Source organism: Spea bombifrons, chromosome 10 (genome assembly GCF_027358695.1).
Source record: "Spea bombifrons isolate aSpeBom1 chromosome 10, aSpeBom1.2.pri, whole genome shotgun sequence".
NCBI classification, from domain to species: Eukaryota; Metazoa; Chordata; class Amphibia; order Anura; family Pelobatidae; genus Spea; species Spea bombifrons.
In genome coordinates, this window is record NC_071096.1 from 11965606 (window position 1) to 12109784 (window position 144179).

The window sequence follows — 144179 nt, forward strand, 5'->3', positions numbered from 1 at the left end:
CTCAATAGGAGAGATAATTTGAGATAGAGCACATTCCAACAAAGATGCATTCTACCCAAAACACCATTATTTCATCTATAAGGTCATTTTGGAACAAACATACGAAAACAAACAGATACATTTAATATGATATCTTAAGTAAGATAGATAATGAGGTCCATCAATAGCTAGGTGCTGTTATGTTAACCTATAAGTTGTTGAGTTGGTATAACATCTCCTTGACCTTTATTCACCAAGAGGTGTATACTAGTGGGCGCTTATCTATCATTCAGTGGGTTAATCGATCTCGGTGAGAAATTACAATAGATAAAAGGTTGACTATTAACAAATAGGCAAATTAACCTCTCGCTAAGCAACAATTTGCACTGGTCATTGAGGTGGAAAATATTTTAAGACAATGGTGCTAAATAATGTAAGCAGAGGAGGGCTGGGGTGGGAGTAGGGCAACATTACAACATAATACTGATATTCTGACATTCACTAGTCTCTAAAGCAAATTCAACCTATTCAATTAGTGGAGAAAGACCTTCAATGCTTTATTTTTTTATCTGCTGAGTTTATCACTGATATTCACTGATAGTGAGAAAATTGATTAAAATATTCACTTAAAGAGACAGTATGACATGAGTTGTGGTGTAAATTTTTTGTATACAAAGACCATGTGACCATCCAACATCTCTCTTTTACATTATTGAAGTGCTATTAAACTCTTACTCATTAACTGCACCAGGCATGGATGACCCATATCCCTCTTGCTTGTCATACTTGTATTCCAACCAACTGCCAACACAGTATATATAAATCTCAATATCAGAGGGCATTTAAACTTTATACCCTACAATAGCATCATGAATGCTACATTTTCCCCAATATATGATCACCAGATTCTGCTTAAGAACCGTGGATGGAGGGGACACCATGCAGCCCTCCCTATGTTTTTTGGTACTGTCAATCAATATGCAGATGTCATAAAATGGTCAGTTCATGGCTGGTGGGTGGCCCCGGGTGGATAGACGGTATATGAAGGGACTCATCAGAGAACCCACCCACCGTGTTCTGGTGCCTGCATTCAACTGTCCCACCCTCCCTTCCCTTTTTTATGGTTTCGTTTTGACATCCCTATGGTTATGCTGGCATGGTGCAAGGGTTAACCACTGATACAAGTGATTAGACTTGTGGTGCACAAGCCTTGGGTGCACTCACATTTGGATACTCTTTGGACTGGTGCCCTCATGATTTTTGGTCGGTTGTTAAAATTGGTTCATTTTGGTGACTGTGGTTAAAAGTGCAAGGGGTTGGCTCAGTTGCTAACTCATGCTAAAGATGTTGAATATATTAATACAATTACACTTATCTGCAAAATGATCCATAGCTGATGGTTATAAACATGTTAAACTTTGCGTGGTCTTGTTAACTAAAGATTTGGGGAGACGGCATCCAACCTTTGCTCTACCTCTACCAATTATCTAACTTATAGATCAGTTTATCATATTGCTTCCTCTTCCATGAACCTTTTGGATTTAAATTGTATTTTGATTATGAATAAAATAACAAAACTTATGTTAGGATCCAGAAACATTAAAGTCAGTTTAATAAATTATTGTTGCAGCCCTTAGCATAACAACAAGTAACATATTTTGCTTCATTGCAATATATTACTGACAATTTATTTTAGAATTGTAATACATACAATCAATGTGTTTGTATAAAAGCTATAAGTATGCTGTCACATTTCTAAACTTAAACAAAAATATACTGCCCGTCCCTCTTTTGTTTGCCTTTCTTTGCCTCTTCCCCATGCTATCTTTAACCTTAGAATTGCTATAGTATCTTCTATTCTATCCTGCCACTTTCATGTTCCTGGTTTTCCTTATCTTGCCGCAAACAGACGGAAATCAAGAATTATGACAAAATCTCTTTCAATGTGCTCTGAAAACTCCCCCTTCCTCCCATTTTTCCCTCTCCGTTAGAGTAGACATTGTGTCATCGAGCAGGTCATCACTAACATACACGGACACTCTCTAGGTTTTTTTTTTTTAATCATAATGCACTTATTTTAAATGTAGAATCCCACCAGGGCTAAAGGCATCTCCAAACCGTACCGCATTGATTCCTGCTTTATGAGTAGAATTGCTGCTACTGGTCTGTTTGTTACGCTTTTCATTGAATGACATCTGTCACACTTTACTTTCCCTTTTTTTGCTACTTATCTGAGCCCAGGGTGATTATTCTCTCTGTGAACTAAGGAATTTCAAGAATGTTTGTACCAATGTGGTCAATGGGACATCTGTGAAAAGTGCTGTTAATCACAGGATTAGTCCTGGAAAAAAGAGCTACTTGGGAGGGGGGGATGAAAAAACAAAATCAGTAAACAGGAGGAACATGCAAGGTTTTATTTTATTTTATAGCGACCAGTTAGATGTCTCTTGTTTCCCGTTATACCCAACAGCATAATCTGGCCTAGGCAGTTGCCCCTGTGTCATATAACAAAGGACAGATTGCCATACCGGGGAGATCAGGCTCCCGGCTTGTAGGTATATCAAAGATCTCCCATGTCACTGGCCCATATACACTATGAAGGACTGTGTCTAACCAGCCCAGCCTCCATAGCAAAGGTACTCATAGCCATGCATCCTTAAATGCAGGGTGCCGAGACATGAAGCCAACTCCCTATGCACAACATAGAGGATGGCGGCTACAGAGGTAAATTGTGAGGGGCTTTCTGGTGCTTGTGGTGCTTTGTGCGTTCCTTTCATCTCTTGCTGACACTCAGAGGATCAGAAGACACTTTTTTGCAGTCATTTTTGGCCCACTGGAGGTGGCACATGCAAGTGTTGGTATGAAAATTAAGTACATTTTCTTAAGAGTTCCCACATTTTGAGATGTTTTTCTGTAAAACGTTGCCAAGTATAAAATGTTCAGACATTAGATATGCTATCAAGAGTGTAGAAAAATGAGAGTTAAGAGATTATATCTAGTATTAGGAACAGTTTCTTTATACTGTATATATCTGCAACTAGAGTCTTCATACAACACCAGGTGGTTTTCATAGCCCTCTGTGCAATCCTATGCTGGGATATGATTTAATATCCTGGCCCTCACACAAGCCACAAATCTCTCTTTACCATCTCCATTTCAAGTGTAAATTCTCCCCGTCCATGGTCCAGTTTTCAAGCCAATGATAGGTGGCTTCAAGTGTTTTCTGTATAAGAGCATGGTGAGTTCTGTTCTCCTCTACTCTCCTGGAATCCTCACCGAGCCAGTGCTGGAGCTGACTGGTAGTAAGTATATCATACGGCAGGACATGTGTTCCACTGTGAGCCAAATAAATGAGTGGTGGGAAAAATGCATATGGTGGGATTCTGCAGAATACCCCCACACATATGCTAGGTGGATCACACAAAAGGTCATGACTGGAATGTCCTTTAAAAATGACTACTTGTGTATAGAACATGTAGGTTTTGGGGGGGGAGGTTACAGATCCTTTTATTTTTATTACAAACTGCCTTTTATTTACTCATTCAGGGTATTGAAAAAAATGTTGATGGAATACTTGGAACTCCAAGTGCTGTGTTGTCCTGTTTACACACCATCTTTTGCAATGTCTTTGTTTCCTTGTGGGAATTCAGGGGATGGGGTTTGCACAGGTGTCTTCAGAACCTGCATGGGATAATATAACATTTGCCCCTTATCTGTAGGTTCTATTTAGCTTCTGCAATTTGTGAGCTGATTGTCCAAATGACCTCCCCAAGGGTTCAATGTCTTTACAGTCGCTGTCTTCTCTCAGGCCCACCTCACATCCTGAATTATTTAACCAAGTAAAGGCTGAGTGCTCCTAAATATTCATGAAGCAACGACGATTAGAAATAATTCTCTGCAGAGTTTTGGAGTTAAGAGAGGTTGGTCCCATCTTTTGCTTCATAGATTTTCATGCACTGTTTACTTATTGTGCAATCTGGCAAAGTTTTTCAGTTCGCAGAAAGTGCCACTGGCCCTGCATGCACCCAGCATGTGTGATTGACACATTCCAAGAAAAAAGCTACGGCATGTACAGTACTTAGCCTCATTTAAATATGAAGTTATCTTTATAAAAATGTGTGTTGTCTGTAGAGGGATTTAAAGTTTTTACTCTGTAAATGCACCAGCTGGTGCTCTGTAATGAAATATCTGTGCATACATACATACATTTATGTATATGTATGAAAAATGCTATAAAGAATGATTTCATAAATAGCCATGTTAATAGTTTATTAACAAAATGCAAAGTGAGTACACAGAAACATAAATCTACATTAAATCAATATTTGGTATGACCACCCTTTGCCTTCAAAACAGCATCAATTCTTCTAGGTATGCTTGCACAAAGTCAGGGATTGTGCAGGCATATAGTAAGGTGTGTGATTAAGCAATTATACCAGACAGGTGCTAATAAACATCAATTTAATATGTAGGTTGAAACAAAATCATTAACTGAAACAGAAACAGCTGTGTAGGAGATGAGGAACAGCCAAACTTCATAACAAGGTGACGTTGCTGAAGAGGTTAACCTCATCACCTCATCAAGCTCTCTCGGTGGAAATTTCGAGGAAGAAATTTCCGAATGTCCTGTCCAAGCTCTTTTGAAGAAGCACAAATAAATGGGCAATGTTTTAGACCGTAGACACAGTGGTTGGCCAAGGAAATTTACTTCCCATCTGAATCGGAAGATGTCCAGCTCTCCACAGGCAAAAAAAACCTGTGGGGCCCTGGTATACCCATCTACTATACGGAAAGGTCTGGTTAGAAGTGATCTTCATGGAAGACTTGCTACCAAAAAGCTATATCTCTGACGTGGAAACAAGGCCAAGCGACCCATGAAAACAGAGGAACTGGGTAGCAGAAAAATGACAGCAGGTGCTTTGGACTGATGAGTCAAAAGTTGAAATATTTGGCTGTAGCAGAAGGCAGTATGTTCACTGAAGGGCCAAATATGGTACAAGAATGAGTGTTTGCAGGCAACAGTGAAGCATGGTGCAGGTTGCTTGCAAGTTTGGGCTGCATTTCTGCAAATTGAGTTGGGAATTGGGCCAGAATGAATGGTCTCCACAATGCTGACAAGTACAGGCAGATACTTCTCCATCATGTAATACCATCAGGGAGGCCTCTGATTAGCCCCAAATTTATTCTGTAACAACGCCAAACATATAGCCAAAGTCAGAACAAGGAGTCCTGGAAGAAATGGAATTGCCCCAACATAGCCCTAATCTCAATATGGATTGAGGAGAGAGAAGCAACTGAAGCTGCCTTAATCCACTAATGCGGTTAGTTCTCCAAGACGTTTGGAACAACCTACCTTTAAGTTCCTTAAAAGCCTGTGCACAAACCGGGGTACCTAAAAGAATTGATGCTGTTTTGAAGGCAATGGTTGGTCACACCAGATATTGATTTAATTTAGATTTTTTTTTCTGTTCAATAACTGTTAACTTTAAAAAAATGTTATTTGTGAAAGCATTTTTATCTTACATCATTTTTTCACACCTGCCTAAAACGTTTTCACATTACTATACTATAGGGTATGTCCTCTTCAGCATACCAAGACAGTTTGGAAAATGCTATCGTTCTTACCTTGTGGGAACAGTTTGGGGAAGGCCCTTTTCTAGTCCAGCCCCAGTGCACAGAACAAGGTCCATAAAGACATGGTTGGATGAGTTTGGTGTGGAAGAACTTGACCGGCCACACAGAGTCCTGACCTCAACCTCATCAAATACCTTTGGGATGAACTGGGACAGAGATTGCGAGCCAGGCCTTCTCGTCCAACATCAGTGCCTGACCTCACAAACGCTCTACTGGATGCATGGGCAAAAATTCCCACCGAAACACACTTGTAGAAAGACTGTTATAGCTGCAAAGGGGGGCCAACTACATATTAATGTCTATGTATTTAGAATGTAATGTCATAAAAGTACCTGTTGGTGTAATCGCAGGTGTCCTAATAGTTTGGCCCATATAGTGTATGCCTGTTTGTGTGTGTGTTTACATATATGCATGAAATGTCAATTCCTCTGAATTTGCAAAAGGTGTATGGGGTGCCATTAAAATGTCCAATATGTCCACGCAACATGGCAGTCCGCCACTACGTCAAAGTACCCTTATTGCAGAAGAGTCTCAATGCGCAATTCACATACCTGGGAACTTCCCAGGTCAGGCTACCCTGAGACCTCCCTCTTCCGGGGAGCAGCGTAACAAGGGGCAGGACTCGCTGCAAATGTGGGTGGGATTAGCAGCGCAAGGGGCAGGGCTAGCTGACGATAAGGGTGGGGCTAGCCCTAGATAACAGACTCACCAAAATTGGGGTTCTTTTATGTTCATTGTGTTTTCCATAGAGATCTTACTAATGACAGCCAGACATTATCTGGTTTACAGCAATACATTCAAGATTTGGAAAACAATTAAAATCTTTAAAAATAACACATTTAACAAATTAAAAAAGGAAGCATGACATTTTATGAAATCTAGTATGGAAATTTATCTAAAATTAACTATTAATTAGCCTGTTCTAAAAAAATAACAGGAATAAAGCTTTTATTTTCTTATGTTCATTTAAATTACACTAACTATAAGATGGACGACATGACTTGGTAGGGCTTCATGCCACAATAATCTGTATGGATTTAGGAATAGTTCTTTTTTTTTTTTATTTTGTGTGTGTGTTCACTTCCCCAAATGCAACAAAACACAGTCTCTTACCATAAAACAGCTCAGCGTCTTCCCTTTCGCGCATACACGCCAATCTTACAATTTCACTCGGAAAATGCCCTGAACACAACGTGTTCCAAAAACACTCGGGAAGACAATGAGATTAGGATGCAGGCTGGTACTCCTTATCTCCTAAAAATGTGTTCTCCGTGGTTTACAAGCCACGAATCAAACTTTAACCCCTTCACAAGGGCAAATTCTTTGAATTGGATGGAGCAATCTCTGCTATGTCAGATATAATTATTACACAAGTTGCACTTTAGTCAAGCAATCGTAGCAAATCGATTTAACCCCTGTCCATCCAAAAAATATTGTACTTTAGGCAGACTGAGCATCTCCGACTAGTAAAAAAAAAAGTATATGCGTAAATATATATATATATATTCACAAAAACGAGTATAAAATAAATCAGATTATACTCGACTAGGAAATGTAACTGTTATTTGGTATATAACCGCTTTATTTTCCCATAGAAGTATAATTTATTAGGTTTACGAAGTTAACATAAAAACACAAATAGCTATTTATTTCACTTATATAATTATGTTATACTGTGTTTATTGTTTTATTATTTTTATTGCTATGAGCACTGTTTTCCTGTTCATATATAATAATAAATATTCAAATGTATTAATTCATAAGTAAAAAAAATATTAATAAATAAGTATAAATGTACATTTAGTGCAGTGGAAACATAACTCTCACTGGTACTAATTAGGCTTTTAAAAATGATATAGGTGTCAAGCATTATAAGCTTATCTTAAGAAGAGACCTCTGAGGTCACAGAAGCTTACATGACCTTACACCTTTTTCTATGCTGGCTCAGTAAATGGTATCAAGTATTACTAAAGGGGTAGTAGAAGCATTACTAAACACTCATCTACTGACACCAGACAAGCCAGAAGGGACAACCACAAGGGATTCTGGGTAGGCGCATGCAAATAAGGTCAACAATGATCACCTTTCGCCTCTATATCCACTTTATTCATGGAACCCTTGAAAGTAATTGCCCGCTGTACAAGACGGCCTTTAAACAAAACTTGGGAAGAGGTACAATAGCCAGATCACCACTCATGGACAGCAGTTTCATCCTTAATGGGACTCGTCAGCATGAGGTTGTGATACTGGATTGAGGCTTGGGGAAGCACGAGAAATACCAATAACAGAGGTTATGGTGAGTAAAGGTCATGGAAAACCCTTCCACTTAAAATAAAGGGGGTAGTAGAAGCCTAGTCTGACTTCCAAGGACAAGATCTTGTGCAAGACAACCTAATGATATCACGGCAGGGAGCTCTTTGTTGGGGAAAGCGAACCAAGAATTACGGGAAGCAAAACCTCATCTCCATTTACAAACAATTTTCAATAATTTTAAGGTTACTTTTTCATGTCTTTTCTTTAAACAGTGAAATTTATATAGGATGGCGCTATATAAAATAATAAATAACAATAATAAACAGTTGGCTCGGTATCCCAATTCTAGCTGTCCATCAGTATTCTAAATACCAGATATCTGGTCATATAATGAATTTGTGTCAAAGCAATCAAATTACGGATAAAAAGTCAAAACCATAATACATTTATTAATTAATCAATTTAAGCAGCCGAGTCTCACGTATGCTCTTTTGTATTATTTAATCCCAACGGGTTCATTATTTAAACTTTACATAACAGTTTATATAACAGTTGAGTTTCAAACAAATATTGGAAAGGAATGAGGATGTGGATGATTTACTCCCTATCTTTTTAAGATCAGGGTTGTTAAACTTTCTGATGTGACTTTACTAACCCTACTAAATCAGTTACATGGTGTACTATAACATATAGATTCTCATTGCTGTGAAAACAAGAGAAAGCTAATTTATGTTCATTCCCTATGGATTTTTTGTTCCCCTGGTTGTCCTGGCTGCCCAGCATCCACAAATTCAGGAAATTTGTATAGAAGCTCAGAAGTTTGAGGTCATTTAGCATTTTTTGTGGGAAAACAAGAACATTTCTAGTTGTAACATAATTGCAAAATGGTTTTCTAATGATCAATTAGCCTTTTAAACTGAAACTTTGATTCACAAACACAATGTGCCTTTGGAACACAGTGATAAAGGGCTTCTGTGCACCTATAAAAAATATTCTATTAAAGCCAGGGCAACCGATCTTACGCGGGCCGCACCTCAAGCCCTGCTACTTACCTGTGGGAGGGTCTTCTGTACTGCATAGAGGAAGCGGAACCTAGCAGAGTTCACGTGACATCACATGACTCTGCTCCAGTCCTGCTTCCTCTGCTTCACCAGAGAACGCAGACTATTCCGGCGCTCAACATGAAATGCCGGCACCGCGGCAGAGCGAGAAGACAGATGCCTCCCGCTCTCACCGCAGGACTCCGGCAACAAGGTGTGTGTGGGGGGGTGTAGTTTGAATTTGAAGGGGCAGAGGGGGGGTGTAGTTTGAAGGGGCAGAGGGGGGGTAGTTTGAAGGGGCAGGGGGGGTAGTTTGAAGGGGCGAGGGGGTTAGTTTGAAGGGGCAGGAGGAGTAGTCCGCACAGGGCGCCAGAGGAGTACTCCGCACAGGGCGCCACAACGCCTAAGGCCGGCTCTGTGTGTAAGTGCTGGGACCTAGGCATGATGGGACTGTGATTGCTGTTAGCAATCACAGTCCTATCATGCCAAGTCAGCCAGTACATCTTGAAACCTCGCTAGCTGCCCCCTTGTGTATTGATGCTGCCAGCAGTATGGGGTCTGCACATCACAGCCACTCTGTACCAGCATGTACTGGCTGACTTGGCATGATAGGAGTGTGATTGCTAACAGCAATCACAGTCCCATCATGCCTAGGTTCCAGCATTTACTGGATGGATGTGTAAGTGCTGGAACCTAGGCATGATGGGACTGTGATTGCTGTTAGCAATCACATTCCTATCATGCCAAGTCAGCCAGTACATGCTGAAACCTAGCTAGCTGCCCCCTTGTGTATTGATGCTGCCAGCAATATGGGGTCTGCACATCACTTACAACCACCCTGTACCAGCATGTACTGGCTGACTTGGCATGATAGGAGTGTGATTCCTAACAGCAATCACAGCAAGCACAGTCCCATCATGCCTAGGTACCAGGATTTACTGGTTTCCTGGGTATGATAGGAGTGTGATTGCTGTTAGCAATCACACTCCTATCATGCCAAGTCATATTGCTATTTTTTTTGTCCAATGGTGTGTTACCTACTTTTATTAAAAATGTGAGGTTTTATTATTATTTTTAAAGGTGGGGGTCATTTTCGGTTTTGGCTAAGTGAAGCGTGAATGTTTTGGTCCAGAATTTTCATTTTGGTGCATCCCTAGAATAAATAGAACTATTTCATTTTTAATTATCCTGAATTTGTAGTCACAAAACTTTCTAGGCCCAGACATCAGTGAGAGGAAAAGTAAAGGTTTTGTGTCATTTTACTTTATTTGAATCTGCATATTTTATTAAAGGCCATATTTTCTCACAGTGAAAAATGAGTACGGCCCGCGCACGTATACAATTCTGATGACGTGGCCCACTGCAGAAAAAACTTGGACACCCCTGGTTTATGGTGTTAGCGTGTGTGTTAGTGTATGGTGTTAGGGTATGTGTTTGTGTATGGTGTTGGAGTGACTGTGTGGGTGTTATTGTGTGGCATTAGGATGCATGCAATTGGCTGAACATATGGCATTGGAAAGTGTGTGTGTTAGACTGAGTGTTAGTTAAAGGGAAAGGTTCAGGTGGGGGCTGCCGAAGATATCTTACATCCAGATTTCACTAGCCCTTGGCTCCCCCCTGGGGAATACATAATTATTATTGTTATTATCTCATATATATAACACCACCAATTTACACAGCACTTCTTACAGTACATACATTCAAAGGGTATGACAAAACCTAACTAAGACAAAAGGATACATTTGGTGAGGAGGGCTCTGCTCACAAATTAATAATTTTAACTTCATTTTTTGAAATCAAATAATACAGGCTTGAGGTTTGGTCATTTTTCTTACTCCCCACGCATTTGACATTTTACAATTATACATTAATATTCTGAATAATAATTTGATGTCTTGTTTTTATACATCATGGCTGTTTCTAGTCTGCTTTGCAAATGAGGTATTGGTGCCATGATATCTTGCTGCCCTTTAAAACAAAAATATAACACGCAAAAATAAAAATCCCAGCCAAGCCAACACATTCTTCATTTATCTCATATACAGAAACATAAATAGCTTCTCTAAAAATATACCAATATAAAAAGATGAATAATAAAGACAGAAGAAGAGGCAAAGAGAAAAGGCAGAGCTGCTGAAAAAGGGGCAGAAACACAAAAGCGAGTGATGGAGAAGGTAGGGAGTGATAGAGAGTGAGTAAGATGAAAACATGCCTAGCGGCTGCAAATTGCTACCCCTGTAAAAGCGCCGCCTGTACCGTGACCAATTCAACATCAGTGGACTGCCCACCAACATCAACGGGCCGCCAATGATGTCAGTAGATCACCTAACGGCATCTGTAGGACTGCCCACTGACGTCAACAGACCCCCCCTACTAATGTCAGTAGACCCACCCACATTATAAAAAGGGAGTGTTCTTGGTAGCTGGAACCTGAATGTGCCCAGGTATAAAATAACCCATGACTTTCTTAGACCTGGTGGCTATAACAGTAAAAGATATGGAAATCATATACATAACATAGAAATCTTTTAATTGGGAATTCAATATTATTCAATTATTCTTTTGACTTTTTACCAAACAGCTAATTTATTAAAATGATTGAATATTGCCGCATGTGTTATCTATCTCACTAAAGGGCATATAGTAATATTCCAGTTTTTATTGTTGAGAGCCACCAGCAGTGGGTGCACAGAGCGGAAAAGCCAGATGCTACCCACCCAGAAACCAAAGAGCTATCCCTGAACCCAGCAATCAGATGTCATAATCAGAGCTTTTCAGGAAAATTCTGGGCATTTCTAGATATATTTGCAAATCAAACTATGGCTTTTATCTAACTGGGACTTTATCAATTTGAAACATTCACAAGCAAAAGTTGTTTTCGCCCTTTTATCTGAGGTTAATTTGAAAACAGAATATTGCTATTTGGATCCCAAATGTTCTAATACCCTAATTCAGCTACAGTATTAAAGGCTTCTCTTACAGTTGTTGATTCTGCTGTATTGGCTTTTATTCTGGATCCAGTTCACCCAGAAAGTGAGTCAATGTGTGACTTTATGGGTTTAATATGCCCAAATAGTGACATGTTAATCACGGATGTCAGGTCAATATCAGATGACCAATTGGTTACCCTTATCCCACCTGCTTCTAGAACAAAATGCTAATATGAGCTTTAATTATTCTCTACAATGCTGCCCCCTAAATAAAATCTCTATATATCACCTGTAGGGGACAGCTCACGCATGGGGCGGCAATGACAGTTTCACACAGGTTTCCAACGTAAAAGCGCGTTTATTTAGATGTTGTAGTCACAGAGCACCTTGTAAACAAAACAAACTATAAGCCTGTCCGGCTCTAACTAAACAGCAGGATACCTCTCTAGCAGCCTAAGGTCTGACGCAAAGCAAAGTAACCAGTTTTGTATGGGGTAAAGCTTCATACCTGGTGAGCTGCAGCGCTGGCTGTAGCTGCTCCTTCATTCAGTTTCTCCCTTCACCTGCAAACTTAACAGCCCTCTCTTTTAAGGCTTCCTCCCCAGTAACGAGCTTAGGAAGCCTCACCTGAGAGCACCTGGGTTTGCTACCATGCCTGGCAGAGGTAACCAGGTGAGATATATATACCATCAACCACGCTCCCATACACTTTACCACATATCCCCCCCGTCGACTCCAGACCAGAGGTCTGGACAGCGTCAGCAACCATACAGTACACCCTGGACAACGCATCCGCATTCCCATGTAACTTCCCTGGTCTATGCTCCACTGTAAATCTAAAATTTTGCAAGGAGAGAAACCATCTGGTCACTCTTGCATTCCTCTCCTTATTCTGTTTCATCCATGCCAGAGGAGCATGGTCAGTCACCAACACGAATTCCCTGCCCAGGAGATAATATCTCAGGGACTCCAACGCCCACTTGATGGCGAGACACTCCCTTTCCACTATGGCATAATTTTCCTCGGCTGGGGTCAGTTTCCTACTCAAGTACAGCACTGGGTGTTCTTCCCCATTAACCACTTGTGACAAAACTGCCCCCAAACCTCTAGCAGACGCGTCTGTCTGAACCAGAAATGGTTTCCTAAAATCAGGGGAAACGAGCACTGGCTGGTCACACAGGACAGACTTCAGACTCTGAAAAGCCCTTTCTGCCTCGGGGTTCCACTTTACCATCACTGACTTACCACCCTTTGTTAAGTCTGTCAATGGTGTGGCCATGGAGGCAAAATTGGGCACGAACCGACGGTAGTACCCGGTTATGCCAAGGAAAGCCCTCACTTGTTTCTTTGTTACTGGCCTAGGCCAGTTCTGTATCGCCTCAATCTTATTGATCTGGGGTTTAACCAGCCCCCTACCAATGATATAACCCAGGTATCTTGCTTCCTCCAGACCCACTGCACATTTTTCAGGGTTTATGGTTAGGCCTGCATCACTAATGGAGTCTAACACGCCCTGTACCTTACCGAGGTGACTTTTCCAGTCAGACGAAAAAATTACCACATCGTCCAGGTAAGCAGCGGCATAATCACGATGTGGTCTCAAAATCAGATCCATCAGCCTCTGAAAGGTAGCAGGGGCCCCATGTAACCCAAATGGCATCACAACATACTGGAACAGGCCCTCTGGAGTGGAAAAGGCAGTCTTCTCTTTAGCCTCCTCAGTTAACGGTATCTGCCAATAGCCCTTTGTAAGGTCAAGTGTTGTAATGTACCTTGCCTTCCCAAGCCTCTCAACCAGTTCATCCACTCGGGGCATGGGGTACGCATCAAACTTTGAGACCTCATTTAATCTCCTGAAGTCATTACAGAACCTCCACGTCCCGTTGGGCTTTGGGATTAGCACTATGGGGCTTGACCACTCACTAGTAGATACCTCAATAACACCTAATTCAAGCATGCGCCTGACCTCCGTGGATACCGCCTCTCTACGGGCTTCTGGTATCCTGTATGGCTTCAGGTTCACTTTACTGTGAGGCTCAGTTTTAATATGGTGTTTTATGAGGTGGGTACGGCCAGGTAGGTCCGAAAACTTTCGTCTGTTTTCCTGCAGGAACTCCCTCACCTCCTGCTTCTGGGGCACTGACAGTGCCTCTCCTATGGTTACTGGGGGAACTGGTTGCCCCACTTCTTTGACCCCTGCCTGGGTCGCCCCCAAAGACTCCCGCTCTTTCCACGGCTTGATCAGGTTTACGTGGTAAACCTGGAAGGGTTTTCTCCTGCCCGGTTGATGGACCTTGTAGTTCACCTCACTCATCTTCTCTACAACCTCATAGGGACCCTGCCACTTGGCTAAAAACTTACTTTCAACGGTGGGCACTAAAACCAGGACCCTGTCCCCAGGATTAAAGGCCCTCAACCTGGCAGATCTGTTATAAATTCTGCTCTGGGCCTCCTGCGCTCTTTGCAGATGCGTTTTAACTATAGGCATCACCGTCGCTATTCGCTCCTGCATCTGAGCCACATGTTCAATAACACTCTTATATGGGGTGGCCTCGGTCTCCCAAGTTTCTTTGGCAATATCTAACAAACCCCGTGGATGTCGGCCATACACTAACTCAAAGGGGGAAAACCCTGTAGACGCTTGGGGCACCTCCCGGATAGAGAACATGAGGTAGGGTAATAGACAGTCCCAATCCCGACCATCCCTTTCTACCACCTTTTTTAGCATATGCTTTAGGGTTTTGTTAAACCTCTCCACTAACCCGTCTGTTTGAGGGTGGTACACTGAGGTACGGAGGTGAGTGATTTTAAACAACTTACACAGGTCTTTCATGACCCGTGACATAAAGGGCGTACCCTGGTCAGTAAGAATTTCTTTAGGGATCCCCGTGCGAGAGAACATGTAAAACAACTCCCTAGCAATATTTTTGGAGGCCATGTTTCTTAAGGGTACCGCCTCTGGGTACCGGGTAGCATAATCCAAGACAACCAAAATGTATTGGTGTCCCCTAGCAGATTTGACAATGGGCCCTACCAAATCCATGGCAACTCTCTCAAATGGTACTTCAATGATGGGAAGTGGCACCAAGGGGCTACGGAAGTGTGGTGTTGGGGCACTCTTCTGGCATGTGGGGCATGACTCACAATACCTTTTTACTTCTTCATATACCCCAGGCCAATAAAACCTTTGGAGGACCCTCTCTTGTGTTTTATTAGTCCCCAAGTGCCCCCCAAACACATGGTTATGGGCTATGTCCAGCACCAGGTGTCGGTATGGTTTTGGCACCAGAAGCTGTTCCACAATTTCCTTGTTAACTTTGGTGACCCGGTACACTAGATCCCCATTCATGGCAAAATGCGGAAATTTCTGGTCAGCTTCGGGTTCCTGTGGTACCCCATTTACTACCGTGACATTTGCCCGTGCAGTTCCCAGAGTGGGGTCTCTCACTTGCTCGGTCCCGAAGTTACCCCGAGACATTTCTAAATCTAAGACCTGTTGGCCGGGTAGGGAAGTTTCTTCTTCTTCCTCCCCAGCTAACACCTGCAAGGGGAAAGAATCTTCACTATACATTTCAGGTGGGCCTAGATCCTTTTCATCATGCCCCTTACTGGTATCATTGTTCCCAATGGCCGTCTCACCTGACCCATTATTTACAGGGAGGGTTACAGACTCTGCCGGAGTTTGTTCCCCAGCTGCAGAAACGTTCCCCCTTCTCCACAACTCCCAGAACAAGGGGAAATCGCGGCCTAAAATAACCGCATGCATAAGTCTTTTTACAACTCCGACTTCGTAGGTCACAGTTCCAGATGGGGTCACCAACTTAATGGGGGCCACAGGGTAAGCTACAATATCCCCGTGGATGCATAGCACTCTTATGTGCTTGTTCGGCACGTAGTCCATAGTCACAAGGCCAGCCCGAACCAAAGTCACCAGGCTACCCGAGTCCAAAAGTGCCTTCACGGAGCAGTCACCTATCTTCACCATACAAAAATGCGGCTCAGTCTCTGATTCTGGAATGGCTGCACAAACAGGTTCTGCAAACAGGGACTGACGCCGACTAGCGTCACACACCATGGGCTCTGAGTTAAGAGGGCAATAGGCGGCTATGTGTCCCCACTCATGGCACCTCCAGCACTGGGGGGTCCCTGGCCTCCTTAGTAGGGAGCCCTTTCTAGGATTGTGGGGTCCCAGGGGTTCAGGATCAGTCTTTTGCCCTTGCCCAAACTCTAGAGCCCTGCTCTCTCTCACATTTTTCCATACACCTCCAGCTGGAACTCTCTTACCCAAAGATGTCGCGGGTCTGACAGTCTTGGAAGGTGTTGGTGCCGCAGGGACCTCACGGAGGAAGTCCTCGGTTGCTATGAACCTTTCCACCATGTTGACAAGCTGCTCAGCAGTTCTGGGGTCTCCATGCCCAACCCACCGTTGTAGCTCCGCCGGGAGGGCGCGGAGGTAGTGGTCCACTACCACCTTTTCCACAATCTGGGCTGGTGTAGTGGATTCTGGTTCCAGCCACTTGCGTACAAGATGAATCAGATCATACATCTGGGACCTGGCAGGCTTGTCCATGGTGTATTTCCAACAGTGGACTCTCTTGGCCCGAACAGCGGGCGTAACACCCAGGCGAGCAAGGATCTCCATTTTTAGTTTTGTAAAGTCCCGGACATCCTGCTCCCCGAGGTCATAGTAGGCCTTTTGCGGTTCACCAGTCAGGAAGGGTGCAATCACTTCTGCCCACTCTGCAACTGGCAGTCTCTCTCTCTCCGCCACTCTCTCAAATACGGTGAGGTATGCCTCAACGTCGTCGTCGGGTGTCATTTTTTTGTAAGCCCCGCTGAACGGCCCTCCTCACGTTAACAGTCTCAAGGGGGCTTGCCTCCACTTGTTGGGACTGAGCCACAACAGTCTCTCTGAGCGCAGCAATCTGCTCCATTAACAGGCGATTCGTTTCCTGTTGTTGGGCCATAGTCTGCTGTTGCGCATGTTGCTGGGCGTGAAAAGCCTCTGCATGAAACTTCCGTTGCTGTTCCAAGGCCTGCTCATGTCTCAGGTTAGCCTGTATCAGCTGCTTTATCACTTCCTCCATTGTGCCGGATGGGCCTTACAGTGCTGCAGCCTTCACTCAGGACATATGCTTCCGGCCCTTTAAATGTCCACAAAATTCAGATGCTGTGTTTTGTCCTGCCGTTGCTCCTAGCACCACTGTGCCCGCATTCTCCACCAATTGTAGGGGACAGCTCACGCATGGGGCGGCAATGACAGTTTCACACAGGTTTCCAACGTAAAAGCGCGTTTATTTAGATGTTGTAGTCACAGAGCACCTTGTAAACAAAACAAACTATAAGCCTGTCCGGCTCTAACTAAACAGCAGGATACCTCTCTAGCAGCCTAAGGTCTGACGCAAAGCAAAGTAACCAGTTTTGTATGGGGTAAAGCTTCATACCTGGTGAGCTGTAGCTGCTCCTTCATTCAGTTTCTCCCTTCACCTGCAAACTTAACAGCCCTCTCTTTTAAGGCTTCCTCCCCAGTAACGAGCTTAGGAAGCCTCACCTGAGAGCACCTGGGTTTGCTACCATGCCTGGCAGAGGTAACCAGGTGAGATATATATACCATCAACCACGCTCCCATACACTTTACCACACACCCTAATTTTGACTCTTCTTATAGTCTTCTCCCAAAACTCCTTTCCACTCCTATCTTGCTGCCTGGCCCTGGAATTATTTGCTTTGGTCAGCTTACTCCAAATATCAAAGCTCCTCTAGAACCCACCAATCCAGGACCTTTTAGTGACTATAAACCCTTAACAATCACCAACATACTGCTCCTTATTGCTATCTTGTGGGGTTTATTTGTAAAGTTTACAGTTTGTCGATCTGACAACCATGTTGCTCTGGTCAAATTTACCGATATTGCTCAGCTAGTCCATTCACTAAAGAGACGTCGACAGTTAGACATCCACAGAAAGCTTGTGAGTCCCTTTAAAATGGATAACAACTTGGCAATCCACAGAAAGTGGGGCTTAAGTCATGTTGGATTTGAGTTTGAAAAAAGTGCTTCAAATAATCCCATTAAAGTCAACTGAGCTGCTGAATTTGTAACAAATTTGCACCCTGCTCAACCTCCAACTCCACTGTAGGCTTCACATGCTGACTGCATGCGGAACTTGGAATGTCCAAACTAGACAGTACTCAGCTTAACAGAATCTTCCTTTTTTAACCCCTTAATGACAAAGCCCGTACATGTACGGGCTCAAAATGCATTGTTTCCAATGGGTTTAGGGACCGCCCATTGTCCTTAAGGGGTTAAGAACAGATGAGCTGATGTTAAAGGTGGCTTAGCCACAAGTGTTCATTGAAAGTCAGTGGCACCTGACAACTCAAATCAAATTGCATTTACCTATAAGTCTAAACTTTGTCCTAATCACCTACAAGCACCCATAAACAATGTTTTCTGTAACCGGCCCATTGTGCAGGGGAACACCAGGGGCTTGATCCCCTGAGATGGCGGCAGAACTTGCTCTTTACACCATCTCCAATCTCACCTTAACAAAGCATGCCTTTTATACTATATAGATGGAGTCACGCCAGTCCCATCGATTTGTATAATTGAGTAGGGAATGGACAAAATTATTTTCCAGTATAACAATGGCAGTGATAATAATTGTTACTTTGCTTTTTGATATTACATCATATGTTTTGTTTTTAGTTTGTATAGTTTGAAAGACTGTTAACCCACACCACCTTCTCAACAGTCTTCTAATGCAACATGTATGGCGTATATAAAGTACATGAGTTGAAGCTTGTGCAGAATGAAGTCCAGTAACCAACCATGCAAATTCCCCCAAAATTATCAGGAACAGGCCTGATCTGGCACAATGCATACTTCCCGGTGCTGTTGTTGGAACGGATCTCACAGAAGGTGGCTGCTGGCTGGATACACTTTATACAATGCGAGGGTATAAAAACGGCCACCGCACTGATGTTGTTTGGCTGCTGGCCTTAAAGTGCCAACCAATAACTTACATGTAGCCGCCACTCATCATTGGCCAAAAAAGATGTTGTAAAAAGCCTGAAATTGTTTCTATAGCAAAGAAAATAGGAATCTTAAGCAAATATGAAACGTTGACATGTTCGAATCCCAGCCTTAGACATTCATTACGAGTATTGGACACAGGACAAAGTCACTATCTCCAAACCTACTGGAAAATTATTGATATAAAACAATACACCAGTTATTGTGCAAAAAAAAAAATTGTTTACTTGAAAACTTGCAAGAAACAGGAAATTTAATACGTTGGGATGACAAGCAGTGAAGTGAAAAGTAGAATTAAGGAAACTATCCTAGATATTACTCATGGCGAAAAAATCTGTGTTAATCAGACTTTTCCAGCTATGTAATGGTTGATTTTTTTTTTTTACTTTCCAAGAAAGTGAACATGTGCAGAATAGGCCCATGAGAGGCAGTGTCTTCCATCAGTTGTGTTAAGTGAAGGATTCTAGATTTTGTTTTCTTTAGACGTACACAGTCCCATAGGCATTAACTCAGAATCTGATAAAATGTGTTACTTCCAAGATAACGTTATACATTTATATAATATTATATACACACTTTATGGACAAAAGTATTGGGACACCTGACCGTTATACCAACCTTTATGGCATTTCACTCTAAATACAAAGACATTAATATGTAGTTGGTGCCCCCTGTGAAGCTATAACAGCCTCCACTCTTCTGGGAAGACTTTCCACAAGATTTCAGAGTGTTTTTGTAGGAATTTCTGCCCATTCATTCAGTAGAGCATTTGTGAGATCAGGCAGTGATGGTGGACGAGAAGGCCTGGCTCACAATCTCTGTTTCAGTTCATCCCAAAGGTGTTCGATGGGGTTGAGGTCAGGGCTCTGTGCGGCCGGTCAAGTTCTTCCAACCATGTGTTTATGGACCTTATTTTGTGCGCTGGGGCACAGTCATGCTGGAAAATGGCCTTCCCCAAACTGGAAGCATAGCATTGTTCTAAATGGGAAAACCTTCCCTGAAGGATGGAAACTTTTATAGCTGCAAAGGGGGGACCGACTACATATTAATGTCTATATATTTAGAATGTGATGTCATAAAAGTCCATGTTGGTGTAATGGTCAAGAGTCCTAATCCTTTTGTCCATATAGTGTATGTGTGTATATTTTGTATATTAATTACTGACTCTGCATGCCCTTCTGTTCTGAAAATGGACATCAGGCTGTGCCTTGATTATTATGCAATGATAAAGTTCAAGATAAACTTACAGCCTTAATTCAAAAATGTTTAGACTGAACATAGAATAGCCATGCTTTAGACAAATAATTGTAATATGCTTTGCATGATGAAAGCTTTCAGTAGTTTTCATTTACCTGTGCCGATGAAAAATAATGAAAACCTTAGATTTTTTGGATTGTTTGTTTGAAACCAAGATATTCAGATGTCCAGAAGCAAGTGAACAACAATGCCTTGGAACAACAAGTTTTCAAAATTTTAGACTCTTTATATGTTTTTGGCAAAAAAATGCTTTAGAGACAAATATCTCAGAAAAAAGCACCCTGGGAGTATTTCATTATCCCAATCTCTAAATTAAGGCTCCAATGTAATGGGCAGGATAACGAGAAAGAATGATTACTGGCAAACAGAATTTTTGTTTGCAATTTGCTCAAAGATCAGCTAGAACTTAATAAATCTAAATAAATGCAATGAACCACATATCTTGACATAATGTCCTACCCAGAAGATACTTAAACTCCATCAGCCATGGCGTACTTGGGTTGCAGGTTTGGTTTCCATCAATTAAACAATCTGTCTTTGTTTATTGACTACTTTGATTTGAACTTTGACCAGAATTTCTAAGCACATGCACTGATAATCTATAAGCAAAAAAAATTATTACATTTGGTTCAAATAAATTGTGAACCTTGCACTGTTCATCTTATGCAAAAATATATCTGTTATTCCAGATTTTATATGAAGATTGTCTTTTGGTTCTTCTGAACTAACTATCTTACAGAGAAGTATTTTCCCATTCGGCATGCGATAGCCTGATCAAATTACCCACAGGATTCCTAGAATCTGATGGAGTTGAAACAATACTGCTCTTTTTCATGGAAAAGGGAACGAACAGAAAAAAAGAGGTCAGCTCTGAAGTTAGGAAGTGGGAAATCTAGAGGCAAGAATATGAAATATTACACCAAATATAGAAATAGATAGATAGATAGATAGATGTAAAGAAAGAAAGAAAGATAGATAGATAGATAGATAGATGATAGATTTCCTTTGATCTGTGTTTATATTATATATGACATAAAGCACATTTTCTGAATGCAGGACCTACGGAGTCCAAACACAGAGGTTTCGTTGATAAAAAGCAACCTGGAGAGATAGTTTGGTAATGATTTGTGGTTTCAACTCAAAAACTATGCATTATAAAGGGACATCCTTGGAAAATATATCTAGACGAACTGTCCTGTATAATGCATAGTTCAATCGCTACAGAGACTTTCAAGAAATTGAATTGATTTAAATATGGTTGAAGCAGAAGGTCATTGCAGTTGGACCTTCATGATGGAAAGTCAATGAGAAGAAACTGCAAACTCCCTCTTTAGTTAATTGCCCCAAAAGTCCACAGGTTGTTCAGGATGAGATAGCGATGTTGGGTCAAATAGAAGTATTTAACAGGACAGAATTGTCTACCTTCCACTTTCAATATAAATTCCTTGGTTTATCTAAAGTCTAGTTTCTTTACCAAGAAAATAAATTAAGAGGACGTGTCAATATCAAAATTCAGAAATTAATTGTGGGACTAACTCCAAAAAGTGCTTTCTGTCTCTAAAATCATATTTTGCTTAAATATGATAGATAGTAGAATTTGGAGGGTTCAGCTGGAAACTCCCAGGATGGGACATACAATCCCAAAGAGGCTTGAATGCTTCCCCGGCTGACTTCAAATTCCAAAGGCTCTGTTAAATGTCATAACCAACCAAATAAGCCTCACCAACACTTAAATACAATTGACCCTATTGGAAGTTTGGACAATACTAATCTAAGTGATGCAGAATTCCAAATACACCTGACAGCTGACATTTCTCAGAAAAAGTATTCACTGGGAGAATTGTAATTTGTAATTTTCCTGGTAAAATATGTGACAGCTGCATCAGCTTTTTAGAGGGGAATGGGAGGGTCAACTTTAACCTTTTTTCAAGATATTTCTTTTTATTCTGCTTAGTCAATGTCTGTATATGTCCATGTCTTGAAAAGAACCACTGGTTTAATTAAATATTGTTACATAAAAATAATACAAGTTTTAACCGAGTGACAGAAAAATAGAAAATACAAAAATATATATTTCAGATTGTCCTGGAGGTGGAAGAGCTGCCAATAACGAGGGAACGAGGGAACGGCTGGGGCTCGAGTTCAGGCTAAACCACAACCCAGAGGGCCTGAGTCCCACCAAAAATGATGAGCCACACACAGCAAGTCAGAGTCTGGATATGCCAATTTGTGGGAGGAGATGCCTGGGGAAGGGTAGGTTGGTACATCCCCTGGATAAGGTCAAGGAGGGGGGCTACTTAAAGCTCAAGGCTAGATGGGGGTGGTCTCCTTCATATTGGAAGCTAGAAGGATTCCCACCCACCAGCCCTCTGTTATGGATTGTTGAGAAGAAAGTCAGTATTATCTGTGGGGGCCTCAAGGTTATAAAAGCGAAGGTTACTCGTATGAGGGACGGTAAACACGGCGCGTGCTATCGCTGTGTGCCAGCTCCCGATGTAACATTTATGAGAAGGTACCAATCCACCAGAGTTGCGGCTCATGGGCAGTGTTGTCACACTTGGTTGTTTTATTCTCTTTTTCTTTGTCCAGAGGACCCCTTTCCATTCCAAGGTTTTACGGGAAGATTTCCTTTAACGAGGCTCTTTTACGAAGAAAATGTTTGTTGTAAGTAGCAACATGTTAATACAAATGGGTATTTTGTATGTTCCATTATACCGGCAAATGATGCTTAGCAAATAACTCTGTGTACGTTTGTGTTAATATAATCTAACAGATTGTAAGCTTCTAAGACCAGGACCCTCTTATCTTCCTGTTTCATATTATTATCAGTTTTGCATATTTACTGTTAATTTTCACTTTCCTTTACTGTAATAGCGCTCTGAATCCGCTAGAACTATAATGCGATCTAATAAGGTGGCACAGTATTTTATCATGTCAACGAGGCACTTTGGCCTAACACATTCTAAAGTCAGACAACCGGCTCTTCTTTCATTTGTTTTATTTAAATTTGCAAACGACACCGAGCTGGCAGGGCCAGGGTCACGATAGTTACTTTACTTTCTAAAGAACTCTCTTGACATAGCCGGATACATTTACTATTGTTGGAGGCTTGTGGCGCTCGACCAACTGGTCTACATATAACATTACACTGTATCGCGATCCAAAATCCCAGTCCTCGAGCGCTGCGGACAGTTCACAGTTTTTCGATATCCTACTTTGAGGCATCTCAATTATAAAGTCTGAGGAGTATGTTTTTTCAGACAAGGGTGCGCAGAATTCCGCAGCCCTCGGGGGCTGAAGTTCTGCCGTCCTGCCCTGTAGCATAACAAAGCTCTATATTTCTCAGCTACTAAAGAATATTATTTTGTTAGACCCTTTGAATGTATGAATGGAAGGAACCGCTGTGGAAATTGTTGCCGCTATATAAATAAAAAAAATAATATCATAATGGCGATACTTTTTGTCCTCGTACAATGTTCATTCCGTGACCGTTAACACATTAGAGGCAGTAAAGCAGCTATATATATATATATATATATATATATGCAATCGCGAGATTTAGAGCTTTTAGAGTGAGTCGCGGACAATTATGTGGTTAAAGTGGGTGAGATGCTGAATAAGAGTCTGTGATGGGCTATAACCCATTGAACGAGAACAATACGGTTATCAAACGGATGTGCGTGAAAACCACTTCTATAATATGCCAGGCTACATAAGCGATTATTTCTGCATTTTTTGTTCCATGCAGATTTTTGCAGTGATATTTTACCATAATAAGCCATGTAACTGCCTAGTAACTGTTAAGTGCTGGGAGTGTAAGCTATTACTGTCAGACTCCTGGAATTCTATATACCCCTCTCTATAACAGTTGTTGTCTGTCTATGTAATTATTCCACGTAACTCCGGCCACTTCTCAGAACTGGAATCCAAGAAGTGTGAATAAGTAACATTGAAAATACTTTTAAGTCTTTCATGTTTTAACCTAATCCTACAGTAGTGACTTTCAGTGTGATTTTCAAACCACTTTTAAAATATATGGAAATTAGGCGCTCCAGTCCGCGTTTTTTTTTCCATAAAGTAGTTAAAGCAATGTTGTGTTTCGTTTAAAATAAGTGTTTTCTTTTATAATCATTAAAGAATAAAAATGATTTCCATTTCTCTGCTCTTTTTTTTTTCTAGTGTTCCTACTGCTTTTTTGTGTAAGTTTCCATATAAGTGGATTTCAAATACTTTTTTAAAAAATAAATAAAATAAAATGCAGGCAAATCTGATTTATTTTAATTGTATCGTTTTCCATGTAAATAATTTTGAGGAAATAACTGTTCTAAAATCATGACTTTAAGTTAAACTGAAGTTTAAAAAAATATTTTTCGCTGTTGCATAGTTACTTTGCCTACTAGTTGAATAATATTTTCATTGAATGTTTAAGGAAAATGAATGAGCTTCAGTAACTTGGGGATTATGGACACAGTTTATTTGGTTTCTAGGGGACGACTGTTTAAGATCAATGTTGATTCCTTTCTAGTTCAATAAAAACAGGGGCAATGGATAATTAGATGTTAGCAAAACAGACTCACTCTCATACTTACACACAGTTACGTCTATACACACACTCTAACACACGCGCTTTTACATGAACACTAATACACTCAAAAATACATACTTACATATATATATATATACTCACGTGGACATGACACCTCACTGTATCACACTTCACTCTCTCACACCTTTCCTGAAGCCTTTCCTTTATAGCTGGCCGCACCCTATCTGAGCAGCCGCAATAAGATCCTTTAAGATCCATTCGTTAACCTGTACAGAAAAATAAAAAGATTCACATTTTAAATTGAGGGGGGGGGGCAAATATAGGATCTGCCAGGGTGCCAAATACTTTAGCTACACCCCTGAAAAGAAGTAACACAATTAAGCTAGAATGCTAAAGTTTAGTGTGTAGATGCTAAGTAACAGTAAATTGCAATTTAGGACTTTTATAAGGGGAGACTGTATAGCAGGAAACACGTTCAATCCTATGAACAATGTATGTAAAGACTAGAAATAGCCATAGCGCCATGCTAATGTCATTTTATTTTATTATATATTTACTTATAATATATTTGCGATTGGAAGGACCTGTCCCTCCCAGACAAGAAGACTTGTATTTATGCAAATGTCCACATAATGCCAGTCCAATGTATACATGGATATTCATACGTACCCCAAACCCCCCGCCCCAGAAGCACAAGCGCTCCACACCAAGGATCCTCACAACTAATCATGTTGATGGCAGATATTCCTTCAGATGATGACCTTACCATGAAGTCACACTTGACACCGGTTGACAATACATTGCTAGTTTATCATTGGTACTTTTGGTTAAAAATAACAGACACTCCTTTGTTTCGGCTGAGTAATTACAACCTAAGTAACACTACGGTGGTGCTTTGATCTATTGTTCTTGGTGGCATTCCAGGAGATACCACGCACAGGAAAACAACCCTGTTGGAGCAGTATCTTTGTTTATCCAAGACTTTGTCATCCCCAACAGATTGGCCATTTCTCTCATTGGTAAACAGGTCACGTGAATGCGTTTATGGAAGATTGTGAGAGAAGAGAAGTTATGCTAGATGGCTTAGCACCAGCTGTGTCGCTGTCTACTAGCGAGTGGTTAAAATCTATGGTCTATTAGTGGCCTCATCAGTGCCCCATCGTAACTTTAATCAAAGGGCCAAACAGATTTCATTGAATAATCGCATGTGATTTAAGACAAAGAAGGATTTTCTCCATGTAGAATGCATCCCTTAATCTTTCTAGAATACATATGGACCTCTCCCAACTCAATTTGCAATGAACAATATAGATGTAGATGTACCAGACAGCAGTCATAACATGGCTTAGTGTCTATGTACTATACATGATTTAATTTATTTCATTCATGCGTGTATAGAGAAGGGAAAGTAACAAAAAGGGGAAGGCGGAACCACGTAGATCCAATTCATAAAGGGGCAAACCAGTGTTAGCTTGAGGCCAGAGCCTGGCTCACCCAGCTGGATAAGAGGGAGTAATACAAGCCGGAGCAGAGTCAATGCCTCTTTATTATTTTGGTTTTTGTGAGCCTTTATATAGCTGCTAAAATAAACCTCTCTATGGGTCTGGTTTGATAAGGTAAAAATTGATAATTAACTATATTAATTGACTGACATTGGGTCATACAGAGAGATCATTATCATGGACAGTGAATGCTAAAGCATGTGATCCATTACATTGAAGGCTGCTATGATATCATAACGATGGCCGATTGCAAGCAACACACATTGATGAGAATAACAAAGTACAAAAGGTGTACTTCTTATACCTGCCGTATGTATGTAATGTATGTAACCGTGTCCCTTTCGTGTACCCAAACTCATATCGCATTTGTGGATTAGGGTTATTACTTCAATATCTGAAATAATCATTTGTGAGTAACCAAAAAAACCCAAACCATTAAACATTATTATTCGTATTTATCAATGCTGATTATGTTGGATTAAATTATACGAAAACATTTTACAAACATTTCGATGGCGAGAATCTATCGTCCTTGTTCATGTTGATGTGTAAAGAAGTCTCATCTAATTTGTGGCCTTCACACAAACATCCAATTTGCATGAAAAGTCTGCATTTTAATGGCTGGTTTCTCGGAATCTACTACTCCATGTAACTGACTTGGCAAATTCTCTGTCCATAGCCAAAGACAATTGCTCTTTTATCAGCCATGCGTTACTATGCGGCAAAACAATGAGAAGCTCTCATAATGACAAATTAACTGTAAAGAACGCCTTAATCTACAATGCCATGAGTGTCGAATCAACCTATGCAGAACTGAACAAGGAATATAATTAGGCAGCGGGTCACCGTCTCGCCCTCATGAGAAAGAGAGGAATGACTTTTATATGTTCTTCAGCGATCAAGACGTAGCAGAAGGCAAGTATTAGGGTAGCTTAGTTGTAAGTATAGAAATCTAGATAGTGACGGCAGAAAAGAGCCAGTTGGTCTATCTAGTCTGCCTTTTTACTAATTCTTTAGGATGGCTTTATGCACATTCCAAGTTTTCTGCCATTTCTTTACTGCGGTTGCCTGCATTACTTCTACTGGAAGCCTTTTCCAGGTATCTACCACCCTTTCTGTAAATTTGTCTCACCTTACCCTTTGGTCCCCCACACAGTAACTTTAAATAATGTTCTCTCGCTTGACGCTTCATTTTTTTTATTTATTAAAAATGATTCCCTTAGACTTTAATTCCTTGAATTTTTGTAAAAAGGTTTCCTGCGTGTCTCCCCTCTTCCATCGCTCTTCTAAGGTATACACATTTAGATGTCCTAATCTTTCTTGGTATGTTTTCATTAGCCTTTCTTTGAATCCACTCTAAATTATTTATGCCTTTCTGAAGAACTGGACAAAGTATTCTAAACAAGACATCATCAGCGATGTATAAAGTGGCATCTAAATGCAGGGGGGCCTCCTATTCTGGGGCAACACATCTCTGCACCCCCAATGCCCGTACCTGGGCACTTCCCAGGGTAGGGTAGTTGGAGCGCCTATGGGGGGTGTGGCATTGTGAGGGGTGGGGCTATTCAGTCATGTAGGTGGGGCTAGTCATGCATAATGGTAGGGCTCCCTCCAGACAGTGTTGGATAGGAGAGATGGTGGGTAGGGAGTGGGCCCTGCCATTCCCCATGCCTGGTGAAAAAGGAAAGTGACCCAGAGGCCCCACAAAACAGGGCTTCACGTCGAGACTCTGGGTCAAACGCAGAGAGTTCACAAGTATGCCTATGGCCCACTTCTTTATGGTCTCGCTCTACTACCAATCTCTGCTATTACTTGCACCAGGGCGTGAGGTCTTATTAAGACACCCTCAGACTCCAGACACCCTCAGACTCCGGAACAATATAGACCCGCAAAGAGGTAGCCAAAGAAAGTAATTTTTAAGGCAAATTACCAGTATATTTTTTTTTGCTTTCCTGGAAAAAGCCAAAGTTCTTTATCAAATGCTCTTAGAATTTTCAGATATTTTGGGTCATTTGTGGAAATATACTCTTTGTTCTAAGCTTGTGCTGCTTCCTTCCTCTGCTGAAGGGGTACAAGGGATTTTTGCTCGCTGCCCGTTTTCTTCACCCTAATTGAATACAGGGGATCTAGTTAGTTACCCACGTAAGGGGTTTATATATTTTTTTTTCCTGTTCAATTTCTCCTTTTCTCATTTAATTCTCCCTAACAAAATATTTTTTAGGAGTCTATATAACCCGTCAGCTGCAAAAAAGAATCCTGTATTATTTATATTTTTAATTATATATTTATATTTATTATATATATAATCTATTGTCCTGATTTGGATAAGAGTTTTAGTAATTACAGGGTAAACTTGAAAATAAATGCATCACTGTTTTTATCCCAGAGGTTTTCACAACTGGCGCCTTTATAGAAGTGACATTATCCAAAATCACTTTAAAACAAAATACAGTTTTTGAAAGTTGATAATGTTTTGACACTTTGAATTATAGTATTACTGTAAATTCCATCTTCTGAAGTGTTAAAATCAGACAATAAAGCGTACAAATAACTTTGGACTGTTTTATAGAAGCCAAAGTTCTATAACATGCCAGCAGGGCTGCCCTTGGGATCTGCTGAAGCTGGGACAAGGAGAATTCTGCTCTTCCTCATGCTTGTGTTCTCTACAGGTCTTAGCAGCAGAGTGCTGGGGTATGACATCATACCTCAGTGCTTCCCTTCACTCTGACCTAGAAAGACCTGAAGTGTGACAGAGAGCAGTAAGCCTTCTATGTGTGGATCCTGGTGTGGGAAGCCCACTTGCCTCTGTCTCCGGACAGCCCCGTATGCCAGCAGTGTACTTCATTACCAGGTTTATCTACATTTTCTCTACCTCTCAGCTGTAGATATGTACGCAGGAAGGAACATGGATGAGGTTCTTGTGCTGTTCCTTCAAAGAAGAAGCTCTTGTTCTTACACAATATCAGTAATTTGATCTCTTCTATCAGAGCTGGGAGCATTTTATCAGTATCATCTGACAAGAAAAAGCGACTAAGCTTTTAACTTCTCAAAATCCATCTTAAAAGTAATTTGGGGTCTTCAAAAGAAGTAGAACTGTAGTGGTGCCTGTCCTGCAAACTGGCTGTGAGCTACTGAAACTTTCCAGTCCGGACATAATAATGGCTTAACCCTGTGCGTTTATACCTCGCCATACCAGGCACTGGGATTTCATTAGCCCTGGAATCCAGAAAACCGTGTGCAATATTTCTGGGAAAGTACCTATCTATTCTAGTGAAGGGCAAAGGGCAGAGACAGCCTGGCACGATGGCCGATCCTGTCTGGCACACATTAGCTCTCACCAAAAACGGGAGCCAATTTCTCCGTCTACTCGTCACTTCCCGTCTCCGTCTGGTTGATTTTTCTAGATTTGGCATCCAAACTAGTGGTGCTTGATTCAACGTGAAATATCTTCATGTAATTTAAATTAAATGTATTTTTAGCCAACAGTTGAGAAGCTGGCACTCTGACTTTTTTCATTGTTTTTACTGGTAATTACAGTCACAAAAATAAAAACCTTCGTGATTCTATTTCTGGTGATACTCGTGTAGTGTTCTCTTGGTGATATTTTCTGTTACCCGAGAAGCAAACTTGGCTCTGCCCTTAGAGTTTGTGAAAATCTTGTAATTTCTATGTGGCCAAGCCATAGAATGACCTTGAAATCAGGGCCAGGTCTGTTTCCCTAGATGAACCATGTGTGCGGTGCCCACATCCTATATTCACTAAAATAGGAGGTGGCCCTAGCGGAGCCTACCAATTCGGAAACATCGGCAACTGCCTAGGCTGTCTAAATGATAGGACCAGGCCTTCTTCAGGTTGCAGTCACCCAATCAGATCAGCAGCGGTGTAACCCGTAGCTATATAAACTATATATATATATATATATATATATATATATATATATATATATATATATATATATATATATATGATACTTTCAATAATCCATCTAGGAACCGTACCTCGAGCCCTATACTATATGAATCCAGCTCATAGGCATGTCCTAGTACTTTGTAGGCAACGTTGTCCATGAAAGACAGATGGGATTCCCCAAGGCATCACATTAACGACACATGTAAAGTATATACGTGTGGCTTTATTTGCTGGTTTTGGTTGACCTGCCAGTAACCACCAACTCCAGGAACATTACATTTATTTAGGAAACAGGGGACTTAATGGCCCAACTGGATGAGACATCAAAAGTGTTTGACACTATGGGTTCACTGGTACATGAGTCAAGGCACCCCCATCCCCTGATCTCACTAAAGAACCAGGTCAACTTATAAGTGGCAAAACCCAGAGAGTTCCTAGGTCATCTGAAGAATCAAACACAGTTTAACCACTTTAACTCCAGTTCTTGCAGGAGTCCTCACTAACCTGTGGATCCCAGCTCCGTTCCTGCGATGATACGCTGATTTACATCTCTGAAAGTTGGTGCTGCTGAGTAAGCGACAGAATAATATAGAAGAATCTACTTGGAGGATAACCCCAATCTACTCTGTAGGATCTCAACACGCATGCAAGCCATATAGACATCATGGGAATTATAGTCCCCTATTCCAGCGGTCGCACTCTGAAATCCCGTTGTTATTTAACATTTTACACAGAAGAATTAGAAGCGAAAAAAACAGGATCTGTACGGCTCCTCACCCCAACAGCACAAAAGCATAATCTCTCACATCAACTGTTATTAGGGGAAATTAGATGAGACTGGTGGAGGAAACACATGGAGGACCCCTGACTGCAATCGAGGAGAGGAAGGGAGATGAGACGTACAGCTGGTGCCCCGTGACCTCATCACTCAGTATTCTGTATTACTTTTACAAAGCAACGCAACCCGGGGCAATGGCTGTGTATTAATGTATTTTAAGCCTTTACACAGCACGTCCTATTAAAATGGAACTGCCACCTAAAAATAACACTACATTTTTCAATAGAGCATAGAAATAACTTTTAAGATGTATATTAAAGCGTTTCCACTTACTATTAGAGGCTTGGATTTTTACGACAGACAAGAAACCCCCCCCCCCCCCCATCTAGTCTGGCCACTTTTCCTGCATTAAAAACAGACCCTATCCAACCCTTGCTCTTGTCTTAGAATCAGGAACCATATGCTTACCCCATGCATCTTTAAATTACCTTTCAGTGTAAGCCTCTAGCCCTTCTGCTGGGAGGATATTCCATTTATCTACTACCAAATAAGTTCCTTCTCTTACAACGATTATGGCTTTCTTCTATTGTTCTGTTCTTCATCTGTTACTATTCCTGGAAAACACCTGTCCTATTCTTTGCGAATTCTCAACAATTTGTGTGTCTTCCTAATCTGTTTTACAACTAGAATGCAGAGATGTTAATAAAGAAAGTAGGGTTGTTAATCACTTGCTTTGTGATTTGGTAATTATGATGACAAGAATCTCAGAATCTGCCCCAGTGATTTCAATCAAAGCTGGGGGAAACTTCGCAGATCTATGGTGTTCATTGGAGACAGCATTTTATCAAATGTTCTAGCACTTTCCATGTGGTATTGCTATCCTGTTGATAGAATCGTTTGGGTTTGGTCAGGGTGGGTAACCCCCGGGCAGTATAGCTGCTGTAGATTTTACAAATTTCAACCAAACATTGGAAAGCCAGAGGACACCTACAGGGCCGGAATGGGGAAGAAAAGTGGACCTGGCACTTTAAGGCCAACGGCCATTAAATGACGTAGGCCTGGCTGCACACGCTACGCTCGTACATCGGCTTGTATCCAACCCGTGGCTGCACGCTAAAGTACAAAATGGACCAGGCCATCTAGACCTGGTCACCTGTCTTAGGTTTAATACAGGTGGTTCTTAGCAAGTACAAAATTGGATCAGGTCTAAATGATGGGCTTTTAAAAGCTCTATCTTCAAAATACAGAGAAAATATCTAACTACGCTATTGTTACAGAAGAGCTGCAGAGTATTATGATGGAACGCAGCTGAAAAGGCAGATTTTATATGCTTGCGGAATGGCTAGACCAAGCATGCACAGATTAGGGACACGGTGACACAAGAGCATGCGTCTAGGAGAATATAGAAGAGCCAGCGATTCCAAGGCCAGTGGGGTCCAGCCACAGGCCAGATAGGATATTGTGTAGACCATCAGCAAGTATCAAGGGCGGAAAAAAATGTAACAAAACTGTCTAGGAGAACAAAAAGATAATTTACAGAGAGATTTCACTGTCCTTGACAGCGCTTCTGAAGAAGATTGTGTATTAAAATACTATATGAGAGTAGAAGCTGCAGCCCTGTTGTGGTCTGACGACTCTTAATATTGATTGGCTGCTCCGGGCAGCCAATCACTGGTAGGAAAGGGCTCCAATTGAAATGAAGGGGTTAATTTTCCACGCATATGCACCAAGGTCTAAAAAGAGACCCCCACAGCATTCGCTGAGCCAGCAATGAAGCTGGACTGGCGCAAAATGTTACTTGCAAGGCCACATACATCGCCTGAGTCTCCCCATGCATAAAAAGGGGCCGCACAACTATTACATGCATTAAACTGTCCCTTTCAGGACGGTAAGTTTCATAGCAGGGGTTCAGACTGATGAGCAGCCCCAGCTAAAAGGAAGCAGAAACAGAATTTGATGAAATATAATACCGCCTAGAACTTTGCTAATTAAAAGGAGAAGACTAGTCTAAAATTACATGCTTTAGATTGGAACGCGTTTTTTCTCCATGTTTGTTTTATAAAAACTAAGTTCTTTAATCAAAAGTGTACTCTGTTTCTGTGTATTGTATCTGTACACTGTGTCTGCAAAGGTCCTGCATAGATCAGTTCTCTACAAATAAAAACATAGTTTGGAACAGAATGACCCCTTCCAGTGTCGAGATATCTAATGCGAATCATATGGATCTGAGGACACCTGCAGGTCAGGTGTGGTATTTCTACTTTAGGAATGCAGGTCTGGCACAGTGCCCTCTACTGGTTAACCAGGTAACTGCAAGAACTAATATATACCGTATATATAATATATATAAGGAATGTGTGCGGAATACCTATAACCTCTTGCATTGAAAGCAGTGGAACTCAGCCTCAGTAGAACTTGTTAGCCACCAGTCTCTGATTTCAAGGCATTCAACATGCAAACTTCACGGACTCAAGTATGGATAATGGAAAAAGTGTTTACAGAAAGTGGGCATCTACCAGATCTGGTTGGAGGCTGTTCCACTTATCTACCACCCTTTATTGAAGGGGCCTTCAGGCGGTACATTAAAGTCGCTCTTTATCAAATCACAAAGATTTGTACAAAGATGCAGATCCTGAACTAATATTTAATCAATTTACAGTGAACTCCTGGCCTCTTTAAAGCAGAGAACTGTTGAAATGTCTATAAAATTCTAACTGTAAACAGAACTTGCAAGCTAATTTTTTAGGCAAGTAGCCAACAGTGGGGAGGAAAAATTAATAACAAGCTGATACAAACCAGATGCACCAACTTCAAAGCAGTAACAGTAGCACTGACCAGTACTGACTACCTTTAAGAGATAGGAGATCCCAGCTCACTCCTTCCCGCACACAGAGTTCTTCCCTTAAACTGGTTTCCCGTCTTCCCCCTCTAGCCGGTTTCTGTTACCAGTCCCGTAAAAAAATTATAAAAAATGTCAAATTGAATCCATATGGGTTAATATTAGGCAACCGGATTTGAGGCTATCCTTTCCTCACCCCGCTTATCCCTCAAACTAAACATATAATGGCTACCCCCCTTGCGTACACACGCTTTAAGCCACCAGAAAATGAAGCGCAGCCCAGCAGGAAGAGAAATATATTCTCCTGCAAGGTTTTTAAATCAGCATTCACAGAAACACAAAGTCTGACGGCAGATAAGAACCATTCGGCCCATCTATTTTCCTGATATAAAACTCAGACCTTAACCCCTTCGTGACAAAGCCCGTACATGTATGAGCTCAAAATGCATTGTCCTTAATGGGTTTAAGGACAGCCCGATGCCCTTAAGGGGTTAATCAGTATTTCCGGCGCATCTTCTTTCACTAGATTAACATCTACCACATCGGCTGGAAGGCCGTTCCGCTTTGTCTAACAGCCTTATAGATGTAAACAGGTCCACCCATATGAGAAGAAAGAAGATAAACTCACTGATCAGTGTATGATATTGCTCAGGTTTGTGCATAAACTGAGCAACATTTAGATGAATTTGGAGTGTTTTGACCTCTTGATATTGTCATATATTCAAAATGCTGTTGCCACGCTGTCTGAAACGAGTCATGTCTGGTAATTGAGGGGTTGCTTTTCTGAAACTGCTCAGACCTGGTAACAGAGGGGTTAATTCTCTAAAACTGCTCATGTCTAATTACTATATAACTATGTTATTAAATCTGAAATCAGCATGGTTCTCAAGGCTTCCTATTAATATATTAGTAATAATATGTGTATGTGAGATTATATATATATATATATATATATATATATATATATAGCTGTGTATGTGATATCATCTGCTCCATACTGTGTCCCTGAATGGCAGAAATAAAATGTGGACCTAAAATGTCAAACTACCTGCCAGGCAGCATTCGCCAGACTGACCTGCAATATATAGAATTCATAGGTTTTGGGTTTGAAATAGCCTAGGTGGCAACTGTAATTACAGTTACTCTGTCACCCAAATAATATAATATATACATTCAGGCCTGGACTGGCCATGTGGTGGCACACCGGTGGGCCACTGCCCGACTTCACTTCAGCTCATTAAGATGACACTGGCCTTAAAGTGCCAGGACCACCCCGTTATCCCCGGTCTGGCCCTCTATACAATGAACATATAATGTGTAAGAAGAGAACATAAATAAATAGGCTAGCAAAACGTGATGGAATAGGGAGTTTGAAGGAGAGTTGCAGTTTCCTATTGCTGACTTTACTTGGTATTATCCACAGGGAGCTTTTGCTCCAAGAATACCTTGGATGGCCAGACTGGTGATGAGAAGGCTCTGTCACTTTAAGGCCAGGGGGTGCCTAATGGCACAAGTGCAGTCAATGGCTGATTCTGCCGCAGGAACAGTTTGCGGCATTTGTGCTGCTGTTGGCACGCTGACCACAGGGCATTTGCACGTTGTGCCAGATGGACGTCTGGGCTTGTAGCCCTGTATAAAGCATGGTTAAATCAGTGAGATTTCTTGAAAGTCACCTTACTAATTGAGCTATGTGTTATGCAGGGTCAGCTAAGCCATTCTTGCTGAGCAATTTGCCAAAGACGGCTTTTATTATAATACCTAGTGAGCTCAGAGATTTTGAACTGCAACTCCCACCAAAGTGAATAAGCCCCATTGGTAGTCCTGTACATGTGCATGTACTGAACTTAAAGGAACTCTCCAGCCAACGTATGCACGAAAGCATATGATCGCCGTGTCCTCTTTCAATTACTGTTGTCCCCCCTTGCAAATGCATGACGACTCTTCAATAATAACCCCCATTTATTCGCCTCTTTCCCTGCCCACAGGACCTGATGAGATGTGTTCCACTGAAACAGGACCACAGAATGTGCAGTGCACCTCAGGTCCGTTCCTTGATTTCTTTCTCCTCCAGGTTAAATAATGCGTATTAAAGTACTTACAAAGTATTTTAGTGTGCATCGTTCATTCACAATTAGCAAACCAGGTCATGAATTATTTTTTATGCATCACATGGACAGGTTACCCACCTCAGTTGGTGATATGCTAGGAAAGACCGCATGTATTGTGAGCCTCAACACAATCCATCTATTATCAGTCTATAAACTGTAGCATGCAAAGCCAGAATGGAAGTCCTCTTGTGTATTAAGAGGAGATGGAGAGATAGAATGAGAGGAGAACACAACAAAGCTATCTGGAAGACGTTAAGACTGGGCTAAATTCAAGGTGAGGGAGAAGTCTTTCCTGGCACTAAACATTTAGGGAGATGATGATGGTGAAATCGGGGTAGGTGGTGTAGGCAAAGGGTAGGGATGGGCAGCCTGTGGATCTGAGCTCCCTTGATGCCCAGCATGCTATCATAGTAGTCGTTGAGGTTACTTATTGCAAGTTTCAGTGTTTGCAAGGAGTATAGGGAGATGTGCCATAAGAGATAGCCCACGGTGTGGCCAGCCCTCTCCTAAAGAAAGGAACGCAATAGAGTAGGAGGAGGAAGGAAAGCAAACCCCCAACATTTCAGGTCCCCAAATCGGAAAAACTGCCGTGCTCTGTGCAAAAAAAGTGCAATCGTGCAAAAATGAAATATTGACAACGTGCTCCTCAAGGAAGCCCCAGCACTTTAGGCGACTGTGATAAAAAAAATTCTGCCGCATACACCGCACACCCAGCCTAAAAGGTTGTGGCCAATGTATGCAAAAATAAAAAGTGCAAGGAAGGGTCAGAAGTGCAAAACGTACTCACCGGCACGTGCTTAATCCCACACAACACAATCGCACACAGCACCACCAGTCTTGGACCAAAAACTGGGGACATATTGCAACTATTGGGCTTCATGCTATCCCAGCCTTAAGGCCAGAGGACCAAGCGTTCCCTCTCGCACAGCTACTCACTTGATCTTAACCAAAAGGCCAAACGTAAATGTAAATACGCGTGTTAGTGTGAAATGTAACACTTGGCACGATGGGTCTCGTTTGGTGTTACAGACCATCCCACGTCATGCGTCTGTAGAAGATTGATTTTGGGGACGGGACATGAATTCTTTATCATCATTCATTTGCATTTCCCTCTGACATCACTTCGCTAACGTAATCTCAATTCACAATCTCTGCGTCTTGCTGTGATTTAAAGAGACAAATAAGCTCTTATACCGTAGACTCTGGTTCGCGTTTTTGCAAGGAATGCTGGAAAATGAATGATTTACTTTGGGGGGGGGCTGCTTTCAGGCTATAATAAAGGACAGACTGAAACATGTTGCTGGGATTTCAGGGTCGCTTGTGAGATACAAGCTGTTTCAGATTTCTTTCATAAAATGGGTATTACAAGTGCCTTATTTTAGTTGTGAAGGTTACTGGACAGTTACGTTTCTAAGAAGCAGGATCGTGGATTTATATTTCTATGTGGATGCAACAGCAGCATACGCTATCAAGATCAAGATACTGTGTACCATGGCTATAGGTTATCCAGACACAAGCCCGATCCGGGCCATATCCCACTTTCCACGCAGGTCTGTGGAGTTAGTCCTGGATTTATGATTTTATATACCGAATTGGCTCGAATATAGGCCGCACTTTTTTCCCCCACTTTAAGTCTTTAAAGTGGGGGTGCGGCCTATATTCGGGGTCTAGCGCCTGACGCCCGGGACATGCAGTCCCGGGCGCTGGGCAGGCAGCAGGGTTAGGATACAGATCCCCCGCAGCGGTGCAGGGGACCTGCATCCTACTCTCTGATACGCTCAGACAGCCTCCCCTGCCAGCACTTTCCAGGGGGGGAGTCCCGGCAAGGGAGATTGTTAAAGCACATCGTGCAGACGTGCCGGCAGCGAGAGGTTGTTAACGCTTGCATCGCCGCAGCCGGTGAACGTCTGTGCAATGTACGCTAACAATCTTCCTTGCCGGCACTTCCCACGGCGGAAGTGCCAGCACCGGAAGTTGAATACGCGTACTGCGTAGCTGTCCCCCGCCGGCCCTGCAAGACCCCGGGGAGTCTGCACCGGTAAGTCTAGGGGAGGGGGGACCTCTTGGGGGCAGAGTGGCAGCATATCTCAGGGGGGGATAGAGTGGCAGCATATCTCGGGGGGGGCACATCTCGGGGGCAGAGTGCATATCTCAGGGGGGGATAGAGTGGCAACATATCTCGGGGAGGGCAGAGTGGCAGCATATCTCACGGGGGCAGAGTGGCAGCATATCTGTTCTTTTTTTTTTAAGCTAGGAAATTTTTTTCTTTAAAAAAGCAGCTAACTTTTAGGGTGCGGCCTATATCCGAGCCAATACGGTATATATATCTCTATATATATAATATCTATATATATATAATATCTATAGAAACAGCAGACTACATGGGCTGAATTGTTATCTGCCATCAAATTCTGTCTTTAAGAAAAAAAAACAACAAAAAAGGGAAAAATAGTTGGGCCGAACTATTCTATATAGTGTGAACTGTAAAAGAACCTGCTGTGCAAACACTGCCAAGGGATTTAAAAAAGGGATTACGCATCATTGGGTGACTTGGGTGACAGCTTGAGAAGTTATTTCCGAGCAAACGTCTTATGGCTGCAAGAAGGGACGATGAATCAGCGCACGCATAAATCGGGAATCTGTTTTACATCTAAATACAAAAAAATCAAGTTGGTTAAATAAACAAAAACAACGAAAAAACAATGATGTCAACTTTGCCTGTAACTTTAAAGCTAATTTAACGAATCCCTGTACTTTTTAAGGATAAATCGTGAAAAAAAATAAACAAAAAATGTAATTGACGTGAGTTTAAAGGAAAAATGGCTTATTTGGATCATTTATTTAAAATGTGGAATAAGTGTGCCTGAGCTACAACATCTGGAGGGGGACATATTGGCTACCTGTTTATGTGATGGCTAATGGATGTCACCCGGCTATGTTAACCGTTCCCATACTTGTACACAATGTAGCATTACTAAGATTTACGTATAGCTAGGAGAAAAAAAAAATGTATATAATAATTTCTAGTCCAGCATGGGGATGGGGACTAGTGGATTGAGTCGGGATGATCTGTAGAGGTTGTTGGTCGTTCAGATTAGAATTCTGGCTGAGAGTGCTGGGGAAAATAGGGGTTTTTGGATATGAGTTTGGGTATGAGGGAGAAAGTACAGCAGTAGGGTTAAAACATTCAGGACTGGCCGGAGAACAGATCAGGCCTAGCCCTTCAAAAACAGAGTGGGAGGACAGTTATATAAAGTGGGTGAAATCTGGGGCTGTCGTTCCACCATAAAAGCCATTCATTTTAAACATGAAGAGGACGAATGAAGAGAAATTATTTTGTGGCACTGAGTTGCTTACATATCTCCAAACTCACCTCAACACTGAAGCAACCTGTACGCGTTTACAGTCCCCATGCTGCAGAACAAGACATCGTACCCTGACTGTATTAGCTTCCCAGACACCATCTCCCCAGTCATCTCTTCAAGAACTTATGTGTAGACATCAGAAAACGTTCATTTATTTCAGATCTGCTCTATAAATACACAGAATATTAGGGAGAAGCATCCTGCTCCCCTCCACTGATGGTGAAATCCATTCTAAGATGCATGTCCTGAACAAAGCAAGGAGACATACTCCGTGGTCTTCAAATATCCAACAAGTAGGAATGGTTACAAGGATGTTCAGCATGTATCTTGAATGATGACCAGCAGACACTTTATGGGGATTTATCAAAAACTCCCCAGACAAGGCCAACTAGGAGAGCTCTGTCGTAAGAACCAAAATATCGTCTCCAGATACATGTTCATTTGGGGTGCATGAATCTTAAAGACCAAGATCTAAAGTCCAAACCAGTCATTGAGTCCACCTCTTCGAGGGTCACTGCGTTGCCGCTGCATCTCGTTCTCCATGAACTCTTTCTGCAAGGCATCGAATGAGCCGGATTCTGGATTGTCTTCCTTTGGTGGAAACAGGTCAGGAAACTGAAAGGTTTGACCCTGTCCCTGCCGGAGAACAAACAAGCACCAGTTAGCAAAAGCCTTCTAGCTCTGAAGAACTCCACACATGGACAACAGAATACCATGTTGGGTAAACTTTGGGCACCGCTGTCTAGATTACACATGGACGGGGATCATGCCAACCTACAAAGTATATAGTGGGAGCATATTGTGGGTTTTTTTTTATGTCTGATGAGTGCAATGTTTACATATAGGTGCATAACTCCCCCAATGTAACTTAAAATTGAAGGATCTTTAATACTGCAGACACTGAAAAGAGGGATTAATAGAACAAAGTCATAGAGAAGGGCCTTAGATGGTTAACGCAACATGAGGCTCCCAGACACAGCACCGGAACCGATGCAGAGACATCTCTTAACTCGATCCAGGAGCCGCGTCCGTAATAAACATCTCGTTTCCATCCTTGTTTTCAAAGCTCAGAACATGTGAGTCACTAGTCCAAAGATTTGTTTACTGGTGCAGAAGCCTCCCAAGAACGGACTCCGGCGGCGGATTGGGCTTTGTGAGGGCAGAATCTCCAAAACTATGCTTGGGAAGAGTGGTATAAAAATCAGTAACAGCCTTGCTGTGTGGATAGATGTTGGAGCCGCACTGAATCCATTCCCGGTTTAAAGAATAATCTGGCCTGGGTTAACAGCCTTTATCTCTAATGCCAGCACACACACATTACGTGTGTGTAATATATATATATATATATATATATATATATATATATATATATATATATATATAGTAAAACATTACAATATGTATATCGGAAGCTTACAAGGAGAGTCCTTTTTAACGAATATATCACATTGTCTTTGTCAGTCCCTTTGAATACCTGTACTGCGCTCTGCGTAAATTGATGGTATATAAGTAAAAGAAAACAATAATCTAGCATTTACTTGTGATTCAGTGTCATCCTTACCAGCAGTTGCCATTCTCTTTTTTTTTTTTTTTTTTAAATATGTTTTCGGGCAGCTGTTATCTTAGACGACTCTACTAGACACACACTGAGGTCTTATCATACTGCCTGTGGTTAAAACAGACTATTGAGAATCTACGTACGGTGGAACTACCCAGCACGGTTTGGAAGGATCAGCTCAGTGAGGTGTTTGAGCGGAAAAGTCACCCCAAACCCGCTGACTGACGACATTGGCGGCCTCCAGTCTACATATAAAGGAAGCCATCGGGCCCCATACTCTCCAGCGGCAGATCAGGTGCTGGATGTGCCCAGAAAAATGTGGCGTGCAGTCGCACATATCCAGCCATTGGCTGTGCTGAAAGTGCCAGGGCCGTCCCGCCATTGCCAGTTCAGCCTTGGCCAATAACCTACATTACTGTATATTTATGACAAATAAAAGGCTTTTTCCAGCTGACTGCTGGCAAAGGGACAAATACATATGGGGGGATTCTGCAGACCCTCTCTGCAGACATCACATAGTAATCATATGCATTAAAGTGCTTTAGAGAACAGGCATCAGATGAGGGAGTGTAGCAGCGGTCACCAAATGGGCCGCTTTCATCCGGACTGGGGAACCACATCAGGCTGCAGTTATATTTTCTCAACGGTCTGTATCAAAATCCCCAGGAGATCTAAATACAGATGACTAAAAAAGCAGCTGACCCACAGCATGAATTTTTAACCATTGTACAGCGCCGCAAACATGACGGCGATATACAAATCGAGAAATAATAGCCATGGGGTTCTTCACATGATAAAGAATAGTCCGGCTTAAATTAAGTCACTGACCAGGCTCAGCAAAGCTCACAATTGGACGTATTAGTGAAGGCGTAAAAGGGATTAAATAGACAGGGGGGGGTTACACGTTCAGGAGGCTGGGGGGCGAGATGGGACAATCTGCGGGGAACAGAGCATTCCTCGGCTAAATTACTCACCAACTGAACATAGGCTACTTTGTAATCTGGCCGCTTCACTCGCTGGTTCAGGTGGTTTCTTTTCCTGTTGTTACCTGAGGGAGAGGTTGTGGGTTTTAATTGCGCGATTCAATCGCAGAACACAGACCTGAGCGCTCACTCCGTTTCCCAGACTCACCATACTGGATGCGGGTGCGCACAGCCGACACCGGCACGTTGTAGATCTGCTGCAGGTAATTCTGTACGTCCATCTTAGTCATCCTAATATGAGAAGAAAGAATGGCAAATAAAACAGACAGCATCACACAGAATGGACTTTTAAGCAGCGGGGCATTCTAGCCTAAGACAAATAGTCAGCAGCCCCTTTGCTGCATTACCAGGGGCAAATTAAAACCAGCCCGGTTACAATGTGGAGACAGCGCCTCTATAGTATGCTGGACTGCCACGCATTCGTAAAATACAGATATGACATCATAAGCTGGCACTCAGTAGACGGCATTAAAGAGATAACCATCAGCCTACAATCACCGCTGTGTCCAAGCTCATGGATAATGACTAATATTATTATTACCGTATTGGCCCGATTATAGGCCACACTTTTTCCCCATAATTTAAATCTTTAAAGTGAGGGTTTATCATTATTACCTTCTCCAGGGTGTCTGGAAGACCGGATCAGAAGACTGCAGAGCGTTTTCTGTAGTGCAGTCCGGCAAAAATGCGGTCCCTCCGTGGACTTTAGTTCTGCCCTGATTTTTTATTCCCAACGTTGATGTAGATGAGGCAGACTGGTGCAGGAAGTGGAGGTCACGTCTGCCGCATCTACATCAACGTTGCAAAACTAAAGTTTAGGTAAGTAATGTCCTACCATACATTAAATTTAAAAACAAATAAATAAAAAAATATATATATTTTTTCTTTTAAACTATAAGGGTGCGGCCTATAATCGAGCCAATACGGTATTTATTACTTTATACAGCGTCATCATATTCCATAACATGTACCTACCATATTTGCCCCAATATAGGCCGCATATTCGGGGTTTAGCGCAGGAATGCGCAGTTCGTATCGCTCGACGCCCGGGACATGCAGTTCCAGGTGCCGGCAGGCAGCAGGGTTAGGATACAGATCCCCCACAGCGCTGCAGGGGACCTGCATCCTACTCTCTGATACGCTGAGACAGCCTCCCCTGCCAGCACTTTCCACGGGGGGAGTACCGGCAAGGGAGATTGTTAAAGCACATGGTGCAGACGTGCCGGCAGCGGGGGTTGTTAACGCTCACATCGCCGCAGCCGGTGAACGTCTGTGCGATGTGCTTTAACAATCTCCCTTGCCGGCACTTCCACCGGGGAAGTCCCGGCACTGGAAGTTGTGTAGGCGTATCGTGCAGATGTCCCCCGCCGGGGAGATATCTGGAGGAGACAGAGTGGCAGCATATCTCGGGGGGGGGGGTTAACAGAGTGGCAGCATATCTCGGGGGGGGACAGAGTGGCAGCATATCTCGGGGGGGGACAGAGTGGCAGCATATCTCGGGGGGGCAGAGTGGCAGCATATCTCGGGGGGAGGGCAGAGTGGCAGCATATCTCGGGGGGGAGGGCAGAGTGGCAGCATATCTCGGGGGGAGGGCAGAGTGGCAGCATATCTCGGGGGAGGGCAGAGTGGCAGCATATCTCGGGGGGAGGGCAGAGTGGCAGCATATCTCGGGGGGAGGGCAGAGTGGCAGCATATCTCGGGGGGAGGGCAGAGTGGCAGCATAACTCGGGGGGGGAGGGCAGAGTGGCAGCATATCTCGGGGGGGAGGGCAGAGTGGCAGCATATCTCGGGGGGGAGGGCAGAGTGGCAGCATATCTCGGGGGGGAGGGCAGAGTGGCAGCATATCTCGGGGGGGCAGAGTGGCAGCATATCTCGGGGGGAGGGCAGAGTGGCAGCATATCTCGGGGGGAGGGCAGAGTGGGAGCATATCTCGGGGGGGGAGGGCAGAGTGGCAGCATATCTATAACACTACGTTTTTTGGGGGGGGTTTCGAAGGGCCTATAATCGAGCCAATACGTTATAAAGAAACAAGGAGAAAGAAGTAACATTATAGGAGCCAGGAGAGGATCCATCTGCTGAGAACCAGAACACAGCACAAAAAGGGATCAGCAGTAAGCTTTTAGTAGCCATGGCTACCAAGGACCTGGGATTCGTACATCCTTTGTAAACGCCAATAGCTATTTCTTTGTTACCTGCCTGTTATCACTTGGCTGATCAAAGCCAAAAGCCAGTAACAAAAACGCCCACTTTTAATATAAAAATATATTTCAAAGTCATTGGCTTGATAGGAGCTGAGCCCCATTTCTTCCACCCTTCACCCAGTTAAGGGTTAAAATCCATCCAAAGTAACGAAGCAAGAAGGAGGATGAAAGGAAGAGAACGAAGATACGCTCGGTACTCACTCCACGGGTATACGGAACTGCACGGTGTCCGGCGGCTGCTCTTTACCGGGTCTAACCAGCGTCATGTGAAAGTTAGGTCGGAAGATGCGGAGCTGGGGGTTTCCCAGCTGGTACAGCGGGTATCTGAGAAGAAAAAAGAGAGAAATGCTGCAAAACAACAGTCTCTTACATCGCCAATCATGTTCTGCTTCGGTGTGCAAAAAAAAAAAAAAAAAAAAACTAAAAATCATCATTTTGGGTATTCAGAACAATTAGTTTTGGAAGCCACAAATACAGAGGGTTTGGGTTGTTTAAAGGGACTTCCCAGCCATCATATGTATTTAACGCAGCTGGGCGGACGAGGACCCTTTATAAATTTATGGGGGGATTCTGTAGAATTGCATATAATCGGGGTAGAAAGGGTTAAGAAGGAATCTTGAATGTATATCAGAATATCTAAATCTGTTTGGACAGACCCCGCCATAAATGTTATCTGGAAAGCTGGCCCGGCCCCCACATCCATAGAAGGAGAGTGTCTTCAAAGGGTGCCGGAATATGGTGTCCCAGGTGCAATAAAAGGGGACAATAAGGGGCCAAGGTCACCAGGGGAGGGGCCAGGGTCACCCGGGGAGGGGCCGGGGGTCACACAGGGGACGCAACACCGGCATCTGCAGTTATGATGCCACAGATATGGTTAGGTTTTATGGTGCAGTAGCCGTTCTGGGTTTATTTCCTCATTATAATTACTTTTATTAATCAGATTAAATATCAATGAAGCTGTTACGTCTCTGGGCTCTTATTCTCGAGATTCTGCGGAGAGCGGGTTTTACGATTGCTATTTTTCTTCTAATATCTGGAAGTTGAATTGGGGGGGGGTTATTTGCACCGTATGTCTGTTAGATCTGCACTTATTTTGATGTACAAAGTGTTTTTCATTCCTTCAAATGTTTTACATTATTTAACTTTTTTAACTTTACTTATTACTTTTTTCATTTTTTTCTGACTGGTAATTCCTCTAAGAATTCTTCTTATGATGTCATGGCGACATCACTGATGATTGGTGGATTAGTTTATTTTTTTAAACAAAGGTTTTTCTAATTCTTCCTCCCGACTGGCATATTTTATTCCGGGGCCCAGGAACTCTGGGGGGGGGGGGACTTTTTATCTGCTGCTGGCAGTGAACACCTCATCTAGACCCATATGAAAGGGTTAAGGATGAGTTAACCGTCTATCCGACACCTACATATCTATACATACATACCGGTCCATATCTATCTATGTATACATACATACACGCAGCACAGCTTAATGAGTCCTCAGTTTTGGTTTAGATTCGGTATAGCCATACGCTTATCCCATGCATGTTTAAATTCTCCTAATGCATTAGCCTCTACCGCTTCTGCTGGGAGTCAGTTCCATATATCCACCACCCTTTTAGTAAAGCAAGGCTTTTTACATTACATTTAAACCCCAGACGCTCTCCTTTTAGATTATGACCTCTACTCCCTTGCGATAAGCTTCCCCCATGCACTCTATGAAACCCCTTTAAGCATTTATAGGTGTAATCGCATCTCTTCTCCATGCTGTGCATATTGAGTTCCCTCAGTCTTTCCTGAGTATGTTATCCTTCAAACCAGTCACCATTTAGTGGCGTTAAAATATGATTGGTTAAAGGGGCCCTGTTTGTTGCCTGCGCAGGCATTTTAACCGGAGGAAAAGATGTCTTTCACGTCTTCTACTCACATCAACCTCTTCGCCATATCCGCGCTGTGTCCTACTGTGCAGATGTCAGGCGCACAAACAGGCACTTCCGTGACTTTACGGCACAGCGACACCTACAGGTCGGGATGAATTTGCATTCACGGTAGACAGGCTGCCAACTCCGAAGTCTCTCCCAATCGGGCCCCTCCGCACCGCCAGGCAAGTCAACAGCGAGTTTGTAGTGGTTTGACTACAACACCCACAATACCTAGACAGACTTTGAGTACGCAAGCATGCCGGGAGTTGTAGTTCAGTATTGGTCAGCGGATCCTGAGGGGGCGGAGTTCGCTGGCGGTGCGCGTGCTCGGCCTGCTCTCGCGCTCGTCATTGTTCAGCTGTGCGGGCGCCTTTCACACGGTATGTTTACATTTATGGCTTTCGTTTTAGACAATGCAATGGAGGCCGCTGCTTCGCAGCCGTCAAAACAGCCCACCGGGGCGGAAAGAGACTCGGGGCTAGAGATAACCACAAGCGTTGAGACCTGTGCCCGTAGGGCGCACACGTACACACAACCCAACATGCATTAGTATATGGAGACAGAGCTATGCATTGCTCCCATGTGGTATTAGAAGGGCTGGCATGTGACTATTAACCCCTTTAATCTCTCAGGGTAAACCGAAAGGGTTAATTGGGAAGGGCCAGTAATAGAAGGGCAGCTCAGAGGGCTCTGTGATGTCTGTGGCCAACATATGCCCTATAAGTGTATCTATAGGCTTCGGCCCTTTAAGCGCTGCTTGCGGGTCGGATAGTGAATAAAAGCGTTTGCAATAAGGCAGCCCCCGCCTCTGCTAACAGTGTTTTGTGGGAGCTCTGTGTGTTTTTTTTATTGTAATTGATTTCCACTCCCATTACTATGTGCCATCTATCCGTTCCCTGTGCTGGTAACACCTTGGCGCATTTGATAGGATCTGCTTTGACAGCGTGAATGTGTTGCTGGGTTCGGTACAGAATCGCACCGGCAGCGAAGAGCGGATATAAACCGGCAGTAAGCGTCCCGTAGGCACCGATGGATTCCGCCGGCCCGGTCGCTGCCATCGGGGACCTTATCCGATGCGTACTTACCGCGTTCTCGAAAGCCTATGATGTTCGATAGCAACAGTGGAACAAGCGCTTTACTAAGTGTGTCTGTCGGGTTCCATCTGTATGTGGAAATCTGGAGCTGCTTCTCCATTTAGCAATCCAGGCCCTAAAATCCTGCACACACATATTAGCATCATTAAATACGTTCACAATGGCTGACCCGAGTTACCTGCCAGCGCCTCACCTACTACTCGTACGAGCCAGACGAGTTGATCAGGTAGTGTTGGCAGTTATTACGGTGTCTGCCATCCTTGGTGCGACTCATGTGCTGATCATCCAACCCGAAAATGTCAGTTTTTTCCCCTAAAAGGTGCTGTTCCACCAACTCTGACTGCAGCCTCAGAGACGTTTTTCCCGGTATTGCTGAAAGCTGAGACTGTGCTGCTTGTGATTAAGCCTTGAGATGAAAGAAATGACAGATCGGCCGAGGTTTATTAGCTTAGCGTTCTAGAGAATGAATGTTTTATCCGGTAGGAACAGCACCTTTAACGTTACCCTCCATTGGGAACAGATCGAGGTGGCTTCAGCATCGTGAGAAACCATGGAGTATTTCTGTTTGTTTGTTAAACGCTAAAGCGCGTCCTTGGAGTATTTCTACTGAAACTAGCGGAAAGGTTTTATTATATATATATATATATATATATATATATATATATATATATACATGCAAATGGCACAATCAGTAGTGAAAGTACGTAAAGAGTAACCTATATGGATATATATATATATATATGTTACTCTTTACGTACTTTCACCACTGATCGTGCCATTTGCATGTATAGGTATTGTGAAGATTGGGCCCCACGACCCTTATATTTAATGTATGTTCTTTATAGAAGCATTTTCACATTTTATGTTCTATGGGGGGAAAACTCATAAGTAATTATTTATGCTATATTTTAACCTCATAATATCCATAATATCGAATAATTAGAAAACATATGGAGGTCTTTTAGGGCCAGCTTGCTTTTTAAGGCACTTGGAAAATTCAAATAAAATCCAGCCCCTGAGATGTTCCGTCTTTGTTTTGGTTTAGAATCAGAGACCTAAGTGTCCACTTTTTAATTATTTCAGAATATTATTGCACATAAATACTTAAATTCTTAATTCCATTTTATTTCTTTTACAGATTACATCTGGCGTCCCCCCCCCCCCACAATGAGTGCACCGAAGCACCGAAAGGTAGATGGCGAAAATCGTTCTTTCAAAGAGCGCTGGGAAGCAGATTATTTTTTTATTAAAAACAAGGACAAACCCCAGTGTTTAATCTGCTCCCAGACGTTGGCCGTTTGTAAAGAATACAATGTCAAGAGGCATTACTTTTCCCAACATGAGAAAATATACGGTCAGTATAGCGGAGAGCTGAGGGTTGCGGTGATGAATGAGCTAAGAAGCAAACACTTCGAGCTGTCCAGTACCCCTGCGCCAGTTATTCCCAGCGAGAAGGCGGCCGTGAAGGCGTCTTATATCATATGCGAGGAGATTGTGAGGAGGAAAAGAGCGTTTAGCGATGGACCTTTTATCAAGGCTTGTGCTGTTAAGATGGCTCGAGCCTTTGGCAACGAGGACTTGGCTAAACATTTCGAGTCTGTCTCCCTTTCCCACCAGACTGTCGCCCGACGCATCTCTGTGATGGACCAGTATGTTCAGCGGAAAGTGCACGATGTCATTAAGGACTGCTCCTATTTTTCTGTTGCTCTGGATGAGAACACTGACATCACCGGCACCAGTCAGCTGATTATCTTCATCCGTACGGTGGACGACGGCTTTGAGACGTCTGAAGAGCTCTTACAGTTGACTTCTTTCCAGGGAACCAGAAGCGAAGAAGACATTTACAACGAGGTGAAAAGCGCCGTGGCTCCGTACGGCGGATTTGAACGGTGTACCAGCATCATTACCGATGGCGCCAAGTCAACGGTGGTAAAAAACCTTGGACTTGCCGGGCTGTTAAAAAGAGATGGGGTAGAATGCATGACGCTGCACTGTATCGTGCACGAAGAAGCTTTGATTGGGACCTTGCTGAAGATGACAGACGTTATGGAGATTGTCATAAGAATTACAAATTTAATCAGCGACAAGAAATGCGCCACGACCCGACGAAGGTTCAAAGCTTATCTGGAAGAGCTCGAAGCCGCGTACGGCGATTTACCGCTACACAAAAATGTCCGCTGGCTAAGTGCTGGGAACTATCTCTCCAGGTTTTTCGGCCTTAGAAAAGAAATTTATTCGTTTTTGATGGAAGTAAAGTGTGACCCGGTCTTGGAGGAGAGTCTCGTCGACAGCGATTTTTTGAGCTCCCTGGCTTTTCTGACAGATATCACCCTTCATTTAAATCATCTCAACAAAAAATTGCAAGAAAAGGACCAACAGGTCAGCCACCTTTACAATCACATCTCTTCGTTCAGAAACACGCTCATGTTGCTGAAGTTAAATTTGTTGAGGAACGAACTCACGCACCTTCAGTGCTGCAATGAACTCTTTCACGAAATGGAAGAAAACGGCACAAGTTTAGACTTTACCCGATTCGTCCCGAAAATTGACATTCTCATCGATAATTTCACGCAGCGGTTTCAGGAATTCAATAAAATGAATTCTAGTTTCAGAATATTCAACAACCCGCTCAGCACCAACTTCGAGAACGAGGAAGCCAAATACCGGATTGAGTTGTGCGAATTACAGACGGACATGTTCCTCACGACGAGGGTCGAGTCGGGGCTGCCGTTCTTCAAGCTCCTGCCTAAGGAGAAATACCCTAATATGCGGGATTTAGGACTGAAAATGACCTCAATGTTCGGCAGTACCTATATATGCGAGAAGGCTTTTGCCGACTTAAATTATATTAAGTCAAAGTACAGGAGCAGTATTTCCAACGGCACACTTCAACAAATCCTACGTCTGTCCACCACAAACATTAGCGTTGACGTTGATGAACTTTTGTCTCAACTTTCCCATTAAAAGCTTCTGATATGTCCTGTTATTTTTCAGAAAAACTGTTAAAACCAACATATAAATAGGAAAGATGCAAAGTAAGAAAAAAGTATCATTATTTTACTAGTAGAACTATAGTTACCTAGTTCCCGTGGCCCAATGGCCGGTCTTCGTGTATCCAGGGTCCACGCACTATAAATTCTCTTTTGAGATGTCCCACCAGAACCCATAGTAGCAAGAAGTGATTGTTCATTTTATTTATTTATGCTTTTTATTTATATATATATGTATATTTTTTGTCTATGCAGTTTTGGGAGCGTCTGAGCGTTCTTGCCCCGGATTTTTTTACCTACACTTTTGTAAATGGAAATGTTTTCACACAAAACTGCTATATATTTCGAATATATATCTTTTTATTCTTCGTAAGTCCGATGTCACTTATATATTAACGTGAGCACCGATTTCTCAGCACAACTGCTAAGTTAATGATGAAAATGGGCGCGTGATGGACACTTTCTACCACAAGCCAACAGGGAAGGAAAGATACAAAATAAAGACGCGAGCGCCGTATTCCCTAAAAGTTATTGTTTCCCAAAGGCTCTGTTTTTCACACCGAACTCAGGTTTGATGTCTCTTCTTCAAAGACGGTTTTGGGGCCACTTCTGGAGTAGTGTGGACTGGTCGGCTCTTAATGTTTCTAGAATTTGTTCATGTCCTTGGACAACATCAGGTCTAGGGCAGTGGTGGGATTGCTATTTGTATAGTTCATATTTGTATAATCCTGTAAATAGTCCATTTGGCTGATTTATGAGAATTAAAAGTAGGTCATCAAGTTCTCTTTCGCATCTGTCGTGCATTTATACATTTGCATCACCAAAAAAAGGGGATCTATGAGCTATAATATTATCCGAATTCTTACAGCATGCTAGTGCTATGTTCTAAATATTAATATAAAATGCCTCTGCTGGATTATATGCGATATCTTCCTTTTTTCACATGCATAAACTGGTGGCTTTTCCTAAGATTTATGTGATAATAGCTTTATGGAGGAGCTAAACAATTTCTGGCCCGAGGGATTAAGAAACAATGCTGGGAAAGCACAGGAGGAATGTTGCGTCTTCTCTCGCTCGAGCCGACAGTAGGATCCCAAGGAACTTTTCGCTTGAGGGATCATAGAAGCGACGACGGATTTGCATGAAACGTTAGGAATTTGGTTGAGGCAGATACAGGGGAATGTAACTGGATGACATCTCTTGCACGTGTTGGAGGACAGCGCGACGTTCACTACTGTCTGTGGATAGAAGGCTGGTAGTTTTCTGGTGGTTCATCCAAACAATTGTTAAGGTAGCTGGTGGAACGAGCCTCTCAGAGTTTGGATTAATATGCCCGTGCCGGCAGGTGCGGACAACTTAATCCCGTTTTGAGTGTTTACTGAAGTGCTGCTGACGGGTTTTGCCCTACAAGAAATCAGAAGATGGCGAGTGCTTTGGTGTTTTAGTAACCAGCTAGAGGGCTATTGGTGATGGACATCAGGCGATCAACCTGAAGAGTGATTTGGATGGAAAGTGGTAAAAATGTTGTAGTCGCAGGTCTCTACATTCACTGAGCGTTACATTCCCTGTGTCTGTTTACACACCGGTGTATCGAATATCTCGCTCGTGTTCGGTTTATTGGGTCTTTTAGTTCATCCTGTGCTTTCAGCTCCTTGACTTCACTATACATTATGAATGCCTCCTCGCCCATGAATGTCTCCATTATGCCGACACCTCAGCCCTTCCTGCTGGAGAAATCTGCGAGTCTGGGCCCATTATAATGACTAGTGGAGCGAGGGGTTTAAAGCCACAGCTCTCCTGGGAACTCTCCTACCCTCTCTCCTTTTAGTGAATTGGGTGTTTGCCAATACAAGTTCTCCCTTTCCTTACCCAAGAAATTACTTACAAGACATGGTATTTAATTTTTACCTGTTTACGCACATTATCTCCTTGTAGTAGGGAGAGGCGGAAGGCTCTACGCGTGTCTTTCTACCATCAAGATGTGAAGGGTTTGTATTATTCGGAATACCAACAGGGAACTAATTCCTATCAAAGTAGTGGAAGGCATTACACATTTATCCTCTGATTGGCTACTTTGCTATGTTTAAGCTTGTATGCGAATAGCGTATTATTAGGTATTGTTTTATATAGCGCCATCATGTTCTGCAGCGCTGTACAACGTGTATGTCGCTCTTTTCACAAGCATTTAAAGGGATTTGTTTCTTGTGGGTATAAGACATGATTTGGCTGTTTTTGCAATGTTTGAGACAGCACCACATAGATTTAGGTCATTCGGGTAAGAAGCTTCACACTTTATTTACAAAAGAGTAGAGATTATACAGAGCAGTCCACAGAAAGAAAGAGGTTGCTCACAGAGGCGGACAGGGTCACTATCTCTTAGGGCACCGAGTGGATCCAGCTTCCAGCAGGGTTGGGTATGGTGAAAGGTAAGAGGAGGGAGGCTGCTCTCTGTCATGACCTTATTTTGATTCTTCTGGGAGATTTTACTTCCAGCGGCCTCCGACTTTGCCTTTGCCTCCTCCAGCTCCCTTCTTGCTGCTGTTATGGGGGGAAACGGACAGAGATCAGACCGGATAAAGGTCACTGTAGGTTTTCTTATCCCTCACACAGGGAATTCACAAACATAAGGTAAGAAAGAGCAATGGGGAGGAGAAGACTGGTATGAAGTGGAGGGACTTGCGTGTCCCGATGGGGAAAGTGACAGGATCAGAGGGCTGAATTGACCGATTAAGCAGGTCTGTAATATATATGAAGTAAGCCTGGGGCGGCGGGGAAACGAGACTAAATAGTAAGGACTGTGACACCGTCCTGTGTGAGGGTATAAGACACATACAGCATCATTCGTAAGCGGCACGGACAGGCACTATCACCGTGTCCCCCGCTGTTAGTTTGGGGGGCCTGTTAATGCCCTTCCAACATGCTGAACCTTATTTTGCATGCTTGACACAGACTGCAGTCATTATCAGTAGCGGAATATAGCGGGGCAAATTCTGGGCTCCCTGCAGGAGGGGCAGTTGGCAGGGTAAGTATGATGGGCCTTAACCTCGCTCAGGACTAGGTGTGCAGTCCTTGCTGCCGGCGACATAACTGCAGTCTGTTGTAATACTATACCTGTTATAACTCAGCCGGGGGCCATTACTTGTCATACTTACTTGTTTGCCGAGTGCACATTACAGGGTTAGATTGGAAGAGTTACCAACGGCCTGGGATGTTAGAACGTCAACCTTATCAGCTCTTTGAGCCGGAGATAAAGGTTACAACTACAGAGCAGGAGTAGTTTGGGTGGCCGTATTAAGCACGCAGATCACTCTTTGGCAAAATAGAGCTCATGAAACCTTAGCACCTTAGTAATATACAAGTATCATGCGTAACTTGTTGGAGGTTAGGGTTTAAAGAATTAACCCATAAATTATGTGTATTTTGGTTTGGGGCTGCACTGGATGGGACCTATTTGAAAAAATAAATGCATAATGTTGGAGAAGGGTTGGTTTGGGTTACTACAGTTCTCATGTATATAGGTGGGATTTTAGTGAGGTTTTTATGTATTTTTTTGGGGGGTAGAGAGCTGGTAGTGATGTAAGTACTGAGTATCGGTTCAAGCTGGTTTGGGGTTATATTTTGGGATACTCTGGCTACTTACTGTTTCTGGAGTTGATCGATACGGTTCCTGAGGGTTGTAACCTGTTAAAACAACACACAATCCATTTATGCTGGAGAGTTCTCCAGAGCTTCCCACCTTTAGCACCTTCGGAGATATTGAGCTGTATGTCGGAAGCCTGTTACCTTATACCCTCTTATGAGGGCAGAACTCCAGCCTGTCAATGTAAGGAGTGGCGGACGTGCCCTGCCTGTACCTTTGAGACACACACAAACTGGAACATATACTTACCGTCATATAACACCTGGGCTGACGCTTAAAGCAGACGCAGTAATTACATAGGAAATCCCACCTCTTACTCTCAAAGCAATCAGATGGACACCAAGACTACAAAGTATCCTTTCCCTTATTATTACCTGAGTGGCTCTGTACATCGAGTCCCGTAGGTGAAGCTTTGTGTATAGATGGCCATTTTGTTGGCTACGTTGCAAAAGCATGAAGCCTTCCAGCTGTTGTTGAATTACAACTTCCATGATCCCAAAGAACAAGCTGCCCCCTTCACTAATATTTTTAAAGTTGGCCATCATTATTAGGTTTTGAATTGTGTGGAGAGGAGGTATATTTTTGGACTCCTATGGAGCAAAAACCATTGGGAAACCCATGTTTTTTAATGGAGTTTAAAGGTCATAGGTATACACTATGGTGCAGGAGCAGAAAGGGCCAGGTGTGGAGCTTTGGTGGGATTATCACAGTTATCATTACTATCATTAAGCTGCTTAACCCTAAATCACAATTGGCCCCACCCTATAGGAAAACAAGAGGGCTTCCTGGAGCACCTCGCACATTGCTTTCTGTCCTTCTACAACTATTATGCTGCATTCAGCTCAAGTCTCTCGATAAAGAAACCCTTACTTTTTCTTCTGATTACTGGCACCCAAGGCTTTATAAGGGTCCGTCAGAAGTACATGATCCCCCGTTAGTTCCTTAAGTTCTGTGATCTTACCGGGTATATTCCACCCAGGTTTATATATTTTTCACAAAGATACATCCATATGGCTGGTGTTTGCAGTCCTGGTATCCATCTGTGCCCTTTCCTTTCTAAAGAATTGTGTACATTTTAAAGCCCCTGCTTTGAGCACAGACCCAGTCGTAGCGGTGCCTACCCTGTCCCATGCTGTAGCAGGCAGCCCTGTACTACAACCCCTTCAAAGAGGAGTCTCTACTTACAACTTGGAGATTTCTTCTACCCTCCTATGCAGAGTCGTAATCTAAGAGAGATCAAGATAATCATGTGAAAAGGGGAACCAGAGACCGCATTGTGACCCTCACGGTGGATAGACTGTTCCCTGTGTGAACTCCACTGGGACTTCCAACAATGAAACTTTTATGCGTGAACACATTCCCTCTTGGTCCTGCGTTGTGATGCTTGAGTTGTTAATGTTCTGGTTAAAAGTAGGAATGAGCATGTTCTTGTGTCGTGTGTGTACACTGGACTGTATCTTCCCCATACATTGTGTATGAATGAGCTTCTCCTTGCCTTGTTCGTGTAGCAATATACTGTAACTCCCATATACCTACTTGACCTACCATTCACATATTTTCACAGCTATTTTGTGCAGAAATACTCTTGTTGTGTAATTATCGGGTGTTTGTAACACACAATGTTGTGGTTGTGAGGACCTCTGTGCCATTTCCCACCATCCTTCTGGTCTCAAGTTCATCTTTAAATGGGAAGATCCAGTACCTACATTTTGATGACATCCTAGGAGCTGTGAAAAGCGGTCAGTTAAGCTGTAAATGCACTAAAAACTGAATGCTCTCTAGGTCTCCCCTCTCTTAACCTCACTCATCCTCTCTCTTTTTTTGAGAAAGAATTAGTAGGAAGCTTTCTAAAAGAAAGAAAGACACAGACAGTGATAGAAACTGAGAATAACTTGGACACAACGTGCAAGAGAAACACAGATGTGATGCGGTGTGGCAGAGACAGCCCAAAGCACTGACAATCACTTCTATAAGCGATAGTTTTCTGAACTCATACTACCTAAACAATGTCATCAAAGAGCTGTTTTAGACTTACATGGACACTCCAGCCATCATATGAACTTTAATGCAAATGGGAGCTGAGCGGTCCATTTAAATGTGCGTATTTATACCACTCGTTGATACACGGAATGCATGTAGCAATGAGTGACAGCTAACCGGTTGATGGTGCTGGCGCTCCAGAAATAAAATGAAATAATAAAAATGTAAAATCAGGTTGTTCCTGTTGATCTCTGGCTTGATGACCTGGTTACATTATAACACGGCGATACAAGCAGCTCAGAGTACTGAGAATAACCCAACTAGATGGTTTGGGCTGTCACATGCTGGCTACCCAATAGACAGGCTATAGACAGATGGTTTGATCAAATGATACATAGATACATGGTCTGACTAATTGACAGGCTGGCACATTGAAGTGTAAGCTCTCCTATACGCACATACCGACAATATGATTTATATACAGTATGCTACACACATACGTTCTCATATACACGCTGATAACATGATCTCTACACAGGTACACATACTCTTCATATGATGTGCTATGTGCTTTATAGACAGACTAGCACATGATGATAAAGTACTGTATAAATAAAACATGATAAAGTGATTCAACATGATTGGATGAACACGGTAACAAATGGATATTGCATAAGCAGACATAGTATTTATGGATGATATCATTAGTAGAATAATCTGCTAAATGCTAGATATTTCATCACCACTTTTACGTAGCTCTGGATCTTTTGTCTTTAGGCAATTTAAACAATGATTTTTAATCGATACTCGGGGGTATGTTGTGAAAAGCTACTTACGGGATGTCAATAATATCATGCTATGGGTGGATGAGTTTCAATTAACATTTAACATAAACTAAAATCATAATATCAAAATATATCAATATTTTAATATAAATATTTCAATATAAAAAAAAAAAACTGCACAATTGTGAGGGAAAAGTGACTTTTTTTCTACCTCTGCCCCAAAAAAAGGTAGCAACTTCGTCTAAAGGTTCCACAGTTGTGTTGAGTAAGTCTATGCTGCCCCCTAAAGGCCGGCAGTGGAGCCAACAAACCCCCAGCAGATAAGCTAACCTTCTCTCCATTCAAATTGTTAATAGTAACTGCGTATCGTGTTCTCTCACCTCATATTTCTGTTTCTTCAGCTTCTCTCCCATCTCAAACTTCTCAGACTCCAGCTGGTACAGCCAGTCCCACAGCTCCTTGGCCTTATCCCTGTGGAAGTGAGATGAACACACATAAGATTCCAACAGGTTGTTATGAATGCAGAGACCTGGAATTAATTTACGTTTGCCGGATGACTTGAAACATGGAATTTCACTGCAGAGAAGGTGGGCCGCGTATAGTCTGCTGTAACGTTATTTGGTTCTTTGCCTTGTCTTATATTCATGAAATGAAGCCTTATAGATGAGTATTTGTTGGTGCCTCGCTCGTATTATAGGATACCTGATTTTGTCCTCATTAAGGTGGTCAATGTTCAGGGCCTTGCGACGGTCTGCTAGGATCTTCTTCTTCTGCTCACGGGCTGTCTGTTTCTTGCCTCTCTTCTGGTCAGCCTAGAAGGGAATATGAAAAAAAGATGAGGGAATGCCAGGGTGCAACTGCATCAAACATCTGGTAAGCGACTCTTTCTTATTGTCTCCCTTGGCGTGCCTTCCCGCCAAACCAAATGTTTAATTGAAAGATCTAAAAGCACACCTCATGGATAGACCACATAGCTTAAGTGTGTGGTCCTTAACATCAATCTGCATGTTGGCTACCACAAAGCATTACAACCCGTACGATACACTGTAATAATAATAGCGCATGACTGATGCACATGACTTTCTCGGTTCCCTCATTTACCTTGGCCAGGTAGCTGCTGTATGAGGCTCCCATGGAGGACAGAGCCTTCTTCTTCTTCATGTCATCCTCAGCACGTCTTAGTAAATCCTGCTCCTCTCTTCTTGCCTTCTCCTCCTGTACAGAGTAAGGATGATGACATGTGAGAAAGGTTTTGGTGTAACAGCGTTGTGATATCTGGGTGTGCAGTGTATGCGTGAAGCATCTGTTAGGTGCATGTTTCCCCCACTTTCAATGCAATCAGTTTTATTTTACAGATAGATGAGGTTTTTAGAGATGCAGAATGAGAGCGTTGTGTTTTGCGCGGTACTCACAGCCAGTCTGTTCTGACGCTCCTTCTCTTTCTCTGCTCTGATCCTCTGCTGTTCTGATCTTTCAGCTCTACGCTTCTCCTGGAAATCAAACACATCACAGTGGTCAGAGAAGGGTTAACCGTCAGTGCTGGATCGCACTCAGATACACAAAAATGCAGATAGAGTGCCACACGTACTCATGCACGGAGCTCCTTAACCCTGCGCTGTCTGTAGGTCCTGCCTCGATACAACACTTATTTATAAGAACGTTATTTATACAGTATTCGATTTACGAGGTTTCTGTAACAGTCTGCTTATCCTCCCAGGCGTAAGAATCTGTTCTGATAATGACGCTTCACCAGGGCCGAACTGAGGATAAAAAGGCAACCCTGGCGCTTTAAGGCCAGGGGCTGCCTAATGACATGTGTGGCCGGAGCCTGGATATCACAGGCCACACGCCATGTATTTTATGCTCATGTAGCGTGTGGTCGGGCATATCCAGCCAGTGGACTGTAGCGCCCGATCTGCTGCCACAGTGAGTATGGGGGCATTGTCGGCCCGCATATTACTGCCAGGCCTTCTTTAATCGAATCAATTACCTGACTATAAAGCAGATCACAGGTCAGGTGAGAACCACACACTCCAAACTCACTTTTAGCCACTTAAGTGTGCACTCCAGCCTGCTCTGTTTAGAATCTTAGATATTTTACCGTCTACTTCCGAAATATAGTTATAAGGCAAAGGCAAAATCCCGGAAAAACTACATTGCCATTAAAATAATGTTCATTATTGCCGATCTAATTGATGTAAGACTAATGATTCCATCTGTCTGTTATTCTGTGCACCTTGGAGCGGCGCCCTGTTTCCAACACGCCATTAATTCTCCGATTATAACTGGTTAGGGTCGAAAGGTTGCTTACAATTCTGTCTTTCAGGGCAATGAGCTCCTCTTCCTCTTTCTTGCGGCCTTCAAAATGTGTATCGATGAGAGACTGCAGCTCAATCAAGTCCTTGTTTTGTCTTTTCTTCTGGATATCCTGCAGGATAAAGTAAAGAGGCGTTGAGTGTTTGGTTAAAGAGTTGCCGTGTTTTCGAGAGAAGGGCCATCAAACTCTATCCCTAGGTCTAGAATCTTATACCAACTAGTATTTATGACTTTATAAAAGTCCATTAGCTAATACTAGCATGCTAATGATGTCTTTGTTAAAACGCTCAAAATATATTTTATGATTGTCTATTGACTCATGTGCAAGTGAAACAGACATGAACGGCACGGTTTTATGCAAAACAGATGTCTTTTTATTGATTTACTTACATCAAAGTCAACTTTTTCACCTTCTGGGATTTTAGGGGCGGTGAGTCTGGAACGAAGAGAGGAAAGTAAAGATACTGGAAGAACGCCAAGGTAAGGAACGACCTTGTAAGAAGGGCCCAGTGTTCATGGGACGTACGTTTGCTCATCGGTTTTAGAATGTTGTGGGTGTCTAGGTGGAGAAGGTCTTTGGGTGAACCCAGACGTTTTTAAGGATGCATTAGTGGTGTTGAAGGCCTGAGTGTGTGGATGCACGGTACAGATAGATCCCATAGCAATGTTCCTCTAGATTGTTGTAACAATATTGCAGGCTACTATACCCCATGCGGGGCCACATTGCAAGCTACTATACCCCATGCAGGGCCACATGGGCACTATAAGCCGGGATAACTCAAGGCTTGGGCTACATGTATTGCACTTACTTAGGTTTTGGCTTCTCTTCTGCAGATGGAAATCAGGAAGGAGAGAACAGGAGAGAGAAATGAGAATGGAACCACAAGGCAGTGGAAACAGGCAAGAGAGATACAGAATACATAATCAGGTGAATGTGTGCAATGTATCAAAAGCATCCGTGTGAGAATCTCCCAAATGTTTATTCCGATATATTGGAATATTGTGTGTGCGCTGTACAAAGGCTGGGTCAAAGAGGCTAGAAGAAGCCAGAGGTCCAAGATGACCTATAATTATACGGCTGTTTAATTGGAAAGAGAAATGATATTTTCACATGATGCTTTCTCACACTGTTAGCATCCATGAAAAAAAATGTCCCACAGTGTTTAACCCCCGGCCGGATGCATTTAATCTGGTCAGTGAATGAGTTTCAGAACTGGCCACAGTTAGCCTCTGACCTGTCAGAGAAGAGGACATTTCTCAGGTTGTCAGAGAAAGAAACGTTAGTTATTTTACAAAGAGAAAAAAAAAAACAAAAAAAAAACGCAAACCAAGAAATGAATCCATGAAAAAAAAAACGATGGACACGTTAATAGCGAGGGGATAAAAAAAGGTTATTTCTCGACCCAGGAATGGAATGTGAGAGGAGTAGAGAACCTTTGAATTATAGAACTAGAGGGAGGAGAAGGAGGATGCAGAAGTTCTTTTACATGCATGAGAAGACAGTGCAAGCGATTCTGGAAGGGAAAGGGGTGACAGGGAAAAAAGAGAATAAAAAGACAAGACAGTAAGGTAGTTTGTGCTAACTTTCAAAGGGCAAAGTTTTTGGTGTAAGAAGTACAGCTTTCAGGACGTCAGTGGTATAAAAAAATATCCGTATAAAAGGGCACTTTTGACATCACTACCTCTCGTAAGTGATGCCTGGCTTTCCTTAATGTATTTATGGACACGTGGGGGTTTATGCTACACACTTCTAACTACGTTTAACCTGTTTTATATGTACCGATCCACTTAGACCAATCAGGAGCTGAGCTCTCTAGATTAACAAAAGGAATCTGTCGCTGTACTTGCCAAAAACATAACTGATCTGCACCCTATCTTTCTGTGCTATGGCTAGGATTTAGTATTAAGCTCACATATCAAAATCACATATTGTCATGATTTGGGGTTTAAAGCGTTTAGTGTTGCGTAATCTTAACATCTTTTGCGCAATAGAGGAAGAAAAGATCTAGAACGGAACATTTTGAAGTGTGAGAGTTGTTGTGTGATCTGGAAAAATGAAAAGAGGTTTAGAAAGAAGAAGGGAGAACACAAGAGGAAAACATGCTGCATGTAGGTGAGGGAGACCCCATGAGGGATTTGAGGTTTTCAGTACTTTAAAGCATGTTGGGTGTATTATAGCTACCCAGAACGGTCATTGTTCAGAGCACTAGAGAGATTATCATGGAGGAAGGAAGGGGAAGAAGAGATTGGTTGTAGATAGGAAGCAGAGAGAAGTGACTGCATGTGGATGGATAAGGCTGGGAGCCTGAATGTAAGTAAATTAGAGAAGGACCGAGTATAGATGGGAAGGAGAGCAAGAAATGCTCCGCTTGGTTCAGGAAATAGAAGATATCTCTTGAAATGGAAGGAAAGACACTCCAAACAGATCAGCAGAGAGCGGGACTGGGTTTAGATGAGAAGAGACTGAGAATAGGGTCTATTTAGTAAATCAAACTAGAAATAAGAACACAAAAGCAGGTCGAGCCAAACCTCCACAGAATCCATACCTGGAAAAGACCTACATGTCTATAACGTATCTTAGTAAAAGAAGTCTTACTCATAAGAAGTTTACTAGAAAAGGAAGCATTCGCCCCCCAGTACCCTTAATGTTTTTACATATCTGAGACCCACTGTTTTTTTAATTTCCCAAAGTTATAAGAAGGTCCTTGGTAGAGTTCTCCCAAAAACCTTAAGGAGTTTAGTTATGTGTGAATTAACAGTTGTCCATCTTTTTTATGTAATTGCACGTACGAAAGAAGAAATAGATCATTGTTCCAGGAACCCTGTGGGGCTTTGGCCAAACCTGCGGCATTAAACGGGTGAAAGAGGGGAATTATAAAGGAGAGAAGTAATAAGTAAGATAAGTGTAGAAGTCAAATACCGTCGTATTCTTCACCGTGGTCTGCAAGTGAAAAGAGATTGTTATATGACTCCAGCTATCCTATGTGAGGAATCAAGTTTATTATCACAGGTAACCCAACGTTCCAGAAAAGGCTTCTCCTGCTTATATACAAACATTTTTAATACATAGTTCTGAGAAAGAAAAGCAAGGCCCTGGTTTGTGCTAGTGTAATGTTAGTCTTAGGCTTTAACCTTTTGTATGCCACAACAGCTTAGTGACAGTACACTTGGATGCTTAAGTTTGTATGATAATTTATAGACATTTTGTTACCCTTTCAGGACAATATAATACATTGTTATATTAAGACTTGATACAATGTATACTGCAAGCACCTGCTTACAAGTAACATGTACACTCATATTTTAACCATTGGAATGCCAAAAGGGTGGTAAGTGCAATACTTTGCGATACAGTGTGCATTCCTTGGCACTTAAATGGTTAACAACAGATCTTTTTATTAATGGGCTGATAATTCATGTCTGGTACATATTCCAGGTTCTTTAAGGTATTCTATGTTGTTACATTGCAAATATTGTATGTGCGTCCTGCATCCCATTTCGTAGATCTGTAAAGCAGTTATCTTAACAATACCAATGCTGTCATCGGCTCATCCTGTAGGATCTGCCAATTGTCAGCTGGGAAAGTAGTTGGCCACTCAGTGCCATACACCCTGTCCTTTATTCCCCTTGTGACAGATATGCAGCTCATGCAGATCACTATCCAAGCAGGCAGATACATAGCAAGCTAGGCCACTTAGAATTGCTTAACAGCTCCATCAGGATTATCATAAATGCTGGCTACGTCCACCACATGCACTGTGGCTACACCAATTATGCCTATTGCATATTTTCTAAGGTTTTTCACCAAACTCCTACTTCTAGTCCCTAAGAACCTGCAGCTGTGGAAGCTGCAGGCTTTCAATAACATGACATAGATTTGAGGTGACCCTCAAAGCCAACCGTGTGAAGGAAGCTGAAGAACTTGAGAGCCTGGAGCCAATATAATGTAATCATTGTTCTGGTAGAGAGGAGCAAGGATTATACTACATAACTAGATACTTCTGAGGAAGGACAGTCAATGGCCTTACCTTCCTCCTCATAACCTTCCTCCTCCTGTGTTTCCTCTTCCTCAACAAGCTCTGGTTCCTCTTCTTCAGATGCAGAATGTAGAGGCAAGTCGCATAGTTCAAGCATCAAACAGCAGCCACAGGGCAAGGGTGGGGGGGTATTAGAAAGCAGCAGGGCAGAAAGAACAAAGAGGAGAGAGTAGAACATAAAGCCAAAGCAAACTCAGAAAGAGGTGCATTGTAACTGGATGCGGACAGTCAATGCTTCCCTAAAAACAGTAGCCAAACGTCTAGACCTGCTTGCCGAAATGTATCATATACATGCTGTTCTCGTTGTAAACATTCTAAATCACAGACGTAACAAGTAATCTAGTGCAATGCAACATCTCCTCAATCAACAGCATAAACAATTCTGGATCACGTGACGTTTGTCAGAAGGCCAGAAGGTGCTGTCACATTCATGGCTTCTGGTCTGTGAAACCATTAGAAATCAGACATTGGGAAGGAACCTGCTTTAATAACATTTACAAAGCGATCTCAGCCTGAAACATAAAAACCTGGCGTAACAACAAGGCCTATTTGTGTTCTATAGATAAATAGTTCAAATGTATAAAGCATACGTTTAAATACATTACAGGGATTGCGCAGTGAGGTTTATGGATGTTTTTCGCTAGATCGCATTGAAATATATTTCGGGCGTCATGTGATCCAGGAGCATTTCAATGACACAAGTTTTCATAGGTAACAGTAAGCTGCTTCATGGTATACATTTTAATGCTAGGAGGTTATTTAACTAAAACTCAAGTTCTTTAACGTGAAAGAGCACTTTTTAAATATATAGTTATCTGGGGTAGGCGAAGTGTCTGTACTGAGACATTAGCTTCTATGACAGCTCTTGCTGAAGTCATTGTTGCTTATGGGGCATTTAAATGTCCTTCACAAATAATGTTTCTGCCTACCCCTGATTGTTAGTATTGGTGGGAAGTAAAGGTGGAAATCCATACATCTCACTTAATGGAGGTCATGCATTTCATTTGTGGCTGGAAATGGAGGAGCTCTATTTATTCTAGATTTGCCGCTCTGGCCATTTAAAACCTGATGATGTCCAGCAGTATGTAGGATTCATACACCGGTGTGTATGGGTGAAGGGTATGAGTTTTATGTACTGCCAGACAGCTCTTGTCAGGCTGACCTGCAGTATGTACAATTCATCAGTAAACGGCCAAGGTGGCAACTCTATTTAATACGTGTTAATTGATGAGTTTTCTTTAGCGAGAACAAAAGCATGGCAGAAGTTAAAGTATAAAGCAGTGGCCTAAGGCAGGAATGGTATGAATCTCTTCTATCATTGTGAAGAACAAATATCAGGTAGTTAAGTCAATATATTTGGCCTACAAATATAGTGCATCACCTACATACAATACATGTTACAAACATCTAGAACACTGAAAGCCACTGCATTGTTGCATGCAATGCAGTGTTCCGAAGACCCCCAGGTCATGCCTATTGCATGGTTGAAGACCATGCCCCATGCAGATGCTTGCTCAAGTATGCTTGGGCACTGTGATCTGAAATGGTGAGTTACAATGGACAGGGTGGTATGACTGAGTGTTAGAACATAAGGAAGGTAGTTATGACTATAAGACTGGATATAATATGAACATGTGCTTTGGGTGACCCTGCATTCACCTTACCCTGGCATGATGATATCCTGAGATATAATCCAATTAACGTTTTAGATCTGATCAAAGAATGTGGGTTCTATTCACCAATTACTGAGGTTTTGCCAACAAAATGAGGTAGCTAGCACCTTGACATTCTAATCAGGTCTGGTTGAGAATGCTAAAAATTGACTATTTTCAGAGTTTCTCAAACTCCTGGCAGCATTAGCGGAATAGAACCCACAGTGACACTAACTGGGATTACAGATTTTGATAATCTTTGATATTAGTGAATGAACACACAAAACCTATTGGAAAGTGAAGAAGGATTCAAGGAGTAAGGGTTTAGGGGATTAGGAGCATTTTACATACCTGCCTCGTGGGTTTCCTCCACTGCACAGAGAAGCATTAAGAGGGAAAAGAACAGGAATTAGAGAAGCCGCAGAAAGCAAGACAAAGCACACATGGCCTTCTACTGCAAGGGCCACATACTCAGCCAGGAGAAAGCCTTACCACCCTCCACAGTGATCTGACTAGGTATGATGTACCTTAATTCCTAATGGACGGTGAGAATTAAAGTGACAGAGAAAGATGGAAACTACCACCTGTGTGCGAGTATCCAGGGAACATAGAATTTGATGGCAGATAAGAACCATTCGGCCCATCTAGTCTGTCTCGTTTTACTGGCACTCAATCCTTAATCAGTTGTTGGTCTAGTCTTAGATTCAGGAGCCATATGCCTATCCCATGCATGGTTAAATCCTTTCACTGTATCAACTTCTACTGCTTCTGTAGAAACTAAGCACAGAAGGGGCATCCCCATCCCTTCAATGTAATCAGACCAACCTGTCCCTATGTTCACTCCCTGCAATACAATAAACTGATCAGTCTAAGATGATAACACATACCTTCAGGTGCTTCTTCTGGCCAGACAGAATGCCACAGAAAGATGCGTGTGGGGAAGCAAAGAAACAGATAAAGCAGAACATGTTAGCATTTAGCAGACATCTCAGTGTCACATAATGACATAAAGCAGGGCCAGATTTAAGTCTCAGAAGCCCCTAGGCTTAATATTTGAAGATTGGATCTTAGGTAGCATGGGGCAGTATTTGAAGAAGCATGCAGGAATGGGCACGCATTACAGGAACAAGGTCTATTATCACTTGGGGGTCTCAAAAGGAGATGACATTATAGACAGCTTTCCTTATGGAAAATTCGGCCCTGAAGATAACGACTGCATAGCACAAAGACCACAGAGCCCAACGACAGCCTCATACGAAGCAGTAGCGGCTGATCAGGCTATCCCTTTATGAGGAGAAACGTATAGAGTGCTGTAGTATTCCATAACCAAGTTTGCTTAAACAACCCTATCCCCATAATTTTGTATTCTGAGGAGGCTACTTTGAACTTGTTAATGTTCCAGTTTGAGGAAAGGATTGGGTTATAATGTGTTAATGAGTAGGAAAAAATCTGACAAGGTGGTTTACTAAGAGGTAAAAAGTTGGACCCTCATTTATAAGATCACAGACTAAACATAGAGGCTTCCAAATCTTTACATCTCGGCAAATTCTTCCTTGAAACGAGGGATAATCATGCTGTGTAAATCTACAGTCCTACTGCCCAGAACATCTCCTGATACAAGGAGGCACAGTCTGGGCAGCGTCTCTGGTCTTAGTAAATGACATGTAGGACTGAATTTTTAATGGGGGAAGACAATCAAAACCAGGGTTTATGGATTAGCATGAGGTGAGGAACTAGGCAACGGAAGACTTAGAGATATTAACCCTGTAGTGCCAGAAGGACCTGCAATGAGTTTGAAATAAATAGAACCATTCCTATGTATGTGTTATATAGGTATGTAACTCCCTGTTGTATATAACATACAGTGCAGCTAATGCGGCCCTTTCAATTATATCATTTGTATTATTTTGGGTCTTTGCTCCACTCCGCTGCGCCGCTTTCAGTACAATGTGTTTATTAATCAATAATTCTTCTATTTCAGTGTTTTTATAGGCCTGGAATTATTGCGCACTTAATAAATTCCTGCCGTATTTGCGGGGAACGACTGTAGATAGAAGTATGTGTGCTTTGTAAATGTTTCCTGGTTAGCTGCTAGCGTATATGGTGTTGCAGATCCCTCCGGCAGAGAAGGGTTTAAGTCCGATTAATGACATCATTAATCTGATGGAGTGTAGAGGTGTTACTGAATTAGAGGGTGCCAGTTTGGGTGGGGGGTTGTGAACATTTACCTTCTTCGTATTCTTCTGTTTGTAGGAGAATATGAAAAGAAAAATAGAGAATTTAGGGAAACTTTGGCAAAGCAAAACTCTGGAGAGACAGCAATTAACTTTTCGATGGGTGACAACTCAGTAACCAGAACAAAAGATAAGTTACAGGAAAGATGATGAAGCTTGTATCACGAGAAAAAGTAGAGATTGATTATAAGGAGCAGTTATATAGAAGTATAGGAGGAATTTTAGGACAGAATATATGAAGGGACAAGAATTATAAAAAGAATAAATATATAACTATAAATAAATGTACATTTTCCATAACAGACTTTGCCAGCCGGTGGCAGCTCTGCTAGAAACAAATAGACCTGTTGTTGGGATGAAGAGGTTTGTAAGACATGCAGAAGACAAATTCATTATATAGATCTATGTATGAACCCCAATTATTCATATTAGATGTGTGACTCTGGCCATACAGTAATATGGTCCGTAACGAAAAACAGTAAATGTTAACGCTTGAAAAGTTTAAAATAAGGAGTGGCTGAAGAGCTTCAAAGGCATGAAGACATTTTCCAAGTTAACAGATAGATGGGGAAGGAATAAGACAGTAGCTTAAGTTAGTTCAGATATTAAGAAAAGTTAGATGATTTAAGATAAGTTGAGATACAAAGTTGAAGGATAGGATACAATGTGAAATGTGAAACAGGAAGTATAAATACAGTATAGAGTACAGAGGCAGGAAGTGGAAAGTATAAGTAGAGTATGGAGTACAGAGGCAGGAAGTTGAAAGTATAAGTACAGTATGGAGTACAGAGGCAGGAAGTTGAAAGTATAAATACAGTATAGAGTACAGAGGCAGGAAGTGGAAAGTATAGAGTACAGAGGCAGGAAGTTGAAAGTATACAGTATAGAGTACAGAGGCAGGAACTTGAAGGTATAGGTACAGTAGAGAGTAATAAGGCAGGACGTTGAACATATTTAAGTACAATATAGAGTACAGAGAGAGGAAGTTAAATGTATAAAGTACAGATGCAGGAAGTTGAAAGTACACTATGGAGTACAGAGATATAGGAAGTACAGTAGAGAGTAATAAGGCAGGCAGTTGTAGGAGAGATTACAGTATATAATAGTGACGCAGAAAGTTGTAGGAGAGATTACAGTATATAATAGTGAGGCAGGCAGTTGTAGGAGAGATTACAGTAGAGAATAATAAGGCAGGGAGTTGTAGGAGAGATTACAGGATATAATAGTGACGCAGAAAGTTGTAGGAGAGATTACAGTAGAGAATAATAAGGCAGGCAGTTGTAGGAGAGATTACAGGATATAATAGTGAGGCAGGCAGTTGTAGGTGAGATTACATCATATAATAGCGAGGCAGGAAATTGTAGGAGAGATTACAGGATATAATTGTGAGGCAGGCAGTTGGAGAGAAGATTACAGTATATAATAGTGAGGCAGACAGTTGTAGGAGAGATTACAGTATATATTAGTGAGGCAGAAAGTTGTAGGAGAGATTACAGTATATTATTGTGAAGCAGGCAGTTGTAGGAGAGGTTACAGTATATAATAGTAAGGCAGAAAGTTGTAGGAGAGATTACAGTATATTATAGTGAGGCAGAAAGTTGTAGGTGAGATTACAGCATATAATAGTGAGGCAGACAGTTGTAGGAGAGATTACAGTATATAATAGTGAGGCAGGCAGTTGCAGGATAGATTACAGTATATTATAGTGAAGCAGGCAGTTGTAGGAGAGATTACAGGATATAATTGTGAGGCAGAAAGTTCTAGGAGAGATTACAGTATATATTAGTGAGGCAGAAAGTTGTAGGAGAGATTACAGTATATTATAGTGAAGCAGGCAGTTGTAGGAGAGGTTACAGTATATAATAGTGAGGCAGAAAGTTGTAGGAGAGATTACAGTATATAATAGTAAGGCAGAAAGTTGTAGGTGAGATTACATCATATAATAGCGAGGCAGGAAATTGTAGGAGATATTACAGTATATAATAGTGAAGCAGGCAGTTGTATGAGAGATTACAGGATATAATAGTGAGGCAGACAGTTGTAGGAGAGATTACGGTATATATTAGTGAGGCAGAAAGTTGTAGGAGAGATTACAGTATATTATAGTGAAGCAGGCAGTTGTAGGAGAGGTTACAGTATATAATAGTGAGGCAGAAAGTTGCAGGAGAGATTACAGAATATAATAGTGAGGCAGAAAGTTCTAGGAGAGATTACAGTATATAATAGTAAGGCAGAAAGTTGTAGGTGAGATTACAGCATATAATAGCGAGGCAGGAAATTGTAGGAGAGATTACAGTATATAATAGTGAAGCAGGCAGTTGTAGGAGAGATTACAGGATATATTTGTGAGGCAGGCAGTTGGAGAGATTACAGTATTTAATAGTGAGGCAGACAGTTGTAGGAGAGATTACAGTATATTATTGTGAAGCAGGCAGTTGTAGGAGAGGTTACAGTATATAATAGTAAGGCAGAAAGTTGCAGGAGAGATTACAGTATATTATAGTGAGGCAGAAAATTGTAGGTGAGATTACAGTATATAATAGTGAAGCAGGCAGTTGTAGGAGAGATTACAGTATATTATAGTGAGGCAGGCAGTTGTAGGAGAGATTACAGGATATAATTGTGAGGCAGAAAGTTCTAGGAGAGATTACAGTATATAATAGTGAGGCAGAAAGTTGTAGGAGAGATTACAGTATATTATAGTGAAGCAGACAGTTGTAGGAGAGGTTACAGTATATAATAGTGAGGCAGAAAGTCGCAGGAGAGTTTACAGTATATAATAGTGAGGCAGAAAGTTGTAGGAGAGATTACAGTATATAATAGTGAGGCAGGCAGTTGTAGGAGAGATTACAGTATATTATAGTGAGGCAGAAAGTTCTAGGAGAGATTACATCATATAATAGTGAAGCAGGCAGTTGTAGGAGAGATTACAGTATATTATAGTGAGGCAGGCAGTTGTAGGAGAGATTACAGGATATAATTGTGAGGCAGAAAGTTCTAGGAGAGATTACAGTATATAATAGTGAGGCAGACAGTTGTAGGAGAGATTACAGTATATATTAGTGAGGCAGAAAGTTGTAGGAGAGATTACAGTATATTATAGTGAAGCAGACAGTTGTAGGAGAGGTTACAGTATATAATAGTGAGGCAGAAAGTCGCAGGAGAGTTTACAGTATATAATAGTGAGGCAGAAAGTTGTAGGAGAGATTACAGTATATAATAGTGAGGCTGGCAGTTGCAGGAAAGATTACAGTATATTATAGTGAGGCAGGAAGTTGTAGGAGAGATTACAGGATATAAGTGTGAGGCAGAAAGTTGTAGGAGAGATTACAGTATATAATAGTGAGGCAGGCAGTTGTAGGAGAGATTACAGCATATAATAGTGAGGCAGAAAGTTGTAGGAGAGATTACAGTATATTATAGTGAGGCAGAAAGTTGTAGGAGAGGTTAAAGTATATAATAGTGAGGCAGGCAGTTGTAGGTTACGTAGATTACAGTATATAATAGTGAGCTAGGTTAGGTAGATTACAGTATATAATAGTGGGGCAGGAAGTTATAAGAGGAGGTTTAGGTATATATAATAGTGAGGCAGGCAGTTTAGGTTAGGTAGATTACAGTATATGAACGCTGGTGTTGACAAATTATTAGTGTGTTAACGGCAACATTAAGAATTATCGCATTATATAGAAATAATATTAATTCATATACTTTTACTATATATAGCAAGCATGTTTTGTACATACCCTCCACCTGTTCACTGCTCCAGAGAATGAATGGATATAGGAGAAGGAGGGAGAAGAAAGGAGATATATTTCAGAAAATGGTTAAAGAACAGAAAACCATGAAGTATAAATAGCATATAAGAAACAGGCAGGGTAATTCTATTACATGTGTATGTTATCTATATAACTACATTAAAGTGATTCTGGTAGTGAATCACACCTGATTAAAGACCGGAGGCCAGTGTTTCTCAATTTTCGGCCACCAACTCATCTATTGATTTTATAGACCCTACAGATATATATGTGTGTGTGTATTTTCTGATTAACCATATAATATACGGTATACATATTGCATTAATCTACTTTACTGCAGCTTTCACATTTGTCGCGGACTGCTGCTAAATACTGTATTACAGCGCTACGGAATAAAATATTTAAAAGAATAAATAAGAATATTAGCTTAGTGACATCTTTCACTAGAAATATTGTTTCTGTAATAGTAGCGCTAAGGAAATATATTGACACGCACACAAAAACACAGATGTGGTTGTGTTATCAGCTGGCGCATGTTTACACACTGTTAGAAAATATTTTGGTTACTTACACTTCCTCTGTGTCAGACATGATGGCTTTTGGTCTGCGGGCAAAAAATATATCTTAGAACAATAATTAAGCAACATAACCTGGCTAGGTTATAAATAAGGAAGCTTCAAGAAATATGTTTCAAAATCCCTCTTAGTAGAATTGCACTCGTGTTGGTTTGATGGGAAGACCTGGTAGGGGGAAAAAACTGCCTGCTGGTGGTGAGGCATGATGGGAGTTGTAGTTTGTGGCTGTTGGAACGCCAGAGCTTACTTATTTTAATATATAAGGGAATTATTTTTGTTAAGTCTTTATCTGCAGGAGAGGGGCACACACTTTGATTGGTACAATGGAGCATTGCATTTAATAATCGGATCAATTATTCATCAGTAGGGTATCACTTCACCCCTCTTAATCAAAACACAGAACCCTGTATCGCACACATAGGCCGACGAGTGTGACTGCGAGTACTCTCCACTATTTGCTTCTTAAAATGAATGTTTTTTCAAAAGGCATCCTTTGCTGGATAATTCAAATTCAAGTTGTTTTTCTTTTAATATCTACATCTCAATGTCCTTTCTTGTGATATTAAATATAATGACCCGTTTAATACTTTTTAAATAACGGATCGCCATGTAAAATAATGTCAAATAATGTTATCTCTCAATGTGTGTATGAGTTTCTTATTGGAGCATGCAATGCGTCCTTGGCTGAATTGCGTTTAATGTTGTGAGACTAAGATAATACCAGCTATTGTGCAAATCCTATGTTATTTACAACATAAAGTAGGGTAAGAAGCAGCACTGGTTTTGGGAGATTACAAATGTTTCGTGCAAATTCTATTTATACATGAAATATAAAATTAAAATTCTAATGTAAATATGGACCATTATTTATCTAAGGCTATTAAAGCTTCAGAGACCCTGAAACACTGACCAGAACAGATGGAGAAGGGGCAACAGTATCACCCTAGAGCTTATTTTAGGTCCCCTCCCTTTAAGGAAGGCTCCGAAGCCCAGCATCGCTGCCTGCGTGACTCAGATGTTACATGATATGAGGAGGGGTGGAGATGGCACCAGCCAGGAGACAACTGGGCATTCTTGTCTATTTTAGGACCCCTGGGAATGTCCTTTAAAGGTGATTGGAACCTACGATGGAGGACACTAATTTCACGGGCAAATAACATTGTTTATAGCGTCACTGCATTGTCCCTTGATTGGGTATTTAATATTCAAGACCTTTCTAAAGTTTCTGTATTGGGGAACGTGCCTAAGATGTATAGGTGAAGCATGAGAATTATTTGTTTTACAGATTAGATTTGTATCAGACACACTGCCAGACACACTTCTTACAAAAACATCATTCAGCCTCCTCCTGTCACAAGTCTAACAGCTGATACCAGCCACTTGTACCCCATCCCAACCATGTGTACCTGTCCATATCCCCATCCAAACCACGTGTACCTGTCCATATCCCCATCCAAACCATGTGTACCCTGTCCATATCCCCATCCAAACCACGTACACCCTGTCCATATCTCCATCCCAACCAACCTTCTCTAATGTCTGCGGTATGTAGGGGAACACTCATCAATAGTAGGTTCGACATTTGGGAAATACTAATAAACTCTTATGATCCTATTCAAAAGAAGCAAATAAATTACTGAAAACCAGATTATCTTCCATACTGGATCTTCTTTGATCCCTTTAACTGATTCCCATATCTCACGTGCAAGCCATCCTAATGTCTATATCTAAATATGTTTAATGCCCTTCCTATAATAACCTTTACCATCAGAACTATAAACGACAGGATTGTGGGGGTGTAACTGACCATCCCTGGATTCCAACAAATGCTTTACATTATAGAGGCCATAAAACTGATATGCTGTTTCAGCTGTCAGTGTATACATCTGTCCTTAGAGAAGGTTACACCACTTATGGTGTCTGCAGCCCTGGCATTTTCCATGCGTTAAGTGCTGAAGAGTTTCAGCTGCTAATTCATAATGTTAGCATTACGCGGAATCTTTCTAGGGTCTAATAATTGCAGTGAAAAGGTCTTAAGATACAGATATTAGGCAATATTTCATATACAAGCAGTACTAAGGACCTTGTCAAAGAGCCTGACACCTATATATCCAATCCTAGAACTCTATAGAAAAGTATACATTATGCCAACGTCCTAACGTTCCCTATAAAATGACTGCACTTCAACAATCGTACCGTCAGGTCCATACTCGGTAAGATTTAACAAGTACATTGTCCTGGTTTCATATAAATGGCAAACATCATTTTCCACCTAAGTCTGTTTAGTCCTAATGATAAATCGTAGCAAGTAGCTAATAATTACAGTTTGTGAGAATCAGCATTAAGTCAAACTACTTCCCAGTACAGTTCTATCCCCTCTACGTTATCAGCACAGGTGCCATGGAATCGTTGTTACTGTTATAGTTTTTATCGATACCATTTTTTTACAGGCACAAAAAACGTTAACCTCAGCCTGAAACAGATAGAGAAAAAGTATGATGAAACGAGCCAACAGAATTAGATTTAAATGCAGATCTAAGGAAGGCTTCAGAATCCCAAACTGTAAAAACACACCGCGGAGACGCGTAATAAATGCCTAGAGGTGTTTCGATCACCAGGGTCACATTAGGAAGCCATTGTGAGGCTTAGCTCGGATTCCAGCAGCCAGCGGCTTCGGTGCAGACCTGTGCCAGGGGATTAAACGAGAGATTTCGCTAACAGGGCAGGGAATACAGGGGTCAGCGACTCCTCGCTCTTTCCATTCTCTCTGTATGGATGTGCACTTAGATTCTTAAGAGACTTTGTAGGTTATTCCAGGTTCTTTATACAAGTTGAGTCTCCCATTGTTTGAGGGGTATCCTTCAGCCCCCCCCCTCCCACACCCCTACATCCCTTACCTGTGGCCCGAGAGCAGAGAGCAGCACTGGGGGTCCGAGCAGTTGTGAGACTTTTCAATCACCCCCTGGCCTGGTTATGTGTCACAGTTATACCGAAATGTGATCCGTACCCCAACGCGATTGGATGCTCAACATGGGTTGGGGGGTGAGAGGTGGAATAAGCTGGGGGCAGGACGAGTAAAAGAACAGCTGTCTAACAGGTTATAGGGGAGGGGGCTTTTCCCTTTTTTGAGCTCAGTTTTCTCACTAATTATAGCACAACCAAGACAGCAGATTTGGAGATGTTCTCTTGTGTGTGTATATGTATATGTGTGTGTGTGTGTGGTTTTTTGGGGGGTGGGAGTGCTGTTATATTAAGCAGACCACCACCATGGAAGGGGCGTGCATAATAATAATAATAATCAATTTTTCACTGAATGAAATAATAATATAAATAGAACATATTCTGTTAACTGTTATTATCTCTTTATAGCAGTGACCAATTCTACTGTGATGTTGCTTAATGGGGTATAAATGGTTAATGGGGTATAAGTGAGGCTGAGTGTATGGAGGGCCCAGCTCTCTAGAGCTTACGATCTTTTATAAGCCTGTTATCATTTATTGTTTTATATATAGCGCCATCATATTCCGCAGCGCCGTACAGTGGTTATGAGCAATTTTAAAAGAACATTTTAAATAGGGCTTCATGTTATGGTACTGCAAGAATACAAGCTTTAAAAAAAAAAATACAATTTAAATTCATGTATAATGAAATCAGAATGCACTGTATGCTGATACAGAGTATCTCTGCATAAAGGACACACTTCCCTGTATAGTGGGATCGAGTAGATCTGTACATGATACACTGTACAATATTTTCTTTCGGATACTTTGCACGCTGCTACGCACAATGGTGTCAAGTATCTTATCCTTGCAGAGCCTGATTTAGAACATGTTGCGTTATATAAAGGTGTTGAGTATCTATCTCCATACACTTTAAGTGCGTGATAAGTTACACGCTGCTCTCAATAATGGTGTTGAGTATCTTTATAAACTTCTTTATAAACAAGTTGCTCTGTATAAGGGTATCTCTCTAAACTTTCAGCGGCTCACATCAAGGTACTGAGTATCTCTGCAATGTTTCAGTGCCTATGGGTCAGGGTAATACCTCAACGTCAGACGCTGAACGCGCTGGCAAGTATAATAATCCTGAGGATCTCTCTGCAACAGAAAATACAACTAATTCCATGCTCTAAATGACAAATGCGCAGCACTGTATAGTTGTGCTGGGTATCTCAATATACATTCAGTGCCCATGTGAATTCACGCTGATTTATAACCGTGTTTATGCTCTAATCTCATATTCAGGATGTTTTTACTGAAAATGTCTTTGTGGCCAACAGGGCCTCATTAGCTGGTGTCGCTTTGGGAATCGGCTAAATTGGAACCAGTAGCTTCTGCACCTGTTAGAAGGAGCATCAGTGATGTCATACTTAGGAATTTGCCACGGGGAGCGGATAGATTTGCTAATAATAGTCAGGTATTTTAATGGAAATATAGAATTTAACAGAAGCTAAGAACAATTCTGGCCATTTTGATGTCGTAAAGCCTCAAAGTTATTACACCCTTGACCTTGTGCCATTTGTCTGGCCTAAATTATCTAAGTGTGTTAATCTCTACCGCTTCTGCTGGAAGGCTCAAGAAGATAATCAAGACGAGACCTTGGACTTTTCCCTAACAAGGCCCTGTATATGTCAGACCCCAGAACCCGTGAGAATGTTCATTAAGCATTTGTACAATTCGTAAAACCTTGCAGCAAACATTGGAACCATTGGGGGCTGAATTGATGGCATCATGGCAAAGCTGGGGGGCAATGCTGGCGTCACCATATAGATGATCGAATGGCTGTGTATGGTGCCTAGCTGGTGGAGGGTGCAACCACAAGGTCCTGTCCTATTTTTGTAAGAAGGTACACCCAGGAGGGGGCAGCTGGATACAAAGTGTCTGGCAAACCCATGGGCTGGCTCTGAGCTGGAGGGGGGCAGTTTCATTGCTGCTTATAGGAATTTCAAGCTGCCATAATATTCTACTGATATGCGGCACAAACTGTCCGCCATGAATTCACACCTGGCACACCCAGTCTTCCTTCGACTGACAATAAATGAGCCGAAGGTGACCCTACTCCCGTGGAGTAACAGTGAAACAGCCATTGGGTGGCCATTTGTGGAATGCGTCAATATTGATATTTACCCCCAAAAAGTCAATCATTTGTGTTGTGTCTAATCAAATATACATAACAACCTTATTGCCGTTAAGATGCAGCAACTAACCAGCAGAGGGGGTCAGAATCCCACAGAAAGTGCTGGTTGTTGCCCCCCTCCCCACCTCCCCTTGACCTTTCGGCACCACTTCCCCCAGGTTCTCAGTTTCCCTGTCCCAGGTGTGGGGGTTGTTTTCCTCGGAGTCCCAGATGGACTGAGGGGCCTGGTTGGAGTCACTGGTGTCACACCGATCTCCCTAAGCAGGTAAAAAGAACAGAGAACAATTGGGGGGCTGCACCCTGAATCATCTAGAGAAAGACGGGTGCCATTTCTATTCTTCTTTCTCAATGTTTATTATTGCAATAAATATATAGCCTAGGGCAAAAAGAACTGGGAATACAGAGGCGCCAGCAGCTAATGCATGCCAATATATTATTTAACCCCTAACTAGCCAGATAGTCTGCCACTGTGCTGTCATATGTCAAATTGTGATCACTTTCACATTGGTACAAGGGCATCTTGCTGTGAAATATTAGCTGGCATTAAAGTTATTTCACTTGAAAAGCCATTGACTGTACTAAATGTCAGTTTTGTTCGTAAAAGTATTCAATGTCTAAATCCGTCAGTAGTTTATTTAGAACATGAAATCTATGGAAAGGTTGATACTGTGTATTTAAGGCTCATTGAGCATACACTATGCTTTGGTGAAGGTGGCTATAAACTTATAGTTACACATTAAAGATAGAATTGATAGGTTCCGTACATTTACGTACATATTTGGAGTCTTTAGATGAAGTTGATACTTTTTATTGGGCCAACATAACAAAATGTAGAGTAACATAAGCTGTTGTGATATCAGAGGTCTGTCCTTAAGTCGGAGTTCCATATGAAGAAGAGACCTTGAGGTCCCGAAAGCTTATGTGACGATATATTTATCTGTCTTGGCTCAAATTTAGTTACTAAAGACTTCATCTTCTCTTGGACCAAAATGTCTGTATCCATTGTCCTTACATACATGTTAATACACATACTGTCATTTGTCCTTTGGTGCAAACCTCCAGTAATCTCGCTATGCTCTGCACTATGACATTTAATGTGCGTGTAGGCAGATATATTTGCTCCTTGAGATTGTTAGTTTTTGCAAGACAATGCAATGCAATGGAATAATTAGATTGTACGCAAAGATGGAATTATGCAAGATGTGGGTGTATGAGTTCTGGGGGAGGAAACTTGGCATGTCACGTTAGGATTACATACAGTTGTAAAACCACCATAATGTATTTCTATACCCTACACATCTGTGGCCAGGAACAGGATTCATGAAGCCTGCATTTGTATTAAAGGAAAAATGCTTTGCTGCATGTCTTCTCAAGCCCAGTATGAGATTGATCAATAAACAGTGATTTAGGGATCCTTTAGAGAGGTCTATTTTGGGGTCATATTTTGAGATGATTGGTTTACACACTTGAGACCTGCGATCAACTCCTGCAGCCTGGGGCAAGATATGCCATCCCGTCCAGGATCCACCAAAAGCCCAAATGCTATTTTCAGGGTCCTATACATAGCTGACGGGACTCAGATTACAGTCCTACAGTTTAAGTTTGTGTTGTAGGAGCTGTGCTGTGTTATAGCGCCCCCTAATGCATTGGTGAGCATTAGACCGCGGAGATTGTCAATGAAGCTTTGATCATATTCAGATGATGGTCAAAGTGGCACAATGGCTGCAGGCAGTAGATGAGGGCACCATTATAGGTGGTGAACAGGACAGTTGGGTGCCAGTAGTACACTGATTCTAGTGGCCAGATATGATGGTACTTTGTCGGCTGGTTTGAGATTCTAATCCACTAGAGTCCTGTAGCTAATCAGTCTTGAGTTTTTGGATTTTCTGGAGTACTGGATAACCCAGTCTTTGGTATAACAACGTGTCATCCAGAAACCTGTGACAAGTGGAACACAAAGACCTTAATTAAGCATGATGACAAAATCCTCCAAACATACTGATTAGCCGGCAGAACTTCATTTCAGTATTTGTGTCCCCTTTTCCTCTGACTCTCGGCAACCTGTTTCCTCTTCCTTCCTGAGAAAAGATCTGTCATCAGCACAGCGCTTTGGGTCATCAGATTGATTCTCCAAAACTAGCTGCAGCCCCATTCTCTTCGTTCATTAGAGTAACTGAGCATATTTAAGATAATTTAGTAAGAGACCATTGTATCTCAGAAAGAGATATCTGTGGTGCAAGCCGTTTAAGTATTTACCATCCTTCCTCTCACCTCCCCTTCAAATTCTTCCCGAACCCATCAGCTACAAAAAGGGAGAAATTAATAAAAATGGAGGAATAATGAATCCATTCCTTAGGACAGGAAGGTAACATGGCTTCTCCGACCCTATTCAGTGAAGCGGGTTTCTGGTACTGCTGAGGACCATTACCGTTTTATTAAGTATGTTTGACTACAAAATGTAGTTCATATTTAAGTATATATATGTATTTTGTTTTGTGGTATTGTGAGGAAATAGCAGTTTTGCCTCCTTCCTAATATGTTTTTTTGGAAATGCTCACCCATCAGCTCATAGAGTTAGGTTTTCTTCTACACAATAATGATATATGAACACAGTTTGGTGTAGTTGACGTTGCTATGGTTACTGCAGGTGTTTTGGTGTTCTCCGATAATCCCGTGCTGAGGGATATCTTGGCTTCCTTAGTAGGCCAAACTTTGAGGTGAGATGGGATGGGTTGACCCATTTCATCGCTCTGACTGAACTATGTATCATGTGTGGACGACGGGACAGGTTTCCCCTGCAAAATGCATAGTTTATCTCGCTAATAAATAGGGCTGTCATTCATAAGAGGCAAAAGGTGCAGCTGCCCCCAACCGAGTCATCATTTGCACCAGCAGCCTATGATCATGGTGGTCCTACACAGCATGTGCTGACATTGTGCAAGGAAGCAACTACCAGGGCACCCAGGGAATGGCTGCTATCAGCCCCAAGTTAAGCCTGTTTCCAGGGAAGTTGCCCCTTTGCCCCTGGTAGAGTCACTTCTATGAAATGTTTCAGATCAATTAAAGGATTGTATTTTTGACTTCTCATGCCCACAAAGCATGATCCAGGAACATCTGTGAATATCACGAAATATGAACACATTTGTACTTTATTTATAAAGCATAAAAAAGTGAATAAAAAAAACGAGGAGTTCCAGGGGAATTGGGCGACTTGTACATCATTTGACATGCTAACTAGGAAAAGATGTCACTATACAGATTATTCATTTATTGTATCACCTGGGCCTTTGGAATAATACAGAATGAGCTTTAAGCATAGAGAAGCATTAACCTTTTTTTATTATCATTGCACCAGATGCAAAGCTTTAACTCTTTCATTGCTAAAGAGCTGAGGTTTGTCTTATACCTTTATGGCAGACAACGGGCAACAAGCTAGAGAATTTTGAGGATGTAACCAGACTAAAATTACCAAAGTAAAAAATTGTTGGAATTTGTAAGACTATTTAGCTGCGCACAATGGTCCCATTTGGCGACAGACCTTTGGAAAGTGCAATATGCATTGCTAGCCACCCTAGGGTTAAATGAGTATCAATGGGGGAATACGCGGCCGTCAATAAGTGTCATTTCCAGCAGCAAAACATTTTATGACACAGGAGCAACTGATTGGACGGCTTGGCACCTGTTTTTGAGGATTGCGTTTGCTGTGTGTAAGCTGAGAGATTGGCTTTTGAGAAGGCAGAGGGAGGTAAGGGCTACATGGTTTGAGCATCCATCACAGGTCAACCGTCTCAGCATCCGAGTGGTCGGCTGTGCAAAAGGTTCTGCAGGTTTCTTCAAAAATTCCGATTGTAACGCAAGGATACTACAGGACAAAAAAAAAGAAAAGAGAATAAATTAGCCCTAATTCAGATAAAAATAGCTTTGCGTCCCTTAAACCCTGAGAGGCGCACATAACCCAGCAGAATTATCACTTTTCCATCCAAAACCCTGATTACAGTGAGTTAATTCACAAACCCCATAGTAGTGGCTTTTAATGTATCACTCCATTTCCCATTTCCCTTTCTTTAGACAGATGGTGACGCACATTACAGAAAGTTTTCATCAGCTGGGGTGCTTGGGTGCTAATGTAACATTTTTGGTTAGGGGGGTACGTCTGGATTAAAGGCATCCGTTTGCCCCTCCCAGCAAGTAATTTTGAGTGCTGTAACTTTCTTTGTTTCAGGTACAATGCTTCTCACCGTGACTCCGCTGGAAAATCCTGGGCCTCCCTCTCCAGCCCCCCCTCCCACAGCCCCTAAGCCTAATAAAGACAATGCTAGGCTGCAGCGCCTTTTACGCAAAGCTGCGAAAAGAGGTGGAGTACAGCACCCCTCCTCCCAGCCCCCTAAATCCTTCCGCTCCACCCTGTCTCCTGTTAGTGAAGCTGATTTGGAGAGCCTTGAATCTACAACTCCCAAGAAACACGGTCCTCCTCCCCTTACCCTGCCACCACGCTTCCAGATCCGAACTGTAACTCATCGAGTGCCCTCTCCTTATCCAAAAAATCGCAGCTTCACATTTACTGTGAGTGAGCAACACAGTCTGAGTCAGTATCTGACCTCTCCCCCACCCTATGAAACTCCCTCACCACGTCCAGTGAGGGGCAGTACTCCTACCACTTCTACTGATGGTCAACCAGCAAGCACTACCCCTAAGTTGTTCCCCCAAATAGCCAGTAAACATAGCACAACTTTATCTACAGAAGCCCCTAGATTGAAAAATCGCAACGAGTCGTCTTCACCCCATCCAGCTATTTCTGAGCTTCAAGGAACATTAAATGGTACATCGACCCATGCAGGAGCAGAAGTGCTTTCCCCAAACATTAAAGGAAACAAGGACAACGATCAAAATAGTGGAGTGGCCACAAATACAGAAACTAGATACTTCACCACAGAACCTGGGAACACAGATTCAGGAATGAATACTAGCATCCTCACAATAGGCACTGTGGCAGAGTCACCCAGTCCTCCTAAATCAGGCCAAGAAGGAACCACACAAAAACCCACCAGCTGCTCTTATCTAAGTTCTGAGAAAACCCCTGCGTCTGTAATATCCCCCACTCCCATGTTCACAGAGAAAAGTGAGTTGCTGTCCTTGTCTTCTAAAGTTGCAGATATCCCACATATTAGTTTAACTGTTGACTCGGGGCCCATCGATATATCTAAAACCCATAAAAGTCCAACATCCGCAGATATATGTAATACAGCCAGCCCACTATCTTCAGGAGTCACACAGAGAACGGTGACACAGGTAATAAAATCTCCCTCGCCTTATGCATCGACACCAGTGACACCTGTACCTGCTGGATCACCCTATTTTGAAAAACTTCCCAGCACCGAGGAGTTAGGTCTTCTGAAAAACCCTGAACGAGTTAAACCACCCAGGAGAAAGCCAGGTGGTGGATGGGCACGGTTAGTCAAGCACCTTGTGGTAGAGCCTGATGAGCCAAAGTTTCCAGAACTACAAAGGACAGAAGGAAAAGAAGAGAAAGCAGGAGGCGATGTAGGGATGACCACAGAGGGGCAGCAGCAGAGTCGAGGTTCCCGTGCCAATAAAATGTGGGATGCTCTACTATATCACATGGCTACATCCAACAAACAGCAGGAGAAAACAGGCCCTGTGTCGGATGTTCCCCCTCCTCTCCCATTTCTACGGTCACGCTTGCCACTTCTCCTCCACAGGCCTCGATTTGATGCACGCAAGCTGAAAGAAGCTGCCTCTCGTCCTCTGCGCAGAGTGACTGCCTTCTTCCACCGCAGAAGCAATGAGCGGCCACTCAGCAGCTTCAACCGGACTGCATCTGGTTGGAGCATCCGAGGAGAAGATGCAGAACAATTGGTAGGAGAAGGAGATGGTCAGGAGAATGGCACAATGTAAGGAGCCATGGGAGATTACCATACCCCTCTAATGCCCATGGGGTGGCATGAATTAAAGTGTTACTGTTACAAGAGCAGATAAATGGCAACATGTTATGTTGCATATATTTAAAATGACTACCACCAGATTAAGGCACCAGGTAGCAAAAATAAAAAGAGAAAGTATAAAGAAGTCTGTTTATTCATCCTGTATTAAAACAATTATTAAAACAGCTCCCTGTGTATTAAAACAGCTCCCTATCCCTGACAAAGTTCCTTTTGTGTTTATATGTGTACATTGCATCCATAAATCTATAGACACCCAAGTTAATCATATATCTCAATATATATATGTGTGTGTGTTTATATTAAGTAACCCGTCTATATAATAATATATGCATTAGTCTATAAGCTCTATTGCATGTTCCTGGTAGAGTGGTAATTTAATTGACCCAGGGAGTCGTAGATATGTAGATTATGTATGTGAAATGTGGTGCCTGAGCACTTAAGCGATCTATAAGTGTCAACATTTTCAGGCATCCAATTGACTGGGGTTGATAAGAGTGCAAGAGCCAACAATTGGAGAGCTAAATATTTCAAATGTGGAGATATAGTGAGAAAAATAGAACTATAAGAAAACCAAAAAACAAGATTGGAGTGGGGATGTTCATAGAGTATGGAAGAATAAACATTTGGAAGATCATTACTCACCTCATGGTTCATCCACCAAAACCTTCTCATATTTTCCATGTCCAATTGGAACAAACTTGTATTTCTTACTAGCAGTGGAACTCTAGAAGAGACAGAGGGTCAAAGGTCAGAGGGCCTCCAAAATGTTAAAATGACCCTGGAGTTAACTATAGTCAAATACGTTCTAAATGCCTTAAAGGGAACATAGGATAAAAAATAAGGTGTAAGATGTATGCAGTCCATAATACTCAGTGCGCCATTAAAAGCCCATTAAAAATTAAACTACACACAAAAAGAAGCAGTGCGTCGTGGGAGTATATCATACTGACTGTCATCCTTCTCCTTTAAGAAAATACCATACATGCATCATTCTGAAATATCAAACAGTACCGGTGGGTGGGTGATGAACGGGATGTGCAGCATCGAGACATGTGAACATGATACATTATAGAGTGTGTTGCTGGATAAAAGTGCTTTTTTCCCTATAAAACTATTTTATTACTGCAGAGTGCTCTAATGTTTTATTGTCCCTTCATTCATTCTCAGGTGTTTCAAGGAGTATATTTCAGATTATACATTATCAGATTTTATTTTTTCCAAATAATATAGCCGTGACATGTGACTTGTAACGATGTAGTGCAAAAGCCCCTTTAACCATTTGTAATCTAATAAAAATGCTGGGAAAATGGCAAAGAGCCTTTTCACATATACTTTTACAAAACATTTCATTCATACGTTCTTTGTTGGCCATAGTAGGGTTTTCCCAGCTTCTGGAGCGGAGGTAAAGTACCAATGCTTACATGTACCTTCTGCAGAGAAAGAATGAATCGTACCTTGGCGACTGATCCGGAGGTTGGGCCCTGCTCCCACAGACTCTTCTTATTCAATACATCTCCAGGCTTTACTTCCTGCGAAGGTGAAAGAAGGAGAAGGTTAAAAGGATAAAAATCCTCATTCACATGCTCAAACTCACAGAAGGTATATTACCGTGGGCTTGGTAGGGGAAAGGTGGCTGTCAGGATCCGGCTTTCCTTTAGCCCACTGACTGATCAGATCTGACACAGCAATGTTGATCCCTTCTGTATCCTGCATGCATAATAACTAATTAATAAATTCCATAAAGTAGGGTGACCTAGTTTATGATGTATTGCATCAGGCATCATAATTAATGTATAATCTTTCAATACATATTCTGAATGGTCAGCATGAGTAAGGCATTAAGTGATATTTCCATCTCAATACCTTGGATGGGGATGGCTTGGCTGCTGTAGCCACTTCGCCTATCTCCCAGCGATTCTTCTTGTTCGACACGGGTTCTGCAGGACTCAGGAGTTCTAAAGATGGTTGACGAGCCAACCGCGGTTGTTTGGTAGATACCTGGGAGCAAACAACATAAATTATGATTTACCTTTCAAAAGTGATGCAACCTCAAACATTTTCATTCCAATTCATCTTAACACAGCACAGATTATTGTTAGAATCTTTTTAAGGTCAATATACATTTTAATTTTCATTTTTTTTATTTAAATTTACAAACTAAAATTACAAATAGTTACAAATTGTGAGAGTCCATTTAGGAGTTTGTAGAAGAGTTGAACATTTTTGTTTCCTCACTTCATAGCTTGGTGTTTGATCCAAAGGGCAAAGATGTCCCTGCATAATACTTTCAGAAGATTCCTTGGAAGTGATCTCCCTGATTTATTTGTGCAAATGTTCAACTGTTTAGTTATACAACTCATTGAACTCTAATTTTGACTTTATCATTTCAAAGTAACATCTCTTTGATGCTACACATTGTGTTTAGGAGTCAACTCTCAACCATCTATGTAATAAAGCGGTACTAGGAGGGTGATTTGAGACAGTTTGCAGCGGAGACAAAGCAGACACAAGTCATCTGATTATTCTGGGAGCATCACTTTCAATGGCAGTGAAGTCACATATAAAAACATTTGGTGTAACAACAGAAGATTAAATCCCATCCCACCATAAATCTCTCCAGCACAGATAATACAATGCTAGCCGGGAAGGAGACTCCATATTCATTTAGCCATTGGCATTACGAGCACGTACCTCAATGGCATGTGTATACTGCTCCAGGCGTTCATCAATCTTGCTGACTAGAAGAGGGGGGTCGCTCTTCTTTATACTGTTACTAGAAACATAGAAAGAAAGGGAGAGGAAATAAAATAATGAGAATGGCCTAATACACAGAGTTTGGGTTTTGTCTAAATAAGGTTCTTGCGGTTATTGGGGTTTGTTAAAGAATGAGCAGATTTATGATAGAAGTAAACAAATAGAATATAATGGCTTGCAGCAAACATTACTCCCATAGAACAGTCTTTCCCAAGAGTCTTTTTATTGAGCCAATCTCTACTTTTTCATTAGGTTAGTATATTCTATGTATTAGCTTTAATAAGATACTTATAGTATATTTATGCAAAAATGCTGAATCTTCATTCTCCACGTTTGACGTTCATGAATATTCTTTATTCTGTCCTATGTATGGACAAATTTGACTTCCTTTGTCCATGAAAACCCACACACCTTCTATTGTCTTAGGGATGATGTAACAAAATTGTCTCCATGTTTCCCCTTTTATATTGTGTTCGGACCTTTCCCTTCCATTTTTTTTTTCTTATTTTAAAAATGTTAAATAAAAAATATTCTTTTCTGTGCACTTAAATATTTTTTTCTTCTAAAAGAGTTAAAGTTAAGAATGAGGGAATGGAATAGAAAAAAAAAACCAGAAGAGTTTATGAGAGATTTAAGTGGATGTGAAAGATGGATTAGAAACGTTTCTTTGAACTACAACCAAAAATCTCATTATGAGGAATCGGGAGTGAAAATTCGCTTGTGAAAGGAAGTCAAAACTTTAAATAAAAAAGTGGACGTTAAGCGGGAGGGGAGCGGTGATTGTAAAGGTAGGGGATTAAGCTCTTTCCATTTACATACCTCTTCTCAATGGTGCGGCTAAGATTCTCAGCCATCTCTGATACCTAGTAGACAGAGAAGAAAGGTTAAAACAGTTTGACCAAGAGTCAGACTGACAACAACATAAGCAAAGTGTCACAAACACTAAATGCGAAACCAATAAGAGGAGTTTCAGTTAGTTCGGCCCCAGTTTGCACCTCTGCTCTTGCTCAACTGAACCAAGTGTTGGGTTTAAGTATCAAGCCAATGCTGACTAAACAGAGAAGGGCAGCAGAGGGAAGATAAAAATTGAGGATTACGGGTTATTTATAACAATTGAGAAAAGTTTGGATTTATCATCAAAACAACCAATGTGATGGATCTGGAAACAAAATCACTCTAAATCTCTGCACCAGAATCACTTTTCATATTTCCATGCGATGAGCTTTCATTGACAGTCCAGTTCTCTTTAGTTAAGAGTCAGGTTGCACAACTTCAGCCGAGTTCAGATGAGTCAGCCCGAGAAACTCGTCTCAACTCTCAGCTTGACTCATCTTTATCCTTTGTGAGCGTACCCCTTAGAGGGCCGACAGCTGTTATGAATCATCATGCACACCTGGAGAGCTGTAGGTTGGCTGTCCAGATGTTAAGAAAAAACACTGATAACTGGATAGCAGGAACTACGTCGTACCTATTCGAATGTATTCGATGCGGGTCTACGTGATCAAGTTACCTTAATAGTTGTTGTGATGCCGCCTTCACACTCCTCCCCGTTGCTACTGACCGAGTGCCTGCGTCTGTTCTCTTCTTCCCTTACACATCTGTCACTGGCCAAATCTGTATGTATCTGTATAGTAAATACTACTAAATAAATCACCTGATTATACAACATCCACACAGATCTCATGAAAATGAAAATATTAAAAAAAAGCGTAATAAAGGTCCAATTGCACCCCATTTGTAAATTAAATTAAATACCTCACTATATTAATGTCCGTATTTATTGAATATATTTACATCCAATCTGATAAGTTAATGCAGTATTTAATATTACTTATAGTCATCACGCCAGTGACAGCCATACATTCCGCTATAGAACTGGTTTCTTGGGTTAAGCATCCCCCTTACCTCTGGTCTGGATACCCATGATGTGTTTCTTTCTTCTGTCTTGTCATAGTCTGCATTATCATCTTGCGCTGTTGCATTTGGGACTCTGCCTTCTACCTTCTCTTCTTCATCTTCTTCATACTCTCTAGAACCAGAGAACGCCATAAGAAAGGGAAACAGTGTAACTTGCTGAAATGACCAATCACCATAAGGACACATGATCTCCTATGTATATTCTGTATGTACATTGACATTTGTACATAGAATTTGATGACTGATTTAAATATGGCTTCACAGTAATTTAGTGTGTTTACAAGAAAATCTGATAATGACACCACAATAGGGTCCCTTAAAAAATTGTAACCTGTCTGATTTACATTTGTTATGAAGAAATAGCATCCTGTGCTTAAAAAAATGAACACAAGAATAACACATTATTATGTCGATAAATAATAAATATTAATACTTTTTCTCATATGACAAGGGAACTCGAATGGCGAGGCTACAGACACCATAATCCTATATTACTTGGGTAGCAGGTGTTTCTTGGAAGCGATTGGCTGCAATTTTAGAACCGTACCTTGTCGGGTACCTTGACCATTGCTTGGTAGAGATTGGCACTTCCTGGGAACAGGGTTCTGGGCTGTATTGCTCATGGGTGTATTGATCAGGTTCATTAATGAGCTGTTAATTAACACAGTAAACATTGGTTAACATTGTATCCCTCGGATTTTAAAGGAAACTGGTCCCACATTTCACTTGTTTACCTGGCTGTATGAGAAGGAGATGTAACCAGCTCTACATTCTCTTCTAAAAATCAAAGTCCTCTCTGTATCTTGAATGCTCTAGAGCAGTGGTTCTCAACCTTCCTAATGCTGCGGCCCTTTAATACAGTTCCTCATGTTGTGGCGACCCCCAACCATAAAATTATGTAATTATATATTGTGAAATATGTGTTTTCCGATGGTCTTAGGTGACCCCTGTGAAAGGGTCGTTTGACCCACAGGTTGAGAACCGCTGCTCTAGAGTGTGTGTCTAAAGGTTTGTTGTCTCTGTCTATTAGAGTTACCAATGACAGATCTTTGCTGCTAAAGGTGACTCCTTCTCAACCTGTCCCATCTCATGGATTTAATAACCCAAAATGAGTATTTGCATGACCCTTAGATGTCTTCAACCACACAAGTATGCACCTTTTTCACTCTCTAAAATGTGAAACTGTGATTTGAGTGATACCAAATCCAATGTGCTGCTGGCCATAACTGTGACCAAGAAAGTAAGTGTATGACTAGTCATGTCTAACCCTTTTTTCTCTGAGATGTTAAAGTATAATTGTTTCTCTTGTTGTAACTTGTCTCTTTTCCCATAGAAGGTATCCAAAATACTTTCTTTGTGAGTTATTTGGCTCTGTATGCATCATAATCACCCTAAAGTTTTCTGATTGTGTAGCATTAAAATTCAATAGAGTTTTAACCACTTTTAGAAATATGATGCAAGGAATTTTTCTTCAAGTTTGGGTGCCGGTGGTAATATATATACCTCTGATGCTTCACATCGGGATGTTCCCTCATCCTCCTCCTCTTCTTCCTCCCGTTTTAAATTGGGGACTTTTGCATCCTCGTTCTCCTCCTCCCCCGTTGCTCTAGTTTCCTGGCTTTCTTCGTCCTGTGTGTTTCTAAGGTAGCCATTCTCCTGGTTTTCTACACCCTTTGGCTCTTCTCTTTCATCTCTGGGCACATAACATGCCCCCTGAAGCCTTCTCTGCTCTAGTTTCTGGGACCAGTCACTGAATCCCTCATCTTCCTCATTCTCCCAGGGACCAGATGGTTTCAATCCCACACTGCGAACCAAAAAAGAGAAGACATAACACACTCAGCAAGTCTTAAATCTTAAAAAGAGTACAGTGTATCCAACTAAAATGAAAAACAACAGGAACCAGGATGTTTTATTAAGTCGGTAAAAAGTGATCAAATGTGATCATAAAACTGCAAAAGTTGCGCCATTTATTTAAGTGGAAAATAGACTTTTTTCCCATTAACATGAAGTGTAATGCAGATTTTGCACAATGACATTAGGAAGTTTACTCGAGAACTGTTTCAAATATTACCCACACAGATGTAGCGGATGTATTAGTGTGTTAGGAAAACAAGGAATTCTTCACAGATATTATATATGGCATGAAGTACTCTTTAACATCTTGAGGAGACACTTCCTCAGAGTTTCCTCTTTGCGTCAGAGGGTCATCCCAAGACTCTCCAACATGTAGAATGTCACAGAGTCTTCCTGCGGCATCTCTGTCTTCACTCAAAAGCCATATCTTCTTATATTTAATTTTCCCTTCTATAATGTTTGTACGTTTGTGGCTATTATTTTACAGTTTGTTTTCTTGATTCTGAGCATGCCTTGCCCCTCATTTTTCACCACCATTATTTTTGATGCCCTGTTGCAAGCTGTGACCATGCCTCCTTAACATCTCTCTTTGGGACCCAAATTTCCCTTTTCTTCCCCCTTTCTCCAGCAGCTCATACATGCTATGAGTTTATCACAGTGTTCCACAACGTGCAAAGAAAACACACACATGTATATTCACTAAAGGGAGAGTTGAGGTTCTAACTCTCTCACTTCATTATTCTTTATAATGGGACATCACGAGAAGGTATGTCCACCAAGAAGGTCTGAGCTAGTCCTGTATAAGGCATAATTCAATGTGTAAAGAGACTTTCAACCTTCACAGGAAACACAACTCTCCCTTTAGTGAATAAACCACAAAAATGTATTCTAAAATTAGATTGTGTAATTTAAATGGATTGTTCTTGTCTTTAATGTTTTACTTTACCGAAAGGGTAGTAGAAAAATAAACACAGCCTCCAATCAGAGGTGGTAGAGGCTAATACAGTAAGGGAATTTATATATGCATGGGATAGGAATAAAGCTATCCTGAATCTAGGACAAGACCAAGGACTTAATAAGGTTCTTTATATTGGGAAAATGGGCAGACTAGATGAGCCGAATGGTTCTTATCTGCCGTCAAATTCAGTGTAAATGTATCAGTAAGTTACATTTATCAATATTGCAATTTTGAATCCCATAAATTGCTTTGTGAAAAATATAGCTAAGACAACGCAGAAGGGAGTGTGGTTTGTACAGATAGCTGGCGCTGTGTATATGTCGACAAGTTAAAATTACATTTTTCTACCTGTTTTGTTTTTGGGGGGAGATTTTGCATAAACAGCCACAGAAGTGGATATTTTCTGGATTAGTGAGAAGTGACAAGTCTGAAGTGCTCTCAGAGAGAGGAACCATGTAAGGAAGTATAAATTTGATGGCGGATGTGAGAGTAAAGAACGTTGTATGGAATGAGATGTAAAGGATAGTTAATGACGAGATCGCCGTCAAACATTGTCCAAGAAAATAATAAATATCATTATAACAGTGTAGATGTACAGGGTACAGTCTTTGTGTTCATAAACTGCAACTACTAAAGCCATGTAACAGACTCACCGTTATAATGAATTCATGCCGGGAAAATATTGTATATAGCCATGGTGCAGCCCCCAATATATTTGTTAATCTAGATAGGCCACAGGCTGATGGATCACAGGAGTCGTAGTTAGTCAATAGGCCATCTCTCATGGTCTATAAGAGACACATTGAATCGTATTATATAAAGAACGGACAATATTAAGGTTTGTATGGCCCTGATGAGATTCTGTGACCGAGTGACGTGAGTGATGAATACAGGTGTTTAAAATGAACAGTCACCGGGAGGCAGGGTGAGTGTATGGGTGCTGTCTGTAAATGACTCTCTTACTGGTCTTCTGAGGAGGTCTCATCGGTGAAGTTCTCTACCGCCTGTCCTTTGTTGCCTGTCTGTTCCTGCCTTTCACGTTCACGCCTGCGCCGCTCCCTGGCAGCCTCCTCTTCATCCTCCACACTCCACTGAGTGGTCAATCTGATGGAAAAGACAGCAGGAGCACATAGTGAGCATTTCATCTATGGGTATATTAATATATAAATATGCCAGAACAGATGTTGTATTACAGTCTATGGATAAAAAACAAGGAGGTCCAATTCTGGACTGACCTTTAACTCTAAGAACCTTCCAAAACACAAAAGAATGTGAGACTAGCTCTGCCAACAATGGCCAATGCTATATAGGTGCCGACCATGCCTCCTCCCTGCCTCTAGACACATACCCCAAGACCTGAGATGGTGGGGGTGGGTATGAAGACTGTTGTATAATACACACTGACACACAGGACCATCTTTATATGTAAAGGAACCCTGGGCTATGAAGCTGATGGTCCCTCAGTGATCTGCATGCAGCTGGGTACCAGGAGCGCACTCCTCCACTGGACCTTGGCAGCTGTTTAGGGTGCTGAAGGAACAGCTGCCATAGGCCCCTAAGGTAAGGTGGGCCAGATTCCTCCTATACTCCACATTTAGACAAAAAACACAATGAAGTTGTGTATTAGGCCCAATGACCATCATATGCTGCATGCACCATATCCCTTGGGAGGATGTTATAAACATATTTACGTCTGTTTCCAAACAGAATATTGAGACCTTTAAGGTGGTAGAAAACTGTAATACACTAGAAGCCTCGTAGAGATAGCTGTTTTCATATGTTGGGGATGGCTGCATATTGTGGTATACACAGCTGTTCCTCCAGCAGACAGCCAGGACTCCTCCCTTCATTTTGGACTCTTTAATACCCAAGGTATTGGGTGTGTGAAGTGGGATTTAGATTGGCAGCTGGGCAGCAGTGACATTTAACTCTTGTCCAAACACTCCTTCTTTTTTTCATGAATGTGCGTAACATTGTAGCATTGCTATTAACCTCATATCTACAAACTGAGGTTTGGCTACAGTTTTGAAAGCTGGACAACATTCAACTCTTAAACACTCCCTTTTGCGAGTATAAATGTGTGAAAATGTATAATACCTACCCACTGTCCCGAATTTCCATCGACAGTCCTTAGATTATGTTTTCACTTGGCTAGAGTTTTAAAGCTGTTCTTTTGTGTGCTAACCATCTATGATTTTCCTACAAAATAAGAATATGCTTAGCATATTCTTATTTGTTTTAAGGGATATTCAGATGACATAATGTTTCTTACCAGCCAGGGGATACCATATTATCCCAGTGGCCCGTAGCATGGAAATGAACATTGGGAACATCACAGGATGAACAGCGGGGGTGAGACAGTCTGAAGTAGCTGTGAAGATCTCAAGGACATGATGCTCTGCTACGGGACAGTCTACAATTCTGCGACTGCAAAAAGAGATGAGGGGCAATGTCCTGCCAACACATCAGGATGATTCAACAACACAACTCACATGTAACCACATAGCTATTAAGCTGTACCATGTGCACACGTCATTACGCCTTGTCCTATATAGCCATCTCTGAGTTACTTTCTGTTAAACTATACATTACTTCACACACAATCACTATATGAGCATTCACTACAGTACTGAAGGAGAAAGGGACCTTGCTGTAGCGCACTCATGATCTATGGGCACACCAAGGTTTCATGGCACTGTAACGCATAATTGTCAATATTCTAAACAAAATTCCATTCACTGGGTATCAGGCCCGGACTGGCCATCTGGCACATCGGGCAAATGCCTGGTGGGCTGCTGGCTGACAGAGCCCCATACTCATCCAATCTGACTCTCTTATCAGTCGCTGCCAACGACATTGTGGGATCCATGGTACTTTTGCCGCTGTTCCCGTGACCCGGAGTTTCCCCTTGGTCACCCAGAGAAGGGGCACTTCACCCAGGTTGTCAGGTCAAAGCAAAGTTCCCAGGAATCGCGCATATCCAGCAGTCGGCCGGACTTACATCATCAGGCAGCCACTGGCCTTAAAGTGCCAGGGCCACCCCATCATCGCCAGTCAGACCATACTGGGTACAAAACTCTGCTATAACAGGTCGGAGCTTATGTAGCTGAATGGGGAGTGCTATACCACGACATTAAATAACGTTATATCGGAAAATCATTAATAGTGCGTAGTAACCACATATTACATATAGACCATTATATAGAGTATGAGTATACAGATGCACTTGAACCTAAAACACAAATGTAAGGCCAAACTAGCACAGAATGAGAAATGGACCTACCACAGACAATTACATGTCACTGATTGCTCACTTTTCGTTCTGACCCTGTGAGACTACTCTATAACACGACATTATTATCTCAATGTTTATAAAAGTATTAGACTGTATAAACAGACCTCACGCACAGCTTCAATGCATCACGGCTCTGACACGGCTACATCTATACTGACTGCGGAAACTCACGCCACCGAATCACATCATCCCAGATAACACAAGTGACGGACACTAAGTTCTGGTGCTGGCAGCTGTATTACCCACCGTTACCGCCTCGCTACAGAATACCTAACCTTTATCTCAGTTGGCCCAGTACTGACAGGTGATGAACATCAACAGAGAGTACGGACAACATATCTTCCAGCTGTTGTTGGACTACAACTCCCATTACACTGAGACAGAACAAGGCCATCCTTGCCCATGCTACCAACCTGGTATTGAGGAATAGCCACTTGCAGTCGCACCCACTGCCCCATTTGCTCTGTGTGTCTGTGCCTTTCCTCCCTCACATATCACATTCCTCTACTTCAACCCAGTGATAAGCAGCCTCTGCTATTCCAGTGGCTGTGAACTGCAATTCCCATCACCCCCTGCCAGAAGACTATACCTGCATCCTCCCAACATCTAGTTCCTTTTTCTTTCTTCTTCCAGTTTTCACATCTTGCCACCCCACCAGCCCCTTATTTCATTCATTCTCTCCTAAACATGCCATTGTCTTCTGGTCTGTGTTCTCTTGCTTGTCATGCTCTTGGTCTTCTCTCCTATCCTTCACACATTCCCCTATTTTTATTTTCACATTGTCCTTCATCCCTTGGACTCTTGGTCCATCTTCCATTCCAGGGTCTATCATCTCTCCCATCCCTATTTTCTATACCCTCGTTCACACTTCAGATTATTTTATCTCAAATGTCCCATACTCTGATATCTACCTTCTCTACCACCTCTCACACCTTGGTCTGTCTTGATCCTTTCTCACCTTAGTAGATTTTCTAGGTTCTTCTTGCTTGAATTCCTTCTCAAGAGTGAGGTAGACATTGTTACACATGCAGCTCTTCAGCTATCTCCTTGACCCTCCTATCCTTTGTATTAGTTCCTTCACTCCACAACTTTGTATGATATCTCCCTTGGCTTCTCCTTGTTGTTATTCCTCTTCTCTTGAAGCTCCTGGGTTCCTCTCTCTCTTGCTGTTCCCTTTCTGCCTCTTTTCAGGAACTTTGAGCAGCTGCCTGCCCTCCTTTTGTTTTACAGTCCTGATTTTTTTTTCTCTCTCCCCCTCCTCCTATGCTGGGAAGTCAGGGGGAGATGATATGAGGTAAGAGGAAGCTGGACCCTCCCTGCCCCTGTGTTTGGGTGAGGGGAGGGGGTGACAATATGTCTCTGTTTGTATCTCCCCCTCAATAACAATATAAGAGAGTCTCTGTATCACAGCAACAGCTTTCCCCTGATGCCTACAAACTATACATCTCCTTGGCTCTAAATTCATCTTGATTCTCTTACATTATCTTATCTTTCCTCCTTTCTGTCCTGCCTTTTGTCTACCTACTGCCTCTTGCATTTCTCTATAACACTGTTATGTACCTCCTCTTTCTTATTTGAAATTCCTTTGTATTTATTGCTGGGTTTTTTTCGTTCCTTTGCTCCTATGTTCTCAAATCTAGGTGCATTTACTATTATATATATATATTATATTATATTATATTATATTATATTTGAATTTACTTTTTTATTATTGTTGTTGTTATTATTATTATTATTGTTGTTATAATTATTATTTATTATTATTATCTTTTATTTATATAGCGCCAGCAATTTACACAGAGCACAATACATGTATTCAAAAGTAGAATTGGCAGACTAAGATGAACCGACACATTAGGAGAAGACGGTCCTGCTCGCAAGTTTACAAGATCAGTCCGATATTTAGTAACAGAAACTTGAAGAAGGGGAAAAAAACGCATAGAAATTACTTTTGTGTAACACAGATTTTTAAGACCTCTCTTTTGAAACTCAATTCTAATATCTTCTTTAAGCCATCTGCTACTGCACCTCCCAAGTGTCCCTGTTCAGGAGGGACATTCCTACTTTTGGATCTAAATCCCTGTTTGGTCCCAATAATATTTAACTAGGGCATCACTTTAAGTTAGATCATAAACCAGGGCTGCCTGAACCTGTCCTGGTATATATATATATATATATATATATATATATATATATATATAGTTGGCAATTTTATTTGATGCTGAGTTAGCAATAGACATTTAATAATGTACTAATGAAGCATGATTTAAATATATTTAAATATTACATGGATATAGTAAACGTGATGAATATAGCATGCTGCTAAGAGCAAGTAGTTTTGAGAATGAAGGAGATAACTAGACGTTGTTACAGTATACTTGAATTATTCATGGTGTTAAAGGAAAAGATTGGGGGCAGATATGGTTAGAATAAAAGCATATAATATTACAAATACAATGAGGTTGAGACAGACAGTGACAGAGTAACAAGGTCCAAAGAAATGAGAAAGTAGGAGCACAAAGGAGTGGTTTATAAACTGCTGTAATTATGGCAAATAAAACCAAAAAGCTGCTGGAAGCAGCCAACCAGTGGCTGAAAAAGGCTTCTGGAATCAGTGGGAGAGCTTTTATTGTACGTGGGTTCTCGTTGGACCCCCCCATGACATTTACACCCACTACAATCAACTAACTAACAGTACTATCTATACCAATACCATGAGTGTTCGGACAAACGCAATTATTACATGGCATTCAGCAAGAGGCGGGCAAAGGGGCAAATGCATACGGTGAGTTCTGCTGAGCCTCCCATGCCTTTCCAAGGGGGACGCCACATATACTAATGATACAATATGCATTAAGAAAGTGGATAGATATTTGCAGAGGTTTTCATGGGCTGCGGAATCACATTGTAACATCGGCTTAAATATGAATTAAAAAAAAGTCTGCTCTGCAGAATATGAATGCAGCCATCGTTCTGCTCGATAATGCATTGATCCCTTCCAACATTTCACACTTTCAAAGATATTGACAAATAGGGACAGTTTTGGTTTAATATACCGTACATTGTTCAAAGTATGGCTATTGGGCTATATATTAACTTTGTGTCAATTTGTTACATTTTTATGGAATTTTATGCTATTGCTAAGGTGTTTACCCATACAGCCTTGACTATAATACACAGATATATATTTGTCAAGCTATTTTTTCAGTATTGTGTTATTTTGTTACTGGTGTATAATATACGCTAATAAAAATAATATAAGAAAAAGAAAAAAAATTATAATGTTATACATGAGATTTAGAGATTTTAGAATTTATATTAAAGCCGATTGCGGTGCAACATTTTAATTTTTTTCTTATTTTATTAATAGAATTAAGGGCACAAGACAATAGGGGCTGGTGCACAGGGTCCAAATGGACTTCCATTTACCCCACTCAGGCAGAGAAACTGCAGGAAACATTATATAAAATAGGAAATAGATTCCACCTCCTTCTATTACCTCAAGTGGTTTGTTCCTTGTGCACTTCCTCTTCTTAACAGGGAGTGCTTCCTGTGATAATGTGTGTGTGCGTGTGTGTGCATCTCAATTGTCCACATTACCTGTGTACCATGCATGGTCTTTCTTGCATGACAGGCTTCTTGGGATTTAACCTTTATAATGCATAACAATCAGGGAGTTGAAATGTTAAATGTTCTTGCAAACTAGGGAATAACGTTTAAACCAATTTTTTCCACACGGGTCTAACCATGCTCTCCTCCATGGCTGTAAAGAAAAACAAACTTCTTCTTCTTCTGAGGCTGTATTCCCAATGAGAGGGAAAGGCAACCTCTTACTTCCCTCCCAGACCAAACTCCAGGGAGGGCTGGATCTTCTAGGGTCTCCTCTGAAGAGGATACGCACAGAAGCCTTCAAGGATGAATGGCCTAAACCCCCACCAAAAATCCTAGTCTTTGGGGACCTGGCTCTGCTGTTTCAATGTGACCAAACATCAGCGCACAAAAACATGAAATGTGTACAAGTGCCAGTTCTGGCCCCAGCCCATGGCTGGTGATACAAAAATTCCTCTCTCTTCACAACGCTAGCCATAGGCCAGGGTATATTTAGGTGAAGAATAACAAAAAAAATGCAGCTCTTAATCTCAAACGTGATACTAAGGGGTTCTAAAATCATACCTTGGGGTTCATTAACCCTACTCAGCCCTAAGGCCAGAGGACCAAGTGTCTCATTTGATCTTAGCCAAAAAGCCAAGAAACGAGTTACTCTTAAACCAATACTGTTAAGAATGGCTGTATTATAAACATGCTTGCTTTATACATGACTTCCTATAACAAGTAAGCTTGCGAGCAGAGCCCTCTTTACCTAATGTATACGTTTGTCTCAGTCTGTCAATTCTAGTTGGATCAGACTCCATGAACATGTCTTGAAAGAAGCGCTTCATATATTGTTGGCGCAATATAAATAAAAGATAATAATATTAATAATAATTAGCTATATTAGTGTCTACCTTGTTTGGGATGGTTGAAGGATCATGAGAAATGGAGTCAATTTTGCGTGAAATGCGTTGGCCGTATGTCTAGTGGATAGCACTAAATATCATACTGAATTCAAATGTGACAGCCACCTCTTGATTGTATAAGCAAAAGAAAACATATCGATAAAGACTGGAACGTATAGTATATAGTGACCTGATGACTTTTCACCATATGAAGACCGTCTTTCCGCTGTCAAAGAGCATTCCACGGCGGTGAATGCGCAGTTTTGAAATGTAACAATCATAGAACATTCCAGGAAAAGGCTTATTCTTAATTTACATGGATGATATGCGGCCTTTCTGTGTATATTATGACATTTCTCACTCGTCTACAAGCTTCCCCCCGCCTTATATTTATAAAGCGTAGTTCTCTATATATTTTAGTTGAGGTTAAATAAATGGAGATGGATTGCGTTTATGTAAATGAAAAAATAAACTTTTTTTCTGGAAAGTTATACAAAGTCCAACTGATCTTTGCATTGCTACAGTATGAAAATGATCCTTTCCACCAGCGCAGATTCCTTAGATAGTAAAAAGACAATCCTCATAGAGGAAAAGGTCAGTAGGTTACCCTATATTATACATACCAAGCTTTATCTAAATATTTCATGTTTCCTATACAACCAAGCGTCCCACATCATCTGCGGCCAGAAATGTATTATTATTAATTTAGGAAATGTCAAAGTTTTTTTTGCACCTCTCAAGTATAGGCGAAAGCAATACATTGGAGAAATTAAATATTTGGACTAGAACAACTAAAGAGAAGAAGAATTGAATACTGGGTGTTATGTAAAAATAAAAAGAAGTGGTTTTGATGCACGATTTTGAAAGTGGCCTTATCACCATAGCAACCGATACAATGATCCAGTCAGCATAACTAGATTGTAAGCTCGTTTGAGCAGGGTCCTCTTCACTTTTTGTTCTGTAAGTCAAGTTGTTATGTTATATAGTATACTTCTTCTTATGTCCTCTCTACCCATTTACAGCGCTACGGAATATGATGGCGCTATAACTGGGAACTCTCTCGGTTTGGCCCATAGGTGCTGGGTTTCAGATATGACTGCTGGTGCCTCCAGGAAAGCATTTGCTTGCATCTCAGGCACTATATATACTATTCTCGCTTTTGGAGGTCCCCATGGTGGACAGACTTATTAGCAGCTATTTAAACACTAATTTAAAGGCTGGAACGTAAATATATGTGGAACGCTGGCTTTCCAGCAAGACCAATATAAGCCCAGCCAAGTGGTGGCTGCCTACTCCCATCCAACACCAAAATGAACTGTTTTAATTGAAGGCCGTTGACAGAACACACAGAACACATGTTAAATCGCTTGTAAAAAGGCTAGCATACTTCATGACTGACCTTCTCCGGGAAGCATAATCCCTGTCTAGGACCCATATCCCCCTGTGATGTTCATCTTTTTCCAAAATGTTTGCTGGGTATGAGTGTGTCATGGTGTTCTACAGCCCTAAACATCATCTTAATGTGTATAGAAACAATAGAAGATATGTTTCTAAATTGTGCATAAATAAAATGCATTACTTTTCTCCTAGATGCCATGCTTAGTTACAAAAGGCTGTTAATAGATCACAAGGTAAAGCTCTGCCCCAGTCTTAATCGCCCAGTCTGACACGCTGATGACTATGTGGGAATGGATCTCACTGGGCAGGCATGACTTCATTAGCATTGCCATAAAGTATCATCTCAGTGTTGTGTTTGACCAGGAGAAGTCACCCAAAATATTGCATGATTGACAACAATGGCAGCCTCCAGATCTACAGACAAAGAACGTTTATTGGAACAAAAAGAAAACTGAGAACCGAGTTTTCTTTAATGCTAAATGGCATTACCTGATACGATACTGTATGTAACACGCAATGAAAAGCATTTTTCAGTGAACTTTAACTGTCCATCTCTGATGCTGAAATTCGAAAGTAACCTTAGAGCTCATGTTGGCTGCCGGGTGACTTCTAGACCACCCATTCTGAGAGTAGATTCACCGTACCTTGCAATTAAGTAAATAAGCTGATTAACTTTTGAAGGCCCAAACCTTTCAGATAAAACACCTTTAATCAAGTAACAGCTTTTATAATTTTTGCCAAGTACACTTAATTGTCACGTTACACAAAAGTAGGCACTGATGGTTTGGTGCCTTAGAAATAGAAAATTATTTTTAATCAAATCCCGGTCTGTTTTTTTATGTGATTAAACCTTCAGAGGAAAGAATGGAATTATAGAAATGCTAAGGATTATTTGTTCAACATATTAAAGCAAACAATGTTTATTTTGAATGAGAAGAAATGTTATTAAACTAAAGCTAGTCCAAATCTAGAGGGCTAGATGTGATGTGATGAACTGCTTCCCGATGGAAGTGGTAGAGGCTAAAGCAGTCAAGGAATTGGAACATGCCTGGGATATGAATATGGCTATTCTAAATCTAAGACGAGACCCACCACTGATTAAGGTCTGAGTCTTTACAGACTAGGTGGGCTGTAGGTTCTAATCGTTTCTCTAAAGTGGGACAGCACCTTTAAAATGTAATTGTAATGAAGCTCTGTGTTATACGTTTTCCTAAGAACATTTGGTCATCCTACCCAGGGCCAAAGTTTTGCTGACCCCTTGGATCATCTGTTTTCTATTAAAATAGCCAGCGTGTGTGTGTGTGTGTGTGTGTGTGTGTCAGCTGGTTAACCCTTTATATACTGGTAAGAGGAGCTTTACATCTTGTGATATGTAAACAAATTATTAACCCATTCACAGTTCTGACATTTAAAATACATGTGCCAGACGGTTGTAAAAAGAATTAAAGAATAACATCTTGGCGTAGGGTTCCATCCAGTGGTTGCTGACCGCAATTTCACCTTCTTCTGTTGGGTTAGTAGATCAGTGGGCAGAAGCAGGCATGGTTTATAAGACACGCTTAGATTTTCCTGTTATATGTCTAACGTGAAGAGGCTTCTAGAGTAAAGATAAAGTAAGATAAAGCTACCATGACACGTGTATTTTTTATGACACAGGTCATTTTGGTGAGCAGATGTTCTTTTTAAAGCTGCACTCCCAACTATTCTGCAGCATTTAAAACATTTGTAAGTAAAAGCAACAAATGTTTGCTAGAAATAACGTAAAGTTTTGCCTCGTTAATCATTTTGCTGGGAATACTTAATTGTCAAGTGACACAAAAGCAGACCGTGATAGGTTGTTGCCATAGAAACAAAACAAAAATTCTGTGTTTCTATTTTCAGCGGAAAGAATAAATGTTTAGTGTCCCTGCTATTTATGACCATATAACTGAATACATTTTAAGTTCTTTCTAAGATATTTATTCCCTCATTATTTATTTATTTATTTATTTATCCCAGCACATTAAGCTTGGGATTTGGGAAAAAAACATAGAAAAGAAGTAAAATTTAAAACAGCATTAAAATACTTTGAGAGAGAGAGAGAGACACCACCCCCCAACTAGGACAGCTGCTCCAAGATAGTGATGTATTAGCCTCGTCTTTATTCTTTTTTAAACATTACCATCTGTTAGGGTAAAGGAATTGTCGGTCCCTATTAACTCCATCCTGGCTAAAGAGAATGTTGCAGTTTGGGAACTTTAGCACTTAAATTAGTCCTGAAGTGTATGGGATGGTCTGCGGATTATGTCTGCCCCTATAAGAATAACCCTCCACCTGGTAAATGAATGTATTTATTATTACATATTAATTTATGTATCGCCGTCTTATTCCACAGCTCAGCGCTATATAATGGATGAACAGGACGCATCAAGTAGTACATCAGTTAACAATGTGTACATACAGAGAGGGAATACCTTCTCGTTTAACCCCTTAAGGACAATGGGCGGTCCCAAATCTCATTGAAAACAATGCACTTTGAGCCCGTACATTAAGGGGTTAAAAAATAATTCTGTGTGTTCTACAAATATGAATAGTTAAATGTATTATATATTTTCTAGTGCTCTGCTCTACAGGGGCTTGCAATGATGTCAGAGCATTGTTGCTTAACCGGTCTTACAATGATCTCATAGCACCGCTGCTGCACAAGGCTTATGATGATGTCACAGTGCCACAAACCACCATAAGAAAGCCAGCATGTGATTTAAGATCAATTTGGTTGATAATAATAGAATAATATAAAAAGGCATTAGTTTAGAAAACATATTTTTGACCTGTAGAGCTGAGAGTTGTGGTGTTTAATGCTTTGGGGCCGTAACAAAACTTTAAAGCCGGATTAAACACGAGTTGGTACAGGAAATTTTAGAATCTTACCCATCACCTCAAACATTTAAGTGTCTCCGAACCCCTCCTACTGTCACCTGGTATCCTCTCCTTGTAAGGTTACAGAGCTGGGATTTGCAGAGCTGGCAAGTTACCCCCAGCCGCCAGCACTTGTGTTACCGTCCGTCAGTGCCAGACACAGATATCCCCAGTATCTCAGCATCTCCTTAAACTGCCCCCGTCTCAAAAAACGTCCATGCATGCCTCAGAGAGAGATGTTACTAAGTATAACGCAAGGGAGAGGCGTGCATGGGAGAGGCTCAATTATCAGCCATTAAAAATGACAGCAATAATAAGTTAAATTCATGAAAAAAAAATACCAAAAGCTTTTTTTTTTTTTTTTTTTTTTTTTTTTTTTTTTTTTTTTTTTTTTTTAGCTTGAGGATATATTATATCCATATCAAAATTTTATTTAATTTTCCATACATAAAAAACATTTTAACAATAAACAGTAGAACACTTTGATTAATATATATGCCCCTAATGGTTCCTCTAATAGTTTTTTTAGAAGTTTATTTGAGAAAGTTATAAGAATTAAACAAGGAAAAGTATTATTTGCGGGAGACTTTAATCGAATACTAGAGCCGGTATTAGATAAAAATACTAATAATGCCCAGATTACGGATAAAAATGTAAAAACACAGGCACTCCAATTTAAAAAAACCGTAAGGAACTTCGGCCTATTGGATTTATGGCGGATCTATCATCCAGAAGAAAGGGATTTTACGTGTTTTTCTAAAACATACCTCTCATATTCAAGAATTGATTTATTTCTAGGTGATGATGAGATAGCAAGAAGGGTTAAAAAGATTCTAATACAGGATATCACCTGGTCAGACCATAACGCACTAATAATGGTTATTCTACCTGAAAATCCCAAAATGAGATCAAATTGGCGTTTAAATGAAAATATTTTATCTAAAAAGGAGAATAGGGACTACATAACAGACATTACAAAAAAATACTTTCTGGAAAACGAAAATAAAGAAGTCCCCTTGCCAACAGTTTGGAGTGCTTACAAATGCGTGATTAGAGGCCATTTTATTAAATTGGGGACTATAATGAAAAAATCCAGGGGGGCCTCTCTGGCTGAGTTATATCTAAAATTTTATAGAATCTCACAGGAAAACAAACTTTCTCCTTCAGAATCTAAGACTAGAGATCTAAATGAAATACAAAATAATATAAACGAAGCACTAATTGAGGAAAAGAATAAAAACTTACATTACTTAAAAATTAATTGGTACTATAAGGGCAATCGAGCCGACTCATTATTATCTAATAAACTTAAGGCTAAGAGACTGTCAAGAAGAATCTATAAAATAAGATCAAATGGAGAACTTTGCCTTACTCCTGAGAAAATTGGAGCAGCCTTTAATGATTACTACAAACTTCTATATAATTTAAAGATTAAAAAGCAAGAACATGCATATGAATATTTTTTAAAAAAGGTGACTCCCAAACTATCAGAAGACCAATTGACGTCTATAAATGAACCTATAAAATTAGAAGAAGTTAAAAAGGCTATTAATGAAATGCAAAACAACAAGGCGCCAGGGCCTGATGGTTATAGCAATAAATTCTATAAAATTTTCAAAGATCTATTAGCGGACAAACTCACTAAAACCTTTAATGAGGTGATTAAAACTCGTTTTTTCCCTCCGGAAATGTTAAGGGTAAATATAGTCCCAATATTAAAGCCTAATAAAGATTCAGAGGTCCTCTCTAATTATCGTCCGATCTCGTTATTAAATGGGGACGTTAAAATCTATGCGTCAATACTAGCGATGAGGTTAAAAACTGTTATACATAATTTAATTCTTCAAGACCAGACTGGTTTCATTCCAGGTAGGACGGCGAAGAATAACATTAGAAAAGTCATTGATATACTGGACGTCTCTTCGCGTTCGGGGGTCCCAACTTTAACCCTGTCATTGGATGCTGAAAAGGCGTTCGACAGGGTTAGTTGGGACTTCTTGGAACATACTTTAGAAGCCTATGGTTTAAAAGGAAATATTTCTGAGGCTATTATGGCCCTCTATACGTGTCCGTCAGCAAGAACAGTTGGCCCGGGGATAGATTCTCAATGGTTCCCAATTACTAATGGCACAAGGCAAGGGTGTCCATTGTCACCTCTTCTATATGTATTAACAATTGAACCCCTTGCCTCCGATATTCGAGGAAATCAGGATATACATGGCTTTAGAATTAATACGATACAAAGTAAGATTAGCTTATATGCAGATGATATCCTTCTCTTCTTGGAACAACCCAGAACATCCTTACCTGAATTAATGCGAATAATTGAAATTTACTCCAAATATTCTAATTACAAACTTAACGTTAATAAAACTGTTATCATGGCAAATAATTTAAGAGAGGAAGAATTAAGATTTATAAAATCTAACTTCGATTTTATCTGGGCTAAAGATAATATAGAGTATCTAGGGATTAAGATTTCTAAGGATCCGATAAGGACAATAGAGACTAATTTTCTACCATTATTAAGATCCACAAATAAAACCTTAAAAGACTGGAAAAGGAAAGAAATTTCCTGGATCGGTAGAATAAATACCAAAAGCTTTAATGTTACCAGACTAACGTCAGTGGCGATGTTAGCAAAACCTTGTTACTGTGAGGTTTGGGTATGGATTGCGTGTGGAACTGGGAGGGAATTGGTTAATAAGGGAGTGCCTTATTAGAAGAAGGGGTTAAATCGGCAGGATACAGACAGTGATGTCATTCTTGTGGTCATTCATGAGTTCGTATCATACTGGGAGGGCAGGCACTGGTATCCAGATGTGAACATTTGGCCTGTTCTGTACAGCTCATTTCACCCACAGTTTATATTATATCACACGCCGACAGTATACACATATATTCATACAGCACACATATACCTCTGTGCAGCATGTGCTACACGTCCAACTTTTTGTATGTGACAAGCAGTGTACGGCGGCCCTCGCGTATCCCACTAGCAGTAAACTTAGCTGTTTTTGAGGGTTGTAGCTGCTTTCCATACTGGGAAAGTTCCAAAATAAGCCGACTCCTGGAACTGTTATGCTGGAAATAGACACCTACTGGGAGCCCCCTTTCAAGGAACCATACCATGAGCTCACCGTATGCTTCAGATATTATACAGAGTGCTGGCGAGAAAGGCCTTCTTTAAGGAAAGACGAATGGGGCATCTGCCCAGGGTACCCGTATTCCTAAGGAGCCCACAGCCATTGTGTTTTGCCTAAGAATTATTTTAGATTTCTTTTTGCCTATCCCACCGGTGCTTGAGCCAGGCTCATGATAACAGTTAGCCATATGTGCTCCGACGCCATATATAATAGATAATAGATGTGTACATGGAACTCTGTAAATGTCACACTGAATCATACCAAACAGAGTGCCAAACAGACGGCCCTGACACAAATATACTCCATACTATGTTGTTTCCTTCATCACAGCAGAAAAGTATGCTATGCCAGAGCAATATACTCCGGATAGTATACCAAGTTCCTTCAATATGCTCCACACACTATATCCAGCAAGATGGACATACCAAAGAAACACGGTAGCAGATTAATATAAAGTATGCAATGTATTGATTCTCAGCTTCTAAATAAGTAGGAACGGAGGAGAACATAGATGTATTGAGAAGAAGTTTGGCCGCTGGGCTACCTCTTTGGGCTGTGGTCATAGAGAGCTTCAAATCCTACATAATTTCCAAGATTAGTGGTATTCCCAAGGAGCCGATTAAAACAGGAGAATATTTGGTTACTAAAAAATAGCATTGATAACGATATCAGTGCTGCAGTCAGTCTGCATCAAGTGGTTGTCCATCTTTCCAAAGGCCTTATGAGCTAGAATATGAACGATAGAATTAATACAACTTTTTAGCATTTCTTTTTAAGTTCCCCCCATAAGCACATCATCATGGAGTTCACATAACAGTAAAGTAATATAAATTCAGTTTATTTGCAGCAAGCCAAGCTGTGTTGGGAAATCAGTATAACAGAACTCTTGCGCAATTATTGAGACGGAACAGAAATCATGATCTGTTTATATTTGAGGCTTCTCCGTTAAAGTGGTTGGACAGAGACCAGCTTATCATACATTGAAAATTATGAATGCTTCTTGCCTTTTTTCATTTCATTAAATCCACGTGGTATGGGTGTCATTGTTTTTCCAGACCATAAAAGCTTGCTACACCCCTCGAAATGTGGGTAAGCAAGCCCTGGGGTGGTGTAGAACCTCAGATGTTGGACAGGTCCTCATAATGAAGGTGGCCTATTCTGGCTGATTTAACCATGTGGCACCCCCTAAGATCAGTGCAAAGGGGGGGCGGCAGAAAATATGTGCCAGTAATGAGAGTGTGAATGTTCTTATCAGTTTGTGTAGGTATGTGAATAATATTCAATGTTAACATATAAATGTATGTGAATGTGCGAGGATATATATGTCGGCGTGAGTGTATGTGCTGTAGCATCCTGTCTTGCACAGTTATTTGTCACATTTAATCAATGCTTTGTGTCCTTGAACATCTGAAAGTTTTTCCTAAGGGTGAAATGTTTTAATTCCCGTTTTCTATAAATATTTGCAATAATTCAGAATATCTTTAATAATTTATATAAGAATAGGCCAGAGCATTGGGGCTTGTCCTAGCCTTATAGGGACAGTTGGTAAGTACTTGTTATACACTTGCAGAACTAAGGAAAAATAAAATACGGAACCACTGTCCTTGTTATTCTTTTTGTTCGGACTGAAACTGGATGAAGAACTAAACCCAGAACGGAAAGGACTTGAGTCTTAAGGAACAAAAAGGCCACCAAAAGCAGCAGCCCTTTTATAGGCCTTGTCCCGTTTTCCTTCTCTAGTATCAGCTCGCTGGGATTTTGTGGGATGCCTGGAATAGCTGACCATTGGAAGACAGGTTTAAATAAAGCAGTTTAGGCAAAGAAACATCTGCTATGACCAGTCAATGGGCTACGTCCAGGGAGGAAACACTACACGGCGCTTAGCTACCGGCAGCGCGTATGGCAGGTTGTTCATATCCTAGCCAGTGATGTCATATATATATATATATATATATAGTATATATATATATATATACTCACACATATTATATACGCACAGGCCAACTGAAAATTAAAGAAGGGTGGGATGTTTTGGTATATAGCTGCCCGCTTATAATTGGCGATCTACAAAAGCTTCTTCCTCTCTGTCCTTGTTTAAACCTTTTTTAATCACAGATATGAGCAAAAAACTCTGAAAGTCTCACAGGCCTACATATTAAATACGTTGTCAAATATTAGTAGTTTCATCAATCATGAAAAGCGTTACCATGCGGTGCTGTATGGCCCAAGAAACTCTCTTTATATTATATTCATATTTCAACATTTGTACCCATCTACCCCTTTTGGGCAGACTTTGGGTAACCTTGCACCTGAGTCACCTATTTCTGTATGTAAAATAACATAGGTGATGCAGATAAACGTCAAGAACCAGTAGCTTATACTAAGCATTTGTGGCTCTGTAAAGGAAACTGGACTTCAAAATCACAATTGTTCTTAAAATCAGTAATTTTATGGTATTTGAGAAAATGCTTTCAAATTTCACCCAGACTACAGTAAAAAACAAACCGAAAATGACTAAGATGAAAGGCTGATGTGAAAGTGCATCTAAGTAGGGTGACCAGATCAGCCTTGTTATACATCCCACATACTGCAGGGCAGCATTTTATCTGGGCTGGTCAGCCATATGTAGAAATGTATGTATCCTGGAAAACATGGCCAATGTGGTCACCCTACATCTAAAAGACTATGCCTTCATGTGTATCGAGCCCCTTTGAAGATGTCCTCAATGAAACCTTTGTACATACTATAGAAGTGATCAAACAGTGTTAACAGATAAAACAGATAAATGTAAATATTATAGTTTGGTTTATTTCACCCCATTGAAAATTCTAATTTAAAAATGTAATATTTGAAACAAAGACAATTATATCATATTTCACTATATAGACCATATTGTTAAAGTCGCATTCAGACGCAGAGAAATTCACTGAGCAAACGTTTTTCATGCAAGCAGTCAATGGAACTAATTAGTGCTTCTATTTACTTAGTAGCTATAAGCTATATATTATATCTTTAAGATTATTATTGTTAATTGATTTATATAGCACTATCATATTCCACGTCGCTGTACAATGAGTAGACAGTACGTAACAAGCAGTGCATCACATAACAATTTGGAGTTACAGAAACCAAGTATAAAGCGGATCCTGCTAAAACGAATCAACAATCTAGAATGTATCCGCAACCGGCTCTGCCTGCACATCACATTAAACGCAGAGCCCTGGGCTTGTCTGCCAAGGATGGGTTGATGTAATTATTACTTTTTTAGCCAGTTTGTGATGGTCTGGAATGGATGTTGACTAATCTTGGCTTAGATCTTCCCAAATGCCTGGATAGCAGATATTCCAGATGTGGCGGGGAAAAATCTTGCTGGGACAATTTATTTTTTTTTACAAATGTAAGTGAGATATGCCAGATATTATCACGTGCTCCCCGTTAACCCAAAATTGCACATTTTATATCCTAACGACAATATATCTGAATTCAAACAAGCGAAAGACAAAGGACAATGGTGTCCCTTACCTCTGGGTCTCTTCCAGACTCTCCTCCGGCTTTTGGACATCACTCCCTTCGTCTAATCGAGTCTCCTCATTGTCTGACATCTTGTACGGTTACTGCGTCTCTGGGCGCATGTGATTCTGTGGTCCTCTGTCAGGGTGTGGTAGCCTGCGTGTATCACGTGTGCATCAGTACAGGCCAGATACATGAAATGGGTGTTAGCAAGCTTGTGATTATTGTTTTTCTATTCTTTCAGGATACTCTCAGGGTATACAGTGTGTCAGCCATATGACGTTTACTCCTGATGTGCCGCTATAAACATGTGTTCAGTAGACACTTACCTGCTTTGGGTCAGAAAGAATATCTGTGTGTCACCTTATGACCTGTCCCCTGTTATGTCTATGTGTGTACTTGAATTACGCCTTTCTTTTTTGTCCTTTGCTTGTGTTGTTACGATGTGTCTCAGTCTCTGCTTTCCTACCTCTTGTCCCTTCTCTTCTTTCCTGTGTTATGCTTCTATGGGTGCACCCCCACCGCTTATGTGATTCAGGATGTGGTTTTGGGGATGTTTTCTTAGTTCTGTATTTCCTATAACACGCCGAAGCATAGAGACTAGAGCAGTATACATGCCGGGGTGTCATGGTTAGTTGAATATCTCGGTACTGAAAGGCTCTCTCTTGAGGGCGTTGATGAGTGGGACTGGGAAAGTACAGAAAATCTAGAGCAGCTTTGAGAGATCTGCAAATATTAACCAGCGTCTCCTTAACCATTAGCCAGGCCAGCTGTGGATGACGGAGTCTGTTACCCTCCATACTGTATTTGCCCATACTGGTCAGGTGTTTCTTTTCAGGTGCCTTTTGGGGGCACATTCAGTGATCCCCGTCCAGACTTGACTTGCATATAATCAGGATAAGGAGCATGAAAGATATAGCTCAATTACAGATTTATTCAGAGTGCTGCAGAGTGGATCATCTATGTAAAATATGCATTAATACTGGTGACGGGCAATCCTTTAGGGAGCTTCCAGTTTGACTTCTCTGGATTCCACCACAGGAGACCATTTCATTTTCACTAAACAAATGCTGTCATCCCAAAACCATGTGCGTCCCAGCAATTGCTGGAAGGGCAAGAATGTATCTTCTAAGATAGACCATATGTTCATTTGGGTAGCAACAGTCCACAACAAAGCATGCCATATAGGCATGAACAACATACAATGCTGTCAAAAAGTATTTGCCCCTTCTCGATTTCTGCTATTTCTGCAGATTTGTCACACATTAATGCTTCAGATCATGAAACTAATTTTAATATTAGACAAAGATAACCCGATCACAAAATTCACTTTTTAAATGATGATTTCATGTATAGAAGAAAAAAAGCTATCCAACCCTACCTGGCCTCATGCGATAAAGTAATTGCCCCTTTAATTACTAAATCAACCCATTAACCAAATCTAATAGATCATTGGGTTCAATTTTCTAGGCATACCCAGGCATGATTTCTGCCAGATCTGTTGTATCTAAGCCTCAATTAAATAGAACCCGTCTTGGAAAGTGAAGTCGGCTAAAAGGTCTCAAAAAGCAGCGCATGATGCCACGATCTAAAGAAATTCAAGAACAGATGCAAAGGGTTACAAAACCACGTCTAAGACTCTGGGACTCCAGTGAACCATGGTGGGAGCCGTTATCTACAAATGGAGAAAACTTGGAACGGTGGTGAACCTTCCCAGGAGTAGCCGCCAAAATCCCTGCAAGAGCCCATTGACGACTAATCCAAGAGGTCACAAAAGACCCCAACTAACATGTAAAGAACCGCAGGCCTCACTTGCCTAAGTTAAGGGCATTGTTCACGATTCCACAATAAGACAGAGACTGTAAAATGGCATCCATGGGAGGGTTGAATGCGAAAACCACTGCTGTCCAAAAGGAACTCAAAGGCTTGTCTCACATGTGCCAAAAAACATCTTGATGACTTTTAATATTCTGTGGACTGATGAGTCAAAAGTGAAATGTTTTCTCATTAGTTTGATGATGTGAAACATTTAAATCGGACACATAAGCAAAAACAAGAAATCAGGAAGGAGGAAATATTTTTTCACAGCACTGTACCATAAAGCTACATTTCTGCACAAGGTACTTTTAGGAGGAACCCTCCAAGTATTTCTTTTAGTTTTTTGAGTGCCCGGGGTATGAGTAATTAATAGCTTTGTTTGCATTTATTCACTAAATTGTGTAGATGGGTGATTTGTAGTCAGTGAGAAAGGCAGAGCGAGCCCTGCATACGGCATTGATAAATCCTTGGCATTTCTTGAATGTCCTCTCACTGATTAAATGATGCATATGGTTCTTCATAATGCGTACAGAAGCTGATGATCTCAAACATTTCTTACTGCAACTCATGGTTTTACGTATAAAGCCCAAAAAGTTGTGGTTCAGTTAGTAATGACATAAAAAAAAAGGAGTCTGTATGCATTAACCCCTCAAAGCTCAAGAAACATACAGGGGCCTGCCCTCCGAAATGCATAGTTACTGTGCAAATACCTATAGAATTGTCTTCAGATTTATATACACAGATATGATTATTAATCTAAAAACTGGTTTCAGCAAGTGAATTACACTTTGCTGACCGCAGAGTATTATAAATGTTTCTTCACATCCTGCCTGCGCTGTGTTTCCTCTTAATTTCCGGCCCCGAGTATCTTACTGTTTGATTTAAAGAGGCAGTACTTTTTCTGAGTATTTTAAAAGTAATATTCATCGTTTGTTTTGGGGTCAGCCAAGGTGTTCCAGGGAAAATGGGATTGTGCAATTTGGGGCTCAAGCAAGGTATTCTATATCTTCTAACCTGGTTACCTGCCATTCTGCGGATGGTTTCCTTCCCAACGATGTACCTTTATGAAGCCCATTGGGTCATTCAAATATAATCCTAAATGTTTCAGTCATTCATTCATTCATTCATTCATTCTGGATTTCTGAATCTTTTCAAATATGTTGTCTGTATGCCTAACTCGTAGGGTTACTGAAGTTTTTAACACAGAAATTGTTTTTTTTTTTACTCCATCCTTGGTGTTGCGCAAGGTTCCTCTTTGTTGTGGTCTCTGTGCCTTGGTTCTCACTTCCTCATGCCTTTCTTGCAAATGTGCAAGATGCATCTGTTTGTTTCTTGGGCATTGATTAACAGGCTGAAATACTCTTTCGGCCCTTACCATTTTGCAATCTTCTGTTGTGTACACGTTGTTTCAAAAGCAAATTATTTGGAATTTCTAGAACAAGGGTGTCGAATTCAGCATTGCAATTATCTAGGCCTTTTAGGGTTTCTTTACGTTAATATGGAATAAAACATGTATTTAACTATACTGGAACATGTGCCTTTCACTTTCAGTCACCTATGGTCGTTATTGAAGTTCAAGCATCCCTCGCGCATGAGGTCATCCGTGTTTTTGGTCTAGAATGGTGTCCTATAAAGTGGACTGCCACCAATGATAACTAAATAGGAGGAATGGCCAAGGTGTTCGTAAACATATTGCTAGCTTATTTTTTTGCTGTAACAATGTGTTATGCCACAGGTGTCTGTCAACTTAGTGTTCTATGTGCCATTGTGGGATTTGCAAGTATTTGGTGTAGGAGAGACAACTGTACCCCACCATAGTTTACTACAACTTACCTACTCACCTCCAGACCTACTTTCAAACAGATGTGAAACATGTACATGTACAAGCTAATGGGCTTTCTATTGTATGAATATTAACTGATTTCCTTCTCTACACAGGAGTTAGGCATTTAACATTGAGTCACTAGCTTACAGTTCAGAATAGCTCTATCCACAACACTCCGTTATGTGATCATGTCTAGCTTGTGACATACTGCCCACTGAGCGACAAGGTCTTCCGAGTTACATACTTCCCTTAGTGTCACTGTAGTCAAAATGCATGCTCTCGGGTTCCATTTTATGACTTTCCTTCACATAAGGAAGACCTGTTTACAGTAACTAAGATTTTTGTAATAGGTGATACCACACCACACATTGAGTGCCACTTTCCCATGACTGGAGGTTGTTCCATATGGGAAAGGAAAGGATGAGACTGTGCTAGTGTGACGAAAGAAAGGACAGCGACGTCACCTCCACTTCAGGTATCACCAGCCATAAAGGACGTCACAAGCTTTATTTACATGGTTGTGTTTTCACGTCCAAATAACACAACTTCTGCAGAAACAGATATTAGCTAAAACACAGGAGACCCGTGAACCATAGCCCCCACCCAGAGTCCATAACACACTGTAAGACATTCCCTGGGGATGTAGAGTGGTGTAATGTCTGGGAACCAAGGGAGGAAGGAGTGAGGTGGAGGTAAGACTTCTTGGCTACTGGAGATATGAGTAAACCATGCAGCATAGGGCTTGCTGAATTCATTTTGGTGATATTGGGAGATTTTGTCTTTGGTAGCAAAGGGTTTGAAGATGGCCTTATTCTGGACTTAAGCCTCAGACTCGAACATCTTCTTCCTGCCTTCCATGCCGGATTTCTCCTCAATGTTCTTACGCCAATCTCCCACATCACGAAGATCCTTCTCCTGTGGTGCAAAGAGAGAAAATGATTTGCCATCATTGTCAGTGTTAAATACTGTAGAGTATACTAGAAGATTATAAAGTGAGCTTGTATATTGTTAACTACATTGTTTTTCTGTGACTATTATTATGGTAGCTGCTCTAATACAGTCATAGTTTACAGCACCTCAGCTTTTCTGTGCATTATGTTCTAACAGTAAGAGGAACCTTACCTTGTCAGTGTCCTCTTTCTTGACCTGCTTGAGGTTGGCACGAAGTTCCATGTTGACCTTGTGCTTGGAACCAAGCAGAGCGCGCAGCATGGCATCAGCAGACATACGCACACGTCTCAGTGGTGGCCTCTTGAATTTACCTCTCAGGTCAAAGATCTTCTGGTTCAGGTCTTCCAGCTATGGAGAAAAAATGGAGTCAGATAGAGTAGATCTCTAACAAACACGTTAAAAGTAAAGATGAAAAAAACTATTAAATAAATTCACTAAAGGCAACAAGAAGTAGGAGGACTATGTTTTCAATGGTGCCCAACTCGGTCCTCAAGGCACACCAAGAGTTCAGGATTGATGAATCTCTCTATTCTATTGGAATAGAATGTGGTAATAATCAATAATAAACATAATTAGTTAATGTGCTTCAGGACGTGCTCTACAAACAATTTAATAGGTTGAAGTTGTGATGGTCTTGTAAAACCCTATATATTTTAGTTTGATGCCTGTGTGAGTAATATCTTTGTGTCGCGGTAGTAATAGGCATTAAAATCTAATCAGTGACTCTCCATCTGATTTCTCAAAAAGTGAAGAATAAAAGTGGATAATTTCTATCTATAGATAAAATGTTTTAAGGAGACAAGCCTCAAAGATAATTATGCAAGGTCCATGGATCAATCCTCACACATATGTTCTTATAATGAATACCTTAATGGTTTGCTCACCTCCTTGGAGCTCTTTTGGACTTTGACTTCCATGTCATATCTCTCTTCATCTACCACATCGATCTTGGCATGCAACTTTTTGCACAATTCCTGAAAAGAGAAAAGGAACATGAGATAAGGTTAGCTGCACAGACGCAAAAAAAGCAAGTGCCCCAGATCTTCACCAATTACAATCTGGCTTTGATATAGACATGCGGGGTGTAATGTCCTAGATATCCTGTCCTTTCCTAACTATAACTGAAGTGCGTCTATCCATGCTGTGAATGCTAAGGTGGTGCTACGCTTCCCGGGACTAAAGGCTTGAAATGAATAGAGCTCTGTCTGATTGACAGTTATTAGAGTTTGAAAATTTCACCCAACCACAGAGACTGAATGGAACCCTTGCTAAGGTTTGTGGGCATTGAGTTTGGAAGATGTGGTCTAGTGTGAATTCCATGTGGATGTGGTTACCTGGAGGTCCGTCATGGAGTGTGGAATACTCAGGGGAGGACAATGCTCATTCAGATAGGCCTCTTTCTCTGCAGCAATGTCGGCGGCTTCTTTTTCAAGAGCATCCTTTGCAACCTGGAGCATCAAGCTCTGAATATGGAAAGGAGATACAGTGAGCACAACAGGTATGGACTCTGGGGGCCATAGGCCAATGGGGCAATAAGCAGCTGTTTAACATGCATATGTGATAGTGTCGCCTCTAGTTATAGGATGGGCAGTAGAGTTTATTGGCACAAATACTACAGTTGGCTCATAAAAATGGTGGTGGTGAGCAGGAGCGATAGGAGTGGAGTGCGTCAGTGTTGGTGCTCATGCCGTGGGAGCCGTGCGAGAGCTCTGTGTCTCTGAGAAGTGTTAGTGGGCTCTCAAGCTTTAAGTGAATGAACCATGGTGTGTCAGCAATGTCAGACTACCGTGTTTGATTATGGAGCAGGTTTATTACCTTCAGGTGCGTCTTGCGAGAGTTGGAAATCTTGGATTTCTTCTGCAGAACAAAAATGAAAGAAAAATGTTAGTCTCTACATATTCAATATTCCGATTCACTATTTTATCTTGAGTTATATATGCTCCCTGTTTTGGAGGCTTCTTTTTATAGACTTGTTTATTGCAAAATTATCTTCTAAAAACCGACTTACACATTTAGCTCTAATCTTTTCCATGCCTCCCACATTTTATGTTTGTACCCTCTCATATACAATATGCCACAATAAGGTTCACTTTCAACGACGGCAATATCCCCCATGTGGTAAAAGAAAACAAAGGAACTTACGTCACTGATCACGAGGTGAAGGAGAAAAAAAAAAGAGAGATAAAAGTAAATCAAATGTGATCAACAAATGTAAAACTTGTATGTAGATGCATAGAGTTTATAGACAGACACACAATCAAGTAAAATAAATTTGTAGTATGATATTGAATAAATATATCGGGTTAGAAAGAAAGGAATAAATTATTTATACTCACTCTTCACCCATTTTGGCGGTTTATGTGGTACCTACAAATGGACACAAAGATGAGACATCAGAGCACGTCTAGAGTTTGTTCCGTAATAAGATACGGATCATCGCCCCTTCCATGTCACTTCAAAGTCAAGATGACAAACGCTATTAAGTATTAAGCCCATACCAGTCTGGTCAGGGGCCAGAGATTAGTCCTGAATGCAGCAAGTGTTGCGTTAATCCGGGTGTCCTAAATGGAATTCCCTACCCTCCCTGGTTACCAATGCCTCGGCAATCACTTCCCATACTCTAAATAGACTTTGGCGGGGGGTAGCAGAGCTGAAACATATGCCCCCCTCATCTTCAGTCATCCGATCCGATGGGAAGTATGAGAAACTTTTGTAAGACTTTCCCAAAATATCTTGAGAAACCTTTAAGGAGAGTCAGCTGTCTCCCTCCCTCATCCACACTGTCCAACCACCCTTCATGGCCAACATCCCCATCCCATAAAGAGGGCACAGGTGAAAATACCAAGTATTTATTTACTCGTCTTCTTAAATCTCCAGTGCACAGATTCAAAGAGGTCTTATTTCATACCCCAAATAAAGAACACCCTGTACTCTGTGATGATGCATGTGAGATCATGCCGGGCAGCGTGATGATACTGAAGGTGGTAGAGGTGTGAAGTTTGAGAGTAAAAGCTCCCATGTTATTCTATGAACTCTAACAAGCATATGGATGGGTTCCATGGAATAACAGGGATTTGTACTTTAATAAATCTACCCGTGTGTTCTGTATGATGACATTAAATGTTTTTACACACCAAGTACTATAAAAAGCATGTGTGCTATGCTATATAACGAATATCAAATATTTCTGCAAACCCAGTTTCCTATTGTATGTTAACGATTGGAACCCATTTGGTACCGATCCCCGATGGTGAACAAAAAAAGTATAAAGAACGCAGCCGAAAGAACGCAAGAGACATACACGTTCCCATTCATACAGCTCTCTACAGTGATGCAGGTCATGGTAACAAACAAAAAACTCTAGCTGTAAATATATAGTGAGCTGTCATAAAAATACAATAACATTCAGGTTATGTGGTTTCAATGAATGGAACATAATAATGAGGCTTTGCTTTTTTCAGCCATTGGTTCTTATTATGTTGCACTAATTATGAGGGGTGAATTTCACTGAGGATTCGGTATTCATAATTTATATAGCAGCATTGCTCATCTTTATACATTGCCTCCAAAAAGGTAAACATGGAAAAAAATAGAATTTCGCACAGTGCTGGAAATATGAGATCTGTTTTATTATATTATTAAGTATCATTTAATATTTAAGTACATGTTAAGTAGTCAAAAATATATATGTATAATTGTTCATTTACTAACATGAGTATATACTACACACACACATACAAACACATATACACACATATACACTGTAGTCATTCCTTTTTTTTTTTCTGCAAAAATTTTAGTGCCAGGTAAGCAAAATCTCATGCAAGTCAATGGAAGGGGCTTCGTATTTATGAAAGCAGTAAGTGCGGGTCACTATTGGTAATGTAGGTTCAGGTTACCCGCTGTTTGACATCACTCCCATCATCCTCAGCCAGTAAGTTGGCACCTAGCCAATATTTAATAACAGGCTTATGGCCGGTCACAACCTTTGCGGAAACAATATCACAACCAATGCGGTAATTCTATGACCTGACTGATTGATAAAGTTAATGGAAGATGGAGTTTAGGAAGCTACAGCTCTTTACATACGTTGGCGCATGTATAGCTTGGCTGCTCTTCTTGGCACCAACACTTTTCAAGTCGTTTTTGGCTATGTGATGCGCTTATAACCGCCTATTTATCTTTCGGTCTATAAAGAGTTGCACGTTCGATTGGATATCTTGACAAAAAAATGAAACCCAGGGTGCTCGGACAAGCGGTGTCTTACCTGACCCTCGTGGAAGGAGGTCTCTGTATGAAGCAAGGGTGGGACTGGCAGGGCTGAGAGTTCAGGGGGGTATTAATGTACTGGGGAGGAGCCTTGGGCAGTTGCTGCTTGGCTCAGTAAGGGCATGTAGACTCCTTCTGGCCAATAGCACAGGGGGAGACGCAAATACCCCACTTCTCCTGTGGCCAATCTTAAGACACTTTAACCCTGCGTCTCCTGAACTCTAGCAGATGAACACATTTGGTGCTAGAAATCTTCAAATAAAATAACGCAGGACGGTGTGCGCTAAAGCGGTACGTATGGAGTTATTGGGTACCGAAGAATCACGAAACAATGGCAAATTCAGTAAAGATGATACGTTTATTGGCTACCTGAGTTACACGAGAGTACACGCTTTCAGGACCTCTTAGAACGCTGCGATAAATTTAAAACTAAAATAACTTGTGATGAGACCAGCAAATTAACATTACTTCAACAAATTTATATATACAAGAATGTTTGCTATTTCTGTGTCTTTATCTCATCTCTATATCCACACTCACATTATATTATATCAGCCCCCCCATATGCTAATATTCATTCTCTTTCTGCTTTGATACAAGCACACCTGTGACGCATATGTGTTGCCTGGACTGCCGTGTATCACGTCCATAAATCAATGTAACTTCACACCATTCATCGGCAATCCATATCCCTGTCTTCATGAGACACGGCGCTGCTGTATAATTGGTTTTGTCGGACTAAAGCAGTATAGAACATGGTGGTTTTATATCTTTATTTTGATGTACCCACTTTTAAAGTGGAAATGTGAGAGCCCTCTCAGCTGTTGGGAATATCTGGAGCTTTCCCTGTTACTATAGGGAACCTCTTTCCTGCAGTGTCATCAAACATTCCCTGCGTTCGCTCCTTCGAAGCATTTGTAAATCAGTCGCCCCGCTAGGCGGTGTTGTAATGCCCCCTGCTGGCCACTGTCCATAATACATGTCCTCACACCTGGAGGTTGCCTTCTTTCATTTCACTCCTCCTAATGCTTCACATCCTGGCCCTGTCACTCACAAGATGACTCCAACTGTTATGTATCCTCCTTGTCTTTGTGCCACCAAGCCGCAGAAAAACAACTTGGATGGCTTAGAAGTACCCATTGTAACATAGGAAGGATGGAAGAGACCGTTCTTGTTTCTGTCCAACTTGCTTAGACATTCTGCAGCCAGCAATTTTTCAGCAAGGGCGTGAAAAGGTTATAGAGATTGCTTCTACGGCTTTATGAGCAGCTTTTATTTTGCAATTTCAGAAGCTTCTCCTATCCGGAGTAGACTAGGCCCAGGAACGATAGTCTTAAAGTTTGCCGTATGAGTAAGTGTTTTGAAATTAAGATCTGGTTCTGTGGCCACATGAATAATAATTAGTGGGAATACTGTGAAGAGCATTTGTAGGGTCAGTCCTGTTAAACGGCAATTTGGCAGCTGTTCCTCCTAGCTTTGTGCAATCATTTTGTGCGGTGTGATCTGGAGAGGGTGGAAGGGTGAGACTTGGACATCATCCATCAAAGGTGGTAGAAGCAAAAACTAATGTTTTTCTATCATGACCTGGAAAGGCAATAAGCAGGCACACTGTCACTATTAGAGGGCATCGTACCTATTTTGACCAATGTGGAGTACCCCGGAGATCCCATTCTGAGGTGAAGTGGTAAAATGTCTGCCGGCATTCAAAGTGACCCCCTTAATACTTCAGTGTATGTTACCCTGGGCTAGTACATTTATTGACTAAAATAACTCCTAAGCACTAGTTGCTGATAAAAGCGGGTACAATGTATATGTGGAGCGGAGAAGGCAATGCTGGTCACCTCTCATTCTCTCAACAGGTTGTCTTTCACAGGTCAGGATTTGCGGATGACTAAGTTGCCCTGGCCCTTTAAAGCAAGCTGTCGCCAATTGACAGTGATAAGTGTTCACATAAAACATTCAAATAACAAAAGGAAGAGTCCTCCTGAATAACAAAAGGTCGGAGGGCGACATGTTGCTAGACAGTAAGTGTCTAAGACACGTGGCAATATTACCCCTAGATGGAAAAATGGGGGTCAGTGGTCTTGGATAGCAAGTGAGACATATGGGGCTCACAAAGGAGAAACCACTTAGCAGGGCTGGGGTTCTTTTAATAGAAATCATTCTCATATGTCTTCACAGTTATTTAAAGATTATGTGACTGCTGCAATGGAGCAGCAACTCTGTCAGTTACAACTGGAAGAATGAGTGGGATCTGTTATTTGCTGTCATTTTGAGGCGACGAGACATTTTCTTTAGACAGGAGTTGTGGCAATTTGTCTTTTTCCTTCAAGATGACCCATAGTCGGAGAAAGAGTATATTGTACAGAACTGATGCGTTTACTGCCCTGTCATCATCCCCATCATCAAATGGGTACTCCCCTGTGGCCATTTCATACAATAAAACTCGAAATGCCCACCATTCTTCATACATTAAAACTCGAAATTCCCCCCGATGATCTTCACGGATTATCCCAGGAGCCATGTACCCCAATGTCCCAGCATTTCCAGCGGCTGTCTTGCTCCCAAACATCTTTAGAATCACAAGTCCAAAATCAGGATGTTGCCTGCACCATCTTAAAGAATATTTTCTGGCTTCAGGTCACAATGGATGATGCCATTGCAGTAGAGATGCAGATGTTCACAGGTTACCTTTGCTGCAAACAATGTTGGTGTGTTGATGCCAAGACATTGATAATCTTCAAGGCAATCCAGCAGGGTCCCGCCAGAGAGACAACTCCATGACATAGACGAGATGGTCTTCAGTCTCAAATGAGGAACAATTCGGGACAAGGAAACGGCTTCCATCATATGCCTGGAGAAGGCTGCTTTGGCTTTTCTTCTGAGCTGAGATGATGAACCAGCTTCCTCAACATACACCTTCCCTACTGATCTCATTTTAATTCTACCATATGCCACTTCCCTTTCCCTTTTGCAGAGCATGGTACCTCTGTGAGACACTGTTCTTCTGTCTTGTTTTTCTATTACTTTTCTCATCTCTTACTTATATGTATCCCTTGACTTTCATGAAAACGCAAGTCCGTTCTTCATTTTAAGTACGATGTGCCATCGGAAAGTTCATAGCAAGGTGGGAAGTGCATAGGTTTTTTGTGAAACGTGTCGGCCTATGGGTATTGTTAGTGTGTCTATATGGGTGTCTTGTTATGACAGTGTAAGTGTGTGTATGTCTTGGTTAGTATAAGTATGTGTGTGTGTTAGTTAATGTTAGTGTGTCCAGTTGTCTGAATGTCTGTGTGCTAATGTGTCTAGTTGTGTTAGTGTGAGTGCCTGGACGTGTTAGCGTGAGTGTCTGAATGTGTCTGTGAGGATGTTAATGTAAGTGGCTTATGTGTATGTTAGTGTCTGGGTGTGTTACTTTAATTGTCAGTGTGCGTGTGTGTTGCTGATAGTGTTTGAATGTATGTTAGTGTGAGTGCCTGGGAATGTTAGTGTAAGTGTCTGTATGTGTGTGTTTTGGTGTTAGTATAAGTGTCGGCATCTGTGTAAGTGTGAGTGGGTGTGTATCGCACGGGGCGGGAGGTTTCAAAATCGACACTGAGTATCACTCAGTGCTCAGTTATTGTGCTTGTTTAGAGATCTTCTCTGCATTTAAGGTTGATTCCTGTTACAGACCCTTGGCTATTGATTATTGGATTTTGTTACCTTCTCTGACCCTGACCTTTGGCTTATGTTTTTTGGCCTACGCTGTCTTCTGTGATCCTGATCTTGGCTATCGTTTACCGGACCTCCCTATTTTCCTGTGACCCTACCTGTGGCTACGTTTCTAGACATCGCTGTGTTTAGTGAGTCTGACCCTGCCTTCTCCACTTGAACTTTGTGTATCCTGCATACGGGGCTCCTCACCAACTATCCTTACAGTATGTGTTAGCGTGAGTGTCTCAATATGTGTGTGCGATCCTCCGGAGGTCAGGCTTTGTATCTGCCCCTGGCGCTGTACAGACTAGCAATGTTTTTGTCAGCTTGTGAAAACCAATTGATTCTATGAGGCCTTTAATAAAAATAAATATGAATGGTGTCATTCCTGTTTATAACCCTACTTGTGATACCTGCTCACACAAGTTGTTGAGAAGGCAAGGAAGCATGAAATTATTTTTTTAGGATTCCTGCAATAGGCAAGTGGGAATGGCTTACTGGTAGCTTTACATACTCCTTCACTGTCTACCACCAATTTTTATCTATACATGGGTATTATTCACATACCATGCTCCTAAAAAGCGCCTTTATTTTCCACTGGCATTGTGATATGATACTGACTCATGGTACCCTTGATCGCAATGTCTCTAAATAGGTGTTAGGCATTGTTAGACTGTGTGTGTCTCAGTGTATAGTCTTAGTGTGTGTATGTTAGTGAATGGTGTTAGAGTGAGTGTGTGTTGGCATATTGTGCTAAAGTGAGCGTGTGTTAGCAAACAGTGTTAGTGTTTGGGTGTTTGAGTGTATGGCGGAGTGTGTGCGAGCCAGGAAGGCACAGCGAGATACAGAGAGCAGAGCATTGAGCGGTGAAGCAGCAGGGTCGACACCAGGTACAGGCTGAACTTGTCAAACTTGTGGATGTTTTCAATTGCTATTTTAATACTAGGTGATAGCGTATGGACTTAAGCCAAATATTTACTGCTATCAGCAGCAGGTCCCCCTGCTGCCAAAACGTGGAGGTAGATCGCCCTTTTGGGCAACCAGGCCCCCCTGCTTCTGATCTCGCAACCCACCCGTTTACATTAAGGGGGGTTTGCTGAGCTTGCACAGCTTCTATACATGGGAGTGAGGATGGTGGCCTAGGCAGGGCAGTTGGCGGCTTTACCCTGGGTCAGGCCTAGGGCAGCACCTGAGGGAAATACGTAATTGGCTCTTATGTATAAGTGTGTGTAAATTTGTAAGATCACATGCCATTTTCATGCTAATCAGTAATATAGGCATTCATAACATAATAAGTGACTACTCAGCTAGTGCACGTCATGCCCACTTAGAAACTTTTACAGAAAGACACAGCCGCTGTAAAATAACTAATGTGTCCTTCCGGAACACAAACATAGTATTTATTGCGATAAGGCCAATCTTACAATCATCTTTGGTATTCAAGACCTTATCTGCTATAGATAAATATAATTAACCTAAATCGCTGAGGTTAGCTAGTGTTTTACATCGTAGGGCTCTCATAAATAATCTGCATTCTGCAAAGTCCAGAGTGACTTGTCTATCCACCCCTGAGGATTTATTTCAGCAAATTATTATTACTTCTGCTTTGATTTCAGATCACCCAATTTCTTAAAGGTGCTTACTCTATGTTTTGTCTTAATGGAGAAGCACTCTTCTCCAGTCTTTAAAAATCCTGTGAAGATCCCCTTGGATTCCTTCTGGAGGAAAATGTTCTCTCTCACCCCTGCCTGCATATAACTATGGGGGGGGGGTTATAGGCAGCTGAGATCTTAGGTCAATATTATAAAATATAATCACCTGAGTAAAGGCTGTGGAAAAGATTGCCTGGACATTTTCAAGCTACTTAAAGCATTAAGTCGTTCGCCAATGATATTCCACTGATGGTCCTTTCAAAATCTGAGGTCAGTACAATATCATTGTTTTATAGAAGATGGTGCAGAAAACAGTGTAGACATTCCCACACAGCAACCATGATTCAATAATATATATTACAGCTATGAATCAGTACTGAATAGTGTTCCATGCATCTTGTGTTGATTGAATGTGGAAGTCTCCATCAGATTCCTCACCACAATGTATGGTGTTAGCGTTAATCAATAAAGAGTTGATGGATCACTCAATAAATTGATCAGGCAGCCCTGGTGAAGGAATTTAGCTGCGTGGGATGGGCAGTTTGAAATTGGATTTCAGTCCCAGCGTCTTGTCCACTTCTTCTGCCGGCTGCAAATTGTGCCACTGTGCCATGGGGCGTCGGGGATGGGCAAGCATGTCCGACCAGTGCCGCAAGGCATTTCCTGATGCTCGACACCCTAAAAACACTTTTCCGATCTGTTTGTTCTTGTTGACTTTATCATGATCCCACACTGTGATTATAAGGTCCACGTTCTGAAGGAGAAAGTGAGACATACACAAACAGAACCATGTTACTTTACAGCTATAACATCTATTTCATATATAAAGGGTCATTGCAATATGAAGTCAATTAATAATGAAATGGGGTCCAACCTCATAAGGATGGAAGGAAGCAAGGAAGGAAGGAAGGAAGGAGGGAAGAAAGGAAGGAAGGAAGGAAGGAAAGCCACTTGGAACAGATAAATGGCAGTAAAAAATGTATAGATGATTCAGTTTAGGCACTAAAGACTTTGTGGAAATTAAAGGCACCGTTCCACCTACTCTGCTAAATGTAATCACTTGAGGAAAGGCAGCATTAGATCATTCCTAGTGAAACCCCAAACCTTTCATGGAAATAAATCTTTAGTTGTGCAATTTTTTGCTGGGAACATGAAAAACAGGAAATAACAGGTTGTTGTTGAAAAAAATAAATCAAAAACACATAAATACCTGAATTTGTTCCAGTGTAACCTCAAAGGTGAAAGCCTCGTTAAAATATGGATTGATTGTGTTTTTCTTCACCCCTGTCTTTTTGCGCTTCCATTTCTTTTTATTTAACGCAAGCTGCACCTTTACATACGGGTCTGTGAGAAAACATTATGAATAAATCTATTTGTCTTTGCAAATGTACAGCAATTTAATGTTACAAGAATGAGCAAGCACTGGATAATCTTCACACCATACCTCTGTGCGCTGGATGTTAGTAAGTGGTAGCTAAGTGCTTGGAACCTATGGTGGTTCTGTTTACATGTTCAGTTTCGATATGTATATGAAGGTGATGTATACATTTACGTGATTATGTTTCACAAACTGAATTCTAGGTGGAGATATACAGACGTATGTTACTTCTTACTTACTGTTAGATGGGCGCTATTTCTAAGATCAGCAGAAATTTTAAAGGACACATACAGTACCAGCATCGACTACAGGGGTGCAGCAGTGAGTCTATGAGTAGCTGGGACTACGGGTACCCTGACAAAGCCACCTGAACTGGAGAAACCTGTGTAGGGTATATACATAGCCGGCAGTATATTCTTTCCCATATGTGGTGATATTCATTGCCTGTGTGTTTTCCTTCCTTAATTTATCAGATATACTCTATTTCACAATAGGGTGCAGCTAGTAATGGGCTCGGGGGGAATAGGGTAAGCATCTATATACATGTTGTTACCAATTCTTTGATTGATAATTCATTGCTTTTTGAATAGAGAAAAATGATGTGAATAGATGGAGATGTACGTGTTGGTTATCTCTTATCTAGCATTAGCAACCTGCCCAACAACTAACTATTATAGAACAAATTGCAACAATACAAGCAATTGAGAAGGATTCCCCACCACCCTCCGCCACATACCGGAAAAGCCATCTGAATCCATTTTTTTGAGTTTCTTTGCCTCAAGGATGACAACAGTGAGTTTCCCTGTGCTGGGTACATATCTCAAAGAGAAGCAAATTTCCCCCAGACGCTCTTGCTGCAAATGAAATAACAAAAAAAAATGAAGGGGGTGAACTTTGCGAATATAAGAACCACAGAATACTCTCTGTATCATGTTTGAGTATCTATGAGCAGATATAGGCCTGCCATTGGTAAGCTTAGAAGAGAACAAGTATCACGTATTCACTCCATCATGGGGTACTATCTCCCTGAAGAATAACATCACCAATGTGACCACAAACTTGCCAATTTTGCCACGTACATCAAACTAATTGGTATTAGATACAAGCTGACTGTATGCTACGTTTGCTGTCTAAACGTAGCAGAAGAAGCAGTTTGTTGTTCTCTTTGGGGATAGCTCCCTAAAGGTTGTCTTCTCTTTATCCTACATGTACGTAGCTGACTGTTTTCCAGGCTGTACACCAGTCTAGCTCTTTCTCTATGCTATTTTGTATGCCTACCTATACTTTGAGTTGGCTCTCTCTATGCCAGCTTGTACCCCGATCCGATTCTTCTGCATGCTGCCCTTTACTTTGGGTTAGCTCTCTGTGTGGCTGCCTGTTCTTTCGGGTGGTTCTCATTATACCAGCCTGTAATTTGGGTTAGCTCTCTGTATTCCTGCCTGTTCTCTGGGTTGGTTCTCGTTAAACCAGCCTGTATCCGGAGTTAGCTCTCTTTATGCCAGGCTGTACTTTCAAATAACTCTTTCTGTTCTCACCTCTGGTTTTCCTGCAGGAGTCAGGTCCCTCCACTCTTCAATAACATGCTGGAGCTCCATCTCCCCCAGTGCTAGACGCAGCTCTCCTATCACATCATGTTTGGAGAATCGGTTGAAATCAAAAACCTGCATTACAACGGCTGTCTCTGGTACCTCTGATTGCAGGACCTAGAAGAAGAACATTTGATCTGTCTAGTAACACTACATGCATTTCAGGTTCTATGAAGTCTAACTTTCCCTTGCCCAATTCTGCTTTAAATCGAAAAGTGTATATAATTGTATATATTTTCTATATACCATATTAAGTTCATAAAATATATTTATATGCAAGTTTTAATTTCAAGTACAGGTTTGTAAAGACCAAATTCATGGGTTTATGGCAAAAAAGAAGCGTTTGTCAGCTATTTGATCCATTTCCCAAACCCTTCCATTGGAAATGCTGCCAAGATTAAGACTTTTTCCTCTATCACTTCTGGTAGCCGTGGCCAAAAATAGCTTCTTATGGAAGCAAATTTAACAGATTTTATATTAATATTTTAGAGCGTCTTAATCCAAGGAGAAATCTGATTGCCTTTTGGAGCCAATAAGGAATTTTTCCACCTGATGGCAGAATTCAAAGTAGCTTAATTAGGGGTTTTTTTTGCCTTCCTTTGGATCAAGAGTAGGAAGATTGGGTAGAAGGGTTTAACTTGATGGCCTTAGGTCTTTTTTCAACCTTATGTACTATGTAACTATGTATCTCGAACAAGCCCCCGGATTATATGCCTCCACTACCTTCTTGACTCCCTTGGGTATATCCTGTTAGCTTTAGTAAACCTGTCTTAGATGCGGGATGGAGAGGAATCTAGGGAATAAGAGTCTAGCTCAGCACAGGGAGTTCAATAAAATTAACAAGCACTGTGACGATTTCATCTACTAAGAGTACTAGCCGGTAGCCAGCTTGATAGCATAGATTGTCTTTTTTAATCCCTACATAGCCGTCCCTCATTGTTAACCATACTTCATGTTCAAATAACTACTTGGCTGTAGATTGGAACAAGAGATCACATGCATGATCCCAATCGAGGATTACCTTTAATTCCTAGTTCCGTGATAAATCCTTGAAGACTGCTTATAGATTGTTATGTTAATATGTAGTGACTCACTAAGTAAAATCTCTGCAGTGAAAAGCAGACTCTCTAGATCCTCCTTTAAAAGGCCGGTCTAATGTCGCTAACAACCCATCTAAAAATATATGCATATTAAAGTACTCTGTGAGTGCTTTAACGTGTATTCTTTCAAAATGAAAAAAGCACTTATCTGTCCTAGATGTTGTCAGGCCCAGTAGACAGTTTATCGTAAATATGTGTGTAGTAGATACATGGACTGGTTACCCATTCAGGCAGAGATGGTACGAGGGTGGAGTAGTGAGAGTTTAAATAAGATGCGGTGTGAACCCAATGAACCATACATGAGGTTTACTACAGTCAATTGGCATCTTTGTGTTATTATAGGATTCCTTGTGCCTAAACCATGACCAGGTGGCAAATTTGACGCCTCTCCTAGCCAGAAAGGCACAGTTTTGATCCTGCAAAGAACCCTCCGGCAAACAAAGGAGTTACAAACTCAGCCCCTTTTTATTACTAAAGATTAAATATAGATCCAGGGCTTAACTTCTGGGGGTCCTCATATGTATATTTGATGTGCCCCCAAGAGAATGACACCAGACAAGGTTGGGGTCTCTCCAATTGTTTAGGAGATAAACAAAAGTCTGCTGTGTTAGATCACAGACTGACCGTTTAAGGTCTTCGCAGAAAGAGGAAATTCTGACAAGTCTGAAAATATAACCTTTATTAAAAAAATCCATACTTCAAGATATCAAGCTTTTCTTGTTGTAGGGAGCTGTAAATGGAAAAACCCCTTTTGCTTGGTGTCAAAAAGGTGGCCCAATCTCGTGGCGGCTCCTATCTTTCCGCCCGTTCATCTCAGAGGCCGTGCAGAAATCGGACTTGCAGGCAACAGGTATAAAGTACCCTGAGCTTGGGAATTAAAGTGTGCTTATTTTGGGGGGGCCAAGATCTCATTTTGAAATAAGTCACCATTTTCCTGCCGGAAGCTCCCCCAGGAATAGATAATAATAATTTTTTTACTTTTTACATCATTTACACTATTTTCTGACATATTTTAGGTACATTTTGGAGTATTCGTATGTTATTCTCGCTATGCCATATTGTGGTGCCTATAAAGCTCTTCACTAGCATCCTGGAAAGATGCATGATCTGCACCCTAGCATTTCATGAATCTTTCGTATCTGCTGGTCATACTTTGCAAGTCATATTAACTCTAACTCTTCTCCACCCTCTCTTTCGCTCTTGTAAATGTCTCTTTCCCTTATTTTCTGGTGTTTTCCAGCTTATTCCTACAATACCTTAAAAATGAAGGTCTCATTGAAGACCGGGTGTAATGTCTTGCGATGTACTTTGGTTTCGTTCTTCTTACGGGTGTCGTTGGTTAAATACACTATGACATACGGGTCTGATGTGCCACCACTGTCCATCGCTTTCAGTGCTGCTGCTTGTTTCACTGCTACTGTGACCTGTGGTAGAGGAAACCAACAATGACCCTGGAGCCTTCAATCCATCCAAGAATGTAGTTCATTAAATAAATGCCCCGTGAGAGATATACAGAGGAGCTACTCCATTAGCCTGTACCATCTACGATAACTCCATTTATGTGATCAGTGCACAATTCTGTTTAAACTATTCTATTTGTAATGCCCATTCAAGAAGATTCTAAAACTTAATCCATACATATAGAATATCATATAATTATGGGACAATATGTCATGTAATACAAATATTGTCATAAGTAAACACTGTTCTTTATCTGTTGTCCTAATATCCTTCTTAACAAGAGTTATCTTACAACAACTCCACGAACAGCGTTACATAGAAAGCCCTTATTTGTGATAAATTAACAAACTTTTACTGAAATAATCCGTTTGCCATAGTTTTTGACTGCTCATCATTAGAGAATTAAATAAGATAAATGTTGTAGACCTTTACTAGATGCTCAGCTTGAAGAACTCTTACCTCTTCCCTCTGGAAGTTATACTCCAGCGAGAATTGTAGACGACCCCGATACTCGTTTTCCTGCGACCTCTGTAGTCCTTCAATATCAGGCTGCACCTAAAAGCACCAGAGAGCGAACACATAGACCAGAGAAGAACATCTCCATTGGTGATTTTTTATTAAGTATATTAAAGTTCGGGAAAATCACACATTGTATTGACATGCAGGGATACTATAACAGCAGCATTAGTTATTTTATTATGGTCCATATGTTGGTCTAGAAATGACTATGATACAGATCAAGGATCTTTAAAGCCTAGAATAGCTCCAAGGACTCACCAGGCTGGTAGTGACGCTGCTCTGTACATTCCCAAGGTTGATTTTCTCTTTCTTTTTTTGCTTGTTCTTACGTCGGCAACAACAACAAAGACAGCAGATGAATATCAGAAGGAGTAAGAACGCTGCTACACCTGCTAGCGTGTAAATGGCCCATCGTGGCACTGTTGGAGAAAAAAGGGATTAGACAATTAGTGAGAAACGGCCAGGCTAAGTCGGGTACAATAATATATATTAGGAAAAAAATGAAATTGTGTAATAAATAGCAGAATGGATTAAGGTGTGAAAATGATTGTTCAAGCAGAGAGCTTGGGTGGTAGATCAGGACAAAACACAAGCGCATCCCTAGTATAATGGGGTACAATGAGATAATAGACATTTACCAACATTGCTGATTAGATGACATTATTGGAAGAATGTGTCTTTCTTGTTTTAAGTGAACAATTTAATTTGTATAATTTATTATCTACTTATTTATGTGAATTCATTATATGTTGGAGAAGGGCTGTCAAGAAGAGCAATGGTGAGCCTGGGATTACCGTGGCCTGGGTGCAGGATCTCTGGTGCCCCAACATAGGTGGGCAAAGCTTGCTTGAGCTTAGTGACCTTTACATTTACCATTACTAAATGACCCGTTCTTGGTTGGGTGATTCTGTTGTCGTACTTACGTGGGATACGGTTCAGAATACCATCTATCCATGATTCTGGTTCAGCTGTGGTATGTTGATGAACTGTAGTTGCAGGAATGATAGTTGTGTTTTTGGCCATGTTTGTGGCTGGAGAGAGGAGAGATTCCCCTTCCGGTATACCGGTGCAGCTGTGAAAAGATGATATGATTAACATTATGTTTAATATTTCTTGCATACAGTATGGTCAGTTTCTTCTTTTTCCAGGCAGTGGAGAAGTGTGTGACCAAGCTCACTTTCTTCCCACTCATGTTCCAACTACTTCTTACGCTCTTCCTCCTGCCCAGTTCTCTTCCATTCAAGGCTTTCCAGGGCTAGCCCTACCATTATAGCTAGTCCTACCCCTATGCACCACTAGCCCCAATCCTTCTTGAAGCCACTCTAGCAGGGAAGCTCTCGGGTATGCATATAGTGCTTTATCTGGTCTCGCTGTTATGGATGTGTCCTCCTTTCATAATCATTTTTCTACAAGATCGTTCTGTAGAGACATGGACACACGGAATTTCATGGCAAATACAAATTGGCCCATCACAATGGCCCATCTAGTAAGCCATTTTGTTTCTACAATAATAAAACTTGATTTGGACCTTGGCCTTGTCTTATGTTTAGTACAGTTTTATACCTATTACATGCGTGTTTAGATTCCCCAACTTAGACTCTACCATATTTTCTGGATGACTATCAGGGGCGTACCTAGAGTATATGGCACCTGGGGCAGATCCTGTATGTGGCATCCCCCCACACACACACACTTTAAAATTGCATAGCTTCTATCGTTAGGCAAACATTGACAGGGATACAGCATAACTGTTATTATTATATACTAAGGCAGACATTGATGGTGGTACAGCATAACACCTATCACAATTTACTGAGGCACACCGACACCCCCCGGGAGGTATGCTACTGATGACTATCCCACATATCCACCCTATCAATACTAGAAAAAAATGTCCCTCTTATTATTACATCAGTTTCTGGGTAACCAAGTATAATGATTGTATAACTTTCGGAAAGCTTTTGTAAAAATTCCTGTCGCTTAGTGACGAACAAAGTGCCACGAAGCTTGGAGGTAATACATCAGTTAAGCAAGTGGTATGTGATAGAGGGAGAGGAAGGAAATAACTTCCTTACAGATTAAATTACAGGAACCTCAAATCAGTCCTGTTGTCGGCCTCCTCTTTTAATCAGTACACACTCGCCCAACATCCCAGCTCCAAAAACATCCCAGCTCTTCCACTTCAATAAACTGCCTAAAACAGTAATATTCTGGACTCAGAGCTTATCCCGGGGCATCTGTTCCTGACATTTCACAAAATATAGTGTTCTTGAAACACAAAAACATAGAATTTGCCGGCAGGTAATACCCATTCAGCCCGTCTAGTCTGCCTGTTTTTCCTGTATAGACTCAATCTTTAATCAGTCCCTGGTCTTGGAGCCATGTGCATATCCCATGAATGTTTAAATTCCCTCTACCACTTCTCTTGAGGAGCTGTTCTATGTATCTACCCCCTGTTAGTAAAGTAAAACCCCCTTATATTATTAGGCTCTACCACTTTACTGGGAGGCTGTTCCACGTATCTATCACCCTCTCTGTAACTAGAGAGGGTGATAGATTCTCCCACTAGTACCGCCCCATTTGCGGTTTCAGTTCTATGACGCACAGATCTTCAAAGGATCTTGTTTAGCACACATGCACCTTGCTTTGCTATTCCAGTCCTAACACACCCTGCACTGGTTTTACAAGAATACGAAGCATTCCATGTGCTTAACGCTTAGCGATATTTCTAAACCTTTGTGCGTCTTTCCTGTACCTGAACAAACCATCAGCAGTTACTGTAACTCTGTTACAATACACAATAAGGCACCTGGGAGCTGGGTTATGTATTGGGTCAGCGACAACGCAATAAGGCATTCAGGACAGTTGTACCTCTTTTTTCAATAGGTACATCTGCTACTACTTTAATAAATAAAAATATACATAAGAGGTAAAACAGTAAGACTGTCTTACAGTCATGCGTTACACGGTAAGTGATACCGCAATATGGCACTCATGAGATGGGTTATTGTAATGAGGTATTACGGGGACAGAGCACTAAGGCACTCATCAGAATACCGTAACCAGCGATCCTCATTCTAAAGTACCCAAAAGATTTACAACACGTTTGTGGGGAAAAGTTGATTCATACCGAAGCAGGCAGCAGGGTCAGTGGACAGACGGGTCATTACATGAGGCCGGGACCTGTTTGGCTGGTTTAATAAAATGTGTGCTGTTTGGCTAATTTTCTGTCCTCATAGTCTGCAATAGATCTGCCACACATACACACACCACACACACACATACCCCACATACACACCACACACACATACCCCACATACACACCACACACACATACCCCATATACACACCACACACACATACCACACACACATAGCCCACATACATACCACACACACACATACACACACACACCACACACACACATACCCCACATACACACCACACACACATATCCCACATACACACCACACACACATACCCCATATACACACCACACACACATACCACACACACATAGCCCACACACATACATACCACACACACACATACATACCACACACACACACACACATACCCCACATACACACCACACACACATACCACACACAAACACATACCACACACATACCCCCCCACACACACACACTCATACCCCACATACACACCACACATACCACACACACCACACACATATTACACTTATACCGGACAAAGAAATTACCTGATTAATGGAAAATAGAGACATCTACCTTTGATGGGGTAGGTCTATGGCCACAATATATCAGTTCGATTACCTCACTAAACTGAGATTTGTAAAATCATCGAAGTAAGCAATTCAATGACCTGACAAACAGCAAACAACTGTACATCTAACGGTATTAATACACAGAAATTGTAAACCAAACCAAACCAAAAAGAAACAGTACCCTGATAACTATTCAATGAGGTGCATATTTGGTACGAGCACTAAATTGAGTTCAGACCATCAAAATGTTCTTATAAGCTCCACTAGACTTGACAAATCTCAACATGGACAGCTACTAGAAATGATAAAACACACTTTGCCAACTGTATTGTAATCTCTAAGTGTCCAATTAATGATCTGGCAAAGTTCCCAGAGTTGGGAATTTAGCCAAGTGCTGTAACCAAGGCGATTGTGTATCTTTCCTTTCCTCTCATTAGTAGTTTACTGGTTCAGCCCACATTGTGGTGATTTGGTGTTCTATGGTGTTCATGGCCGGGAGCGCAATCATTTTGTCTGAAGTGTAAGTGAGCTTATTTGGTTATTCTACATGATTGTGCAGTTTCCTGTTGTTATTTTTCTCCCAATATATCTGTTTGTATATTTATTTATTTAATGGTTGTTTTTATTTCATTTTTCTAGTATAGTAAAAAAACAAACAAATATTGATCCCAAATTTTGGGCTGTATTTTATTAATTTCTTTAAAATTAATTTATATTTTTACTAAAGTAAAACATCCTTACATTGTATCTAAGCCTCTGACTCCCTTCATGTATTTAAGGAGGATTTAGAAGTATTTTGGTATTACATGTTTCCAAAGTAGTCACTTTTGTTTTAAGGTGTGTTGGATAGGACTAGATAATGCACTTTGGTGTGCGCTTGGCCTCTGTTTTTCTGGGCTATGTGTAGGGGCTTTCCTCCCGTGTTGGAAGTTGCCAGCCTTCCCCTGGTACCCCATAACCCATCACCGGTTCTGTACTTGCTTTTTTGTTAGTGTATTTTCATCCTATTTTTTACCCTACCACCACGTGTAGCTCTCTATTAGACGTGTGCAAATGGGCTTAAAACAATTCAAATAATTTTCTCTTTTGGCCCAACTGTTTTCAGGCAACAATTTACATCCCTGCCCATTTGGTTCAGAGGAAAAATTTGGGACAAAAAAACGCTTTCAGTGGAGTAATCTCAATTGATTGGAGGATCGACACCCTGAGGTGAACTCCCGCCAAAATCACGGAGCTTTTGCCGGCGTCCTCTGTCCCGATTGGATGATTTGGGGGGAGGATGTTTCCAAAAGCACTGCCTTTTGCCGGAAGTTCACGCCAGGTTATGTCCACTATCCCAGTTTTGCTCTAAGGTGAACTTTCATCAAAATCGCTGTGCTTTCAATGACATCCTCACCCCCTGATTGGAGGATCGAGGGAGAAAGCGTCACTGGAAGTGCAGCCATTTTGACAGAAGTTCGCGCCAGGTCATGTCTTCTGAGATGCAGACGGAGAAAGAAGAGAGATTATAAAAGAGAGAGAATAGAAGATGACGAACAAGAAGATGCAGAAGTGGTTAACAGAGAGAGAAGGGAAAAAGAGTGTGAGAGAGGGTAAATGTGAATGAGAGTGTAAGACAGCGTGGGTGAAAGGGCCAGCCGAAAAATTCTGAGCTCTTTGCTTCATTTTCGTGGCTTTGTACAAAACGCAGAAATTTGGCAAAATTCTGTAAATGTGCAATTCATACAAATCCAAATGCACAAAACTATTCTATGTACTATATTCTATAGTAAATAGAATGTATAGGCTCCTTGTTTTATTATTAATATTATTATTATCTGTTATTTATATAACACCAACAATCTACACAGCACTTAAAACAATACATATATTCAAGGGATATGACAAGACGAGAATTGACAGACTAAGACAAACCGATACATTAGGTGGAGAGAGCCCGGCTTGCGAGCTTACAATCTTGAGGATATTATTATTATTATTATTATTATTATTTATATAGCTCCATCATGTTCGGCAGCACTGGGTAACCAGGACATAACAATTTGACTTATGGAAACAACAGGTAAGGAGCTTACAATCTACAGGATTTAAATGGCCGATGCGCTCCCTTAGCAGTCTGACTCCTATTGGGGTTTATTTGATGAGTTCCGGGGCTTCCGCATATAACCCAGCCCAGCCTTCACAGGGCATCACGGCAGATATTCAGGAATCTTTTTACAGGGATTTGTAAATATCACATTAACATAAATCTCTGCCGACTCTTGCGGCTGCTACAATAAGCTCCGCACGTTGTTGACAGAGGAAGCAGCCGTGGCTGACATCGTTTAACAGGAATCACAGCCTGATTTATTGAGATTCCATGATTAAAACAGCCTGCTGCCCTTTTGATGGCAAATCCGCTGCCTCTTTGCTATGTAAACAGTCGCAGACGCAGCGCAACCCCGTGAGCCTTTAATAGTGTTTAGGATACCAGGTAGTGGAATTAAAGATGCTGTTCCACCTACTCTGCTGAAACATCATTCCTAGTAGTAGAAATAACTTAATGGGGAGGAATAATCATCCTGTGAGTGGAATTTTGAGTGATAGATGTGTGATAGGCACATAGAATGGGTGTCCAATAGATAGATATTGTTTTTATTCTGTAATCTTTAAGCATTTTTATTAAGCACACTTAACTGAAAAGTTGTTAGGGTGTAAAGCAGCTCTCAGGAATAAGTAACGGTGAGGTGCAGTTAAGTGTTTCTGGAGCTTCTGTTCCCTGCTTGTTATATAAAATAGAATAACCTATAGGATTAGCGTCTCCATAAAGCTTATAGTATACACCTACCTGAATACACACTTATTGATTCCCACATAATACAACGCCTTGTACACATATATGCTTTTGGCACTCTATACATATTCACACTATGAATTCATATTTACACTTTACACCCTCATATGCACACACATTCTACAACAATCCAATTTCTATTTACCTCTATGTATATCTCACTCACGTTATTTGTGTCTATGGCACATTCATTGTATACAATAACAGAGTCATAATAATACACTATAAGCCTCCATCACTGATAGCGGCAAACAATTCTACATCAGTAGTCGGGTAGGCTAATTCCCATTCACACAGTGGCCCCTGGTCATGTCTGCTGCACTGAAGCATTTCAACAAGAGGCTAATTTCTGATTAGACATGCTGTGAGATGCAGATACATACATTGTACACACATTGTATAGCATTTTATTATATATATATATATATATATATATTACCTGTTATTATATATATATATATATATATATATATATATATATATATATCGCACAATTAATTATATGTAAGTATATATATACTCAGATACAGATATGTACTGTTTGGGACATTCTGCCAGAGCCCCTGTATTGATACTGCATATGCTTTTGGCTTTTAGTTGTCATCGATATATCTACTTGATCTCTTCTTGTAAGTCCTGTATAGGGTTGTCAGAAAGAAACCCAAACAACTGGATATAAGCTTGGAGTGCTAGGAGTTAGCGACCGCTACCAGAATTACGCAGAATATTCCTCTTTACTGCCATGCTATATGTATCTCCTCCGTCAGGTGTGTGTAAGAAAGGCTTAACAGTAATAAAAGTAGCAAAAAGGAACATATCTCGGGTACTCAGCAGCCAAGGGTAAAAACTGGCAGAAGATTTTTAGTTAAAAATTTAGTCCACAAGTCACAAAAATGCTATTTTTTTCAAACCTCCTCACCTGTGCGCAAGTAAGTCAACTAGTGTTGCAATGTTGAGTGAGTCACTTGTACAATCAGAAAATGTGCACCGCTGTGGTCAGGGAGGACTGACTTTATGAACCAGTGATGTCAGCCATACAGTTGCAAGCATGAAACCCCCCCAGCATTCTCAATATTCCTACGATCATTCCATGATAGTCCATACAGACAAGACTGTCGGACAGAACAGAGAACTCACCAGAAGCACGCAGGCTTCCTGCTTCTTCGATCTGTTTTCCAGTCTTCCAAGTCCCCCTTTGCCTACACAAAGAACTGGAAATTCAACTATATAACAATGTTAAGGGACACCACACCCACAGAGTGTCACACGCAGGACATTTCACAAAGAATGGTATGCACAGAGGCTGTTTACAAGGAAACTGTCACTAAAATACCACCGCAAGAGGAGGCTGTCACAAAAGAACATTGGAAGGGAAAGGCTGTCTCATAGAGTGTCCATCCCTGAGACAGCACAATGGAATCCACCAGTATGGCGCTAGGACAGTCGATATAAATTGGCAGAGAAACTGTAATTTGTGAAATATATAGTTGGAAAAACTTTAAATCTGTAAATTTCATTTCTAGTTCGTTGTAACATACCCATGTTCAGGGGTGAATTGACTGTTAACAAGGGGAAAAGCCATGATCGTCCTGTTCCCAACATTTGTCTTCCTTTTCATTTTAGCCATATTTCTCCCTTATTGAATCCGATCAGGTTTATTTTATTCTTTACTTTCAGACCATTTTATTTCACAAACCTCTCTCCTTGCGGTTTTCCACTGTTGCTTAACGCCGTCTACAAGGGGAAGGGGGGCAAGTGTGCCTTTCTGCCCTGCTTGTGGATTTTTTTAAAAAATGACCAAGGTTAAACATACACAGTGGCAAGAAAAAGGAATTACAATCATTTATGTATCAATCTGTATCAAATTGCATACATCATTCAAACATTCACAGTATGGGTTGGAAAAAGTATGTGAATCCTTAGGCTAATAACTTCAACAAAAGCTAATTGGAGTCAAGAGTTATAAAACTTGCATTCCAGTCGATAAAATGGGATTGAAGGTAGGTTTCAGAGCTACTTTGGCATAATAAAAAAATACTAAAACATTTTACGTATGCTATTCTTGAGAAGCATCTGCTGATGTGAACCATGCCCCACAAAAAAGAAATCTCAGAAGGCCCACAGTCAAGAATTCCTTTTGATTAGGCAGAATATTCATTAGAAAGAGAACAAGCTAACAGGGTATTGATGGATTCTTTGTATAAAGATCCCACTTTAGATGAAATAAAGAAGAAATTCCATGACATTCAATTGGGTTAAGAGTAAATGAGTTGTGAATTCTGACAAAATGAAAAAAATATGAAACAATCCCAAGACATTAAAAAATAAATGATATGCAGCATAAACAATCGCCCAATTCAGGTTAGGAGAGGGCTAGCAAGAGGCTACTTGTGATCTGAAGGTTTTGGTCAACTGCACCATGTTTATTTTTCTGCATTTTTTTTGTAGTTCCACAAACAGCCACTAGTGTACACCCTAACTGTGTGCTTCCTATGCTCTTTTCAGAGCCAAACTGGTGATGATTAGGTGGCCCTGGCCCTTTAGGGCCAGTGGCTCTCAAATGACTTTGATACAGCTGTATGTTATGTTTTTATACACAAGGAGAATGTATCCACTGGATCAGTACTATAGGTGGGTATAAAGGCCAGACCAGATGGTCAGTCCAGGTCTGGCTCTTTTTAATGGTTTTATATAGTATGTCAGAGAAGTGAGTTGCCTGCTTGTGCTGCTATATAACTTGGTCCCTTGGCGTATCTTTAGTGCTGAAGGATATCATACCTCCCCTTACTCAGACTCATGATGGTCCATATTTTGTTCTCAGCACAAATGTATGTACTGTTTTATTCTATTTCCAATGGTAAAGAGTTGTCCTGTAACAATACTATAGATAACTAATGTATTCAGTATGGGAAAATTAATACAAAACATGACTGGTTCCCAGTATTAAATAAAGAGGAACTGTCATCATCATCATCATCATCAGTGTTCAGCAAAACTAAATTAATTCATTAAAATGAATCATGCTGTGTGCTTTTAATTAGTTCATCATAATGGGTTTGGAGAAAAATCACCTTATTAATGCTGAGATTTGTGGCAGCCTGTGGCAGAGCCAGAATTATATCATCTATATTCTTCTCTTCACCCACCCTTTCAAAGCCTGGCTGAGCCAATCAATAACAAACAGTGGCTTAACAGCAGGGCAGAAATATCATGAGGGGAGAAGAATCATACAGATCATATAAAGCATATACATTGCTTTATATTAATATGTACATTTTACTTTGCTGTTTTTGTGTCAGCAATCAGATCAGTAGCATTTTAGGATTTGGAATGGATTAATGAATGTATCACCTATTATAGAACTTAACAGAAGGAATTTCTATTTGATCGATCCCAATGACAACACTGCCCTCTGCTGGTCAGTCTAAGTAACAGCAGGAGGTGGCTGCACACTGTGCTTGAACATTTATAATTTAGGGCTGAGTTCAGTATGATTAAACAGCCCTTTTAGGCATTACCTAGTGACCAGTGGCAGACACTCGCACTAACACACACAGCCAGACATTCACGCTAACTCACACTCCCAGACACTCACGCCAACACAACCAGACATTCAACACTAAAACACACCCAGACACTCAGGCTAACACAACCAGAACACTCAAACCAACACAACCAGACATTCAACACTAAAACACACAGTCACTCACAATAACACAACCAGATATTCACACTAACATACTCAGACACACACATTCAAGGAGGATTAGAGGATATCTGTATCCCTGGAACAACCTTCCGGCAGAAGTGGCAGAGGTTCATACAGTGAGGGAATTTAGCATGCATGGTATAGGCATAAAACTCCTAAATCTAAGATGAGACTAAGGACTCATTATGGTTTGAGTCTTTACATCAGGAAACCCTAAATGAGATGAATAGTTCCAATCCGCCATGAAATTATGTGTTTCTATGTTTCTTTAACATTTGTACACTCTATAAATATATACTTTTATTCTGTATGCACCTATTTAGAGAAATCTAGCCCACTTGATAGGAGCCAATAACTAATAAAGCTATTAAAATATTTTAGTCGGTGCTCAGGTGTATAAGGATCACCCATTAAACAATCAAATAAATATAAAACATGCTTAAATGTAATGATAATGCAATAAACAATGACCCCCTCTCTTTCAGACACAGCATGGACAGAGGGGCAGGGATGATTTGTACCCTGTGATTGACTGAATGTATAAAGGTACGTTATACGTAGTACCACTCCTTTACCTAACTTCAGTATTATTGTAATCAATGATTTATATAGCGCCACCATATTCTGCAGAGCCATACAGTGGTGTACAAGCATTTTACTGGCAGAAGCTTCTTTACTGTACCATTTGCTGCACCAACTCCTTATTACTCCATATAACTGTTCTTTGCAACCCTTCATATTGTTCGAAACAAGACCTCTAATTTATTTCTTATAACTGCTCTTACTATAATCCCCATAACTCCTGTCGCTCAATGCATGTGATCCCCCCAATACCTCCTATTGCCCCGTATAACTTCCCTAAACACCCCCTGATACTCCATATCCATTTATCTCCTCCTGCAGATGATACATTGTGTTGTAAACAAGTTCTATTACACCTAACCTGGAACTGTTCCTCATATGATAATCTGCTTTTCTTCCCTCGTGCTGCGTCTGGCAATTACTCACGCTCTAATCTGTGCTTCCTAAATCTCTCCGGGGTAGCCAGGCTAAATGCATTCCCCCTACAAATCTCTTCTCATCTCAGTCACACTCTTGTTCTGAATCCTATTTTTTTTTCTTCTCTGGAAAAAACAAACCGTGTCTTACTGTAGCCTGTCCACGTGCAGCGGACTACAACTCCACCCATCCATCAATTATTTAGTCTGGATCACTGGGGAAATGGTGTAGGCTACTGGGCTTGCTGCGTCTAAATGGTTGTAGAAAATCAAATACGTATGTGATGTCAGGCCGCGTTTGAGGACATTGTGATGACTTGCTTCACTCCCTGCTTTTGGCACAGAACATGTTCAGATCTCAAAGACCAGCCAGGAGTGGTAGACCACAGGGTCGCAGATACCACAACTGTTTATACCTCTGTATGAGGGTGCTCCTGTTCCTGGTTCTTATATGTGATCTCATGTTGAGTCCTTTATATTACCCGCTTATAGTGCCAGGGTATGATGTCATAACACAATGCCCTCAGAGCATTAGAATGACGGATCTCCTGCTTTGGTGGACCATGGATGTCGACCCCAGAAGTTTGTCCCCTACATGGAAAATTATACAAGGCAATGAGAATACAGACAGAGGCAGATCATAAAACTGAGGCCAAACCTTAACATGACTTCACTTTACAACAGACAACGTGCAGCCCTTCACCCACTTCCGCTGTGATAACACAAAATGAATTGCAGCACCTCGGGCGTTATCCAGAACGCAGCCACATAAAGGGAGCTTCTGTTCATAGAAACATAGAACTTCATAGAAGTTAAGAACCGTCTGGCCCATCTAGTCTGCCTTAAACATTAGCTGGTTCTTAGCCTTGTCTTATCCGTGTACAAATCCCCTCACTATATTAACCTCTACCACTTCTGCTGGGAGGATTTAAAGAGCCATGCAGGTGACCCATCTTTGGGGAGTATTCACTAAACCAAGAGTTTGGTGGTAAGTTGACGAGTTCACCTCGCCGAATTCGCAATGCATTATTAAACGCTCCTGCATAATGCACAGTTGGTGTCTTCAGTGACAAACGGGCCTTGGACAAGCTTCTCGTTGTGGATCTGGCCTGAGAGCTGACTAGTTTCAGATGAGTCACCTAACGTATCATTGTTCCTAGACTTCTGCCTGCAAACAAATGTAAGACGTCTTCCTTTGTCCCTTTCACCCAGAATTAGTCATTATCAGAAATATGAATGAGGAAGTTCTGGGGTCTTACGAAATATATTAAACTTCTGCAAATCCCAAAACTGATGTGTACCATTACTTATTCTTCAAGCATGGTTACGAGCACAGCTGTATCAGCATTGCTCTGTTGTGTTAAAGGGACACACTGGCCATCACATGGACTTTAATGCATACAGTATGATAGATGAGAGGTCCATTTAAATTCCCGTGGTGTCCCCCCTTGCATTGGGGGCATTTCGCAAAATCCACCATATAGATTTGCCCCATACCCGGCCCCTCAGCTACTTTATGTGCAGGCAATTTGTTCAGCCGAACACATTTGCTTGCACGTGATATACTTACTGTCAGGCAGCTCCAGCACTGGTTCGGCAAACGATGCAGGCAGGGGTCTGTTTAGACCCTCGTGCAGGGCCGGCCTTTGTGGTGTGCGACCTGTGCGACCGCACAGGGCGCCACACTCCAGGGGGCGCCGCTGCCGCCGCGGGGTCCGCTGCCGCCAGTAGCGTACCTAGCGGGGGGGCGGTCCGCACCAGGTGCCGATCATCAGGGGGGCACCCGGCACCCCTCCAGAGACGGACAGTAATGTCCGCCGCTGGAGGAGCAGGCTCGCAAGGGAGCGGTATCGGAGGTCTTTAACAGACCTCCGGCTCCCTTGAGTGATTTTAAGCTGGTTCAAGGGAAGGATATCGCTCCCTTGTGATCCGCGCGGCAACAGCTGCTGTGCGCCGGGGTTTGTTGTCAGATCTGTTGTTGTCAGATCCGCTGTCCGTGCCCTCTGACACGGAAGAAGACAGAGAGGACAGAAGAACTGAAGAAGAGGAGCGAAGAGGAGGAAAAGAAGCTGTAAGGAGAAAAGAGGAAAGGTAGGAAAGCATTCAGTGAGAGTGAGAGTGGATTGGTATGTGTGGATTGGTATATGTGTGCATGAGTATATGTGTGGATTGGTATATATGTGTGGATTAGTATATATGTGTGTGGATTGGTATATATATGTGTGGATTGGTATATATATGTGTGGATTGGTATATATGTGTGTGGCTTGGTATATATGTGTGTGGATTGGTATATATGTGTGGATTGGTATATATGTGTGAATTGGTATATGTGTGGATTGGTATATGTTTGGATTTGTATATGTGTGGATTGGTATATGTGTGGATTAGTGTACGTGTGGATTGGTATTCATGTGAATTGGTATACGTGTGGATTAGTATGTGTGTGGATTGGTATATATGTGTGGATTAGTGTATATGTGTGGATTAGTGTATATGTGTGGATTGGTATGTGTGTGGATTGGTATGTGTGTGGATTGGTACGTGTGTGGATTGGTATGTGTGTGTATTGGTATACGTGTGGATTGGTATACGTGTGGATTGGTATACGTGTGGATTGGTATACGTGTGGGTTGGTATACGTGTGGATTGGTATACATGTGGATTGGTATGTGTGTGGATTGGTATACGTGTGGATTGGTGTATGTGTGGATTGGTATATGTGTGGATTAGTATATGTGTGGATTGGTAAGTGTGAGAGTGATGGGTGTTATGCTGTACCATTTCCAATGTCTTTTTCATGATCTAATTATGCTCTAAAAGTACATCATAACTCCCATCACTCTATACTGTTCCATACAGTGGCAGAGCTGGGAGGCAGAGGCCTTGCACCCCCACCGCAGGACTCCTGAAAGGTAAGTGAACTTCAAAGAGGGAAAGGGTAGATAGTTAGGAGGGGGTAGATAGGGAGAAGGGAGTGAGGCAGGGGAAAGGGGGTAGATAGGGAGAAGGGAGTGAGAAGGGGTAGATAGGGGAGAAGGGAGTGAGAAGGGGTAGATAGGGCAATCATACTCTTATCATGCCAAGTCTGCGAGTACATCCTGGAATCTGGGTATGCCTGGGCATGATAGGAATGTGATATATAATATTGTTATTTAATTGTTTTGTCCTATTTTGGTGTGTTACTTACTTTAAATAAAAGTGTTAGATTTCTTAATGGTGTGAGGGGGTCATATTCGGTTTTGGCCAGGTAAATGCTGCACTTTCGGTTTCAGTCCAGAATTCGTTTCGGTGCATCCCTACTACTAAGCCAGACAATGAAGTGGTAGGCCTACACCACATCAATGTTTGGTGTAGTATATAGTGATTGGGGTTTTGTTACAAGTTTTTATTCCTTTCTTTTTTTGGGATGGGGGGGCGCCAGAGGAGTAGTCCGCACAGGGAGCCAGAACACCTAAGGCCGGCTCTGCCCTCGTGCACATGCGTCTAAAGTGCCCTATAGATTTAAATGGGAGCCCTTTCTCCCACTGATTGGCCCCAACCTTGGACAAACAAGGAGGAGGAAAGCTGCAGCTTCTCTCTAAGGTAGCTACTTTTTTATTTAAAGAATACATACAAAATAATTCATGAAACTGTCCATTTAAGTTAAAAATGCAGAGCATAGCAAGGCCACTGCATGGGTTAACATCATTAGGAGACTTAACCCCTTAAGGACAATGGGCGGTCCCTAAACCCATTGAAAACAATGCATTTTGAGCCTGTACATGTATGGGCTTTGTCATTAAGGGGTTAAGAGTATTTTCCCTTTGTTGTGTCATTTGTTTGCATGGAAGTTTCAATGTAACAAAAACCCAGAACTCATCAAATGAATGATACTGTTGAATTTTGCTATCCTGTTATCAAACATCATTCCTATTGCCAGTGAACTGAGTACCTTTCGAAGAAACAGCCCTTTAAGCATACAGTTAAATATCCCAGAAAGCCTCATCAAAGAAAACATGTTTACTTACTTTATGAGTACATTAATATGCATTCTGTAAAAGGTAAAAAACAAAAAATGAAATACTTGGGGAAATGTATTTCTGATGATTTAAAGGTAAGCAGTCAATGCAACAAACCGTTGGAAACTAAGCAGGGTGCTGGGTTGAATAGCCAGATGCATCGGTAGCAGAAATAAGGAGATGGTTCTGCCACTTTACAGATCTCTTGTCAGACCTCGCCTAGAGTATTAGGTACAGTTCTAGAGACCCCATCTCCAGAAGGATATTGACATTTTGGAGCGCGTTCAGAGGAGGGCTACCAAAATGGTCACATAGCACAACATGCATAATTTGGAGGACAGAAGAGAGAGGGGAGGAATGGAAATAATATTAAAATACAGGGATTTAACAAAGTACAGGAGGGAAGTTTATTTAAAAGGATG

General features: G+C 41.3%; 6 protein-coding genes and 3 long non-coding RNA genes across 11 annotated transcripts; 2 read left to right on the forward strand and 7 right to left on the reverse strand.

Annotated features, from left to right (window-relative positions):
• Positions 1-39309: 39309 nt before the first annotated feature.
• MRPL23 (mitochondrial ribosomal protein L23) lies at positions 39310-45975 on the reverse strand. Its single transcript, XM_053448462.1, has 5 exons — positions 45839-45975; positions 44117-44239; positions 41863-41945; positions 41706-41779; positions 39310-39809 (listed from the first exon to the last, which is right to left on the reverse strand). The coding sequence occupies exons 1-5, from the start codon at positions 45853-45855 to the stop codon at positions 39645-39647; spliced, it is 462 nt and encodes a 153-aa protein (XP_053304437.1). The 5' UTR covers positions 45856-45975; the 3' UTR covers positions 39310-39644.
• A 6212-nt stretch (positions 45976-52187) lies between these two features.
• On the reverse strand, positions 52188-66607 carry TNNT3 (troponin T3, fast skeletal type; the record flags this gene model as incomplete). The annotated part of the gene is made up of 14 exons (XM_053449298.1): positions 52188-52455; positions 54743-54783; positions 56703-56793; positions 57025-57134; positions 57424-57537; positions 57735-57812; positions 58634-58750; positions 59029-59074; positions 59448-59466; positions 61559-61579; positions 62667-62729; positions 64679-64699; positions 65215-65229; positions 66556-66607. Coding segments are annotated over 14 exons (843 nt in total), but the record flags the coding sequence as incomplete, so codon positions are not given.
• LOC128466901 (uncharacterized) lies at positions 53951-54606 on the forward strand. Its single transcript, XR_008345653.1, has 2 exons — positions 53951-54177; positions 54268-54606. It is a non-coding gene; the product is annotated as an uncharacterized LOC128466901 (long non-coding RNA).
• LOC128466902 (uncharacterized) lies at positions 55012-55972 on the reverse strand. Its single transcript, XR_008345654.1, has 2 exons — positions 55513-55972; positions 55012-55306 (listed from the first exon to the last, which is right to left on the reverse strand). It is a non-coding gene; the product is annotated as an uncharacterized LOC128466902 (long non-coding RNA).
• Positions 66608-70195: 3588 nt separating the features above from the next.
• On the reverse strand, positions 70196-73948 carry LOC128466900 (uncharacterized). Its single transcript, XR_008345652.1, has 3 exons — positions 73789-73948; positions 70888-70920; positions 70196-70318 (listed from the first exon to the last, which is right to left on the reverse strand). It is a non-coding gene; the product is annotated as an uncharacterized LOC128466900 (long non-coding RNA).
• Positions 73949-76192: 2244 nt separating this feature from the next.
• Positions 76193-82156, forward strand: PRR33 (proline rich 33). Its single transcript, XM_053448484.1, has 2 exons — positions 76193-76292; positions 80250-82156. The coding sequence occupies exon 2, from the start codon at positions 80255-80257 to the stop codon at positions 81941-81943; it is 1689 nt and encodes a 562-aa protein (XP_053304459.1). The 5' UTR covers positions 76193-76292; positions 80250-80254; the 3' UTR covers positions 81944-82156.
• Positions 79159-108776, reverse strand: LSP1 (lymphocyte specific protein 1). Of its 3 annotated transcripts, none has more exons than XM_053448486.1 (14): positions 108686-108776; positions 108229-108372; positions 90437-90577; positions 88165-88465; positions 87209-87312; positions 86650-86773; positions 86255-86368; positions 85564-85607; positions 84682-84763; positions 83854-83988; positions 83599-83697; positions 83445-83519; positions 82633-82714; positions 79159-79889 (listed from the first exon to the last, which is right to left on the reverse strand). In XM_053448486.1, exons 2-13 carry the CDS (start codon positions 108306-108308, stop codon positions 82634-82636), a joined length of 1380 nt encoding a protein of 459 aa, XP_053304461.1. In that variant the 5' UTR covers positions 108309-108372; positions 108686-108776; the 3' UTR covers positions 79159-79889; position 82633. The 3 variants fall into 3 exon arrangements, with proteins under 3 accessions (XP_053304461.1, XP_053304460.1, XP_053304462.1); XM_053448485.1 differs by having other exon boundaries at positions 108546-108772; XM_053448487.1 differs by lacking the exons at positions 108229-108372; positions 108686-108776 and adding an exon at positions 93727-94045.
• A 3553-nt stretch (positions 108777-112329) lies between these two features.
• TNNI2 (troponin I2, fast skeletal type) lies at positions 112330-114684 on the reverse strand. Its single transcript, XM_053449398.1, has 5 exons — positions 114626-114684; positions 114145-114273; positions 113695-113784; positions 112982-113158; positions 112330-112774 (listed from the first exon to the last, which is right to left on the reverse strand). Exons 2-5 carry the CDS (start codon positions 114265-114267, stop codon positions 112679-112681), a joined length of 486 nt encoding a protein of 161 aa, XP_053305373.1. The 5' UTR covers positions 114268-114273; positions 114626-114684; the 3' UTR covers positions 112330-112678.
• An 8046-nt stretch (positions 114685-122730) lies between these two features.
• On the reverse strand, positions 122731-136315 carry SYT8 (synaptotagmin 8). The gene is made up of 9 exons (XM_053449395.1): positions 136187-136315; positions 129392-129540; positions 128727-128887; positions 128409-128504; positions 127745-127912; positions 125338-125505; positions 124539-124656; positions 123635-123768; positions 122731-123178 (listed from the first exon to the last, which is right to left on the reverse strand). Exons 2-9 carry the CDS (start codon positions 129489-129491, stop codon positions 122945-122947), a joined length of 1179 nt encoding a protein of 392 aa, XP_053305370.1. The 5' UTR covers positions 129492-129540; positions 136187-136315; the 3' UTR covers positions 122731-122944.
• Positions 136316-144179: the final 7864 nt, after the last annotated feature.

Excerpts from the sequence above, each read along its gene's own strand:
- MRPL23 (XM_053448462.1), bottom strand. Across the intron at positions 41,780-41,862 it reads GCGCACCCGCATCCAGTATG|GTAACAACAGGAAAAGAAAC; the intron begins GTGAGTCTGGGA and ends CCTCTCCCTCAG. Across the intron at positions 39,810-41,705 it reads AAGTAGCCTATGTTCAGTTG|GGACAGGGTCAAACCTTTCA; the intron begins GTGAGTAATTTA and ends GTTCTCCGGCAG.
- PRR33 (XM_053448484.1), top strand. The coding sequence starts at position 80,255 with ATGCTTCTCACCGTGACTCCGCTGGAAAATCCTGGGCCTCCCTCTCCA.
- LSP1 (XM_053448486.1), bottom strand. The coding sequence starts at position 108,308 with ATGTCAGACAATGAGGAGACTCGATTAGACGAAGGGAGTGATGTCCAA. Across the intron at positions 83,989-84,681 it reads AGTATACACATGCCATTGAG|GTATCTACCAAACAACCGCG; the intron begins GTACGTGCTCGT and ends GTTTGCTCCCAG. Across the intron at positions 83,698-83,853 it reads CCAAGCCATCCCCATCCAAG|GATACAGAAGGGATCAACAT; the intron begins GTATTGAGATGG and ends TTATGCATGCAG.
- TNNI2 (XM_053449398.1), bottom strand. The coding sequence starts at position 114,267 with ATGCTCCAGGTTGCAAAGGATGCTCTTGAAAAAGAAGCCGCCGACATT. Across the intron at positions 113,785-114,144 it reads ACTCCATGACGGACCTCCAG|GAATTGTGCAAAAAGTTGCA; the intron begins GTAACCACATCC and ends TTCTCTTTTCAG. Across the intron at positions 113,159-113,694 it reads TCCAAAAGAGCTCCAAGGAG|CTGGAAGACCTGAACCAGAA; the intron begins GTGAGCAAACCA and ends TTTTCTCCATAG.
- SYT8 (XM_053449395.1), bottom strand. The coding sequence starts at position 129,491 with ATGGCCAAAAACACAACTATCATTCCTGCAACTACAGTTCATCAACAT. Across the intron at positions 128,888-129,391 it reads TATTCTGAACCGTATCCCAC|TGCCACGATGGGCCATTTAC; the intron begins GTAAGTACGACA and ends TTTCTCCAACAG. Across the intron at positions 124,657-125,337 it reads CTCCTGCAGGAAAACCAGAG|CAAGAGCGTCTGGGGGAAAT; the intron begins GTGAGAACAGAA and ends TTTCATTTGCAG.